Here is a 144,179-nt window from a genome sequence, read left to right on the forward strand (position 1 = left end):
CGCAGGCCCGAGGAGAGTCAGCCCACATTCTGGAGAGAGAGATTCTCTCACTCCTAGAAAAGAGGGCTATATCTATTGTACCCGCCGAGCAGAGTCAGGGCGGCTTCTATAAGTACTTCCTCGTTCCCAAACGGGGAGGGAACGGAATTCGGCCAATACTTGATTTGAGGGCTCTGAACAAATATCTAAAAAGATATAAGTTCAGAATGCTCACTCACACAAAACGACTGGTTAACATCAGTCGACCTGAAAGATGCGTATTTTCTAGGGGTTAACGCGTTAACGCAAACAAATAAATAACGCCGCTAATTATTTTAACGCGATTAACGCATGTGTATTTTTTTTCCGCGGCCGCCCCGTAGTTTCAGAGCGCATTGAGTTTAAAATACCATCTACAAGCTGATGCTGACAGCCCCGCTGATGCTGACAGCCCCGCTCCTGCCACCCGCTTGTGGCAGACCACACTTCCACGCTCACCGGCAGGCACCGACTGGCTATTGGGAGGACCGGGAGGTTGTGTGTATGTGTGGCCCGAGCGAGCGAGAGAGAGACCTTACGTGCATTGTTGTTTATAGCATCTGGTGCTAGCTAGCTGCGCTAACGGATATAAGGAGCTGTTTAAATGAAAACAGAGGAGCGACATTTCGCCACAACTGTGCCGAGCACTTGACTTGATGCAGGAAGCCAGACAGTGGGACATTGTACGAAAAGTCAGCACACTCAGCACGGATAGTGCGCAACATGATTGCAGCGTCCAGGCAGCTCCCGTTCGAGCATATGCTTTGAGTTGCACATAGCTCCAACGATCCATCACACACACACACACACACACACACACACACACACACACACACACACACACACACACACACACACACACACACACACACACACACACACACACACACACACACTTTGTATTGTATGAGAGAGGTTCCAGGTTGAATTGAGACGAATATTTGTAATGTTCAGAGGTTGTTGTGTTTAATATTCATGAGAATATTTGTCACTGTTCAAATGATAATAAAAATTAGCATAAAGCATATTTGTCCACTCATATGTTGATAAGAGTATTACAAACTTGAAAAATATTCCTCTAAGGTACATTTAGAACAGATAAAAAATGTGCGATTAATTTGCGATTAATCGCGATTAAATCTTTTAATCGACTGACAGCCCTAGTATTTCCACATCCCAGTATATTACCCACACAGGAAATATCTGAGATTCGCATTTCAGGGGATCTGTTACGAATACAGAGTACTTCCCTTCGGTCTGTCTCTCAGTCCAAGGGTGTTTGTACGATGTACGGAAGCCGCGATAGCCCCGTTAAGACAACAGGGTACTCACCTGGCGACCTACCTGGACGACTGGCTGCTCCTCGCACAGTCGGAGCAGGAGGCTGTTACGCAGACAAATGTCCTCGTAAAGCACCTGCTCAACCTGGGTTTCATAATAAACACAGAGAAGAGCATGTTGTGCCCAGCACAGACTGTACTCTTCCTGGGTTTACACCTGAACTCGGTGCCCTTTACAGCCCGCCTGTCAGCGGAAAGAGTGAAAGCTTTCAGAGCTTGTCTCGCTCTTTTACAGCTGCGCAAACATGTTCTTTTCAGATCATGCCTGCGATTGCTGGGGTTCATGGCGTCAGCCATCCTGGTCGTACGACTGGGACGCTTACACATGAGGGAGTTTCAGCGCTGGGTGGCCGCCCTAAAACTAAAGAGAGTGATGGTTACTGTGAAATGCGTAATGGCACTGCGCCACTGGCTGCACCCGACTTTTCTAGTACGAGTTGTGCCTATGGGTGCTGTCCTTTCACGGAAAGTGGTCACCACGACGCATGTCTGACAGGTTGGGGAGGTATTTATGAAGGTCGCCCGGTGAGGGGTCTCTGGAGAAGAGACCTCCAGCGGGCGCACATAAATTACCTGCAGCTTTTAGCTGTGTTTCTAATTCTCACCCTAAAACGCTTTCTGCCTTTCCTCAGGACATCACGTCCTCGTGAGGACAGACAATACGACCACAATATCGTATATTAACCGCCAAGGGGGTTTGCGTTCTCTCCAGTTACACACACTGGCGCGCAAACTTATCCTATGGAGCGGTAGACATCTCCTCTCCCTGAGAGCGACGCACGTACCGGGGGAGTGATGAACCTCGGGGCAGATCTACTGTCCAGAGGTGCACCACTTTATGCAGATTGGACTCTACATCCAAGGATTGTGAGCCAGCTGTGGGTGCGTTACAGCAGAGCCGCGGTGGATCTGTTCGCATCGAAAGACAACGCTCAGTGTCAGCTGTTCTTTTCGATGCGCATCTAAATGCACCGTTAGGCGTGGATACACTCGCGCACGATTGGCCCCCGGGCCTTCTGTACGCGTTCCCACCCCTGGCTCTGATACCCCCAACTCTGGCCAGAGTGAGAGAGCAACGCCACACACTTATTCTGATAGCTCCGCACTGGCCTATGTACTGGCTAGCGGAGATATATCAGCTGCTGTGCGGGCAGCCATGGCAGCTCCCACTACGCAGGGACATACTGTCCCAAGCGGGGGGGGGGGGCGATCTTTGGCTCTATGGGCCTGGCCCGTGAGTGGTACAATCTGAATACAGTGTAACATGAAGCTGACCCTGGCAGCTGCCAAGCGAGCCAGTGGCACTCATGCGCTATCTGTACAGTCTTCATGCACTCAGTTCGCCCCAGGGCAAACAGAGTGTGGTTGAAGCCCAACCCTGCCCTTATCTTAAGGCGGTTGGTTCAGGTACCACATTTGACATTGAGGCATCCTCCCCGCCACTGTATTCCTCCGGGGAACAGCGGCCGGATTTGCCGTGTCCAGCCCGTTCGTCATAATGACCAAACCCCTTGTGTCCTGGGCTAACCCTTATAAGGGCAAGCCTGTTACTAAGCAACGGCTCTCCCACTGGTTTGTGGAAGCAATTGCTGTGGGGCCTGTACGAGTCAGAGTTTGCAGGCACCCTCGGGTCCGCGAGCTCTTTCGACTCAGGGTCTGGCTACATCCTGGGCTCTGTCCAGGATGTCTCCCATCCTAGACATTGGTGCAAGCGGCGAGCTTGTCCTCGCCGCTCACTTTTGTCCGCCGCTTAACAGTCTGGACGTTCTACTCCCAGTGTGACTCAAGCAGTGCTGGGCACCTGGTTGAGTCAGAGCTCTACCTGTTAAAGTTCTGGTTGGTTTGGTGATTTTCGAGATAAGCTCGTCTGGCAATACGGGAGCTACAATTTCCCATAGTGAGACATCGAACGGAGTGTTATGAATGAGAACTATATGTTAAACCCCAGTTCTCAGAGTAACATGAAGTGAGATGTCTCACCAGACGGCCCTCCTTGCTATGGTGAAGCGAGAAGAGGTGCTTATTTTGAATGACGCATGCGTCGTGGCGCAAGCTACTTATAGGGGGTGAATTCCCTGACGCTGACGTCAAGATCACCAGCCAATCAGGATTGGCGTAATGAGATTGATGCTTCTGTTTGCTCCGCGATGAGGCGCATCCCATAGTGAGACATCTCACTTCATGGGGTTACGTAAGTAACCTATAGTTTCTCCAACTTGATTTCACTCTTGAACTCTAAAACAATCTTTGGCAAGGGAATCAATTATTAACTGGCAATTGTAGAAATTGTTGTAAATTCATTTTCTGCCAACTGATTAATTCAGTTTTATATATTATGGACCAGTATTTCCATTTGAGGCATTTCCTATGATTGTCATTCACTTCCTCATTACAAGAATGCAATAACCCAATTAATTAATTTCACCAACAAATGTTTAAACATGAAATTGCAAGTGCAATTATTTTTTCTTAATTTTAGATTATAAAATGTCATCCCATTTTAGCCTGCAAGGTGTTGATATTCTATTTTTTTTATTACCAACAACTCTTTCTATGTAGTTGCTATTCATAAAATAGGGCTACTTCTCAAATTGGTCAAATTGAGTTAAAACTGGATTATTCAATACGTGTGTGTGCGCGCGCGTGCGCGTGCGTGCGAGAGAGAGAGAGAGAGAGAGAGAGAGAGAGAGAGAGAGAGAGAGAGAGAGAGAGAGAGAGAGAGAGAGAGAGAGAGAGAGAGAGAGAGAGAGAGAGAGAGAGAGAGAGTGTGTCCCTGAGAGGCGAGCGAGCAGACCAACCAGCCGCAGAGGGCGGGCCAGCCTCAGCTGTGTGTCCGGTATAAATACACTTTGTCCCGGCTTCAGTGTGTCTCCGCACCCGCAGCAGCTCCGTCTGGAAGGTCAAACACATCATGGCAGCACCGAAGAAAATCTGTGTGATCGGCTCTGGTAACTGGTGAGTAAAATCACTACTTGTATTAACTTTGAGTAGTTTGAAGCTGAAATAGAGAAGTGTGTCTTCTGTATTGAAATGAAATATTGGAGGAACATAGCCTATGCAACTTCATCCTTTGTAAAGCAGAAACATAATTAATATAGAGTTAAGAACTGCAACATTTATGTTGCTTTCAATAGGGTTTTAAACTTGAACTCCTAAAATATTTATTTAGAAGGCATTTCCCCCTTTTTATAACTACAATGTTTGTGTTGAGTCAGCCTTCAGGTGGTGTTGATATCCCTCAGCCTGCATGACAGAGCAGTCTGTAGAATTAAGATACTAAAGATACTTAACATAAAAGTAAAGTGGTAATAATGGACCTGCATTCAAACCTGTGCATACAAAAAAGTAGGATTGTAGTATTATAAGCAACTTGTAACAGACATATTATGTACTCATGATGTAGTGGTGTGACTCTTGTCAGTTAATATTACATCGTATTTAATTGTCATTATTATAAATGCACTAAAATGTATGCAAAATTATAATTCTGTTGCTGGTCTAGAGAGATTTTGGATACTTTTGGTACTTCATTCATCATGTATGCAAAAACTCAATCTGCAAAGTAAAAACAGTGGATTTAAAGAATAAAGAAGGATCAAATGGAAAATACTTAACTAATTTCTTGAATAAGGACAGTTATGACAGGAAAAAAGTCAAAATGATATTGGAGAAATAATCAGGTGGTGGACCGTTTGCCAGTGTAGTCTATCCTATTCTCTATTTGATATAAATAAAGTTTAAGTGGCTGCTCTTAGCTTAAAATACATCTCCTCTCTTGCCAGATAATTGTCCCACGGTTTTCTTTTTCTCACCTGTAGTATTATTCTTGTCCGGGAAAACAGCTGAAGAACTATTCCAGTTATGTGACACTGAATGTGTTCACTACAAATGTCAAGGGTTACGGGTCATTTAACAACTGTTTACTGTTGGAAGTAGATACACTACTGCCTATCAATCACCAACTATGAGAAACAAGCACAAATAATCTAAAACCAACTTTTATTATTTAAAAGCAAATCACTTTTTTTGGTAAAAATACATGAATTAAAAAAAGTCAGTCATTTCAGAAAACAATTGTCATAGCAGCTTTAAAATCAGCTGTGGTCTTCTAGAGAGAATAATCAGTTAGGTAACAAACGTACAGCAACACAATATTCGTATTAAAAGCAATAAGGACCTTTGTATTTGCAAGTATGACAGGCTCTCTTTATAAGAGAACATCAAAGCAGATTTACATTACAACATCATTCTGGGAGGCCAGCTGATACCAGGGGGCAAAACCATCACACCATACAAGACAAATGGGATATACAGATACCCCTCAGACACAGTATGCAAAAACCTCACCCCCTAAACACGTCTGTTGATCACACATAGATTTAAGGTTCACTCCCAAAGAGATGACCTAATCAGAGAAACTAAGGTTAGCAATGTTAACACATTTGATCGCACAATTCCCTTAACACAATATAAACTGTCAAACCTATGAATGGATTTCAGACAACTTTTTCATATATTTGTCTCTAGTATCACTTCAGGACCATTAATTTAAACCAATGTATAATTTCAATGTAACAGAAAACATCAGGACATTTAATCTTTTTTGGGAAACTTGAAGTACAACAAGCCGCTGTCTCTCACTGTGTACCTCCATGTCCACAGGGGCTCTGCCATTGCCAAGATTGTGGGTGCCAACGCAGCCAAGTATGACAGGTTCGACACCACAGTGAACATGTGGGTGTTCGAGGAGACGGTGAACGGACGTAAACTCACAGAAATCATCAACAACGACCACGAGAATGTGAAATATCTGCCCGGCCACAAGCTGCCCCCCAATGTGGTAAACAAGCACTCTTGGATTACATTTATGACTTTCTGGTGTTGTGATATAAAGTAAAGTTTCACCATCTTTCCTCTCTCTCCTTCAGTTGGCTGTTCCAGACTTAGCTGAGTCTGTGACAGGAGCCGACATCCTCATCTTCGTGATCCCTCACCAGTTCATCGTGAGAGTGTGTGACACCATCAAAGACCACATCAAGAAGGATGCTGTAGGCATGTCTCTCATCAAGGTAACGTCTTTCTTACGTTTTATATGGAAACATATGGTACTATAACATAATATTTGCAACATGTCTTGACATTTCTACTCCAACTTGAACTATTTTGGATATAAACATTGCTGAGTAATTAAGGGGAAACTTTCTTTTTTTTTGGTCAATATGTTTTTACTTAAAGGTCACCTATTATGCAAAATCCACTTCTTCATGTATTTTATACATCAACATGTGTCCCCTCTGTGTAAAGAGATTCTGAAAGTTTCAGGAGAAAAGATTCTCTCACTTTGTGTCCATTTATATAGAAACCTGTCTGAAAATGAGCTGATCAGATTTTGGCCACTGATGATGTCATACATTTTTGTTGGCTTGTGTAACCATTCGCCAATAACCAACCAAGGTAACCCCCCCATTTTCACTTTTTATTAGTTATTTGCCAGGCTGTACAATCATAATGTCTGTGATGTTAGAATCTAAAAGAAGATCCACACAGAGCACTTATACATTTATAATATATCACATTTCAAATTCAAAGAAGCTTAAATGGAAAGAACATAACTATTTTTAATAGGGTTTTTAATACTTTAATTGCATTTTTCCGGTATTTTCTATTCATGTATTTCTTTTTGCTATGCACCAATACATCAAAGCAAGTATTTGTGGGTGGAACCAATTGGTAAATATACCAGATTTGTATCATTCTGGAGCAGGAATTTCACTATGCACAAAACAAAGGGAAAGTATTTCTGCATACTAATTTTTAAACTTGCTGCTCCAGGGGGTGGATGCGGGTCCAGAGGGGCTGAAGCTGATCTCAGAGGTCATCAGAGGGAAGCTGGACATCACAACGATGGTCCTCATGGGAGCAAACATCGCCAACGAGGTCGCTGACGAGAAGTTCTGTGAAACAACCATTGGTACGGAGGATAATTAAGGGAATCTAATTGAATTTGTCCTTTGGATAGGACTTTACTATGAAAGTAGAGCACAGTATTGCTTTGAGTCTGGATGCATGCTTACAATATACAACTCTCTGTTGACATGTTTTTAGCTGTAAACATCAACTTTGAGAAAGAATCGCATTGAGCAACATGACAGATTCATATTACATAATACAGCAATTAACATACATGATATTGTTCAAAACTATCATCAAATAGGTGTAATGTCATGCCTCAGATTTGGTTTTCCTATGTTATGTAGACCACATGGTAATCTTCATGGTAACACTTTGGGCTACGCTGTGTAAAATATGTTTTGAAATGAAGTTAAAAAAACACACTTTTACACATCACCATTTTGGTGTGTCTGAAAAAATAAATCCTTACTATTTAATATATAACTTTTAGACATTTATTTTGAACGGTTTTGATGGAACAAAACGGTGTTATTCCTTCTGTCTAGTCTTACCAATGCATGTTTATTGTTTTATACAGTATACATTTCTTAAGTGCTGCATTATGGGAAATGGTGTTGATTTATTTGTAACTTTTGGACACAGGTTGCAAAGACAAAGCCCACTGGCCCATGCTGAAGGAGCTGATGCAGACCACCAATTTCCGTGTGACGGTGGTGGAGGAGGCTGATGTTGTTGAGATCTGCGGGGCGCTCAAGGTGAGCTCTCCTCCTTCGAAACACATTTACTTATTTCTATTGTCACCAGCATCTGAGTGCCTTAGAAATGTCAATGCCATTCAATGTCTGTGCGCTGTAAAAAGTACATATCATCTTGAAGGTGCAGAATGGATAAAAAAAAACTCTTATCACTTATAATCTCACTGTGTTTTATTTAGAATTTGTTCAATATGTAAACAGTATTCAACAGGGTGTGTGTAAGCATCAAAGGCATTAAAGAGGCAAACCGTGATCTATTTGGAGGCATTTCTTTCTCATCCAAACAGTTAGATTCCTCCTGTGCATTAGTACTAACCCCAACCTGTAAAAAGTGCAACCCAATGACAGCAGCGTGTGCTCTTGTGTCTGCAGAACATTGTGGCAGTGGGAGCAGGATTCTGTGATGGCCTGGGCTTCGGCGACAACACCAAGGCAGCGGTGATCCGTCTCGGCCTGATGGAGATGATCGCCTTCGCCAAGATCTTCTGCACAAACTGCCCCGTCTCCCCCGCCACCTTCCTGGAGAGCTGCGGCATCGCTGACCTCATCACGACCTGCTACGGTGGACGCAACCGCAAGATCGGAGAGGCTTTCGCCAAAACAGGAAAAGTACGAGTGAACAGATTTCCTCTTCCTCTGTGTTTGTCTGTATCACTCCCTTCTCGTGAAAAGGATTATCAGACACTTAAACAAAGACAACAATCTTTTGTTTCAGAGCATCGAGCAGCTAGAGAACGAGCTGCTGAACGGTCAGAAGCTTCAGGGTCCAGCCACCGCATCAGAGGTCCACGTTATCTTGGAACAGAAACAACTGGTGGAGAAGTAAGATTGTCTTATTTTGTCCAACACACGCATACACCCATGGTAACATTCAGAAGGTATACAACCTAAACTATGCTAAGAAAATAAGTGAGTGAACATATTTATGGAGAGGTTATTAAGAAAAGCACAGCTAAAGTAAGTAAGACATAATAAATTGTTTTTGAAAAGGTAGCAGACCAATGAAGGGAAGCAGTCAAATGTGAACCTGGAGACAAATCAGGGATTATCCAAAAGATGGCTTGTTGGGACATTATCATTGCTACAATTACTGATACGTGTCAGTATAACTGGGTCCATTTGAATATGCTATCTCAACCTAATGTGTGATTGTGTTCACATCATGTTATGCAACAATGTTGAGGAATAGTGGGACATTTCAATCATACCCTTTCTTGCTGTGAGTTAGCTGAGAACATTGGTACCACCCTCATGTTATTAGAGTACATATGAAGCTAAAGTTGTCAGCTAAGACTGAAAACAGGAGAAAACAGCTTGCTTTGTCATATTTTGCTTCTTTAATCTATACAAAAGCGACGAGTGGTTACATGAGTTTGTAAGTGTGGTACCAATCTTCTAATATAGGTAACCAATAGGACAATTTCCCAAAATGTTCAACCTTTTCTTTGGTAATATCCATTGTTCTTAAATTATTTATTTTACCTCGCCAGGTTTCCTCTCTTCACTGCTGTTCACAATGTCTGCTTCAACGGCCATCCAGTGACAGAGTTCATCAAATGTTTGCAGGACCACCCAGAGCACATGTGATGGATGACAGCAGCCTGATGAACAGGTGAAAGCTGAGAAAGGATTTACACTAGAACTACTGTCTAACCCAGGGCATTTCAGGGGGGATGTTAGGTGAAGACTGTGCCTAAACCTGACTACCTTCATGTTTAAATCTCAAACAGAAAATACCTGCGCTGCTTTGTTGACCCGCTTCTGTCGTATTATGGACAGAAAACCCTTACTTCTGTTTTTACTGATTCGAAACAAGTTGTTGTTTTAAATCTACCCAGTCTTAAAAGTTTAAGGGATTTTAATCACTTTGCCTTACACGATATTCAAACCCTGACCTTAATCTTACTAAATGTGACGTCATTTATCAAATTAAAGTGCCTTACCCTGCCTTAACACTCACATGTGTTGTTTTTCTTCTGAACTTCTTATAATGATTTATTTTGGAATAAATTATTGAACTTGATGCCTGTGTTCGTGTGTAATGTTTTCGTTTGCACTTGCTGGTGTGTGCCTGCAGGACACACTCTGCAGCAGACTCCCTGTAATCTGACCTGAGCTCAGTCAGGCTGCCACTCTAAACTCTTCACCTTTACCATTTTCTAGCCATGTCTACTTTAACCTTTCTTATAGTCCTGCCTGAGGCCTCACCCATGTGTGATCATTAACGGCCATCTGTCCTACACCATATGCCAGTGTATTCCATCAGTGCTCTGTTGATAAGAGATTCAGCTCAAGGGAGCGTGAAAGTCAGTGGGAAGCCTATTTCCTCTGGCCTTGAAGTGGTAATATACATTCCCTGCCTGCCAGTTTCATAATTGTTGAAACACTTTATAAAAATTCCTCCATTATTGTTTCTGCTTGATCCTACTATCGTGTTACTTTTTCTTATTTTTGTTGTAGACCGTGGAGCCACATCATTTACCACTTGTTTAAATCAGGATCCCTGGCTGAAACCCCTTGCATAGTTATTGAGTCAACTGGCCTGTGAGATTTCTAATAATACCGCGCTCTAAAGGGGCAAATGGTCATCTATAATTAGACAGCAGACAGATCTGCAGCTGCCCCATCCCTCCTTAACAACACGGATGGAGCGATGCTCCATTTTCGTAACACTACACCATTGTGGTGTTGTGAAAAAACAATAATATGTCTGTCCTTTATAAGAAACTTTGAGCAAATTTGAAATGCACAAAATATAAAGGTCAAGATGTCACATAATATTCCTTAACAATTTGTAGTTGCAATGTTTATTTTGTCCACTAGTGTGCGCCATCACATCGATCACAAGTCGTCAATTGTATCTCGGCACCTTTAAAGATACCTTTTAAAGATACCCTATCAATCGGATTACTGAATGGAGGCAGTACAATCTCCCAGTGTATAGGTTATACAACACCACCATACCATAGTTAAATATGAACGTTTCTGACAACAGTGTGGCTCCACCAGGGAAACAGCAGGGATGGATCCCATACATGCATGGCACCCATCCCCTCGGTGAGGGAGGACCCGCGTTCACTTCCTCAATTCCAGCCCTCATCTCAGGAGGGCAGCCAAGGTCTGTCAAGCTTGTTGACAACAGCCAATAAATACCGGAAGCTGACCAGATTGACCTACACAAGATGACGAAATGTGGACAATTCGTTACTTTATTTGCGCTTTTTGGCAAGTGTCAGGGGTCTTATCATTTACAAGTCAAAACTGGCAAATTATAATAATTTCACAACAGCCAACACTACAACTTAATAGAGCATCCCATCAGCCCTTGATAGGCTGGCTCGCTGATTATTTCTAGGGTGACTGATTTATGGATCATCAATGTATTTTTGTTTGTTTCTAAATAAACGTGATGTTTATTTAAAACCTAATCTATGACTTGACTCAAGGTTACAATAAATTAACGAATTGGGTAGTTAAATTGGTCTTATGTAGAACACTTTTTGATTATGTTTGTAGCCTAATTTGCCATTCACATTTATATTAGAAAACAATGATTCCAATTTAACGTGATTGGACCCATACAGTCTATGGACTGGACACACATTACACTCTTTTCACCTATTCACCCCTAAAAAAAGGGTGATGGTTATGTTTTCTCTGAGACCAATTGAATTATCTTCTTCATTATTTTCAATAATATGAGGCAGCATAGTTTTTATACTGTATTTTGATGATTACTATCAGCCCCAACTCAAGAAACAAAATGCAATATTATAAAGATAACTCAACAAAAAGTAAATATCTATTAAACCTTAATATGGAAATAATAATACTTCGAGATATTGCCACTCAAACTAAATCTAACGGTCACCGTTTGGAGTCTTATTTTGAAAATGTCCACCGGAAGTCTCTTGTTTCCTCTTCAATTCAACGGTAAAGTTGAGGGAGGCAATTAATCGCACAAGTAACCCAGGGGAAGGAGGCTTCATCAAGTTTCTTTTGGATAATAACTTATTTTCATCCAACCGTCCGGGGCCCGGGACACAGAAACATGGCTGCTCTTTCAGCCTGGTTCTGGAACGAGCGGTTCTGGCTCCCACACAACGTCACCTGGGCGGACCTGGCGGACCCGGCTCCCGGGGTGGAGTACCCCAAAGCGGGGCACTTGTTTTCTGCCTTGCCGCTGGCTTTGGGGATTTTCGCCTTGAGGATTCTCTTCGAAAGGTGTGTCCACGTCGCTCATGCCGCTGTTTCCTGAAGGGTGGGGGTGAAAATACTTTTAACAGAGGTCTACTCACAACAATGGAGTGATGGCTTTGCTGGCAGTGGTTGGACCAAAGTATTCACATTTGTGTTAACTCGGGAAATTCTTTGGTCAAACACCATTTCCTCGTGACCAGTAGTTCTTCCGTCCAACAAAACACTACCATCTATTTTTTTGTTATTCTCTTTCTCTTCTACTTTTTAAGAACCATGTGTGATCATTATTGTACCTTCAAGGTGCCTGCAACACCGCCCACCACCTCTCTTCTCTAAACTCTAGACTAGTTTGGTAATTGACTGTTAACCAATCTGCTTATGTGTCTTTAGCTGCCATTAACTGGTGCATGCGTGCTAGGGACTGCTGCCATCTAGCCTGCTGCTTCTCTGAAACGGCTTCATCTTCTTTTCACTTATAAGATCAAGGTGTCCATCATGTCTCAGGTCCTGTGTAAAGGTGAAGCTAAGTTCAACAGTGGAGCAGGAAACCGTGTCATGTATGGCAGTCAACAATAGGCTGTCAAACCCACACATAAACAAACGCACACTCCGGGTTGGTACCAGGGTTCGAGTTATAAACTGAGCTCTATGGGGGTCTTTCCAACTAACACGCGTGCGCATGCACGCATGCACGCGCGCACACATACACACACACACACACACACCAATAATAAACATATGGACAGGGGTTACTATTTAAAAAAAATGTGCAAATGTATTTGGGAACCTATTCATGTGAACATATTTTGGGGGGGCTCAAATCCTCTAGGGGGTCCGGGGGCATGCCGGCATTTATTTTTATTTTTTATTTTGGAGTTAAATGCATCAATCTGATGCATTTTGAGGGGGAAATAAAGAGACTAGATCTATGGAAACACCCATATGAAACAGATGACACAGCATCTAGACAGACAGTCACCCTGTGAGGCAAACCCACATTTGTGCAGCGTTGCGTTCACAATATATAAACAAACAATCGCCAGGCCAGCAGGCCTATGATTTCACTGCGTCCGTGGGAGCTCAGACCCCTCCCACATAACTCGAACCCTGGTTGGTACACACTTGGACCATCCAAGTGTGTACCAACCAGGGTTACGGGATGTAAGCCACCTGCATGTCTTGCTACACAAACAAGTGAAGAACTTCTACAGGAATTTTGCTTTGGCAAACCAGAGCAAATGTTGTGTGCAACTAATATTTCTATTGTTTCATACTTGACCTGTCATACTTGAACTTCCTTGAGTTATCTTATCTTATCATCACAGGCCTTACCATCTTCCTCACACTCAAAGAATGCTACTTTCCACCAAGTTTCATGACAATTCTGCAAGTAGTTATTCCAAACTAAACCAAAAGCATAACCTCGTTTTTCAGGTAACAACTCCAAGCTTACTTCTCAAATATTGATATGAAAGTTTGTTTAGTTTGTGTTGTGTTATTGGTCCCTTAAAACGGTGTATTTACACAGGCGGTGACCATGGACCTTATACAGTATTTTAAGAAAAAGTTTTCACAATTATGTTGTTAGTTGTTAAAGGTTTTGCCTGTTTCCTTTAAATTCAAGATACAAGAATAAGAGGAGCGTTGCATTGGACCAAGCAAAATGAACATCATAGCAGACTATACACGTTATTACTCACATTTCAGATAGGCCCCTTTAGAGTATTTGTTTTGGCTAAAATGCGCCCTTTTATTTGACTTATTGCTTAATGGTTTCCATCTTTTGATTGCTTAACTAAACAATTGCTCTGTTATTTGTTTGCATAGTGTTGAAGCCAGGTTGATAGATATGTTGGATTTCTCAGTTCAGAATGGCGAAAAAAGATGAAACAAAGAAATATAAACAATGGTTTTCGGGATGGCAGTTTATACAGTGAAAGAAAGATGAAGATTGTATCATAAGCTTTTATTCTTCTATGCAATGATTAGTTGACTAATCAATTGGCCGATAGTCAGAACAAATCATCTCCAATTATTTAAATCGATTTATTGATAAACTAGATTCCAAATGCAAAAATTGCAGAGAATTGTTTTCAACCTCTCAAATATTGAGATGTTTGTCCTATTACATTACATTTATTTTATCTAACGGCAAAAGACTTTCTCATCTTGTTACTTTACCTGTAAAGGGATTCTTCATTGACTCTACAAAAAATTGCATTATATTAGATACTCAATGCAGAAAAGTATTTTATACATATTGCCCTCATGTCAAAAAAGTAATAGACAGTGCTAGGTGTATAATGTAACACACTTAATCTGGTGTCTATTAATCTGGGCTCTGCTCTCACAGCCGCTCATTCCAGATGTTTCATTTTAACATCCAACAGTACAGGCATTGTCATTGGCGTGCCTTTTAATGTTTTAACTGTATGGCTATAAACAGTTATGTGATCAAAGCTTACATAACGTGTAAGAGCTCCACAGTCAGGATTAGTATTGTGTGACCTTTAATGAAAAAATGGCTTTCTATGTTTGTCTGACAACAAAGAGAAAAGAGGTTGACTAAGCATTGCAAGTAGGAGACAATTACCTGAGTATAATTAAATACTCCTGTCAATTCAAAATGGGTAGGGCCTATTGTCATTCGGGCATGGTTTCTAGACTTGACACTTACAGCTCCAAACTCAGCGTCAGACTTTGTTTCATTTAGACATGGTCAAGTGGTTGTAAATAAGAAGCAATCAGATATTGGAGGTGTGTGAGGAGAGCTGCTGAGGTGTTCAGTGAGATGCACACACACTGAGCCAGCTGTCTCATGTGTCAGAGCTGGACCGGCTGTCCCTCTCCGGGCTGTCCTGATCAGAGAATGATCCGGAGCGATGTTATCAGAGAGCGTAAACTCTGCCGCTGTCTGACACCGGCTGCCTCATTCATTTATTCATCAGATAAAGACATCACACCACAGCTCCAGCTCCTCCTCTCCGCACAACCTGGACCCGGGCAGAGCTGTTTGTTTGCGCACACTGCACTAAATATAGCACAGAGGTCAGGCATTCACACACGGATGAGATTGGGTTCAGAAGGGGGTGTTCTCACAGACTTCCTGCCACAGACCCTTGTTTGACTCATGGCTTATAGCTCTACTTATGCTCTATCTCTAAATACAAATACAACCACTTCCATCTCTCGCTTTGACTTTGTCCTTGCAATGCTTGCTCTTTGATACTTCCAACTTAAATGATTAGTCCATTAACAACAAATACAACTATTTTGAAATTGTAATTTATATTTATTTGTATTTTTCTACAAGCAAAAACCAAGTCCCTGGTTGAAGATTCTCAAATGTACGCTGCTCTTTGTCATTTCTCACAACAAACTAAATATCTTTGTGTTTCGGGCATTTGGTCAAATCAAACAAGCTATAACATTATTGCAATATCAACATTAGGATGAATTGATAAAGAAAATGATCTTTATTTACGGCGTCACTTCCAGCTCTATCAGGCCTCTGGATTTTCCATGTTGCCAACACAAATGAAATTCTTCCGTTCCCCAAACCAAAAGCCGTCCTTGTTCATTCATACACATTTTACTTTCCTTTATTCTAACCTGAACTTTAGCTGAAACTTTAGTGAAACTTCTTCCCTCACTTCCTGTTAAACTGCTTTTCTTCTCCCTTCAGTAATTGTATTTTGACTTTATTATATTTCAGTATTGCAAAACACATGTGCATTTTCTTCAGAAAGCCATCTCTAGTTCTAGTAATGCTGACTTTGAAGCCACAGAACCTGCTTCATTTTAGCCTTACAATGTTTTCTCAGACAATTTAACAGTATGTGATAAGTTGTCCTCATAATTAGATAATTCCGTTCTGTCAATCAGAAGCCTTGAGATCACATACTGTATGTTCTTTGTTCTCTTTGCAGCGTATCAAAGGTCGACATTATTCTAACTTGTCTGTCGCACACATATTCTCCTTGATAGGCTGTCTTCTCACACACATTCATCAAAGGATATTCAATCTACAGGATTCGTCTTCTCCATGCAGGCAGCTCCCCTCTCTAACATAACAGCTGTCGTCAACAGCCTCACCAAACTGCCTCTTCGAGACCAGTTTCTTCTTGTTTGATCATAATCATGCTTTTGCTGTTGGCAGTGATGTTGTGCGCAAGCCTCGGCCCTACTAGGCCGAGTCATGGGTTGAACAGGTTTAAGATGTGTTTGAGATTATGAGGATTATCATGTAATCTGTTGTGGCACATTTTGACTGTTTCCCCCTTGATAGAATAACAACCAGGTATTCTCTCTGCCAAAAGGAAGTGAGGGTACATTAAACCAAAATGTTGAATGCATTACACATCCTCCTCGTTCAGTGTTTTGTTTATCACCAACATAATGGGACATTGTCTCCGAGGGCAGCACAACATATCCTTTCAGCAAGGCAAATGAAGTCAAACAAGTCATGCTACGTTAACTTTTCATTTACTCTGGTTTAAGGGTTCTCGGATAGTTTGTTGTTAGCGAGTGACATTCAGTCTCTGCATGCACACCACACCCCCATTCTTTATTTTTTTAAAGAGTATTTGGATTTCTTTCAGCATGTAATGCTAGTACAACTGAATATCTGAATAGGGGAAGAGAGGGAGGATGACATGCATGGATCCCACGCTCTACCAGGACACCCCAATTGCAATTATTGTAAATGAATATATTATTTATTTGTAACCCAACAGATGTTTGCCACTTTGCCACTCCTGGAGTCCCTGATGTGAAAGAGCCTAATCACTTTGGAGGGAATGAAACTCATTAGCTCTGCAGCTGTTTAGCATGTAAGCGCAATACAAGGATCTTTGCATGTTGACTGCTCATTGACATTGTTTTAAACTGTGACATTTGGATCTCCCTGAGTAATATTTAACAACATAAGGCCACATGAAAGTGGCCTATCCAGTCCAACTTCCGTGCGCAAGACAGTCAGCAACAGAGTCATTATTAAACTGGTTTGCTTTCAATCTGTCATGAAGTGCATTTAATATGTGAAGGGAAACTGCTCTTTAAAAGGTCGCTTAAAGAACCATGTACAAAAACACCTTGAATTACTTTTTGTACTCTTTAACGTATAGAGATGGTTTGGATGGTATGAAAATGATATAACTCAGCCACTTTGATCTACATACTTGTCATTATTCACAATTAAAGGTCATTTTAGGACAAGTACAACGTGCTTAGAGGTCAAGCTGCTTATTGCAGTGAGACGATAGTCAAACCGGGAGGACTAAAGAGTGTCTTTCTGTGACCTTCTCATCACTCAGATTCCCTTCACCAGGAACTAGCACATTGCACATCGCTCAGACAATAGCGGTTTCATCATAGGGGAATTCCTCTACGGTTTAACACTTTGCAGGAAATGGATTATAGCCTCATGACAGGATGATGGATCGACTGATCAGAAAGTAGATCAAAATGTCTAAATGAAAATGGTTTCTCAAATGTTTATAGAAATGTAATAAACTTTATAATAAGGGTAAACAATTATATAACCCTGTTCACAACACACAATATTTCCCAGAAAACAAGTCTTGTGATGAATGTTGAACTTTGATGTCAAAACCAAACTGACATTTGCATGTATAAAATAATAGTAGCGTGTAGGTTTCTAAACATGTGTTCAGTTGATTTATATTCTGAGAGCTGAATGAGACAATAGTACAGTGACATTTCATGTTGTTGTAGGGGGGGGGTGACTCACTGTCACCATGTGTTTTCACTTTTCTCTGAGGCATTAACATAGCTAACATTTCTCATTACCACAAACTCTGAATGCAGTCTCGTTGAGTTGTGTTATTCTGTGTCTGCAGGGCGCAGATTTCCATCAGTTCTTTAAGGTGATTGTGGAAATGTACAGTATACGACTAAAATGCACCTTACAGCTTATTAACAAATGGTTGTATTGCATAAGACTGTTGTGTTTGTACAATCCTCTGCAAATAGTCCGAAATGTTTGGAAAAGTGCATTATTGTATGCGTCTAATCTAATATAAACAGAGATTCACAACATTTTACAAAAATAAAATGTAAAAGTCTGTTTTATTTTTGTTTGCACATTTATATATATTTGTATTTACATATATCTGGCTCTAAATCAACAACAAACGACCCCTTTAGCACCCTTGCATGAATTGACCTCGTAGACCGAGGGCTAGTTTTGTCCAAATAGCTTTATTCTATTTGAACTTCCCAAGGCTCAAACCTTAGGAATCTGTTACAAATACAGTGTTGATAAAGTTAGCTACAGCGTGCTGTTAGGTCAGTGTGAGTAGAGCAGCTCTGACAAAAGACTCTTTTCTTCATGAGAGAGACACGGACCTACATTTCCCAGCTGGAGACACAGGAATGTTTTCTGCAACAGTTTCTCAGTCTAGTTTTGCATCAGCCACACTGTAACCTTGTGAATATTGATTGAGCCTCTTTTAATAAAACTGTATTCAAAGTCATTTTGATGACATAAAATGGTATGAGTTCCTTACGTATAGTTATATTAATACCTACTCTTGAGGCATGTTGTGTGACACCAATAAATATTGTCCTTGTTTATTAATTATCCTGTCATCCTGCTTTTTGATGATGTCTTTGAAGGTCAGTGTGTAACTGCGCACAGAGAGCCATTGTCGCAGCCCAGCGGTCTGTATCAAAACGGACCCATAAAACGGAACCTGACTCACAGCTGGCTGCTTTATTTTAGCCTGTATTCTATCTGTGTTATATTTGAGCTATGCCTTCCACAAAAATAAAGATGTATGGCCTCTATGGAGATGCAAAAAATCGTTTACAAATAAATATTTATGAATGAACATCAGTGTTATCGATTAGCACAAGCACAATTCGACTACGACAGCTCGTTTTGCACATTATGTGGCATCTGTTTGTCCCAGAACGTTCCTGATTTTGTTCATATAAGCATTAATACTTAGCTTTCTTTCCCAGCGAAAAGGGACTGTGCAGTCATAATGCAGAACAGAAGTACAGGCAGGGGTCGAACAAGGTCGTCATTTTGCTATGCCGAAGGAGACATCCCAGAATCAGTGGGGATTTAAAAAAGCTCCCCTTCAGCTAGTTTGAACTGTTTTTCATTATTTATCTGATGTAAGGCTTATGCAATAATGGCAATATTTTCTTGAAACTTTATGCCGGTGAATTTCCTTTGAAAGGAATCGATAAAAAAACACGCTCTGTGTATTTTCTCTGAAATAACAGGAAAGGTTTTGCACACTGGGCCTGAGCTGGAAGCAAGCTGACGCAACAGTGGGAGTAGCACTTCAGTGGTTGCTGTTTTGCATCTTAAGGGGGCTCTTTTGAATATTTGAGTGAACAAACAAAAGTTATTTTTACATTCAGCATTTGCTCTCTTATTTGCAAAGCCTATTTTATTAAAAGTTTGAAACCTACATTGTTTCCAAACATGTTTATCTGGAAACAATTATAATATTTTCCTGCCTTTACTGGCACGTGTCTGCATATTTTGGCAGGAGCTAATATGCATGCACAGATTTAATATTACTACTGGTGAACATGTCATACCACCAAATGTAAAAAAAAAGAGCTATCGTTTTCAAATATGTTCGCATAACACAACATCTGGGAACTTGAACTGAAAAAACCGAATGTGCAGTCACCAAGGCAAGGCAAGGCAAGTTTATTTATATAGCACTTTTCAACACAAGGCAATTCAAAGTGCTTTACAAAAAATGAAAGACATTAAGAAAATGGCATTTAAAATCAGTCATTACAAAGAAAAGCTAGTAAAATAAACATTAAAAGAAAAAATACATGGATAAAAGTTACAGTGCATTCTAAGATATGAATAGTTCTACGCAACATTGCAAAAATCAGGCATATCTTGCCTCAAAACGATGCAGAGAAACTAGTCCATGCATTTGTTACTTCTAGGCTGGATTATTGTAACTCTTTATTATCAGGGAGTACTAAGAAGTCAGTCAAGTCGCTTCAGCTGATTCAAAATGCTGCGGCTCGTGTACTAACCAGAGTTAGGAAAAGGGACCACATTACTCCTGTTCTGGCTGCCTTACACTGGCTCCCTATAGAACACAGGATAGAATTTAAAATTCTTCTTCTCACCTACAAAGCCCTTAAAGGGCAGGCGCCATCTTACCTTAAAGAACTCATTATACCCTACTGTCCTACTAGGGCATTGCGTTCCAAGAATGCAGGGTTGTTGGTTGTTCCTAGAATCTTTAAAAGTACAATGGGAGCCAGAGCCTTTTCTTATCAAGCTCCACATTTGTGGAATCAGCTTCCAGTTTGTGTTCGGGCGGCAGACACCCTATCCGTTTTTAAGAGTGCGCTTAAGACCTTCCTTTTTGATAAAGCTTATAGTTAGGGCTGATTAGATTCAGCCCCTAGTTTTGCTGATATAGGCTTAGTTTGTCGGGGGACATCTTACCTCTTCCTTCTCTCTGTCTATACCTGTGTACTCTCACGTTACGATGAACACAGCTTCCCCAAATCTCTTTCTCTTTGGTGTCTATATACGCCGGGATCCGGAGTCATGGATGATCCTGCGGTCCTGTGTCCTGGATCGCGAGCCCTGGATCTTGAGTCGTGACTGTGGTCCTGGATCATAAGTCCTGGATGGATATCCTCGTGGATTTATCTTCCTATCATACACACATGCATTTCCAAACATCTGGACTACCTATGTTGCAAATGTATTATCTTTTCAATTTACACACGGCATCTATTGCACGTCTGTCCGTCCTGGGAGAGGGATCCCTCCTCTGTTGCTCTCCCTGAGGTTTCTCCCATTTTCCCCTTTAAACTGTGGGTTTTCTCCGGAAGTTTTTCCTTGTACGACGTGAGGGTCTAAGGACAGAGGGTGTCGTATTGTCATACTGATATTCTGTACACACTGTGAAGACCACTGAGACAAATGTAACATTTGTGATATTGGGCTATATAAATAAACATTGATTGATTGATTGAATAGTTCAATTAAAAGCAGCGACAAAAATATAATTCATTTTGTTGTGTATATTATTTTGTACTAGGTGTATACAGTAAGCTGATTCCTTATGTGGCTGTTTGTATTCCAGCTATTCTCTCTAAAATAATAAACACGCATGTACAAATAAAAACATGTTCACATTTCGTTGAACACATTTCCTCGGTTCCCTGGTTATTCATCTCAGCACCCGTCAATGTTTAAAATGTGAGCGAAGCACTTCCTGTAAGCCTCCAGTTAGATGTTTTAACGTCCCCCCTTCTCTCCTCTGCCTCAGGTGTGTTGCCAGCCCCTGTGCCCGGAGCCTCCTCATCCACCCTGGTGTTGGACGAAGAGCTCATTCTAATGCGGTGCTGGAGAAAGTGTTTACATCCATCACAAAGGTCTGCTTCTTTCTTTACATCATATTAGAGTTAATGTTCTGGAGCATCAGCTATGGTTGATAGCATCTGTGAAGCTGCGTTCACATTATAACAATGTCTAATTTACATGTTGTGTATAATTGCATTGAACAATAGATGTTAAGGCTGAGGAATCTTGTATTGAACAGCAAGTCAGACCTCTCCGAATAAATCCATATTAAAATGCAGCCTGTGTAAAGCTCTTTGCATTTTGAAAAGTTCTCTTTAAAATAAGATTAATGTGATGCATTTTGTTTACAATCCACTGGGGAACTGCACCCTGGGCACCGATAGCGTGATTCATATTTTATGATATTATGCACATTTCTGTCCCGATTGTAATAGTTTTGATTAAATGTCTCCCTTTCTTTGTTGCAGTTTTCACAGGATTTCTTTATTCTCTGACTTCTATACTCCCACTGAGTGTTATCTTCAGAGCCTCTGATATAAAAAGAAACTGCAATATGCTTGGACTGGGAACTGTTTCTTCTGTTCAAGCTGTCTTCTCATCCCTGTTTTCTCTCGGCACAGTCTCCAGACTCTCGGCATCTGGACGGCTTGTCGAAGCAGCTGGACTGGGAGGTGCGAAAGGTCCAGCGCTGGTTTAGAAACCGCAGGAACCAAGACAAACCCAGCACTCACACTAAGTTCTGTGAGAGCATGTAGGTTAATCCCTGTTGTGTTCACCTTTAACCTCTCTGCATGCATGAGCACACACTACTTGTGTGTTCTGGTGCTGTGTGTCTATGTATTCTGTGTATGAGCCCATATCACTACTTCAGTTTTAGCCCATGAGAGTGAGAGCATTTTGAGTGGTTCTAGTTTCTTCAAGACTTGTTTATTGTAAGGATTAAGATTTGAAATAAGAATCAGATTATGTTATGATGGAGAGAGACCCAGGTAAGTGGTATGTGAATGCTTACTATATTTTATTATTTTTAATGTGCTGTTTCTCCTTAACCAGCCCCATAATTCCCCATAATTCCTTCTTGTTCACTCGTAGGTGGAGGTTTACATTTTATTTGTGCATATTTACCTATGGGTTCCGGTTTCTGTGGCAGGTGAGCACACAATCAGATCAAGCTTGGAAGCACTTATAAACACGGAGGAGAAATGAGATGTGATTGTTTGTTTTTGATTGATAATGTTTGATTGGATGGGAATATTCCCAAAGATATCAGTCGGTTGGATTGTTTTCTGAACTAATCCATGTTTGTTTGTAGACTCCTTGGATGTGGGATACTCGGCATTGCTGGCACGGTTATCCCTATCAGGTATGATGCACTTCCAGTCTTTGTTTATCTAATCAGCTTACCATTGAACAAAGTAAACAACTGAACTGTTTGGATTGTATAGAATCACTTGTTTCACGCCAAGTACTTTGCTGTACATAGTGCCGGTACTTAGTGCCCCCATGGCACTAAGTACAGATCGCGTTCACACCGGAATAAGTTCCCTGAGGGAAGATTACGCAAATGAAGCCGCTGACATCACTTAGCTAATGCTAATAATGATAATGCCAGCAAAAACAATGGCGGCTTCACAAAACTTTTCAGAGTTTTACGGGGCGTGGTTTGCAATTCGCCCAGCCAATAGAAATTGGTACTTTTTTCTCCCCAGGATAGTACCACCTCTCTAGCAGGCACTTAAAATGGGGGTAACATTTCCCGGCACTAAGTACTCTTTTTGGTGTCAATGCAAAATAAGAGGTACTAACGGAACTAAACGGGAAAAGTACTCCGGTGTGAACGCGCCTAATGGTATTTCGGGTGCTCAGTTGACCAAGAAAAGCCAGAAAATGAATTGTGTTTTTTCAAGGAAAGACCATGATTTAAAAAGAACATCCTGTAAGTCATTACAACACGTGTAATATCTCAATATAATGACATAGTGTTTCGAAATAATAAAATGTTTTCTCAATATTTTGAGTATTCTTCTGAAATACAAAACAATAATTAAAAAAAAGTTTTTATACAGACTTAAAGATTAAAAACAGATCTTAGGTTTCATCTTCATTTTTCTTTTAATGGCGTAAATAGACTTCCATAATTATTACTTCTGTCACTTAACAGTTGAGTAAATGGCAGAGAATCTGACTTTAGAAACTTTTCAGTATCTGCTTTACCTTCACAGTCTTTCTCCTATTCCCTGTATAAATTATAATATGTTATAAAAAGCAGTTAATATATGTACTATCTGTGTTCTTTCTTATGCTGTTGCTGCTGTGACACCTGCATTTCCCTACAGGGATCAATAAAGAACCATCTTATCTCATCTAATTTTATCCTGTCTTAATATCATGCCGTTTCTTTGTTGGGTTTATAATGTCGGCTAACTTTCTTTTGCAGATCTCATTCACAGACCACTGGTAACATTTCAATCATATAAAAACTCACGCTGCAGATTCATATTCAGATTTTCCATATCAAAGCTATCAATTCAAATGTAGTTCATCAATTATGAACTATGGCAGATCTGCCTTTTGTTATGAGATGAACCAGATTAAGACACATACATAACACATTTCACTGGACGGCACATCTTCTCATGCTTTATGATATATTAACTTCATGGTGACTCACCGGGACAGGATGTGTTGCACAGTGGTGGCCATACATCATTCTTTCCCTTTTGAACACTGTGTAAAATAAATACTTTCAAATAATAAAACTCTAATTTGAACTTGTCTCACCTTTCTTCCTCTTCAGGTCATGACTCCGGGTCTTTACTACTACTATGTAACAGAACTGGCTTTCTACTGGTCCCTAATGTTCTCCCAGTTCACTGACATTAAAAGAAAGGTGAGTGAAACCACACTGGATCCACAGAGTTGCTGCTCAATGTGAAACTTTCATTAATACCTTTATTGTTCCGTGACAGAAATATATTTGTGAGTGTTTATGTTTATGTGTGTTGAAAAGTCTTTCAATTGTATGCACATAAGTGACAGTGCATCAATATCAAAAGTGATTCTAAATTTGCTTGGTTTCAAGATCGTACATTTGGGTTAATTTTTGAAGGTCACATGTTTTAGTTTTGTGAGAGGGGAGGCGTGGTGGAGCTGGTACTGCTCCGTCTGTGAATGCTTTGTATTTTCAGCACGAGGGCACTCACAGTCATGTGATTTCAGAATGGAGCAGGCCTAACTCTGTTGGAATTACATAAATTCCAGCATCTGAGAGGTGGAGCTAGTAGCTGCAGACATTTGCTGTTGAATGTTTTAGACATATCAGATGGCAACTATCAGGAATGTGAAGCTGGAAAACTAGGCTAAAGTAGAGTTGTGTTTATGAAGCGAAATGGAAATCCCCCCCAGGCGATTCTCACTGCTCTTCCTCAGCTCAGTTGTATTGTAATTACTTTACAGTTTGCCCCAAACCACAAAGGTAGTGAATACATATGCCCAAGAAAAGCAAAAGAGCAGGTATTCATGCAAACAGTGAGGACTTCAATAAACTTCAATACACTTTTCAGGTTCTAATACAAAAAATGTCACTGTGTTTGCAAACTCTCAAATTATTTCTCGCTTAAACTTCAGTATTTAAAATCCTACAAGATTAGTCTGTCGATCTTGTGCAGAAATGTACACATGTGGTCATGTTTCCTTCAGAAGTGCTGTTGTGGAGACTAACATTAAAACTGATGGATGTAGGTTGAATTAAGAGATACAATCAGATAAGCTTTTATTGATATCCGAAGGGATGTTAAAGGATTAACACAATGGCGAAGATAAGAAAAAGAATATATAAATATGTTTATAAAACTAAAATAGTAATAAAGGTTCAAATACAAATGGTAATGTGAAACAACAAAAAAGTGAAAGATACAGTATAGAAAGGTAAAATAAGAAATTCAGAACAGGCATACCGAAAACCAGTCAGTATCTGGTGTGAGGGGTAGGATTAGGGGTAGGGGTAGGGTTAGGGTTAGGGCTCCAAGACTTAACTGGTTCTTATCTGGTCTTCTCTGGTCTTATCTGGTCCGCCCAATGCTGCTCTTCTGAGAGCAACCGCTCTGACAGCTCTCTCTAGTCTCTACTGGGAAACAGCTAAAAGTGTGAATTGAGTGGCCCATGGTGGTGGTGGGGTTATGGTATGGGCAGGCGTATGTTATGGACGACGAACACACGCCACTCGATTCACAATATTACCCTACCCCTAACCCTAATCCTACCCCTCACACCAGATACTGACTGGTTTTCGGACCCCCCCAGACCCCCACCAATAAAGCAAAAATGCACGTTTCAGAGTGGCCTTTTATTGTGGCCAGCCTAAGGCACACCTGTGCAATAATCATGCTGTCTAATCAGCATCTTGATATGCCACACCTGTGAGGTGGGATGGATTATCTCGGCAAAGGAGAAGTGCTCACTATCACAGATTTTTTCAGATTTGTGAACAATATTTGAGAGAAATGGTTATTTTGTGTATATAGAAAATGTTTTAGATCTTTTCATTTCATTTCAAACCTTTATTTAACCAGATTGGTCCCATTGAGATCATAGATCTCTTTTTCAAGGGAGACCTGCAGCATATAGGTTCCACATGAAACATAAAACAACTTTGAGTTCATCTCATGAAAAATGGGAGCAAAAACAAAAGTGTTGCGTTTATATTTTTGTTCAGTGTATTATACGATGACTTTATGGCAAACAATGATTCAAATTAAACAAAAAAGTGGTAATTGTGTTAAAAAAGACACTTAAAACAAGTTAACATGTTTACAGGTAAACATTTGGTGTACACATATGTAACCATCCCTCTCTCCCTTTGACTTCAGGACTTCATGATAATGTTCATCCATCACCTGGCGACGATTGGTCTGATCAGCTTTTCTTACGTCAACAACATGACGCGAGTAGGGAGTCTCGTGATGTGCGTACACGACGCCTCCGACTTCCTGCTAGAGGTCAGTCAGACACGGTGGTGATCACAGACTTATATTCAAGTTAAACACCAATTCTTTTTTTTTCAACTAACCTGAATAATCCTCTCCTCTCATACCTTATACTTACTTTTTATTTGGATCTTTTTTGACTGAGAATATAATGTGATTTAAAAAGGGTGTTTTGCCATCTGTTTACAGTACATATCTGATATTGAAGAGAAGTTATTGCCAACATGCTGATACACCAACACTAAACATATAAAGGAAAGATGAGGAAGATATAGAAACACGTTACTGCTTTTTACACACGGCATCTATTGCACGTCTGTCCGTCCTGTCCGTCCTGTCCGTCCTGTCCCTCCTCTGTTGCTCTCCCTGAGGTTTCTCCCATGTTTCCCTTTAAACTGTGGGTTTTCTCCGGAAGTTTTTCCTTGTACGATGTGAGGGTCTAAGGACAGAGGGTGTCGTATTGTCATACTGATATTCTGTACACACTGTGAAGTCCACTGAGACAAATGTAACATTTGTGATATTGGACTATATAAATAAACATTGATTGATTGATTGATTGATTGATTGATTGATTGATTGATTGATTGATTGATTGATTGATACAGGTATTGTGAAGCCTACACTTCTACATGTACAACAGTCATTTCTTATTAGTATATTGTCCAGTAGCATTTTGGTTTCAAGTCAGTTTTCTTTTAAACGATGGAGATGAATAGTTATTGTTAGTTCACTTCCTCTTGGCTGCAAACCAAACAGACTAGTTGTATGAACCCAGGAATCAAACAGTGTTGATATGTGGTAATGAAACAAAACAACGCTCTTCATTAAACATATCATTAACTGTTGCTTCTGTCATTTGTTTTTCTACAGCTAGCCAAGCTGGCCAACTATGCCAAGTACCAGCGCCTGTGTGACTTCCTGTTCATTGTGTTCAGTGTGGCATTCTTCATCACACGACTAGTTATTTATCCAATATGGTGAGTTTCAATAACACCTTCAACCTCACAGTAAATAATACTACTTCTACCATAAAATTGAGTTTGATTAATGCATAATATCTTATTTTAGCAAGAAATTATTATAAAGCTATAGCTTTAAAGGTGGCTTACATTAATTTGGTAATTGTGTGCATAACACTGTCGTTTAGCTTTATTATTGTTAGCAAAGGCTTGAAGAGAAAACAATGTAATCCAGTGCTTGGATTTTTAAATTACGAACATTTCAATACAAACAGTATCTTGTATTCAGTAACAGTGGTAAGCAGTAGCACACGGCCTGTACTCTGAAAACAAGGTGAAGACTGCCATGCTATGAATAAGTTATACAACTACCACCTTCATATGAGGTCATTTCCAGGACGATTAACAGTTTCATCATTATTTTACTAATTGCTCAAAGCACCGCAGAGATGTCTCCTAATTGTTGGTCTTAAAATAATTAAAAGATCATTTGAACTGCGGTTGTATGAGGTACACTTTCTTAGTCACAGTAGATGGCGGTCGGCACACACCCAGTTTGAAGAAATAAACGGCAAGCAAGTAAATCAAAAAAGTGCTGTACACAGCAAAACCTATTTTAGCCATTCAAAGTGCTTTACCTTGCCATCAGGCAGACTTTTGTGGAACCATTAGCTATGCTCTCTTCAAAACCACCATACTGCTTTGACAAGAGCAGTCATTTACCTCGAGGCAGCAGTAGAGCACCAACCCCGAGGTAAAATTACTGCTTTTGTTAGCAGAGTCTGATGGCAAGATAAAGCAGAGAGAATATTTTCAATTTGATAAACACTTTATTTTAGATGTGGCTTATTTTAGTTGGCTAACATAAGTATGCCCCATCCACAGCAATGTACTGCTTTGCTCCTGTGCTGGTACTCCTGTCCCGTCTCTGAGTTTATATTAGGGCGTGCTGACCACCATCTACTGGCCATACATTAGAACCTAAAACGACCCCACTTCAAAGTAGTATCCCTTTAAATGGAGGTGGTTAGACGGAGGCCTGGATGTTGAAGCTAGGCGTCCAGAGAGAGAGAAAGAGAGAGAGAGGGAGAGAGACAATAGGGAACCTATCATTGACGGCAGTAACCTGAGCAGCTATATTCAGTGTCTTGGTGTGATGAGTGTCGAGCTGCAGCGACCTGCACTGAAATCCGAACCTCTGCTGGGGGATGTGGGTCTGTTGACAACCTCCTGTCACTCACACAGATTTAAAGGAAGACGTGACCTCACCATCCAATCACCTAACACTACACTCGAGATATGTTACTCGCCTGCTTGGTCGCCATGGCATCCAAATGGGAGTTACATTGTGTGCTGTTATAAAGGGCCTCATTAGGGGAGTGCTGGTTAATAATATGGTTAGCGTGCAGCTTGATCACGCATCTGTTTGTCTCACTGTTGCCCCAGGGTCCTGAACTCCACTATGTTTGAGAGCTGGGCCATAGTGGGGCCGTACCCCTCCTGGTGGCTCTTCAACTTCTTACTGCTCGTCCTCCAAGTGCTGCACATCATCTGGTCCTACCTCATAGCCCGTATAGCGGTCAAAGCCGTGCTGAGGGGCAAGGTGAGTCACATCACACACATTACTGAGAGTTCATGTAATATGATGTCAAATTAAAACAATTAAACCATTCGTTGATCTGATAGAAAAATATTCAATGCCCAACTATTTTGACACTCAATACTTCCAGCCTATCAATTTGAAGATTTGCTTATTTGTTTGCCTAATGTTATATAGTTGCATAACAATACATTACAAGATATCCCCTTGTCTCTCCGAAACGTAAACAATATTTCTTTACATTTTGTTGACTAAATCCTTATTCTCTAGATTATTTGAGGGAATATGTTGCAGTATGGACCTGCTGAAGGATACAAATCAATACCCTTCCTGCAGCTACTAAAACCTGCAAATAAACAAATGTCTTCTTACTTGTCTGTTACCTTTTTAGTTTCTATAATTTCATTAGGTTTTGAGCAGCTCAAACTTTGTTCTAAGTGGCCTAAATGAATGGCTATAAATGAATGTCAGGATTCAAAATAATATGTTCTTTTAAGCAAAGATGAACACAAATGTCCCAACCCTGTGGAAAATAAAACATTGATTTTGAGGGGCAAAAAGAACACAAAATCAATCAATGTCCTGAGCCCATTAGGCTTTTTGGTGATGAATTTGCTGCGTCTGCACTTCTCTCTGAGCTGTGCCTGACTCTGTCGTTCTCTCTGCAGACGCTGTTTGTTTCCTCTCCCTCTGGGTAGAGAGAGGGATATCCTGTCTTTCTTTGTCCAATGAGCCCTTCTCCACTCCTCTCGCTTCTTCTTCGTTTGCTTTCTCCGCTTGAGACCTTTTACCGTCTCTTTTTCTCGCTGTAAGTTTCTGTTGACTCCCTCTGCTGTAATACCTTTCACACAGCTTGATTTCATCTTTCCTGTTAATTTTTGTTAAGCGATTCAGTGTAGTTTAAGTGGGACAGCTGTGTTAGAGCTCATTTGATTAACATCTGTAGTTTGAGCTTATTTCTCTCAAAACAATAATATCCTGTTTCCTGCTCCATCTGCTTCCTAGGTGTGCAACGATGTCCGCAGTGACATTGAGAGCAGCTCAGAGAACGAGCCTGACACGCCCACAGAGGGTCCGAAGGCTTACTCTCATTCTCCCAAGGGAGAAAATGGCACTAACGGCCACTGTGCTGCTGCCAAAGCTCGAGTGCAGAACCACAGCAGCTGGTGACACGAGGCTGGGAGCCCCCTGCAGTTCATCCCATAATATGTCTCTCAGTGCTTTGTGTGTCTTTGACGTTCAAAGCTTACACACACACACTGAGGATGGATACACTGATATCTGCTAAGAGCCTCGTAATGAAACGTTATGGAGATCTGTTGAAGCAAGTGTTTTGTATAGCCTTATTTTTCAAACGATGGGATTGGTTTTGTGCCGAGTTTGGCTGCAGATGTTGATTGGTTTTAATGTTCTCTCCCAGTTTTATTGGTCAGATGAACTTCATTATTTTTCAGTTAAGGGTTAAATCACACTGGATCACAAAGGGCAGAAAACACTAATTGTGTTGTATTTTCAATCTGTGATGTAACAGCAGGTATTTTATGTATAATTAACTGTAATACGGTATAAGTAACTTATTATAGCCGTGGTTTTATCAGCTTTTAAAATATGCACCTGCTGTTTGTATGAACAGAAGTAAACACTTGAGGCGTTTGCGAGAGAAGAGTTTGCCTACTGCGATGTATTGTGGATTTTTCCTTTAACAATGTTGTTAAGCTACTTTGTTACTTGTTTATTTCCAGTTTTTTTGTACTACTTCTTCTCAGACCAAATGTGTATGAAATTGTTTGCCGCTGCCTTTATAGGAATCCAGGTATGAGGACTTGACTAAATGTCTCGTATCACATTCTCAATTGAGTGCCTTGTAAAAATATTTCCAAATAAGATTAAGATTAAGATGAACTTTTATTAATCCCTCATGGGGAAATTATTTCTCTGCATTTGACCCATCCTAGTGTTAGGAGCAGTGTGCTGCCATTTTGAACGGCGCCCGGGGAGCAATGTGGGGAACGGTGCCTTGCTCAGGGACACCTCGGTAGCACTTGGTCTTTCGGGGACTTGAACTGGTGACCTTCCAGTTCCCAAGCCAAGTCCCTATCGACTTCGCCACCACCGCCCATATAAATATATTCTGTTGTTGAAAGATGTCTTTCATGATGGTGTCATGTTTATGAATACAACATTGCTTTGTGTGGTTAAAGCATTTAATATATTACAATACAAACAATTGTAACCATCCTCTTTTCTGATACACTCACAACATGGATTTTACAGAAGCCTTTGAAGCAATATATTCTTGTTTGATTTTGCTTGATGACATTTTTATAAACAACATCTTGCTTGAGAGGGCACAATACCCACACAAAGAAATCACTTTAATGTCCTGAGAAGAATTAATCTTCATGATTTAGCGACGGACCAAAAGAAAAAGGGAGGAATTGGAAATGTCCACATGTGCAAAAACAAGAATCATGTCACTCATTGAGGAGTTCCTCCTGGTTTTCTGCCGCCAGTTTCAGCTCCTTTTGCTTCTGCACAAAGCGGTACCCTCGCATCACACACATGTAGCCTCCATACACCGACAGCAGCATCATCGAGGCAGTAAACGTCCTGTAGCCGAAGTCGGCGATGCGCTTCCCAGACACCATGTTGAGGATCCTGAAGGACACAAAGTCAGAGCAAGTTCAGCATCAAAATACTGTACAAAAAGTAGAGATAGAAAATGACTTTACTCAGGTAGTACAGGGGTGGGCATTAGGGCTGTCATGGTATTTATTGTTTATACAGGATTGTTATAGACAAAATATGCCGACGAATATGATATAATGGCGATATCCAGACCTGATTTTGTGACATACTATGACCGTTTTAGGTCCTTTTTTTAAGTTGACTTTTCTTTGGGCACAATACACCGCCTTTTTATAGATAATGTTCAAACGATACTTTTACTACACCCCAAGCATATCAGAGGGGAATTCTCCTCTTACTACATGTATGACAGTTGTAGGTACTGATTGATAGATGCATATCAGTATATAGATACAACTAACAAAAGCTTGTATCATTGTATTGTTAACTAATTTTCATTTGAGAAAAAAACAGCCATGTTTGAGCTGCTCAGATTTGCAGGTAATTTTGAGTTTGTTCTTATAACCTTAAATAAAACTCACTGCTGATTATTTAGGCTGATATCATTGAGACTGCTCGCTCACACCAAGCTATCTGTAACAGTTGTTGATAATGTTTTTTTTAACAGTCCATTATGTTAAATATGCTTAGTTTAAACCATATACCACTGTTGCTTTTGCTAGAATCATACATTTCCCTTTGATTGCTACAGGCTAGCGAGCGGTCGTTTAGCTGTGTTGCTACTATACAAGTTACCTTACTATTTGATCATCTTAAAAACACGTAGAACTAAGAGCAAGAACTTAATGAAATGTTATTTTACCTTTTTATATTAAAAGCGATAAAAATCGCAGGTAGTGAATCGCAGTTGTCCTTAATGTCAGCACACAGACATGTGAAGTTAGCACCCAAGCTAACTAACCTTCGCTTTCGTAAGATACGGAAAGACTGAGGGGACTTTTCTCTTCTTCAGGCAAGTCTGTGAGCAAAGCTACAGAGCGCCCCCTGCTGACCTGGAGCAGACACAATGTTATCAAATACATTGGAAATATATAATGAAAATGCGTTTACAATGCTTTATACAACATAATTATATATTATGTATAACGACATTTAAAAACAATAACACTTTTTTTGTGTTTTTGCCATTTGAAGAAGTTTCCTTATGGAAAAGTCTCATTTAATGTCAATATCTTTCAATAGCTTCCATATCATGTATGTAATATAATGTAGCATTGTTTTTACTACACTGGACCATGGATAAGAACACTGGACAAGTACTACACAGATTTTAGTTTTAGTTTTTAATTATATACAGTGTTGAGAAAAGGCAGGAGTTGTTATCTTTATTAAGTCTCACATATTTGCAATGGTCCCATGTGACTTCAAATCAATGAAGCTTTGTATTACTACTCTTTAAAACACCTCTTTTCATTGGTCATCACTTTACGATGCAGTAATACACATTATACAATAAGTATAATCTGTAATACAAAATCATTAAACGTATTAAAGACTGTCAAATATCTGACACAGCTCTCTCTTTTTATTAACATGTATCTACACCATAGAAATTGAAATGTCTCCATGAGGTATTATATTGGTGTTTTGGTGTTTTCACAGTCTATGGTTTTCACAAACTAAGCAGGAACGTTTTTATATGACTGCAGCCTCATGTTTTCTACCCGGACGTATTTTGAAGGCGCACTCTTTACGATGGCAACATGCTCGGTAGATATAGCTGAAGTTGAAGAAATGAATGACCCAGGAGCCGCTCCTTATGGCAACTTTATCAACTATTACACATTCAATCCTCCGGAGAACCGCCTGAGCCTGATTCCCGCCACTTTACTGCAGGATTTAGGCCTCAAAGACGGCCCTCAGAACACACTGATACTGGACGTGGGCTGTAACTCTGGGGTATGAGACTCTTCACATCTGTGTTTAACCCATACCGTTTGGTCTGGAATATTCCTTATATAATGTAATTGTTCAAGTAGATTGGGATTCATCACATGTTGAGACAACATTACACAACATGTTCAACCCCTAATCTGTTTACAATTCATACATTTATGCCATTACAATAATTCACAGTATAACAAACTATGTGAAACATATTAAAAGTCAAAGTACAGCATTCATTACGTTTCCATAAAAACAATGATGGTATAGTATGTCCTTAAAAATGTCTCTGTCATAGTCTTTGTCTCTCTAAAAAAAGTCATAGTATAATAGGCATTTAAGAAATAATAAAATAAATCATAATATAGTATTCAATCAAAGTGTTGAGGTACTTACTTGTAATTGTACCAATTTATGCTATTTATACTTATATTCTTCTACATCTCACATGAAAAGATTCTACTTTTTACTTCACAATTTTTTTGGCAACATTAATTAAATTTACAGATTCAGATGTTTTAATTCAAAATAGAATATGATAAGTTATATTGTATTTTTATGGATGAATCTCCCAACATTGTATACAGATATTGATATAAACCCCACATATATCAGCTTTATTATTTTTAAATCAGCCATTCCTTATAATGTAATTTATGGTACTTTAGTTGTATTTCTACGCTAATACTCATTCTTTTTTGGACAGTAAGATAAGATTTGAAATGCACGACAGTGTATTTTTACATTGTATTGTTGCTTCTGTTACTTGAGTAAAAGTTCAAAGTAATGTTATGTTTTTGTACCAAGTGCCTCTGATGTATATGGTAATCCAGAACAGCATTTTTGGGAATTATGTTGCTACTCTGAATCATGCCCGGCACCGTGGGAGGGCCAGGCCCTCCCATTTGACATTCCTGCCCTCCCCCAATAAACACGATTTGTATTATTTATAAAAATAAAAATATTTCTTTTTTAATTATAAATAAACTGTGAACTGTTATGCTACGATGTATGTGATGTCAGATAGTAACTAAACAAAAAATCCAGGCAACGTCAAATAAATTCATGTGTGATTTGTGATTCGTCCACATTTAGACCAATCACAGTGTCACACTCTGCCTATTCTGGATTTGTTTATTGTGCATTCTGTGGACTCCCATTTCTGTTAGAATTACAAAATGGACATCAGAAATTGGCTTAAAAGGTCTAAGGATTTATTAAAACGAAATAGCGATAAAAGAACTGCAGCCGATGGTGCTGCTGGCGACCCTGCACCTGCCGTTGCAGCAGCACGCCTTAATGTCACAAGCTGGACCTCGGCAAACCCCGGGGCTGAGTTAGCGAGCCCAATCCTTGACTCATCAACACCAACCTCCGAGGCACAGCTCCTTGTGCCCCTACCATCACCACCTGCGTTGCCACACCTCCGTGCCGGAGCCTCCACTACAGACGCTACCTTGCTGCACATCAACAGTAGTACTATTGGGCCAGCAACCGAAACAGCCCCAGATGATCTTGGGGTTAATAAACCCAACCAGGTGAAACTGGATCGTTATCCAGGGAGATTGTTTTCAGGAAAGAAGCGCACTTTTGCCGCTGCTTGGTACACAACAGACCATGGCTTGAAGATTTGTTAAAAGCAGACTTAGCCTTTTGTTTCCCCTGTAGACAGTTTAAAGTAAATACATCTTCATCTGATGTGGCTTTTACTGTCAAAGGTTTTTGCGACTGGAAACACGCATTACAGACTGATAAAGGACTGCTAAGGCATGCCGCATCAAAAGAACACATGTCATGTGAGAGTTTGTGGAGAGAGAGAGAGAGAGACAGATACGCTAGGAAACAAATAAGGAAATGAGTACTTTGGTGCAGATCAGCTGGCACGGAGACGTTATTACGTGTCAGCTGTCGTTGATATTATAGCTTTTTTAGCTGTCAACCAACTCCCTCTCAGAGGTGACCACGATTCACTCCGCAGCATGTCCGAGTCAGGCAGTGGGCTCTTCCTATCGCTGTTTGAGTATACGCTGCACAAAGATGCAAAGTTGGCCAAAATAATGGAAAGCATTCCCCACACAGCAACGTACACCTCTCACGACATGCACAATGCCATAATAGAACTAAGAGCAGTTCATCGTCTCCGTCTCTACTATTTCTCTCCGAGTGCAACGATGAGGAAGCTGCTATCCTTAACTAGTGTGCCTTGCTCGTGATTTACCAGTGTTTGTGCCGCCACGCACACAATGTTTCAGAAGTGGTTTCTATGTTGCCCTTTATTTGTGTATGTATTTGCGATAGTGTGCGTCTTTACGCAATGCCGTTGGCCTTGCTGTTTGATATTGTGCCGCAGGCCCGCAGCACATGACGTTTTTGTGTGCCCTCCCATGAAAATCATATGCCCTCCCTTTAGATTTGTTCTGGCGCCGGGTCTGCTCTGAATATAATTTGAAAATAAGTTGAATCCACATTTTACATTATTTGTTTCTCCTTTTTCTTCCCCTGTGAATGACAGGATCTGAGTGTGGCCTTCTACAAACATCTGGTGCCTGTGTCTGAAGAAGAGTCAGACAGGAGGAAAGTTAATCTCCTGGGCTTCGACTTGGATGAGACTCTCATCCAGCGGGCTCAGCAGAGCAACCCTCTGCCCAGCAGCATCTCCTTCATCTCTCTGGACATCACCAAAGACGCTGACCAGCTGCAGGATTACCTCAACCAGCACGGCGGCTCCCACTTCCACCTGTGTCTGTGCCTGGCCGTCACCATGTGGGTGCACCTGAACCACGGAGACGCCGGCCTGCTGCAGCTGCTCTCCCACCTGGCCTCCATCAGCCAGCACCTCCTGCTGGAGGCTCAGCCCTGGAAGTGCTACCGATCTGCAGCCCGGAGGCTGAGGAAGCTGGGCCGCTCAGACTTTGACCACTTCAAGAGCCTGAAGATCCGCGGGGACGTAGCAGAACAGGCCAGGGAGCATCTGGAGAGACACTGTGGCATGGAGCTCATCCAGAGCTTCGGCAGCACCACCTGGGACAGAAAGCTGCTGCTCTTCAAAAGGAAATGAGACTTGTTTTCTCTGCTGCACAAGGGCCGCAGGTATATGATCAGGAAGAACAAACATTTCATGGAATGGGAAGGATTAAAGTTCAATTGTTAATCTGCAATGATCATAAAGGTTTATTGTTTGAATCACTTTAAGAAATGCCTAACAATTTCTGGACGATTTGACGTTTGTCGTCAATGACAGTAAACTGAGTATTTTTGTTTTCTTGGTTGGGATAAACAAGCTAATTGAAAATGCAACTCTGCTCTGGCAACTGCTGAGTGCCTTTCTTCATATATTTGTCTACTGAACTATTGAAAAAATGAGGGCTGCATCTATTTACATTTTTGGTTTATCTTCAGATGACTTTCTCTTTTCATATTTGGTCGATAGAAACATCAGAAAACTGTAAACGATGTCTTAACATTTTTAAATACTTTGTTTGATCCGGCTGAATCCTTAAGATATTCAGTTTACAGATATATAGCAACAAATCCTCAAACTGAATAAGCTGGGATAAGAGAATACATAGAATGTATGGGTAAAAATCATCGACTGTATATATGGTAAAAATACATTTAATCTTAAACATTTACATTTTTGTATTATTCCAACTATTATTTCATCTAGAGATAAAGAAATCTGGGATATTTGTGGTTAAAACCTCAAAATACATAGATGTTTTGTGATTAAGTTTTTATTTCATCTGCCTCAATGTTGATATAGGAATTCATTTAACTGAAATATGTCCCGGATCAACTTGTTGTACAACCGTCTACTTGTGGAGGTAATATGCAAATAACTACACATTAAATAAAAAGCAGCTACATATTTCTGGATCATCTGACCGAACAGGGTGGTGCACTCGGAGCACGGATCGCCCTGCAATGTTAGAGAGAAATAGTTAGTGTATCCACCACGTGCTCTGGATCCGCTCCAAAGCTAAATGAGGTGTTCCTTTCAGAGTCTCATGAAAATCAGGCCAGTAGGTTTTCTGTAAAGCTGCTGAAACACAAACCAACTCCAGACATGAAACTGTGGCACAAGTAATAAAGCAGGAACTACAAAACATAAATCACAGACATTCATTTTCATCATTTTAATTACAGAATACTAAAAATAACATTACATAAAATGTCTTTTTAAAAGAAACCATTGAATATTACAAAGGTTGTAAATTTTGTAAAGTTAGGATATAAAATCTTTGAACAGTGGTGCATAATTGAAAAGAAAAATAATTTTCATAAAATGTATATATTAACTGTTCTACTACATAAAAAATGAGATGGACACAAATCGCAGACAGACGAGATGAGTAGACACCGCCATTACCGCGGTGAGCTCTCCTTTCCAAGGAAGAAAGACTTGAGATGCACAGCACACACCACAATCAGCTTTAAGTTCTCAAGTTGTGTCTATGTTCAAAAAAAACAAAACAAGGGTTACCATTTACAACAGAGGAGAACAAACGAGCTCGAGAGACTACAAAAAGTGACTTGGTGACTGCTCCCAATATTCACACACATCTCGACTAAACTGGCCTTGGTTCCATACACGCAAACCGTTTTCTCCACAGGTTTAAGCTGTACAAAAGAGTTGCAAAATGTCGAGAGACCATGTACTTAAAATCATTTCACCAAGAAAAACGGGGAAAAGATGATGAGTCAGTCTCGTCACACAGCCATTCCTATATCCTACTGTACAACTGGTCAGTCAGATCCACTGAAAGCTACCATGGTCACAAAATTCAACATCAGGAGGTCAACCTTAAGGAATTGGAAGAGACTATACACAAGAGGAAGGTGGAGAGGAGGGGGAAACATGCATAATCCAACAGTGTGCTTGCTTTCTTCCTCTTCTTTCTGAGATTTGAGTCACTCCGCCATGAGCCCTTGGTAAGATGTTTCAGACGAGGACATTCAGAGCCTGTGTGATGTCCCTCTACATGTACGCCACACTGGCCAGCCGTGTCCACACAGAGGTATTTCTATTGGTCCCCTGCCGTCTGGGAGACGCGTTGTGTCACATTTTTGGTAAACAGACACGAGGAGGGGGGAAGAGCCATCAACAGTTTGTTAACTTTCAAAAAACTTCATGATATGGTTTTAATGGAGAGATACGCTGAGTGACAGAATCCCCGCTCCTTCTGTGCAGTAGTGGTTCAGTGGCCCCTGAAGACCAGAGGGTAGAGAAATGCAGGTGAAGAGGAGACAGTAGGAGGGGAACAGACGATAACCCAGAGGACATCTCAGGAGACGAGGGACGCCTGAGAGAGGAGATCTTTAAGAGGAAATGAGGCGCGAGACACCAGCAGAGCTACTTGGTTCGGCTGGTCTGTTGCTCAGGGAGCTGGAGCCGTCTTGTTTTTCACCAGGGATCCTGCTGCTTATCACGTAGCTAATAATGCTGTTTAGGTTCAGATGAGTCCCCCTGAGTTAGTGCACACGTCAGAGTCAGGCAGGCCTCGCCCGCTTGTTCGTTAAGAAATCCACAAAATGAAGCATTAATAAAAAAAAAAATCAATTCAGCAATTTTATATCAAGCTTACAATTAGCTTTGGAGAGAAAGAGCCCGTCGTAGTTTTACAAGTCTGTGATTGGGGGAAGGATTGAGTTGCTGTTAGTGTGGAAGAGGGTGGGGGTAAAGTTCATGTGTGAATACGGCGGCTCGCACGAAGGGAGCTAACCTCTGAGTCCTGCTCATTTTCTGAAAACTCTGAGAAGTATGCATTTGTGTTGTGAATGCAATGTGCGCTATGTAGTGCCCAACCAGGGCCTGGGTTGTGTTACTCTGTTCTCTGATCCTCTGACATGACTCCCAGCTGGTGTTGGTGCAGGTCTACCCAGCAGGCGAGAGGTTGGGGATCTGGTCAGGTGCTGGTGTTGCAGGTTTTATGCCGACTGTGCATCAGTCAGACAGACAGGTAGGTAGACAGGCAGGTGGGCTGCGATGGGACTCGGAGGCTGAGGCTAAATCAGGGGAGCCGTCTCCATCAGGCCTTTGTTTGGGTCCAGGCTGGCGAAGAAGCGCACGTCCCGGTCCTTGTCCGACTGCAGAGCCATCACCGTCTCCTCCAGCTCGTCAGAGAAGGCACAGCCCGGCTCCTTGAAGTAAGCTGCACACAAAACACAAGACTCAGTTAGCTTAAAAAGGTAAATCCACTTGTTCATGTCTTTTATACATCAACATGTGTCCCCTCTGTGTAAAGACATTCTGAAAGTTTCAGGAAGAAAGATTCTCTCTTTTTGTCCTGATCCATTTATATAAAAACTGTCTGAAAATGAGCTGATCAGATTTTGGCCACTTTATGATGTCATGATGTTTTGGCTTGTGTAACCATCAGCCAATCACCAACCAAGGTTGATGGGAAGATGGAAAAATATTGAAACACAGTAACATATTGTCCCTTTTGGTCTGAACTGAATTGTTGACTCCTTATCCTGAAAAGATGAATTATTCTGTTTATTTGCACTTGACCTTTCTCCATGACGCTCTGTCGTAGAGCCTTGGCTACCAGGACGCGGACATTAGCCACCGGGTCAGAGGAGAGGCTGAGCAGACTGGGCAGCAGGTGCTGGCCAAACTGCTCCATGGGCATGCAGTCCTCCTCCACTATGGCCTGCAGAACAAGGAGGTCACATTAAAAACCAGTCACACAGACAGGCTGCAGTTAAAGGAGGCGAGCGAAACACAGGAAGGGAGTGGGGAGGCGTTTGGTGAAAACCCTTTTGATCAGTCTGCTCCTGTGACAAAGACACGCTGAGAAACAGCTTCATGAACTACACGTTTCCCACTATGTCATGACTGTAATACATCGCTAGAGTTCTCATCTTTCATTAGCTTTTCTAACGTAAACAATACATTCAAATAAAACAGCCGGTGTCGTGTTTTGATACATTTAATTTACTTATGACATTTCTATACGCATAACGCATGCCTTTTAAAGTACGTTTTTAGTGAAGAAAATTATGATTAGAATGTTCGAGACAATAAACGGGGTGAACATTTGTTTCCCATTTCATTCTGTAGCTCGGATGACCATCAGATGAGCAGTCTGACCCAGACAGCTATTTATGGAGTTGAAAAACAGGTAATGACACTATGAAGAAGATGCCACCATTTGTAGCTGCGTAATGTCATGCGAGATAAGAGCTTCATACCTGGCAGATGAAGGCAAAGGCTTGCCGCCCGACCCACTTGGGACAGTGGCAGAACCTGACTGTGAGTTCGTTGATGAAGTTCAGGCCCAGATCATCGGCCCCACATGCATACAGCTTCTGGAGGATCTCTACCACCTGAGAACACAAGAGGTGACGAAACACATCAAGACAGGGTATACAAAAGCAGTTCATTGGGCAAAGAAAGGCTCATCTGTGAATACTACATTTTAATATCGATCGATAATTGGACCAATAGCAGAACAGCAGAGCAACAAAACATGAGATTGAGAGTTGAGAAACTGTCTGCATACGAGTTAATGCTTGCTGCAAAGCATGAACATCTCAGACTGCCAGACAACATTTAAAAATAATGTCTTGTCGTCTTTTTTAAACGAGTAGGCTTAAATATAATATGAAGCTTTATCAAATAAGACCATAGCAGGTGTCGCATCTTCAGTGTCATCGCAACAAACTTAAGATGATCAAGCATCTATCAGCGCATTACATTATCACATCATGTCCTCAACACCATCCATCATTGAGACTCATTTCCTGTCTTCTGACCTAACCATCCGTCACACCGGCAAAATAGACCCTAATTCAATATTGCACACTTACCAGTTTGTATGAGATCCACCTGACCTCTGAGACTTTGTCGGAGCAGAGTGTGAGCGCTATCTGTCTGAGGTAGTCATACACGTCGTAGTGGCTGTACAACTCGATGACCAAGATCAACTGCCTGGAGAGGGACAACAGGAGAGAGAGAGAGAGAGAGAGAGAGAGAGAGAGCACTTCAGTCATGAACTGCAATTTGAATATTATATTACAAAATCAAATAAGGTAGTCATATTGACAGAGAATTATCTGGAGCATTAAATCTAACACATAATTAGTGTTATGTTAGTCAAATGTAGCGTTGTCATAGGGTACATGATCAAGGCACAGACAGGAAGGAGGTTTGTTAAAATATACATGTCATTATTCCCGACGGGAAGAGAAAGAGGGGACGCACTCTGCCAGCTCGTATCTGAATCTCCAGTTGCGACTGTTGTCCGTCACCATGAACTCCTGCAGCTGGTACAGGTATTCTCTCCTCTTGTCCGCGTGCAGCAGCTGCAACAACAACATTATCAAGCTTAGAAGTCTGGTAGTACTACCTGTAAAGCACTTTGAACAAGTGCACTCAAATCTTAACAGTTCTTTGAATTTCACATTTAAAGTGTATGTCCTAATTCAGTTGAGTTATTAGAGGGGACAGAGAGCAGTGGGACATGCACAAAAGCTCACGAGGCCAGAATTGAGCCCAGAACGGATGTTGCAGTTACATTTTATGTGCTGTAAACATTTGGCTAATAATGTGCTCCGTAATTTAACTTTCACATTGTTGAAATGTAATTTCCTTAACGGACACTTACGAGCCTATTGCCCGGTTATGACTAAACAGTAACCAAGACCAAACCAACTCATCCTTCTGGCAAATAGTGTCCTCACACTTGAATCAGTGTGTAATCTCACCTTGAGGAAGTCGTAGAGGTGTTTGAGCACGCCAATGCGGACCTCGTCCAGGTCTTTGAGGAACCCGTTGAAGATGGGCACCAGATCGGCGGCTGTTAGCTGGTCTCCCAGGATCACTGCCAGCTCGTGGATGGAGAACGCCAGAGTACGCCGCACCTTCCACTGAGGGTGGGGGGGGGAGGAGGGGAAAGAAACAAAGATTAAAACACTAGCCCTGAAAAAGCATGTTTTTATTTTTAAAGGTTGCTTTTGGGAGGAATTGAAAAATAACTGCATATTGGTTTATATTTACTAATGTTGCAAGATGATTCTAAGATAAAAATGCCACTCGAGTGACAGCAATGAATAGACGATTGTTCGGGGCAACGTTGTCATGCCAACAGTCACATTTAGCACTGAGATTAGGTAATGAGTGACGCAGTGCTGTCACACTGTCTGTACTGCTGCCGCCTCGAAGTGAGGCAACGCTTGCCCTCGCACAGTTCCCTTTCTTGCTCACGTTGTCAAGCGATGCATTTGTGGAACAAGTGCAATGTTTCTCAAATCAAATAACAAATGACAAAATCATGCACATTGTTGGTTGTTGGGATTCCTACCAACACGATTCAGAGAAATTCGGTTAGAACCTTAAAAAAAGGGTCCTTCCCTCACGGCACTACTTTAGAAAAGCCGCTCCACAGTATAGTGTACAGTGTTTCCTACAGATCTGAAGGGGGGGGGGTGAACTGTTCTGACCCTCGCAGCGGAGATACTGCGGAGCGCATAAAGCAGACCCTACACGCGATAGCAGAGCGAACAGGTACAGCTAGTTAATCGATCGCAGATGGCGTCGTGCTCGCGGACGGATAACAAAAGATTAAACCTCAATGGGTCGCGCTATATACCTGGGCGGCCCGCCCAAGTAAAGTCTACGTGTGGGGAACCCTGCTGTATGTCAGCGCTATATCCGATATAATGAAGCTGAAGAAACATTGAGTCAGGACTTCAGCAGAGCCATCCAAAGAGTCCGACGCAAAATAACCAGACAGAGCTTCAGTTTGCTTTTGAATGAACCCGGTTACTATAAGAGATTCATTGCCTCACAAGGCAAGCATCGTATGTCCAGAAACGCTCCTCCACACGAATCAAGGTAGACAAATGGCAAGCAAATAGATGTATATGCTTGCCTGATTCAATTGACCTTATCCAATCATTAGTGTCAATTTAAAAGTTCAATGAAAAGAGTATTTATTATCTTAAGTTTTTTCATTTTGACAGTTGTGCAAATAAGTTATTCAATTAAGCAATCACAAAGAACAACTTTGTGACAAAATGTATTTTACTGAAAACTAAAACAATGAAATCCAAGAAGATGGAATGTCTTTAAGCCCCAACATCTAGACAAGTTGAATATGTTTTCATAGTGTTAATCATGAACACAAATCTACCCTCAGAATCCCCCTTTCTCTGCCTACCTGCACATCAGTAGCGAGGGTTTCGTACGTGTCCTTGAGGCAGTGCCAGTTCTGTCGCCCTAAAGTGAGCGCCACCCCCGGCAGGCTGAAGGCACAGTGTTTAGCGATCTCCGTATCCACCGTCTGGGCCCGGGCCGGGTCCGTCATGGAGAGGTACTGGTCCAACAGCTGCTGGGGGATCACATTCTGGAGATGGGGAATACATAAAGAGTGTGATGATAAAACAGGAATTGAGAAGGCATTAAATAATCCATGTCTGTGCAAGTTATCTGTTGTGAAAGAAGTGCTGACTGACCTGGATCTTGGGCTTCTCTTCATACAATGGGCTGTGAGCAGAGTCGTCCTTTCCCTCCTCCTCTACACTCTCAATTAGTTCAGACTCCTGAGGAAAATGTAAACAAAAACACACGTTAGGAACAGCAAGAGCACTACACATTCAGGCGGAGAAGACGCAATGCATTATTGTTGCTGGACTGAAATGATAAACCCGTGCTTCAATTATGATTCCATCAACAGTCCACTATATGTTGCTACACAGCTGACTTAAACTGTAAAGATGGGATAGCCTCGTACTAGAATAGGGGAGTCACGAAGAGACTCTTCCTGGTCCTCCAGGGGCTCCGTCTGCGTCTCTTCGTCCCCTTGCTCCTGGACAGGGCTCGACTCGGCTGCAGGAGCTTCCGTCATTGGCTCCTCTTCTGTGGGACACTCTTCACTCTCAGACTGGACCTCCACACATTTGGTCTCCACTGACTCTGTGTTTTCCTCGGGCTGCTCTTCCTGCTCGGGTTCAGTGAGGTCTTCGTCTTTGGGGTCGTCGAGCTGGGCGGCCTTCAGAGCTGCTGACAGAACCTGGACTTGGGCTGGAGGTAAATTCACATTAACAAGTCAATCTACACACCAAGACAAGTCTTACTACACAGGTCATTAAATTCATTCTGCCTCCGTTCACCCACCTTGTACATCGGGGTCATCAATGTGCGGTTGCAAACAATCCAAGACCTTCTGGATCTGGTCGCTGGTAGTTTTGCCAGGACTCGACTTGGAATCAGAACAATCCGGTTCCTCTACCTCCTCGTCCTTCTCTTTTACTACGTCTGATTTTGGACTTTTTAGCATCTCCAGCTCCCCGCTGATGTCTGGTAAAGGAGATCTCCAATAGTTGAAAGAATTAAAGTTCTCGTCTGTCTGCTCCATGTCTTTTGTGTTTTTAGCGTTGTTTGTGGTCGTGGGGCTGGCGTTGCTGTTCGCGAATGTGCGAGTGAAGCCACTGCGCATCCCTCCGGGAACAGAATGGTTGTCATGGTAGTTGTGCATTTCATCGCCATCGGCTGTCGACACGTGCTCTGGGGACGGTGTGGCCCGGCCGTCCTGGTTGGGAGGCGTGTGAGCGATGGTTCTTCCCGTGTGGCAGCCGCTGATGTCGGAGCAGTTCAGAGAGTTTAGGGAGCAGTCACTGAAATGAGAGTTACAAAATGTTTAGGGATACTCTAAATCCTTATATTAAATATAGAAGTAAAGAACAGAGCTTATACTTGTCATTAAAGCCTTTGCCAATGTTAAGCCCTCACATTATTACTTAAGCCAAATCAAATGATTAAGTACCACTATGAAGATAGATAAGGTTCTAGGTCAAATGTATTCAGAATAATCTGTGAATAATCTGTTAACTAGCATTTAACTGGTGTTAGAAAAAAATATATCATATTTTATAAATGTTTTGTCAAGTTTTAGTTAAAAGTATCAAAGTCTAATCATTTGAGTCTCATCTTTATGAAAGATGCCAAAACTATTGATGTTTGTATTTTTAGTAATCAGGGCATATTGACAAAGAACATTGTGTTCCCCAGCACTGCTGACTGTGCTCATTCTGAGCTGCTCGCAGAATCAGTGTTTACTCGTCACCTTCTTAACTTAAGTTTGGAAACAGGGTTTATTGATGACGTATTAAGCGTTATAAAAATGTATACTGGTGTCAACCTCAATTGTTTTCATTTCCATGCTTAGGGAAATAAACCTTTAAACGTAAAAAAAAAAAAAAACTGGTCTGACCTAATCAAATCCAGTCATTGAAGAAAATGACTCGTCGGATGGATGGTGCAACGTTTTAAACTGTGTCAGAGCACAACACAAACGTGTGCAGTGCCTTAGCATATAAAATGTATTCATGGAATGACAATAACATTTCTGACAGAGTTTGAGCTGCTTATGTCCACCATTCACTGTAGCAAACCCACAGTGTTGGTTGTTGCAGTGGTGATGAAGGGGAGGGGTTTTACCTGTCTAATGTACACCTGGGGAGCTCTAGCAGGGCGCCGTCCTCTCTGAAGTGAAAGCCTGTGCTGGAGGGATTGGCAAAGGTGGAGATAAAACGTCCCAGAGACTGAAAGGCAGCCTGTCGCACCTAAAAGTGAAGCCGAGGGGAATCAGTCAGTTTCATCAACACTTAGATTAAACATTTTTAAATGAATAAAGTTTCCGTATTGAGCGTCACTCTGCGACCCAGTTGCATAACCATGGGAATAAATGTTTGGTGTGCCCCTAGCCAACTTGGTTTGGTGGTCAGTCTATTTGTCTTTCTTTATATTGTATATATAAAATAGCAATATATCAATCTGTTGTTCTAAACATAAATACACAAATGTCCCAAGAAAACATCTGAACAAGTGTCATTATCTTGTGTGTTCTCCGTGACGCAGAGGTATTCATAGACATAATGAATGGAGAATTAAATGGATTCCAGCCAAACCCGGCTCTCTTCGGTAAAAAAAGAAAAAGTAATCTCTGCAAGAACTGACAGTGACAGGCATCGACAGGCTTCTGGCACAGCGGACTCCCACCCCTCAGTCGACACATTGGCCTCAAGCACACAGACAAGACCACACATGTTTATCTCTGCAAACTCTCCATCATAAATGTATGGGTAAATGCTAGTATTTGAATCGTTGAGAATCATTTTTCCAGAACATTTTAAAATACACTAAAATCGCTGTGACTTTTAAAACGATGTTCCATTTCCTATCAATTGCTTAACACTTGTTTTCAACAATCAACCATTTTTTTCTTCTCTGTATGACTTTTAAGAATGTTCTACATTATACTGAACATTACGAAAAAGAAAACGAAGAAATGTATTCTAAATGAGATAAAGGACATAGCTCAAAATCAGGAACAAGAGGATTCATAAAGTGATGAGGAAAACTGCTCCATTTTCATCATCAGACAGAGGAAGTTACACAAAAATGCACTGGTGCTTTATGCAACAGAATTGAACATGTGAGTGTGTGAGTGTCTTACCCAGCGAGACTGGTCACTGATGAGGCTAATGAACAGGGGGGACAACTTTGCACGTCGCACCTCTGGAGAGGTAGAATTGGAGACCATCATGAAGCACTCTGCACAGGCTTTCCTAATGCCCCACAGACTGTCCGAGCACAGATCAAAGAACTTGGGCATCTAACAGAATTGAACAAAATGTCAGTTTCCCCTGAAAATCTTAAATAGCAGCAATTTGAATCTGTAATGTTATATAATGAAGATGTTAATATGGGGTTGTGGAGCTTCTCACCAGTAGTTTTTCTGTGGCCTCCTGACCAACAATAGAACAAAATTCTCCAAAATTGGCAGCACAGACCTGTAACACACAATTCAAACATTACAATGATAAAAAAGACAAATGTTAAACCATGAACAACAAACCAGCTCAACGAGAGGTTACACACTTTCATGGTGTCTCATAATAAGAGCACAATTACTAATTGTAATAAATGATCATAACATAAACTGGTCACTTTACTAAATCTTATCTAGCTTGATCACTCAGTATTTCTTAAAATATGTTTTGCTATTATCCACACTGCCTAACGCTATGGTCCCAAAGCCACACGATTCATTGTTTTTCTTTTGACTCCACTTCGAGCGATAGAACTATTAACAAAGCACTTATATACTAACAAAGGACTGGCTTATCTAAAGCCAGTTGAGTAGCACTTGAAATGTTTTTGCTCTATGAAGCCTGATGTACTTATATGATTCTGTTTTCTTCAAGTTTGTATCTTGAATGCACTTATTGTAAGTCGCTTTGGATAAAAGCGTCAGCTAAATGCAATGTAATGTTTTTTTGGTTAGATGTTTGATGGTGTGTTTTTTTCTCTCCATACAAAACAGTAAAACATAAAACAATAAACTCAGCATTATTTCAACTTTTTCTCAAGGTTAACATAAAGTGTACTTTAATCTTAATCATCCATTTAACTTGTGTTCCAACATATCAATACCTGTATAACATGGTTACAAGTTAAAGTGTCTCTATTTATTAAAGCAATTTCAGACAAACTGTATTTCTGCATTGTATGCAGGATTTGTAGTTTTTTTTGTAAAAATGTACGACCGACCATCAAAGTTAAGTGTCAAAGAAAAGGAGGATTTCTAACTGTACTATAGAAAAATACTAAAAATGTGTAAAAAAATATATAAAAAGTGATTCACAATGTTTACCTGCCTTTGCTGTTTCTAGATACACTTTCCCAACTGGCACCAGTTACACCAGAGAATTAACATTCCTCACAAAAAACAAAAGCGCAGTGTGGGCTAAAACAGAATTAGGGCTCCCTCACATTGTTTCTGAATGTATTCTGACACAATTCAGCTCTCTGTAGAAAAAATGTTGTTCATCTGTGACTTATCAAAGTCAGAGGTCATTTAAAAGTTCTCCAAGGTATCTTGACTTTTTTTACCTTGCGGACTTGAAAGAGTCTGGCGTCACTGCACAGGTCACAGAAGCGGGGCAGCAGTAGGTGCTCCACTGTGTCTTTGCTCAGCATGGTGACAACTTTACACATGATCTGAAAGGAGATGTATGGAGAGCAGTTAGTGCCAACTAAACTCAGATCGGGCTTCAATAAAGCAAACATCTTTGCTGCAAGGAACAATGACTGAAAGATGAACAGAAATCTAAAAACTATTGCACTAGGGAAATAATAGAGGTATAATGAGGGGTGGGTGTGGGTGACCGAAAGAACGAGATCGCGGATACAAGCGGCCGAGATGGGTTTCCTCCGCCGGGTGGCTGGTGTCTCCCTTAGAGATAAGGTGAGAAGTTCGGTCATCAGGGAGGGACTCGGAGTTGAGCCGCTCCTCCTTCGCGTCGAAAGAAGCCAGTTGAGGTGGTTCGGGCACCTAGTTAGGATGCCACCTGGGCGCCTCCCTAGGGAGGTGTTCCAGGCACGTCCAGCTGGGAAGAGACCAAGGGGTAGACCTAGGACCAGGTGGAGGGATTATATCTCTTCGCTGGCCTGGGAGCGCCTTGGGATCCCCCAGTCAGAGCTGGTTGATGTCGCCAGGGAAAAGAAAGTTTGGGGCTCTCTGCTGGAACTGCTACCCCCGCGACCCGACCACGGATAAGCGGGAGAAGATGGATGGATGGATGGATGGGTGTGGGTGTGTGTGTGTGTGTGTGTGTGTGTGTGTGTGTGTGTGTGTGTGTCAGGAGCCTGAACTTGATTGAGAAAACAGTTTTAAGTGGTTAAAATTAATAATTGAGTAGATATAAATACAATAGATCTTAATTGATAATCAGAATCAACGTTGTGCCTTGCAATCAATTTATAATTAGGCCTCACATTTTTTATTTTATTAATTCAACAAATTGCCTTTTGTTCCAACTGACAAATCACAGTTTATATAATCAGTTTATATATCTAACTTCGCTGCTTGTATCCAACCATACAAAAAAAAAGGCTAATTTATGTTATGGGGACTGGTTAAGATAATCCCAATGATTGATTACAGAAAAGCAATAAAATGTGGGGTTAGCTCAATTTAATTCAGGTCCATTTCCCCAATAATAAATTACAAACTACATTACAACTTTTGCATAAATACAACAGGGGTTTCTTACTGCGACTGCCTCGATTTTGTAGTCATCGTCACAGTTGGGTTCTGTGAGGTCGAGCAGGACTGGACAAACTTTGGTCTCCATATCAGCTTTAGAGATGAGGCCCTGCTCCAAAAGAACAAGCAGCGCCGCCTGGCTCGTCTTCCGCACCTAGAGATAGAGGGGGAATGTTCAAAAATGTTTTTTACAGGTGATGGGTTTAAAAATAAATAATTCTTTTAGTAAAGCTGTGAAAAACAGCATACAGAAAATGACAAGCAGTGATTGTTTCCATGGTAAAAAATGAAGTAGAGAAGCGGAACACTTGAAACCTACCTGGTTATTTGGATCCGTGAGGTATCGGTGTACAATGGGCACCAAGTATCTTGAGAACGCTGCTGGGAAGTTGGGTCGACTCTCGTGTAAGAACATGGCGATGTTGGGAACCTGCTCCATTAGTTCAGCTCGCACTGTGGGCTCTGAGTACACACAAAACAAGTATAAGCATAATGTGCAATAGGTAGCAATTATTTTCTGGATATTTAAACAACAAAAAAAGAAGTAGATTCCATCATCTTTAGGCTCAAGGTAATGTCTTTAAACGTGTTGTTTTGTCAATCAAAAATATAACCAGTTTAATACAGTATAAAACAGAAAGGGAACAGGACATTGTCTGTCATTATTGACTCAACAATTACTTTTAATAAATGTACTTACAATTATCAAAATAGTTTTGCGTTTGTCAATATGCTAATCCGTTTCAACTAATCCTAGCTGTTTTATGTACAAATATGAAATGTGAGCATTGCACGCCAACAAGCGTTATGTGCTTGAAACCATGTGACAATTAAACCCTGGTAGAGTTTAATTAAATTTAAAAAAGAAAAATTCAAAAAAGAGAAACTAGTCAAGTATAGATTTATCCGAGTTACAACTACTAAATGATGCAAAGAAAAATTCATCTACCTCCATCTTCTGACATTCTGGCAACTGTCTCCATGACACTGATAAAATCATTTTCATTGTCACTGAACTCTCGAAGCACATCAAGCAGGCCGCGAGCCACGATCTGCCTAGAGAGCAACGGGAGCATCAAGTTAGTAGACGGCCAAGTGCTGAATGCACAGTGCATGGCACACTGCACCGACAGAGCTGTCAAGTGCATTACACGGACACACACAAACACACAGACACACATACTGGTAAATGACAGCAGGGCTTGAACCCTGCAAAGCCATGCATGAAAAGCATGAAGACAGGAACTAAACACATTTGTGAGGGCACCACAGGGCAGCATTAAATGCTTGCAGAGGACTTTAAATACACAGAGTACATCTAGAAGGTTTTTAAATCGCTACATATACAGATAGTATCACATCAAAAATATATACATAAATCACAATGTGTCATCATTCATGACTTTAAACCTACAATAAGCTAGGGCTACTATTGTCAATCTATTGTCATATTCAGACAGAAACCATCCACCCATAGCTCAACATTAAGTCTTTGAAGTCTTTTGAATTCCTTGCCTATTGAGTGAAGGCAGATATGTGATAAGTAAATACACAGGCATGCAGGCAGTAGTTCAGGTGACTATTAAAACACACACCTGGGGATGACTTGAGATCAGACTTGTTTTGTTGCTGATACAATATAGCCACTATTCAATACATTTCATACAATGAATAAGATTAAAATAACATTTAATAATGAGATACGTTTGTGCAACCTAAGATAACATTTAATAAAGCCATAAAACACTTAAATGATTTCCTTACTTCAGTGAATAATTTAACACAGTCAATCAAACCTTCTTTTAAATCCAAATGTGACAATCTCTTCTTTACACAGTATAGAATACCACCCAAAGAAATCCCCATAACGTCACGTTTCTTCAGTTTCCTGATAGTTTATGAAATTACATGAAAAGCTTTGTTGGATATCTGGCATGTTTTCGTCACTTTTTTGACAAGAAGTGACGTTAGCCAGATGTTTCCTAGATACTAAGTCCGACAAGGTCGCAGATGTTTCCTTGTTGCTAATAACCCACTAATACTCAACATTAGAAGGACATGTCGACACAACTGTAGATATCATTGAAAATTCCTTTTTGATTTCTGGAGCTTAACTTCCACACCAAAACAAATGATGTGCATTCAGGTAGAAAACATGTTTTTTAATTTATATTTACCAATACTGAATAATGCCTAGCAAGTGGGCTTGGGTTAGAGTTAGACTGTAGAATAAATGACTGAATTGGTATTAGTGTGGACATGGTAAAGGTCAGTAAGGATGCAGTGGCTGGATTGAAGCATGATACTGTTATGCGCAACTATACATTAGATCAGGGGTGGGGAACCTTTTTCCTCTCACGGGCCATTTCAATTTTTTCAACATCCTCCGAGGGCCGTACAAATGATTGACCTCTGCTTAAAAATACTAAAATCACAGCCCATTCATTTGGCCTTTCTTTCATTCTGTGCAAAGAAAAAGCAACCTCTTAATCCAGATATCTTACCATGACTCGCGTATGCATGCATGTGCACGGTTGTGGCATGACCACCAGAACAGAAAGATATGGACACAAGATGTGTGCAATTTAGTTTCCTATCCATGTGAATATGATTTAAGTGTGTGGGGGACCTATCCTCCTCTAGGGGGGTCCGGGGGGCAATGCTCCCCCGGGAAGATTTTTGTTTTAAATGTTGAAGTTAAAAGCATCAATCTGGTGCACTTTAAGAGTTAAGAGATCTATGGATACATCTCTCAACACCCATATGAAACAGAACAGTAAGCAGATTTTCTTTATGGATATTTTACAAATCACTCTCCTTTCAAACTGTATTGTTGTTTATTAATAACAACTTTTTTTTACTGTCATATAGTATTTTATACCTGTTTACTTTATTCTCTTGTTTTTCTATGACTATAATGATCATATAAAGATGTGCCTTTACCTCACTGGTTGGAGAAAAAGCTTCTTATATTCGTTAGCATAGCTAGCTAACCAGATGCTAATAACAACAACGTTATTGACTGTATGATCAGTATGACAGATGAACAGATCACCACTGGGCCTTCAACTAAAGACACAGCCACGCAAAAAAACTGCGGCATGTGTACGGCTCCTTATGGGTACTGACCATAGTAGGCCTACTGACATTTGTGAAGTCCCGGCCCGGAGCGACGTCCTGGTGCTCTCAGTCAGCTCTAAACCCCCGTCGGACGAGACATATACCACGTGATGACACGTGAGGCTCGTGTTGTGTTCAAGGACCCTGACCTTGGCCAGGAAAAACAGGCACTCGCTTGTTTAATTCTTTTGCGGTCTAGATTTCTAAAAAAAAAATCTTTTTTGCGTGAGTTACCTCGAGGGCCGTATCAAATTGTCTTGCGGGCCCGGGGGCCGGAGGTTCCCCACCCCTGCATTAGATTCTAGTGAGTTCCTCAAAACCCTGATTTTAATCCCATCTGATATTAAGCATTTTGTTTGTTTGAGTGTTACGAGGTGATTTACACAAACTGAAAAGTGCAACAACAAAAAAAGCTAAATGAGATCTATAAAAGGCTTGAGTGCAAAGATGGGTTTGAAGTAATAACATGACCACAGGACTCCACTTACCTGTTAAAGACATTCTCGCTGAAGGCATACTTCTCTAGCCTCCCGAGAGGAGTCAGGTTATCTTGTCCCGCATCGAGGAAGGCTGTGATGCGGATGCCGTCACATTCTGAACCATAGTCATCAAATCCAACTGCGGGATGGAAAGAAAGACCATTTTTATTGTCAAAAACCCTCATCTCTCGAACACAGCTTATGCCTAGAAAATAAATCATTTAAATGAGGGCTAACTGATGCACCACAGTCATCGCAGCGCCACGTTGAAGCAACTGAGTCAGGCTAAATGTCAGAAATTAGGAAACTACAATGGGTAGCAGAAGGCCTCGGGTCTAACTAATGACTCAATGTAATGTTTCAACCTGAGGGTTTCCTTTAACTGGTTATAACTAGGAAGAATCTGTTGAAGTCGAACACATTTAAACTTCTCTGGTCATAATGTCAGCTTCAGCTAAATTAATGCACAAATGTATCTTTTTACTGGCAGCACCTGCAGCCCATGTACAATGTAAGACTGTATGCTTTCATTTTGTGATAATTCAAGTTGTGCTGTGAAAGTTCTTTGCTATATAAGGGATAAGTTACAAAGCAACATACAGATGGTACATTTAAATAAAGTGCAAAAATGCTCATTGGCAGTCATTTCCTGTATTAGTTAGATTTTAAAAATGTTTAATTAAAGAGGTAATCACCTACTTCTGTGTGAAAGGCTAGGTAATACATAGAAAATAGAAGACTGGCCAATTGTACAGTTTTCAAAGTGGGACCATGGCGTGTACAAATCACTTAAAGGAATGGTATGCTCATGACACTCATTTAAAAAAAATTATCATCCGATAAAACAGACCAGTCTCTGCCAGTCTCTCTCTCTCTTTTTTTTTTTTAATCCGATGACATTATCAGTGATTTTAAACTGATTATATACCGAAATAACATCAACACTGTGGGCGCCGCCATTTCCCGGACGTGACGTAATCCATGCGTTTGGTTTTCGAAGACACGTTGATCTCCATGTTATTTACTGTAGTTTCTCTCTTCAAATATGCCTCACTGTATCGCGAAATATTGCCATAATTCGGATAGGAACAATCCACGGAATGCTCGGTTCCATCTGTTGCCAAAAGGTAAGCATAAGAAGTACATTCGGAGGCAGTGGCTAGCGAAATGTGGCCGGCCCGAACCGAGAGATTTACAGGCTCATGTATGCAGCGAACATTTCACATTTCCGGACGACTACTCTGAGAGTATGATCAAACATAACATGGGATTTAAAGAACAACCATTACTCAATGGAGATGCAGTACCATCGGTCTTTCTGGTGTCATCACCGACCAGGACACCAGTTCGGCCAGTAGAGAAATCGCCCTCTGCAAGTGTGAAGCGACGGAGGAGCAGAAGTAGTGCTCGGAGTAAGAATAAGGTATGTTATAGCGCATTTCCATTGCAGCGGCTAGCCCCGTTTTAACGTCCAGGCCAGGACAGTTTTTGGTGGCCTTTCCATATAGCGTAGTACCGGCTAGTGTGTATTTTCCCCCAGTTTTTCCGGCCCCATAAAATCGTGATTCTATGGCCAGGGACAACGAAGCTGAGTATGCTAAACTAGAGAGGGAATCGCTAGCAAGGGTGGTACTACATGCATACATATAGTATCTTATATCATTTTCCCATTATACACACATGCATTTCCAAACATTTGGACTACCTATGTTGCAAATGTATTATCTTTTCAATTTACACACGGCATCTATTGCACGTCTGTCCGTCCTGGGAGAGGGATCCCTCCTCTGTTGCTCTCCCTGAGGTTTCTCCCATGTTCCCTTTAAACTGTGGGTTTTCTTCGGAAGTTTTTCCTTGTACGATGTGAGGGTCTTAGGACAGAGGGTGTCGTATTGTCATACTGATATGTATGGCTGAATTCCCCCATCCATTCTCTTCACATTGGTCAAAACTTGTTCCTCTGCTGACGAGTCAGAACTGAAATACTCCACCATGTTTCCGTGTGTTGACAAAGTGAACGCATGGATGACGTCACGACCATCACGTGACTACTGAAAATGGCAAACATGGCGGCGGCCAGACGGAATATACAGGTCTTGATAAAAAAGAGCTATAAAATCATTATTTACCGGGGAATATCGCTGATTTCTTCAGGGTATGGTTTAAACATAACGTTTCACTAAATACTGAAGTTTTGATTAATTATCTAATGAGTGGACCATTCCTTTAATACTAATCTCGTTCCTTATATAGCCAAAAAAAGGGCCTCATTTTTCAATGAAATATATTCATATGCCACAATACCGAAAAGCCTTGATGATATCATTCCTTATATAGCCTGCCTATCTATTGTTTTAAGTGAAATAAACCCAAATTGTTCAGAATTTCTTCCATTTGAATGTGACAAATCTTCTTCACTTTGACAGGAAACAATTTTTTTCTAACAAGAACCATGGTTCCAAACATAAATACACACAGGCTTTGCAGTTGGATCCAAACAGTTTCATCGCCCACGCTAATGCAGACAACAGGGACTGTCGGGCCTGTATGACGGCTAATAATAGCCAGGCGTAAAAGCCTGAAATACTGTTGACAGCTTTATATTTCGCATGGGTGAATGGGGTTGCCCGGAAAGATGAAACTTCAATACCTCCTTGCTAAAGAGAGGGAGAACAAAGTTCAACATATGCAAGAAATGTTTTATATTAAAATAAGAAAAGTACTCACAGTCATCCAGATCATCGTGGCCATCTTCAAAGTATAAAGATAGACCTGAAAGGATAAGGCAATTAGAGGGGGAAACCATTGGTGGCAAACGTGTCATCAACATACCATCACGACATACACCACCCCCCCTACAAAATGAAAGGAGCTCTGTGTCGTCAGGTTTACAGGCTGACAATTACCAAGAAAGGACAAAGTCTTCTTCAGTAAGATTGACAATAGATCACTCTGCAAAACTGAAACTATGACGTAGTTGGGTTAGTCATGAGTATGTGGAAGACGTCAAAACAAGCCGCCAAATATAAACCTAATGTTCTTTTAGATCCTAAAAAAACAACTGCAGATCCCCTGGTCAATTAGTGAGAAATTATTAAAAAAGAAATGTGTACAGAATGAATGAAATTAGGTTATTGTGTTGTCACTGGTCATTTTGGTGATGTATTGTGGGCTACTATCAATCTTGAAGTTTTAGGATCATCTTATGTCATTTTGGTGATGTATTGTGGGCTACTATCAATCTTGAAGTTTTAGGATCATCTTATGTCGGTGTGAGGGTACTTTCTGATTGACTATCATCCACAGCAGTGATGCTCAATATAAGGCCAGCAAAGATTGGGTGCTGGTTGGCCTGTCAAAAGTGTTCTAATTCACACTGGGGAATACATTGATTCACTATGGGAACTTGTTGGTACTTTTAATGTTTAATGTAAGGTGACAGATTGCATAAAAGTATTGTACCAAGTTCAAATCAAATCTTATTTATATAGCACATTTATAAACGATTTTTGGTCGAGCCAAAGTGCTGTACATATAATAAAAATAGCCTACAGTAGAGACACTTTACAGCAAATACAACAGCACAGATTGTTCAGAATATCAGTATCCATGATATCCATGTTTTTTCCTGTTAAATGACATGCCAAACTTTAAACTGAACCCCAAACATTACAGAATACTAATCACAATAACATATTTTGCCAAGAAATGTATACTTTTACTCTGGAAGAATGAACGTCCTCCAACATTTAAACTTTTCATTGATCAGATTAGGGCTGTGCAATTAATCGTATTTTAATCGCGATTACGATTATGGTTTGCGACGATTATGAAAACAGCATAATTGACAAAATACGATTATTTTGCTGGGTGCGCTTTCGCCCCTCCCTAAAAGCCCACTCGGCCACGTGGGAGTGACATGTGTTGTGAATGTTCAGTGCGAGCGAAGATGTCAGAACAAGAGCAGCAACTCGTTAAAAAGAAGGGTAAAACTATTTCCACTAAGTACTTTGTCATTACATTTCACATCGCTAAAGATATGTGCCCAGTTAGCACTGTTAGCAACCTGGGCTTTAAGCAACTTGTCAACACGTTGGACAAGCGTTACGCGATGCCGTCTCGGTATTATTTCAGCAGGTCTGCGCTGCCTGCACTATATGACAAATGCCGTGGGGAAGTTGAGAGAGATGTGGCTTCAGCTGACTACTTTGCGACCACAACGGACCTATGGTCTAGCCCTGGGGTGCCCAACCAGTCGATCGCGAGATGTGTCTAAAAATAGAACAACAATATTCTGTTTTATCGTTAATGTCCTATAACATAATCTTCCTGTGCCAGAATAATGCACTTGAACGCATCAAAGCTTTGTGATTGGCCGGCGTCACCCCATGTGTCGGGGCGTGGCTGAGGGTCTTCAGTACAGGTGGCAATATTGTCACCTGCCTGCGCTCATCTCTGAAACCAGACCATGTAAACAGGCTGGTGTTTCTTGCAAAACATCTTTAAGAGATGACATGAGCAGCCCTACCAGCATGTGCCATGGTGGCCTAAACATTTTTATTTGGTCTTAAATTGTAGTTCAACATTTATTTCCTGTTACTTCTGGACCATGACGGTTGGCCAGCCTTCAACGTTTAACTGAGTGGAATATGTTGAATATGTTATACCAAAATGTTGGCTATATGTTAAGGAGTTTTCAGTAGGTTGTGACAGTGCACTGCATCATATTTGATTTAATTTATTTTGGTCTAATTTATTTTTATTTATCATATTAATAATATATGTTTAGTAAGGTTTTGGAAGTGCGCTCCAACATATTTGTTGATCTTGTTTATTGGTAAAATATTATTTGTTTTAAAGTTCAATAAATGGTCAATGAATAATCGTCAAAATAATCGTGATATCAATTATTGACCCAAATAATCGTGATTATGATTTTTGCCATTATCGCACAGCCCTAGATCAGATAACACATTTTTTACCTCTGGAGAAAATGACATTGGAAAAATATAATCGTGGACATATCTTTCAAGCTCTGGGGTTGCCATTGTTTTCTTATTTGGAAAATATATCTGAGATATGACCAGTGATGGAATGGTGCACTCTGTGGCTATTTTTCCTGACGGCCGGAAATACTAGTTGTGTTGTCATAGTCTATTTTGTCGCTGTATTGTATAATTAATTGTATAATTATTTGTTTGTTTTACTTTGATGTGGGTTTATTTATTTATTTTTTCGTTTTATGTTTATTTTCATGGCTCTGTTGTTTAAGTTATATTGATAAGCATTTTTTGCGGGTGGAGGGAGGGAGGGGGGAGTGTAGTGAGTGTACTGTGGTACTGTGATATTACAATATAAATGAAATGGCATCGACTACTGTACACTATAATGAAATAAAAAGACTTGTAAAAAAATTAAAAAGAATATCAGTATGAGAAAAACGACACCCTCTGTGCTTAGACCCTCACATCGTACAAGGAAAAACTTCCGGAGAAAACCCACAGTTTAAGACGAAACATGGGAGAAACCTCAGGGAGAGCAACAGAGGAGGGATCCCTCTCCCAGGACGGACAGACGTGCAATAGATGCCGTGTGTAAGCGAAGAGATAATACATTTAGTTAATTTAGTCAAATTAAGAATTTGAAAGAAAGACAAGTTATTTAAACTTTTGTATTGAATTATTATACCAATTGTCTCAATCCCCTTTATAGTTCCCATAACTATTTGGTGAATACAGCAGTTAGTACCTCAATTGTTGGTTTTAAAGCAGACTTGAATTGAACAGAAGCCCATAAAACTTGCTATTTTCTTGCTTGTAGAAATCTTTACTATGCATCTAACCTTCAATTGTTGCTGCTGTGACACTTTTGATCAACTAGTTTGGTTTCGATCTTTAAATGAATTCGCTAACATCTTTTGGATCATTAACACAATGGTGTGGCCCAAATAAAAACTATAAATTAGGTAAAATGTATACAGAATAAGAGTATGTGGCTGAAAATGACATATCAAGTGTTATTCCATAGTCATTAAGTCCAATGTCATGTTTCTCCTGATACTACTATTCATGCCTCATGTCTCAATTAAACAACCATTGTTTAGTCTGCAACATTTCACAGAGCCAAACATGACGTCTTCATATGTCTTGTTTTGTCAGACGAAAAGTCTTAATTTCCAAAAATGGTGTATTTTACAATATGACAAAAAACAAACAGGACATCATCTCTTTAGAAAGGCTGATATCATGGCTTTACTGCTTGAAAAATGACTGAAAAAGATTAATTGATTATCAAAATACTTATTTATTGACTAATTGTTTCAACTCTAGTCAAATAACCAACTATGTAGCCTTAATGGTATACATATTATGTTGCCTAAAATAGAAAGCAGATTCTCAAAATTCACCCAGAATCCTTTCTAATCTAGTTTCCGTCCCAGTATCAGCCAGTCCAAAGTGTTAAACACAAACTGGACATGTTAGAGGATAGCTTCAATGTGTTAACAGATGTGTTAGTGTGATAATGTTACAGGCCAACATTTCTAGCAGGCTTTCCATCCTGGTTGAATTTAACACAACACAGTTTATAGGACAATAAGTCCGAGTAGTGTATTCAAAAGAGGAGCCCAGAAAGAAGTCCCAGAATGAGACGCATGTGCTGGGACAGCTAATGCCAGTGTTTACAGCTGGGCATGCAGGGGAATGTGCTCCAAATATAAAAACAACAACTATCTCGAAAATACATATCAAACGTGTTTTTAGGAGTAAATAGCGCTACGTGTGCATTAACAACACCCCCAAAACATGTTGGCAAACAACAACATCTCCCCTTTGTTATGCTATAAAATGAGGATTTGGTCAGCTTATGGCTGAAAATGACTTTAGCAACCCGGCTAGCGGTGGCTAGGTCAACTCGTTAGCCTTTGCTATGACAACAGTTCGATAATAAATACGGCTGAAAGCATGCGGTACTGTTTAATTACAAAAGAGAGTGGTAGTTAGTGAAATAATAAACATATACGGAGTAGTTGAATGGTTAAATGTAGCCTTATAGTCTCACATTTCGATACCCATGAGTAGCTTTCGTTAGCTAGCTGGCTAGCAGTGCTAAGTTTGCTAACAAGGCTTGTCCAGCGCTTTCGCTTGACTTGACTCGCCTTTACTAACACTGTGCCTGTGAAAACCACACATGCAGTAATGCGGGAGAGGCTATTTAAAAAAATGTATAATCCAAAGACCACAATGCAGCTGTGTAATTTCCAGCACAGTGTGAAATTATTATAGAAAACACTGTTTGAAAAGTGCCATCATTACCTGCCATCTTGAGTCTCGGCTCGGCTATGCGGCTGCCGTCCCGTGTGGGCTGTCACCGCCGCACAGCTGTCACTCAAACACGAGAACAAACTACTTCCTGAAGGACGCTACTTCCTGATGCTCGCTGGGATTGACCCGTAGATTATCTTGTCAATAAACAACCCAAAACGATAACCTTTCCTTAACTCGGGCAAAAACTCGCCATAACTAATAATCCGCCTGTGCGCTTTGTGTGTTTTTCTCCAAACAAAAAAGAGCCGGAACAGTCACGTGACCGCCCTACGTAGTTCAAGATGGAGACTGAGCTTCAGTTAGCTAGTTTACTATAATCATCACAACATGGCAAAAACGACGGATTAATGAACGTTTCAACGCTAACAGCAAGAGTTTTAATTTAACATGAGATGCGCATTTGGCAGCTTTCTACCACGACGAAGTGAAATTATTTGTAAACACACAACACGTGAAGATTTTTCTAAATAAAGAAAAATAAAGCAGAGGGGGAAACTGCCAATGGTCGTCGTTAGAACCACATTTTGAGGTAGAGGAGATCGATATGGCGCTGAGAGAGTTAAAAGTCTGTCTTCTGGGGGTAAGTCAGCATCGATGTTGATGTAAACACGTTATGTATGTTATTCCTGACTGTACATCTCAGTGTACCTGTGTCATCAAATGATCCATACTGCTCCTCATCATTTTACCATACAGTCACTTTACCTGTAAAGTCTATAGACTACTATTTTTTAACTTAAAACTGTTAACAGCTTTAAGTATTTTTGTAGTATTGATTATTCATATAATCACTTTACATTCCTGTGTACATCTGTGTTGCCTTGCATTGGTTAATAATGTTTCTTCTTCTTCTTCTTCTTCTTCTTCTTCTTCTTCTTCTTCTTCTTCTTCTTCTTCTTCTTCTTCTTCTTCTTCTTCTTCTTATTATTATTAACTGCATTCCTGTTTACATCTCTATTGCTTTAATTAATTATCATCATACAGAAATATTTACTACATCCTTGTTTACATTTATTTTATTTGCAATACTGTCTACCACTCATTTGTTTACTTCATATTATATTTTAGCTCTTTGTTATATTCTTACTTTGCTTTAGGATTTTATGACCTTTAAAAAAAAAAACATATATCTATTCAAAATTGTTTAGCTTCTCTAATATATGTGTGCTTATAATAACACACAATCTGCAATCTTGGCTGTAATTATGTAAGGTAGACAGATGAGCAGACGGGACTCACTGTCAAATAATGGTACTGTCTTTTCCTGGACTTTAATTTCAAATCAGCAAAAGGTACAATGTTAATTCATGTCTAAACTGAATATGACATCAGCATAAACTTATATTTTTTCTAATAGAATCCCATTAATACATCAATCTGAAAGAAACATCACATCTCCTTTTAGCTATCACCTACTAATTTGAAATAATAATTTACTGGATTATTAGAAAATAGTCAGACACAAAATTGACTAAACGTTTTTGGTTTCATTTTTTGGATATGAGATTTTTATAACTGCACATTTATTGTCTTTAGGTTTTAGACTGCTTGTCAGAAAAAAAGTTCTACTTGTATGCAGGGAAAGTTGTGATTTGAATGTTGACATTTTATAGATAAAGGGATTAATTGATTATTCAAACAAAATGAAACATAGATTAATACATGAAAATAAGCATTAGTTGCAGCCCAAATCCTTAACATTCATCCCTATATTGCATACAACAGAAGCATAATTATCATAAGAGCCTCCAAATAATAGACTCCTGAAGTAACATCCTCACACAGTAACAGGCCTCTAGTGGTAACAGGAAGAATGAAGATGCCATGCAAAAGCAATAATGTCTGGGCGTATTGCCCGAGAATATGTTTTTACACTTATGATTAAACTTCTAGTTATTGTTTCCGACTGTGTTTAGTAAACATTGTCTTATTTTGTCTCTGCAGGACACCGGCGTTGGGAAGTCGAGTATTGTTTGGAGATTTGTGGAAGACAGCTTTGACCCAAACATCAACCCAACAATTGGGTAAGTTCCAGCTGTCTCCCATTGCTAGACGTTTATAATGTTTATAGTGTTTCATCGGTTTCATGATTTGTGTGTAGAGACGCACAGAACATTATCAAGAATTCAGTTATTATCTCTCTATATATAGATTATTTAAATCCAATTTGAACTAGAAAGATCAGAAAATGTATCAGATTGAAATCTCTTTTCCGGAAAAATATGTTCACATGTTGGGAGTTTTGGGTTTTAGGCAGTTAGTCCAAAAAAGAAGCAGGTGAATACATCATGTAAGGCTTTAGGAAATTGTTATGGCTATTCATTTAATTTTTCTTTATTCATTTCTATAGTCTTTTCTGAAATTAGACCAAAGAAAATGTATGAATTAAGAAAAATAATTGTCAGATTATAAACAATGAATACAAATGCCAGAACTCCGATAATCCCTAATTTTATTGATTAAAACAAGTGTATGTTTATTATTGTTACTTTTTATTTGTTCGAATAAGTGTCGATAATAATAAGACCTTTATACACAGTCAAAATAAAAACAACACAAATCAAAAAAGGCATCTTTCAAAAGTAATTCAGAAATAATATTTGTAAACAGCTAAATCATATGAATGTTTTTTTTGTTAAATGACATAGCACATCAATAATGAAGCCCCTTTCTTTTCACCAGGGCATCCTTCATGACCAAGACAGTGCAATACCAAAACGAGCTGCACAAGTTCCTGATCTGGGACACGGCAGGACAGGAGCGGGTCAGTAATGTTCACTGAGGTTTTGTCTTCAGCAGTATTTGTTTTAATAGACTGGTGGATAGCCCACGATTCAAATGTTGTGGTTCGGCAGCCAAATCACAGCAGCTCACAGTTATGATAATGTACAGTTAGCATATTTAAAAATCCACCCATTACTCTTATGTGTCTTTTAGGAACGGAGAAAGCTATCTACACGAGTGCATGCAGCACTTCCTAAGAATAGTGAAAAGTGCAGTTATTCATTATATCTGATAGGGGGCAACATTTACCTTTCTAAATGTAGAGGTCTTCTTTCTTACTTGTAGTGCTCTTGGTTTAGGAGCCCCCCTTTTGTGTAACTATTGTGGAGTAATGAATTCAATTCTTTTTAGATCACTGATTGGCGTCTGTTCGGTTAATTAAAAATGTTAGTATTGATTTGTCCCTTCTGTCACCTTTAACCTACAAGATAATATGCATCTCACTCCTTCTTCCTCATTGCAGTCATACATTTAGAGACACAAATCAACGAGTTCCCCGTTGCTTTATGTGCTTTTTATGTTACTCTATTTTGCTTGCACGTCTAAAACTGGTCGTTGTCAGTAACCAACATGTAATCTACACTCCTGTGTCTCTACAGCAGCAATATTTGAGATGCCTCATCGCCCATACACAGTTTAAGATTGAACCACTGGCATATGACATGTGATATATAGGGAGAGGATACATCTTGGTGTCTTAGTACAGCTTTAGCATTTAAGCATGCCCTGACACCAAGCCTCAGACGGTTATAGTGTAAGGAAATACTTTCTCTTTTGACTCACACCCTGCATCCTACATTTCTCTGCCTTAACTCTGCACATGGCTTCCCCTTTTATTCTGTGGATGCCCTTCTCTTTTTCTCATGCATTTTCATTCCCTGCTGCTGTCATTTCTTATCCCTGCTTCTGTCCTCTCCAGAGAGGTGAGATAAGATGCTGTTTGTCTTTTATCCTGCTTTTTCCCCCGGGGACCTCGGCTTCTTCACGGCCTTGAGGGGACTTCAATGCAGCCTCGTTTGAGATAAGATGAGAGGTTGAAACCCAAGTTGTCTCAGCCCACTGGCGGCTGCTGCCACTGTGTCTTATCTTATCTGCAACCCCTTTTTTCCCCTTTATGTTTTCTCATGTCTTTTCATTTACTTTCCTGGTAACAATCAATTTGTCAGTGATTTCTTTTTAGCTCTTTCCATTTTCTCCACTTATTTAATTCCACAAATTCCCTTTTTTTCACTACTATGTGGCAACTCAGATTCCCAAGGGGCTCACATCCGTGTGTGAAAAAGAAGCAACATTCCTCCAGTAGGTTTTTTTGCATGTGTGTCTGTTTCCCATACAAAGCTTCTGTGGAATTTGTAAGCCTTATGTGGCTTGTTTTCTAACTCCTGTGGAGCTTTGGCCTATCTAAGTGTGTTGAGTTGAGAAAAGGGAACACAAAGCCAGCCAATGCACATGGAATGAGAGAACAGAGCGAAAAGGAAGGCTCTGTGATTTCTACAATTCATATCTCGACACCAGATGAGGCCTCACGAGTACATCTGAGCCCAGCTGTCAACAGCTCGTCGAGTCCTCCCCCTCTGACTGCTCCTTCGCACAGAAAACAAGCAAAGGAGGCTTTAAATCCTACTGGTATAGCAGGCTTTCTTTCATTAAGCACCCAGTTAGTGATTTCGGCAATTAATCTGCTCCGCCAGGCATCACTGAGGTCGTTCTCTGGGTCGCTGTGTGGCCAAACGTCTGGCCTCGCTGTGATTGCTCTTTGGGTTAAGGCAGAGAGAGACCACACAGGACTGGTGGTGGGACAGCCCAACACTAGCCAATAAACAGACAGCACTCTCCCCAGTGTCTCTGCCAAATATCTCAAGTTGGATTCCCGTTGGTGGACTTGGGTCCAGCAGCAACAACTATAATTATGTGGAATGTGTGCTTTCCTGAGGTAACACTCCAAGATAGATAGTTTATTCCATCGTATTGCAAAAGGAAAATGAAATTGGTGGGAAGGCAGGGTTCATTCCAAATGAAGGTCTTTTTCAGAATATAAATATCATGATACATGGGTTTATTAGTTAGAGGAGAGGGAAATAATACTATATCTTGAAATATATGGTAAATTAAGCAAATACATATTTTGAAACATCTACTACTTCAAAAACCTGTAGAGGCCATTGCTAGCATTTTAAGCTAAATGTCCATATTTGTGACAGTGGATCCTAGTCCACTTTTTTTCAAGGTGACTTCAGTTAGGAGAAACTACAGGTCACAACGCAACTGCTGTTTTCTCGCATCTATGCTCTCTATTCATTGGATGGTCTGATAATATCCGTTTGTCTTGGAAATGGCGGGAAAAGTGATTGGATTTGAGTTGCACTGACATTTGCAGGCTCATCAAATCGCTGTTGACCACATCTTAAACTGAAAGATGAATGAAATAGCAGACAAGATATATGTCCATGCCAGTGTAGCCTGGTGTAAGCATGCTAATATGTACTATTAGCACCAAAAAGTACAGCTGAGGCTAATGGGAAGGCTTCGCAGGGAATAACTAACGTTGTTATATTTTCATCCTGAAGGGGATATGACTGTCTGAGCTATTATATAACAACATATGACAATATATCTAATAGTTGCTGAACAAAAATGTGAACCTGGTGTTGGGGTTAGAGGAACAAAAGTTGGGATCAAATCTGATCCAGTCAGTAAGTGTCATCCTCAAACCAATATACTGTATCATATTTCTTGGCTTTTGAATAGTTGTTGAGCGATTTCAGTCAGCTCATTGTTAATTCCAGGTTTCAATGATCATTGAAAAGTGTTTTACCAGGAAAATAACAAAACCTGGCAAGAAGAAAAACAAAAAAAACTATTGGCAGCTATGAATTTATAAAATGCACATGTTGTTTGGATTATGTGGGTCTTTTGATGTAGATCAAACATAAAGGCCTCCATAAATATCAAAATGCTAAAAGTTTATTTTTGACACATTCTGCTCATCTTTTACTTGATGGCTTCCACATGTGTGAGGTCTTAGTGGAAAGACTTGCCCTACTTCCATTTTATATAAAGCTTCTTGGCTAATAGGCACTTGGCCTCTGATATAGAAAATGGTTCTGTGTCTTTTTTTCTCATTTGTATACCAATATAATTGAGTCAAATAAAACTCCCGTACCTATGTGACAGATTAGCCACAGTCTATGAAAAGCCAAGACACAGTTTATTGATATACAGGATGTGAAACTATATAACTGTACAATTAAACGGCAATTATATTTGTAGTGCCCTATGCATATACAAATATGAGAAATCGGAGGAAAATCTGTTAAACCTCAGACTTTAAAGATAAGTCTACTTTATGAATGTTGTTGCATAAGGTAATTTGATCATCATTTTGATATAGTTTTAAATCAATATGCAGATATGAACCTCCTCCCTGCTCATCATTACTCATTGCTTTTGTTTCTCTGTCTACTTACAGTTTCGTGCCCTGGCACCAATGTACTACAGAGGGTCTGCGGCAGCCATCATTGTTTATGACATCACAAAAGAGGTATTATTTTTGTTTTTTAAAAACTCAACAGCAATGTCTGGTTGTCGACAATGAACTGGTTACGATTATCCAGAGACCTTGGTATGAGAGGTTTCATGAAGGAACTATTTTCTTTATATCGTTTCACCGCCTATAAGTAAGCATGCATTTACTCCTGGACGAGACGCTCAGGCTCTTAACAGCGCAGGATGTAAACAATAATGGATCTTCCTCGGCTAAGCTTTAACGTAAGCTAGCTTCAGTTTAGATCAGTAGAGCTTCTCTTTATTTAGTAGATGCATGTTATTCGATTAGATTCAAGAGGAGTCTCTACGACTGAAAACACTTGAAAACTCACACCAAAACAATTGTGATTGATAAATAGCAAGAGGAATAAGATGAGATAAGATAAACTGGCCCCTGTGGGGAAATTCAGAAGACTTTTTTGATATCGACTTCGGTTCGTTTTCGTCTCCGTGTGGACGGGGCCTAAGTATATTTTGATACTAATACTTTTCTTGTGTTACTTTCTTGAGTAACATTTTGAATGCAGGACTTTTACTTTTAACAGAGTATTCTACTCTGGTAGTTCTGGGCCTACTCGAGGTAACTGTGTTGTTATGTATGGTGTAAATGTGTAGGTTACCTTAAATGTACTACCTGATTAAAAACAGTTAAAGCAATGATTACATAAAAAGTGTGGTCTGTGAGCTTTTTAACAGCAAACGTAAGTCCTTCTCTCAGGCCCCGTCCACACGGAGACGAAAACGAACCGAAGTCGATATCAAAAAAGTCTTCCGTCCTAAGCAGCAACAGAGTGAGAGTGAAAATCAGGACAGTACAGATTCACACAAGAATAATAAGATTAAAGATACAATAACATGATATACAGGTATTAACTGTTAAAACAAGAAATTAATTAAATGAACATATATACATATTTGAGTCTGGATTGTTAAATATATAATATATTGTTTATCAACAGGAATCTTTCACAACACTAAAGAACTGGGTGAAGGAGCTGCGCCAGCATGGACCTCCCAATATAGTGGTCGCCATTGCTGGCAACAAATGTGACCTGTCAGACGCCAGGTGAGCCGGAGTTAGAGAAAATACTACATGTTTTATCAAGAATGTGAAGTATGATGAGACCTTCTCATATACAGCGAGAGTGACAATGGGACTTTAGATGTCTTGCTACGATAAGAAGAATTATTCGAAGGATATTTTAGGAACTTTAGGAATATCTAATGCCTAATATCTAATGTTTAGCTTAATAATGTTATTGAAATTCAGTGTGTGGAGCTACAGCAAATTAGTCTCTGACAAAGCGCTTGCCATAGACAGTTTAGAAAAAACAAAAACTGACTGAATACACTCTCAGCTCTATTGTTTTTTTTGTTGTTCACCACCTTCATACATAATATTTCAAGATTTTATTGTTGTTATTCTGTATCTACCACAACATGGAAAACTGGCACTGCTTTTGGGAATATCTTCCATGAAATTGGGAAATCTTTCACATGATAAGCTGTGAAAGTACATTTTGAAGGTTATCTGGAAATGCATGAAAATTGATTATCTGTTCGCATGTTGCAACAAAATGATTTTCAAATACCTCTTTTATTTACAGGGAAGTGCTAGAGAAGGATGCCAAGGACTACGCTGACTCTATCCATGCCATCTTTGTAGAAACCAGTGCCAAGAATGCCATTAACATCAACGAGGTGTTTATAGAGATAAGTGAGTGTGTTTCTTCTTGTACAACCCCGGGTTCAAATTGAGCCGTGACAAATTAAGCTTTGTCACATTAAGATAATTATCTTGTCTCTCTTTGTGTTTTAAAACAGGTAGTTTTGCAGTCTTTTTTGAACAATATTGCTAAGGAATGGTTTATAAATATTTCAAGGGAGTCATCATTCTTTTCTGTGTTTGCATCAGACTTCAGCGATGGGCTGGATAGTAAAAAGCAGCAGATAATGCCAAAGCACAATCCACTTAATCATGGCATCCTGACATTTTTGTTTTAAAACACACATTTGCAGAGATGGGAGCAGTCGATTCGACAACTGATAAGCATTAAAGAAATACACAAGCTGTGCCCTAATTCCATACTACATAATACATCTAAGCAGTTTTTGCATATGCAGTGTGTTCATATGGGAAACATAGACAAATGCATCATACTGAAGTGTTTCTGCGTACTAAAAACTTGATCGACATAAACATGTGTTGTATGATATATTCAGGATTATTACGTCATTGGGAAACAGTTTGTCCTATATTATAGTTTTCCTAGTGGACTCGTTTGGCTCTTATGTATTCAAGAAGTTAACGTAAAAAAACCGCGACTTTGAAATATAATAGGAATTAAAGCTCACAAAGTTAAAGTTAAATTATTTTCTAAATATTCATGACTTATATTTTCAGTGAATAGTCCTTCTTTTTATTTATGTATCATCAACCCAATCAAGAAAGGGTTTGTATTATGCATACTGCTGGCCAATGTTTCAGTGTTAAAACATTCAAAAATGGCTTAGAATTAGTGAGCTGTAGCTGAATGGGTCACAGTATGAGCTACTGCACTATGAAGAATGGTGTACATTATTTTATATTATATTTTTATTGGGGGTTTTTAACATCGAAAAAACATAGTCACACATACATTAACACATTAACAGAAACATTTTGTACATTTAAAATAGATGTGAAAAATTGAAGTTTCACAACTAAGAAAGTTTGTTTTGTTTTCTCAAAGGTAAGCGCATCCCCCTGGCTGAATCAGCAGGAGGAACTTCAGGAAAAGCTTTCAAACTGGGACGTCAGGCCTCAGAGTCTCGCAGGACGTGTTGCTGATGATGCCGGTGACTGTCCCTACATGACCTTTGACCTGACCTTTGCTCTCTCTGTTTCCCTAGCGTGCTTCAGCGTACAGCCACCACACACTCAAACACCCCTCATGCCTGATATGGGCCTATAGCAGTACCACTCTAATGACAAAAGCAAATGCATCTTTGCACCAGTAAACAACAAAAAACTACAACATATATACCGCTAAAGATTGCTGGCAGGAGAAATATTTCAAGTTTGCATTGATACATTGATATGCAAATGAAAGACCAACATACACAAGACTTCTAAAATGGATATCAACCTCGGTTTGGTGTATTATAGCCCCGGGTTGATTACAGGATGTAAACATCTACAGATTCATGAATTCAGAGATCATTTGCACATCTTGTACATTTGTCAAAAACCTTTTATCTTTCAACCAAAACATAGACTCACAACTTTACATTTCACCAAATTATTTTAATATCACTGAAGTTATTGCCTTTTTTTTTGAGATGTCTCTCCCAAAACATTGTTAACTTTGTGAAGGATCCATCTTTGTAGTTAACATGTGTTATCAATAATTTATCAAAACAGTTTGGAGAAAAAGTTATGCTAGTCATACGTTTTTATACTTGCCTTTAATCATAGGTTTTTCAAAAGATATTTAGATGGATCTTGGTGATTTAAGTAGGACAGCTTTTGCACGCTAAATATCGATTTTATTGTGTGAGTGCTGTTTTAATCAAGATGTCTTTCAAGGCCAAATACCTAATGGGTGCTCTGATGTAAAATGTAGAAATAAAAGGATTGTGGGAGCCTAATGTCTTTATATAGAAGGAATAGTTTGCCATTTTGGGAAATGTGTTTTTCGTCCTTGCCTTCGGTGAGATGAGAATTTCAATTCATTCTCATTTAAGTACTAAATAGCAGCCGGTTAGCGTGGCTTGGCATAAAGACAGGGAGGAAACGGCTAGCCTGGCTCCGTCCAAAGGCAGCGAAATCTATTGTATCTGTCAGAGCCAGGTGTTTACCCTCCTGCTTTGTATTGTTCTGCTTGTTTAACACTCAGACAGAAAGGGAAAAAGCGTATCCCCCAAAACCAACTATTTCGAATTTAATTGTGGACTTTGTTGTTCTAGCTGACTCTGTCTCAGTCTTCAAGAGTTCCAGCTGCTCACTTGTTCCCCACATATCAACTTGTAATTACTTAAAAGGTAATAACTGAATCCTGTATATGCAGTTCCCTGTCGTGCACACAGTGTAGTTGTTTCACAATATCACTTTAGCTTTGTTTAAACAGGCGAGCATGCTTGTCCTCAATCCTTTGCTGCTACTTCTCAACAGTTTTCCAGATTTCTGTGAGGTCTTGCCAAATTCTGTAATTGACCCATAAACATTTTTTATCTTTCTTTTTTTGTGTGCACGTAATCAGCAGAGGCTCGTGCATGCAGTATTGTTTTACTACCTGGCCTGCGATGAAAACATTGAGGTTGGAAACTCCGATTTCTGAGCTTAAATCTCCCCTCAGTGAGGGAGGTGCAGAATCAGACGTGGCACTGTGTCAACATGCTGACCCCTTACTGAACCTCTTTCTCCATGCTGCTCTGAATTACTGTATGCGCTTTGTTCCAAGGTCTTTCTTCTGATTTACATTTCTCCCATCATCTTTTACTTTCTTCCTCTAAACTCCAGGCACTTATTGTAGGTCCAGCTTTAGTTTTGTTTCAAACAGATGTGGTACACTATAGCTTTCACAGAGCTCTATTATCCCAATACTCTATGATCCTTAATGCTATGTTACAGAAGTTGAACTCCTATTTTGGCCTAATTGAACTTCAGTTAAATCATGAGCCCCCACAGACTTATTCATTCTGTGTAATTTCATGCTTGTCTGTATCTCTTGAACCTCTTTAACCCCAAAACCTCTTTCTAAAGTTGCCAACAAAAAACAGATGTGGGCTTAATTAGCCTTCCCACATTTATACATTTGGATTCTGTTCTCTTCTGTCAGCGCAATCCTTCTTTTTTGTTGCCTTTACGCATGTTAAATGTAGTTGTTATTGATGAGTTGTGCGCTAAGCAGTACTGCCTATTTTCTTAAGGATTTTTCCATGGAGTGCAATAGTTGTTATGATGACAAGGTAACATGTGATCTAATCCAAGAAAATAAAACATTAACAGAGAGATGATGTTCATATCGCAGAGCAGAAAATGTGATCTCATTCCAGCAGTGTAGAACAGATGATAATGACAGGTTTATATTGACCTCTTTGAAATGAGCAGTGTGATGTTTTAAAACCAGAGTGGCATTCTAGGTCAAAACTTACATTTAAAGGGAATGACTCTGGTGCTTTGAAAGCTGCACTTTGACTGACTTATTCATTTGCCCGTGTTACTTACTATCAATCAGTCTTCTGTTTTTTATTTGTGTGAAAACTCTTGAAGAAACGTTTTTTAACAATGTCCGACTTCTTAATGATCTCAATGTTATTTTAGGTTTTGACTGTTTGCACAGTTCTTATTTCTAACAAGAACACAGTGCCAAATATTTTCTGCATAATTATGCCTACTTATCCTTTTTTTCAACTGTCAATGTAATATAATGATTTAAAGTGCTTATAACATACATGCTTAAAATATTTGAAGTTTCATAATGACATATGTTTCTCCATGTAAACAGGAGGCATGGATATGAAATGTGTGCTAGTTTTGCATTGAAAAATACCAATTGTCTTGGGCTGGCCCTGGGAATGTCATTATTCTGTATTATGTATATTTTTCAGTGTAGAAATATTCCATCTCATTGCACATAAATCAACGTCTTTATTCTAAGCCACTTGTGTGACCACAATATACTTTGTTTCTAGTAATTCTATCAGCATTGTAGTTACCATATTTAGCGTTTGACTATGTGTCATATTGATTGTAACAAAATGCCTGAAAACACTTGTTTGCAGTGTATTTCCAAATCTGTAAAAAGGGAATTGTCAATTTGTTTACTAATAAAAGATTGACAAATATGTCTTGTGTGAATTTCCTACACGTTTCTCACTCCCTGGTGTTGGGCCCAATAGAGATGTCTGCATTAAGTTGTTCCTCTGGGATACAGTGACAATTTTGTTAGTGATTGATAGTGTTGTTCAGTCGGCAGACAGACGCCTGGCTATAAATATAAATATGACACTTGAGATGCGTGTTTGACTGGCAGAGGGCTTTTCACTGCACTTTGAATAGTGCTGACTGGGCAGAACACAACCTCCCATTCCCCCACGTAACCCCACTTTCTTTATAAAGCATGTTAGAAAATTATGAAAAGTATGGCTATAAACTACAACTGTCACAATTAAGGGCTCACCAGGTATCACTACTATAATCAACCATTACATGGCAGATTGGAAATAACATTGGAGCTTGACAGGTGACAAATACATTGGTTAATTAAATTAATAAAAATTAAACTGACTCTCTGGCGTACAGCTGAGCTGCTATCCAGGACAACATGAGTGTTTCACAATGTCAGATTTTAACTGTCAACAGTTTTAACCTCTCAGGTCTAAATAATAACATGTGCCCTTACAAGCTGGTTCATTGATCCACTTAATTTGACTCATAACTACTAACCCTGTTTTTGTTCTGCAATAAAAATACAGAAAATGTAATTGATAAAACAATTAATTATGCACTTTTATAGCCCATTGCAACGTAATCAAGTTGTTTTTTTTCTTTTGTTGAGACAAATACAAAATTGTCGTACCATCAAATAATTATTAATACCGTAAATATAGTGTGGTGGTCTTTATCTTATATGAAAAAAAAACTAAGTCAAGGATATTTTTTATTTTAAGAAAACCAAGATGCTAGGAATTTATTAATGTGAAATATTATAGAAAATTGCACTAAAAGATTTTAAATATGTTTAAAAAGTCATATTTATCTTAGAGGCTGCCAAAAAATGATCTATTGAAAATGAAAACAAAATGTTTTTTCAAATGCAATGTACTTTATAAAAAGTAGGAATACATTTGAAAGAAACCTTATTTTATTATTAGTTCAGAGCCAAGTCTTTTTCCATGCCAAGTTATCTACAAAATGTTTTCATTATGAGATTACATGCAGTATTGTCATAACATTTGGAAGAAAAATGTCTTGTGAATATATTGTTACCATGGGGATATGAAGAAAAACAAAAGTGTGCATTGGAGGAAGAGATGGTAACTGATGATCTGGTGGTAACATGTTTTACATGATGCGACACAATGATATGAAATTACTTTATTGTCAGATTAAGTCTGCCATTTTTCCTACATCACAGCAGCTCCATTTGCAACATCAACAAGGACAAATACTGACACAAGGAAACAGACATTAAAGTCACTGAAGACAACGTGAAGGCTCAAGACGTACATTTGACCTGGAATTTAACTGCTTAACTGACATTTTAGGATTAACAGGTGCACAAAAGAGTGCTTGTGGAACCATGTATCTCCGATTTGATGGTTAAAATTCATATTCACTGTTCAAAGACGGTTGGGACCAGTATGCAATAGATTAAGAGACCCAGTAATATATAAAGTTGCTGAAAGTAAGCCAGCCATTCCACTTGCAACATTAAAGTGCGACACAGGATTGCATCAATCATAATTTAGGATTATTGATTCGGAAATGGTACATTCTGCATAAGGATTTTACTTATTATATATTAAGATAACACTTTATTAATTCATTTTAGAATCTGGCAATAAAAAAATTCTCCTTTATTATCTGTACCTTAAAGTAATGAACATTAGTGGAGCATTCGTTATTCAGTTATATAACATTAATATTATTATTATTATTATTATGAAGAAATTGGCCATTGTACAGAATGAGTATACTTTTTGTTTTGTAAGTACATTGTGATGCTAATATACAAGTACAATTTTAAATGAAGGAATGTCTGTGTTTGTATTTCTACATTGTGCAATTATTTGTCAATTATCTGAGTACTGCAATATTTGAATACATCTACCTCTGCTAAGTAAAAGTAGCATGACAATTAAATACTGAAGAAAAATTCAAGTTTACAAGCGAGCCATCCAGTGTTGAGTACAATTAGTTACAATCCATCACTGCTTCATACTAAACTTAGAAGCTGTGGGCTGAAATAAAAACCTACATATTTTAACCTTATCCCTTCACATCGGTTGAGGGGGAGCACCAGCACCCTGGTCTCACCCATCATCACCTATCATCACCCTGCTGTCACCCTCCCCGCTGTGTGGCTATGCAGAGGCAGTGACGTCACCGGGCTGTCTCGCGCTCCCTTCCTGCTGCATCACAACAGCCGTTAGTAGCTCGAGTAGTGACCGGGGGGGACAGGATATCCACAGACAATTCATTTATAAAACAACTCTTATTGACGCTGCAACAACATCCTAACACGGGGGTAACAGACAGGACCTGGTTGCAGTGAGATAACCCCGCTCCTCCAGCTGTTGGGAGATGGCCAGGCCGGAACAGGTTCTGCTCTTGGAGCCTCAGCACGAACTGAAATTCAGAGGTAAGAGAGGGGAGGGCCCGGCGGCTTGGACGGGAGGGGGGAGCTGCCCCTGACAGCGGGGCTAGAAAGAGGGGGGCAGGCCAGCACGGTAACCAAGCCGGGGGGAAGCTGGACCTCACATTTTGACAATATTTGCCTTCGTATGAAAAGAAAGATAATGAAAGGACGGCAGGTCAACTGACAGCTAGCTAGCTGGTTAGCTAGCTGGATTAGCTTCTGTCGGCTAATCAGCCTAGCCAGGCCTTGTTGCTCATTTCCGCTGCAGCAACTGTTTTAAAGCTGTTTACACGTGCAGCACACGAAACAGATGTCCATGGAAATAGGGACCATGATATGTATGTGACAACCTATTTTCTGTATAACCTTTTGTTGCACAGAAGCTACAACATCCTTAGCATCTACAGCTAGCTAACATTAGCACGCTCTCTGATTGGCTGTCACGCTCTGTTGGACAGCCAGCTGTCATTTAATAACTTGACAGCTCTCAGGACGAAATAACTGCATAACCTGAGCTACTTAATATGTGTAAGCTACGGATCATCAACATGCCAAGCCTCCTTATCGTTAGGGCTTTACATACGCTATTAGACATTTGATTTAAGCTCGACATTTGGCCAAAATGTGTTGCTTAAGGCCTAAATACTCTTACAAAAACAAATATGATACTAATTGATTTGTTTTGCAACAGATTACAGAGATCATGTCATCATTTTAAATATTGCATTGTACTATTGAGTATTTAAGCTAGATATTTGTATACGTCTATGAATGGTTCAAATGACAGTTAGCCTCTAATACATGGCCAAACTTGTACTCATTAGTCTTGCTTTAAATCAAAAACTTTGACAAGTACATTGTGTACTTCTTCCCTGTGCTTGGCTGTCTCAGTCAGTGTCTTCCTTTTAGTCTCATCTAAAAATCTATTGTTTTTTAAAGCATATCCTGATATTGCTTTTTGTGTATTTTATTATTCATTTTAAATTGTATTTTTCTCTCTGTGAACCACTTTGTATTTTGCAACTTCTTTGCTAAATGCAATTTGGCCATTGGTGTTTGACTTAAGCACACCAACATTACACTTAAAAGACCCAGCAGAACCAACGTGTAACTCACACCTCTGTTTTTATGTGAACTGCCCATTTAAAGTAGCATAATGCTTATGTCTAAATGTGCAGATGGTGTTACCTTACTCATTTATTTTCTATGACTACAGTGTAATGGCTAATTATAAAGGTATTTAACTCTTTATAGCAGTAATGAAGTGTCAGAGTTGTATTAAGCTCTCTATACTGAGCCTGTATATTGCATTAGTAAAAATATACAACGAGGTGCCTGATTTATGAACATTTTGTACAAAGCGGAGGCAAATAATGCCTCAGTAATATATCTTTTTTTTAATCAATACTTGTTATATTGTTAAAAGCAAGTTCTACATTAGAAATAGGTAGGGATCAGGTTAAATGACATATCATGTTTCTACTGTTGCCTTGTGCAACTGACTCATTGTTAGATTGAGAAGGAAGGGACAGACAAAACTATTGAATGGCCTATGGATAAAAATGCCATTACGGCAGGTGAGGAAAAAACGTAAGTTTTGGACTGAAACAACAGGCAAAAATTGTTATACATTGTATTTGTAGTCAGTCACTTAAACCTGTGGGTAGTTTTGATTCACCATTGAGTGTAAACATGTTTTATTGTAAAAAAAAGTTGTCTACAATCCAATAAATGGACCTCAATACAAATAGCACACTTTGGTCCGTCAATAACTTTTCATTTTCCCTGCCCTGTCTGCCAATCTTTGCCTAAAGCTAATTATTTCTCACAGATAATGTAAACCTCTAAAAGAGTACACAAGTATTGAGCATTTTAATCCACAGGTTAATACACGTGTGCTTGTGAGTAATTGCAACATCAGGACAATGCAGGATTGACCCAACATAAACTAAGTTCATTGTTATAAAGGAACATGCCCTGCAGCCGAAGGCTAATGTATTTAACATATGTTTTGGGGGATTAAGCTATATCAGACTACAAAGACCACACGTTATAGTTAATAGGATCAAATTGTTGTTGGTTTAAGTCTTTTAATGGGATTTGTTAAAGATAAGATAAATGAGAATATCACCAGCTTGGCACCAAGCAGAGGCACTGTTTCTATGGTTACCTGTAGTTTAATATACCTTGCACCACATCATATTGAGAAAGGAGCAACAAACTCATACGTTCTGTGCCTTCTTAGAATACTACACAATACAACAATTCACATGGCAATACTCAGACCCCAAGTTATATGTAGGCATGGGTTTGTGAAACAGGAAATAGAGGGGAGGTATGTTAGCAGCAGCTTGTTAGGCATCAGACCATCTGTGTTAAGGACTGGACTTTCTCGTTTTGTGTTAATCTTCATCTTAATCAGGAGTATTAATTTAAAAATCGAACTCCCTGCTCTTCCCTTTTATATGTGCTGTTTATAAAATGTATCCTTGAAAGATGACAGATTCAAACATTAGCTCTTAATATACTTTTTGAACTGCGGCTTGTGGTTTTTGTGAGTTGGATGGTATCCCCAGACACTTTCAGGAAGTAGTATATCAGGTGTACAGTAGTCGGTGGCGTGAGTCCCTTTCATTACAATTCTTCTGAAGTAACGCCAAGCTTGTGAGGGTCTGAGTTTCCTCTCTGTCTTTGCTCAAAGGGGAAGGGAAGTGTCAGTTGCTCTGGATGTTTGCTGAGCTGAAACTTTAGCTTGAATTTGGTGTATGTGCTAATTCTGAAATAGCTCCATGTTTTCATTCACAGAGAGTGGGCCTCTGTCAAGCACTAAAGGTTTTTCTCACAATAATAGCTACTGTAGCGGCCTCATTTGTTATTTTGAGAGAAAACTTTACCTGATTGAAAAACCTGGCTTGCTGAATTTTGGCTTTTGTAATTGCAGCATGTCACAAGTTAAAATATTACTTAGATAACTGTAAGTTGGTAAACAAATTGATTAATTGTCAGCACTTTTAGGTAGTTGTTGGGGAATGAATTGCTTAGGTATTCAACCTTTGACACAGTTCATAATTTTCTCCTTTCACGTTCTCTTCTCCCATGGCATAGGTCTTCGGCCTTGGGTATTGCTGCTATCTCTCTTAAGGAGAGGCAGCTTGGCGCACATTATTTTCTATGGGCGACAGCTCTAGTTAGATTCAGGGTCCATATTTGTTTAGTCTCGCTGATAAAGAATGTTGATTATTACACTCCGAACTAGTTAAAACCTGGAACTACAGAAGAGTTATTCAGAATTGGTTTGGCATCTCTACCGTGTGGTCAACTCATGGCCCGTGATATGTCTTGTGAATTCTCCAGCCGAAGCTCCAAATAAACCGTCAGCGTTTGCCATCAAAGTTCCAGCTCTCCTCGTGTCTCTTGCCCCTTTCACTCCAAGGCTTTTCCCGTTCTAGTTCCGTGCTAGAGCTTTTCTGGTTCTGAACCGGTTCTTCGGGTTCAGCTCCCGCTCTGTTCACACCGCTCAGAGCCCGACTGATGCTGCGTCATCGTTTGCGTCATGATGTAACCGTTTGCGTGCCTGCTTCATAAAGCCAAACCGCACAGAACCCCCTTACATCGACAACAACAACAATGACCGATTATATTGAAGCGCTACACGTTTTGGTTTTGCTCTGTCGAAACTAATTGGAAGAAGTGGGACGACTTTACTACCAACTTTACAGTCATTAGATGCTACATTCAAAAGTTCTTTGGACCGCCTGCTCCCCTCCAGCTTCCTCTGTACCTCTTCGGAAGACCAGATTCCCAGTAGGTAGCTGGTCTCTTCAGTGGACCAATGCTGCTTGTTAAGTTTTAGGTTTTCCATCGTTGTGTACAAACTGGATAAAACGCTGGGCTTTTGGTTGTTGTTCGAGGTTGATCCCGCCCCTGTTCCCGCCTCCAACGTAAGCGTGACAATGCGGTGCTTGCTTTCTAGACCGACAACTTTTTGGTGCTTGAAACGAAGCGGATTCCGGAGCTTAGACGTGTGAACAGGATAAAACTGTGCTTTTCAAGCTCCGAACCGGCCCTGGAACCACGTTGGTGTGAAAGGGGCATCTGAGTCCTGTTTCCAATTGCTACAGAAGTTTCCCCCTCAGTAGTCATGAGTTGGGCTTTTCTTAGAATATTGTCACAAACATAAACACCAGAAGACCATAAAGTCTCTTAAGCTCAGAACCTATAGTTGTCTACTGATATACCGGAGGGTCACTATCATGTGTACGATATTATAAGATCTCGATATCCACCATATCAAAAGTCACAGAAAACATAGCCGCAAATAAATCTATTCCTCTTTCATAGAGAAACTTTTATATGCTTTTTTAACAATACAGTAAAGTTCCAATATGACTACTTAGTCACTATGACTCCGTAAGTCTGTCTGTTGTAAAGTTTGTGGTATTGGCACTGTATTCGTTAAGACTTACTCACTTGACCATGAATTAGCTTTGCTCTCTCTAGAGGTAGCTTTCCTGGAAAAACACAGTGACTAACGGCTGCCAGCTATCTAAATACATTTTTATATGCAGTTTTATGCAATAAAAAGATAACTTTTGCCAAAATAGAATATACTAAGGACTAGTGATGCTGCATATAATGAGGTTTGTTGGAATTTGCACCCCTTCCAGTAATGTGTAATGTCCTGATAATATCAAAGAAGACTCATTACACTCTTGGCTTTTTCCAAGGTCAATGCATTGCCCATATTAGGTTTTGCTCCTTTTTATTTTTGTACAGTGGTACATGCAAAAGTGCTCATATCCAACAGTTTTGACATATCTGTTAATGTCATTACCACTAAAGTGAAAAGCAAACATTACACCAAAGTGGAGATTGCTTGCTTTTGTGGTGGGTTTTAATGTGCGTGCAATAACTTTACTTCTGAATTTATCTGGTGCCTATAAACCTCTGAATCGCAGCTCACGTCTTGTTTTTTTCAGCTGATCAAAAATGTCTGGTGTTGTGCGCATTGATGGCTATTTAATTAAGCAAGACAATTTCTGCTTGAAAGTGGTACACCATCTTTTTTGCCAGGAAAGCAGCTAAAGAGAAATAGAAAAAATGACCCAAAACTGAGACTCACTTTCTGCTGAATATTCAATGCAAAATGACATTTCCTCCCAAACAGTAAGACTCAGTGATGGGGTAAAAAATAAATGCATTTCAGTTCCATCTAATTATATCCTGCATGTAATATGGTGTCATATTGATCACAGGCCGCTGAATTGAATCAAATTTGATTTCGTACCTTGGCAGACTTTTGGATATCAGCAGCAAATATTGTATCTTTGTAAGTGTTACTCCACATAATACGTTTTTCTTACCTGTATAAAGACACAATGATCATTGTAAGATTGTGGACACAGAGAAGGCTGTAATTTTATTAAAACAAATTTAAAAAAAGATTAACGTATATGATGATTGAGCTTGTATATTATCCATTGAGCAGATTGTGGTTAGGGTCCAAAGACAATGTTTTTATTTAGCCAACTCACTTATTGGCTGCAATCACTCATACTCTCACACTTTGTCTCTTTATTTTGTCTTTATTGTAGAAGCCCCAGACAGTACGTTACAAAGATGTGTTTCCCAATTGTCTCACAGTTTCTTAGGCCCCATTTACACGGGAACGCAAACTAAACAAACAAACCAAATTCGATATCAAAAAAGTCTTCCGTTCACACGGATACGGCTCAATAAACGTGTCCCTTCACACGAGACCGCTCGACCCGCTGGAGACGCTGTAATACATATGCCGGGCCTGTAAGTTGTGCTGTACTTCCGCCACAAAATACACCAAAAGCAGCGAAGAAGACCCCCGAAAATGGTTGCCATGGTTGCCTGGTTGCCCTTCTGTTTATTCTCCGCGTGGATTTAGCAACATGTAGTTCATGTAGTTCTCCATGTCCACTTGTTGCTGATGGTTGTGGTAGAGGAGCTGTAGATGTTGCACTAACATCTGTAGCATGGTCAGTAGCAGTAGCAGTAGGGTGCTGGAAGCTGGGGGGCCATTGTCCCCCCCCCACTTTACAGCCCTGCCCCCTATTTTCGCAGCAGCGGATGCCGCGGAACACTGTACACATCCCGTTTCAATAATTCCCCTCTACTCTAAAGTCGCATCTAAAAAGAACGCGATCTGATCTAGCTGTGTATATTTTGTTATTTTCGATTGTTATATTCAATCTCATTAGCTACAGGCATTTAAAGGGAAGATGACAGCTCTCACTCGCCACTCTGCTGTTCCACAGCGCCGCTTCCCCTCCCTCCGCTGAAATTATGAATGTAAGCCGTATAGTAATAACACGGCAGGGTCCGTTACAGTTGGTTTTCATCTAATTTCAAATTAACAAAGTTTTGGCTTTCAGAATATTAAACTTGTTTCGGCAAATTCAGATGATAAATACAACTTTGAAGCTTAACGTCATAATTACAAGCGGAGAACTTTACGTCACAGCAGGCATAACAACAGCCGGTGTTTCTCGTGAGTTTTTACCCCGGGAAACAAACACAATACACACAAATGCAAAAATACACAAACACACACACGTATACACACACACACACTCGCGAGCTCTCCCCAGACCAGCGATCCAAACGAAAATATTTTCCCTCCGTTACTACTTTGATAATTTGCTCCGCTAATAATCAATCAGATCGATGGATTCCAGAGAAGAGGAAACTTTAAAGGCCTTTTTCTCAAAATGATGACTCGGTGACAGTCATTATATAATGACATATTTTGCTTAATATTTGGAGTACAAAAACAATCCTGATATCGTTAGAAAGCTAGGAATATCCTCTTTCCAGCAGTGTATACAACTCAAAATGTGTCTTCGGGTCAATGCGACTGATTTCGATGGAGCAGGTCACTTTAAATTAGGTAAAATAAAGCAGGCAGACATAACAGGAAGAAAATGTACATTTTAATCCAATCAAATAGGACATTGTCACACCATTCAAATGTATCCATGTACATTACAACCAATAAAAACGCTTAGATTTGTTTATTTGTTACGTTGTTTACGTTATTTGTTATGTTATTTGTTACGTTGTTCTGTGTGTGTCAGCCGTTAACCTAGATAGATAAACTTGCAAACATGTCAGAAGAACCGGCGCCTAAGAAAACAAAATGCAGTCAAACTAAACTGAAATTCAACAACTTGAATGTCACATCCCTGACATCCACAACTCCGGAGCCTGGCCCTTCAACCATAGGACCAGCGCAGCCAGATGAACCCCAAAGCAGCAGCTCTGCGGCCGCAGAGACTGTCAAAACCGCCGGCATCGTTGAACCGAAACAGGCTGGTTCCGACTGCATGGAGGTTTGTTGTCGGGACATTGAGACGGGCAAATAAAAGCTTATTTGGGCAAAGAGAAAGGTACTTCAATGCAGAATGGTACAAAACGAATGGTACAAAACCACTAAACGAGCCTTCTGTGAAATATGCAGATTTGCTACTGTCAAACGGCTTGTAACTTTCTCCAAATGTGCAGATGACAGCTTTGTAAATACCGGAGTTAATAACTGGAACTTTTCACAGAGAGTGTGTTAAAAAAAAGCGCGCTTACTTCAGTCAACATTCAGCTTGTCAAACAAGAGCGTATTGAGTAGGAAAAAAGAAGAGACGGAATGATGGAGCAACTGCGCTGTCATGTGTGTGGGCTGGACCTGTATAGTTTAATTTAGAGGAAAGGAGTGAGCAGAGGGTCGAGTTGTCCATTCTTGTTCTGTTTTCTGTGACTATCTTCCTCCCCATGCTGAACACCCTCTCTTGCGTGCGCTACTAAAGAGACGTGTTACCATGGAAACCAAACAATGGTGTCGCTGTATTGAAGTCCGAGTGGAAACAGTGACATTTGGAGCTTTATTTTAGAATGAAACAGGTCGTGACTCACAAATCATATTTAGTCAGAAATCGGGAGAAATGTGGGAGAAATATAACCCCGGGAGGAAAACGGGAGTCTCCCGTGAAAATCGGGAGGGTTGGCAAGTATGTCACATACACACGCACTTTTTGGCCCCCCCCCCACTTCTGAAATAAATCCGGTGCCGTTGAGTAGCAGTAGCTACTGACCATGCTACAGCAGTGAGCAGCAGAGGTGGGGAGAGGTGGGGAGAGGTGGGGCTATGGCTTCATCGTTATCAGGAAATTATCGTATAGTACCTCATTCACACCAACGGTGTTTCAGGGCCGGTTCGGAGCTGGAGCTTGAAAAGCACCGGGTTTTCCTGTTCACACCGCAGCGGAGCAGCCTCTTAGCTCCGGAATCCAGTTCGTTTCAAGCACCAACAAATTGTCCGGCTAGAGCAAAAGCACCGCATACGTCACGCTTACGTTGTGGCGGGGGCAGGGGCGGGATCAACTCCTGAACAACAACAAAAAGCCCGCGTTTTATCCAGTTTGTACACAACGATGGAGAAACTTAACAAGCAGCAGTGGTCCACTGAAGAGACCAGCTACCTACTGGGAATCTGGGCTTCCGAAGAGGTACAGAGGACTGGAGCACAATCAGCCATTGTTGTTGTTGTTGTCGGTGTGAGCTGTGAGGGGTTTCCGCGCGGTTTGGCTTTATGAAGCAGGCACGCAAACGGTTACATCATGACGCAAACGATGACGCAATGACGCAGCACCAGTCGGACTCTGGGCGGTGTGAAAAGAGCCGGAGCTAAACCGAAGAACCGGTTCTGAACCTGAAAAGCTCTAGCACGGAGCTTGAACCGGAGTTGCGTTGGTGTGAATGAGGTATAGGACGCACACACGGAGCCGTTTGGCTCCCCAGAGCGTTCCGTCCGCAGATCTACCCACCTTGGGACCCGTTATCGTTTCAGGGGTCCGTTTCCGCGGTTCCGTTGCGGCCTCGTGTGAACGACCGGGCTATACGAAAGAGAAAAGTAGCGGATACGACCCGTTTCGTTCCTGTGTAAACAGCACCTGAATTTCAAGAATTCCTGTCCTGTATTTGACTGAATAGCAGGGCTAAACTCGGTGATTTCACACAGCCGTGTGAACCTGCTGTTTTTCCCTTTCACCTTTCCCCTCCTTCATGTCCTCATTCCTCTCTACCCCTTCAACCTTAGACATGACTCAAGGTTGAACAAAACCTTGAGTCACTGTTACCAATGTATTATGTTATAAAAATATAGATGATCAAACACTAACAGAATTAAGCTGTTAAAGAAAGAATGAAAAAAAAATGTAATCGGCCAATTGAATAGACAGTTCTAACACAGCACAAGTAGTTGATACAGTGATGTATAGTGACAACCTTAATAAAAGAAGTGCTGCAGTCTGGATAAAAACTCACACAACCTCAGCTCACCTCATAGATTTAGCAGTGTCATTTTGCGGTAGCTTTTGTTGTAAGGGCTTTCTGCGTTATTGACATTCTGTTCAGCTTAATGCATTCAGTCTTCCGAAGGCTTTAGAGATATGCAACCTGCATCAACAAAGATAGCTTTAATTACATGTATTTTATGCCAAACTGCATCAGCTATTCTGGTTATGTTGCTGCAGTAGCAGAGATCTTTGATCTTTAGATTTGTAAACACCTTTTACTCTTACGGTTTTGGTAAATTAAAACTGGAATTGTTTTTGTTAATCAAGTAGCTTAAATCAATCCAGAGAGAAATGTGAAAAGAAAAAGCAGATGGCTCAGTTTACATTTGTGATTTATTAACAATAATCCAGTTGTCATCAGTGTGTGTTACTGAGACGCTGTATTTTGGGTTTTCATTTGAGAATTTGACTGACTTTATTTGTATTGAGGACAACTTCCAGTCAAACTTATTAGAAAGCTGCATTAGTTGAATTGGCGGGGAAACCCTGTTTATCTAAAATGTCAGGTTACATAAAGGCGATTTGTAGCAGAAGGTCCATATTCTGCGCAATAGATTAATTTTTCTATAATTGAAGTCACATCTTGTTAGGCTTTGTCACATATTTTCAATATGCTTTATCTAATGGTATTTCAGTGATCTAATTTAAAAGCTTAGAGAAGCTTGTTTTCTGTTGTGTTAAATCTGTGTTACATTTTTGGCAAACTTTTCTAATATATTCTGTTGTGGCAAAGATCTTTTATATTTATATCAATATTTATATGTATATAAAGAGGTTCCCCAGCTTGCTTGTTTTATTTCCTCATTTATTTATTTGATATGCTTTTTTTGCAGCAGTGGATGATTAATTAGCCTTTTGATGACTAAGGGACACTCATTTGCTTTGGATGTTTCCGACTGCACAGCTCACACTCACACATATTACGAGCTTGTTTGATTTTGTATGTCGGTGAAAGATTTATTCTGTGCATGTGTTATTTTCAACAATTTGGCATTCACGCAATTCAAGTGACAAATAGTATTTTGAGATTTATGTGTGTGGTGTGTGGTGTGTTGGATCATAACTCTTTATAATGTGTTGCCATTTATTGTGACTTGTGTAGTTGTACGTTTTGGCTTCAGCGGTCTTTTCTGATCCATTTTGTCTCTGGAGGACATTCAATAATCTTCTTAAAGAAAACATCACAACAGAGTTTTTTGACATATCCACCTTATCTTATTCACAGGTCCATTCTCAGACGTGGTCACCACAAATCTCAAGCTCTCCAACCCTACAGACAGGAATGTGTGTTTCAAGGTGAAGACGACAGCGCCGCGCCGTTACTGCGTGCGGCCGAACAGCGGAATCCTCGATGCAGGCACATCAATCAACGTCTCAGGTAATGATTGATGAAGTAGGATTGAGAATTCTGATTATCAACAAGCATGTAGCTGCTACTGTAGCGTAAATGTAAAGTGTATCTCAAGACAAATTACTTGACTGTTTTAAAAGGGTGTTTTTTAAGTGTTATGACAAGTTTAATACACAATTTGTGGCTACAGCTCCGCTAACATGAGGATTGTGCAGTCTTTTTCTGGATGCCTCTTTTTCTTGATATGTAAATTATATTTTTCGTAGCTCTAGTTGCTACAGACTTCAAGCCATCTAAATGTCAACAACTCTGTAAAAAACTGTTTTTATTTATATCTTGATTTTAAAAACAAAGCTTCTGTGAAAAGGAATGCAAACTATTTGATCTCTAGTATCCTGAATGCGCTTGCATGTTTTTTCTAAACACACTGGTCCTCTCCAGTTACCCAGTACACCCCCACCCCCCGCCTGGCAGGCCTCATTCCCAGCCGTGCTCTCTGAGGGAGACAGGTACAGTCTAGTGTTTCCACACTGTGCCACCTCTGCCATTTACAGCCACAGACTCATTTTACAACCTCTCCTATCTGGTGTCAACAACTGCGAACCGAGACACCAGGGCCTCCAGTCAGCAGTGGGCGACAAATCAGCCCAGTCCTCTCCGTCGGATACCTTCATTTTTCACTCTTATTAGGGTTGAGAAAGGTCACAGGTTTGAGTCCCAAAAGGAGATTACATTTCTAAGTATTGCGTCTCTATTAGGCAAACATTAAGGCTACGGTCTGCAACCTCTTTATGTCCAGTCTGTCTTCAGGGAGAAATCAGTAAGCTGTGTGCTTAACAGGATAACAAGCCGCTGTGGGTTCGTATCTTGCAGGCATTGTTTGCTTTGAAATTGAACTAACATTAAGTTACTTTGATGGAAAGCCCAGGTGTATAATCCCCCTGATAATAACACCCCTGATTCTGATGTCAGCTCCAAACCAAGTTAAGAGTGGTTTCCAGTTTCCATTATAATTGACTTAGATATCCAAAGCAGCACATGTCGGGCCATGCCACCTAGAGTCAAGAGGTCTGTGCACCAACACGTTCGTAAATTAATAAACATGTATTTCAATTTGTAATACTCTGTCTGATGCCAAATGGCTAAGCTATTGTGCTATTACTTTAAGGGCAACTCATTACTTAAGGGCATCTTGTGTAAATTGGTCCAATTTTGAGCTTAGACCGCTGCAATTTAATCACATTGTGCCAATTGGCATTGTTTGTTTGACTGCTATGATTAAATTGCATTGAAGCATCACTTGCATCTTAAAACGTGACTATCTGCAAGAGCAAATCATCCAAATGAGTACCTTGAAATTAGGAAATAGGACAGAATTTGCTCTTTTAAAAAATGTCAATGCTGTCATAAGACAGCTAAAAGAGATTCAATGTCTTACCTGCTGACACCTGACAGTGACAACTCTTTTTAACTGGACTATATTCAACTCATTTGTTAGACTTCAAGGACACATACAATGTATACAAACATAACTTGCTTTGTTTACAAAGAAGCTCCACCGGGCAACTTATTTAAGTGCTCTTTCTTCTTTTGCTCGTAAAATGAATTGATAAACATCAACGAACACCAGACTGTTATAACTGAGTGACACAAACACTGCTGGTTATCATTCCAACATAAGATATAAAACATGTTTTTTTGTAAGGACATGCTGAAAATAGTTGTCAAATAGTAATTCCCAAAATAACATTACACTATCATTATTGAGGTATTCAGGCAAATGTATATCCGTTTTTGTTGTCCATTTAAGAGGATTGCATATGATCTGTGACTTGTTTATGTCCAGTTTGTCTCGTATATCTGGCCAGTCACTTTTAGCAAATGCTACACAGACAGCCACTTGCACTGGAAAGAAAAGATGGTCTCCTACATGTTACCTTCAGACCCAAGATGTTTCATTTGCTGGCTCAGCTGAGGATCCACACGGTGCGTTTGAAGCTCAACCCAGCTGTAACTGTATATGTTCAACGTAGCCATGACCACAGGAATGTTTCTGAGGCTGATTGGTGTTTTGTAGCAGCATCCAGTGGAAAAAAAAGTGGCGTGAATGTTTCAATAAGTCATGACCGCACACATATCAAGCTTTTTCTTGGAATCTGTCAGTAGTTGAGTTTGTCTGACATGCTACAGTATGGACTTGTTATCATTTCAAGGAAGGCAGAAAGAAAAATAACATACTTTAATAAAAGAATAACAATTATTTTGTTGCCTTTTTAACTGAATCAATTTCATTAGCTTGCCATGACACTCATTTTCAGTGTGGCTTTTGTCATGAAGGGGCAAGAAATGGATTCTCCTGTCATAATTTATGTCCAAATTAATAAAAAATGTATTAAAATATGTTAAACACAAGGTCTAATATTTAAATCCTTGTACACTTTTTGTTGCCCACCAGCTACATTCCTATAACTTGACCTCTAAGTGGTGATTCCCGCAAAAGTGTGGTGGATTGATGTGGTCAACTCCTGGGCTATTCCCATAGACTGTATTCTGCACCCCAAAATAGGTATGCTGCTACAGTATATACGGTAGGTTGTATTATTTCCCCTTTTGAATTAAATTTAATTAGATGGACCCAGGAGAGCCAAACCAGAAGTGTGAGATCCTGCTACCCTGAGAAGCCTGAATGTGAGTTAGCTCTTACATCCTGGTGAGTTTTCCCTCAACGCCTGTACCCCAACAACAGTGGTCGACTTCACTCTCTTCCTCATTCCCACGCCGTACTGTCTCCGTAGGCCTGCTGATCTTTGACCAGGTTTTTGTGTTGAGTCATATTGAACAAAGTAGACTGGGAGTTCTCTTTTTACGATTAAGGCTTCTCTGAATTGGTGTGAAAAGGTTACTATTGTTATAGCTCAGGGTGTAACCCCTATAGACTGTAAGTAACAATGAGCCGTATGGTATCATGATGTAACGTAACCTCACATCTAGTTTTTCAGTTGTTGATGAGTTCCATGTTTTGGTTTTCAAACAGATTCGCTCATCTTTTGTTTTTGGCAAGTTTCTTTATTTTTGTTCAAATGTCAAACACAGTTTAGGTTTTCTTATGATGCTGAGAATTCACCTTAAATAGGTCATGGAAATGAAATGAGGTCTCATGTTGTATGCTTTTATTGAAACTGAGTGACATAATGCTTGGAAATGGAAATGTACGGAACATTCTCCTGTCAAGTTTCTTGTGTTGAGGAAAAATCGTGTCACAAATTCATGGTTTTGTATGGGTTGTAGCCATGCATTTTGTCACTGACAAAGCTATAGAGTAGAACTGAAACACTTTGTTTATCAATCAATTAATCAGTTAGTTAAATGTCATTAAAACATTGAAATACTTCTAGCTTCTTAAAGGAATACTTTACCTCAAAGAGAAAATGTGTGTATCATTTACTCAACCTGTTTATTATACTACATTTTTGTATTCCCTTTAAAATATTTGTTGCTTTTTCTAATTTTTCATTTTATTATAAATGTAATATATTTAGGTGTTCACTGTTTGATGGTTAAAACAAAACATTGAAAGATACATTTCAAATATTTTCTGAAATGCATTGATAATGAAAAAAGACAATTTGTTTGTGCAGACCCTATACTCATTATGTTCCATGGGTGGACCTCTGTAATCACTTCAAGGTATATGTTTAGTGCTTTTCCGTTTGAGCATCAAGTCTCAAGGGACACAATATAATTAGTGACAGAAAAGAAAAGTTGTTTTGCCCCCCTCCCTCACCCCTCTAATGGTTCCATTTATCATCAACAAGCAGGCAGGCGATTGCCATCCTGCTTGACCGTGTTAAACACAATTAGCCTCTGTGAGTTTTATAAATGATTGCCCAGTGTGAAAGAATGCTAAATCATGTCATTAGCAGAAGTAGCTTTTTATTAAAGATGTGTTCAAAGGCTGCTTATTAAAGATGATTTAATTGTTTTCTTTCCTCCCCTGTGGCAGGGCTCTTTCCATCTCAGGCTTTGGCTCTGGGGGAACTTACATTTAAACGTTATCCACTGTTGCTCAAAGAACTTACATGCCTTCCTGCCTCCATTCTCTCGTGGCGTCCCCTTGGACCTGAGGTAGATGGCCGTGCAAATTGGGTCTGACTGAAACAGGACGTTCTCAATCTGTTCATGCCGTCTGTTTCTGGTTTGCGATATTGAACTGCTCTGATTGCTGTAATGGTGCACTACATCTCTGAGGTTTCCACTCTAGGGATCATTGGCATGTGCCATATTTGAAAACCATCCTGATGGCTACGCCGGCCATGAAATTAGGAGGTCATTTGTTTCTTATGGAAGCCAACGAATCACGCAGACGTTGTAGATATAGTTGGTACTGATGTCAACATATGCCTTTCAATTACACCCTCGTTTAAAAAGTCAAAGGAGAGAAAGATCATCCATCAATAGCTATTTTCATGCCCCTCTGCACTTCCAACCTTTACTTGAATACTGACATAAGAAAGTGATCATTGTAAATCAACGTTGCAGCTTTGAAATACCTTCTTGGTCATTGGAAGGACATCAAATAACACACCACTCACTGGGAGGACTAATGTGGTGATGGGCTGAAGTCCTATTCCAACCCCACACCTGCTTTTTGTTAGAGCGATATGTAATGTTGAGAAAGAAACAGGCAGGGTTGGAAGCTGTTGGAAAGATTACCCCCCAGGGTATTCACAGTTTCGTCAGTGTTTCGCCATCATGGTAACACAAACTTAGAAATAAATCATCTCCACCGCTTTTTCCGAGCAAGCCCAGAGCCTTGAAGACGTGGAGGACCTAGTTTCTTTTTGACAAACACATGGGTATTTGATACTCACTAATTCCTATTTAATCCAAGGAGTGGACGCAGAGTTGAGAAATGGAAAGTTGCTGACAAAGAACAGTATCTGCTTATACGCTGTAGTTCGTTTTGTATTTGGGGCGGCAGATTTTAACTCACAACTTGAATTGTATTCCTGCTTGTCTTCCCCAGTTGAAGTGATACTAACAAGACACATTCTCCTCAGTTTACTGAGAATGGTAGGTCAGAATGAGATTGACAAAAAGGGAAACAACTGAGGGATTCATAACAACAATGAAATGACTGAAAAAAGGATGTGGGCACTTGCTGTTCATTCTTTGGGGCGCAACTTATGTCAATAAGGAAATACGTCATCTTAACATGTTGTCATATAAAATAAGGGGCTTTATAATAGGATCATAAGTGACCTTGACTATCCTTTTGTAATTTCAGTTATGCTGCAGCCTTTTGACTATGATCCCAATGAGAAGAGCAAACACAAGTTCATGGTGCAGTCCGTGCTAGCACCTCCTGACATGACCGACATGGAGGGAGTGGTGAGTGCATCTTCTTCCTACAATCACGTTTCACCATCATTTTCCTTTTACTAACTTCAGTGTTTGCAAAAGCTTCAAATGTATATTGCAAAAAACAGACACTGGATCAATCAATGAAATACATGAATTGAACTTAACGAAAGAAAAAGGCATGTTGGTTATTAAACATTCGATGCCATATTGTATATAATAGAGCCATACAGTGCAGATACCCTATTTGTAAGTTCAAAATCAAGGCATTGTGAAAGAATGTTTAATATGTCAACATCGCCAAAAACTATGAGGGTTGTTATCTAAGTTTTTGTCCTGCTGCAAAGAGCCATTATCAGCAGTCTGTTACAAATGGTCCCTTTGGTCTTGATCACATATAAATGATTAATTGGTTGACTTTTTCTTTATCTTTGGCCCTCTCTCTCCTCAGTGGAAGGAGGCTAAGCCAGATGAGCTGATGGACTCCAAGCTGAGATGTGTTTTTGACATGCCAGTGGAGAATGAAAAAACAGTAAGTACATGGCGTGACACCACTCCTCTCCTCGCCTCACCACGTCAGCTCTGGTTGTCACTGCAGATCACAGATCAGAGACACTACAGGGAGTGATGCGTCACATTAGTACCACAAGTAGTGAGAATGTACAGCAAGTTAATATTGTCTAGGAGGAGTTTATTTTTGACTAGCTCCTTGTATATTACCCAACCTATTACACAGCTGCTAACTAAATAAATCCTACAACATTGGACACAACATTTTTTTTTTATGAGAAAAAAATATTGATTAAAATATATTAAAATATGTTATTCAATTTCTATCAAGCTGCTGGTGTTCAGCAAACCTAACACATTGTTGCATCTTTACTGCTTCTTTCTGTAGAGTGCATTTCTATGCTTGTTCCTAATCCTCTGATGTTTATTGTTGTTTTCCTGCTCCCCACCTATTTACTGCTTTTTCTTTCTTTATCCTGTCCCATCTCCGCCTTCACCTCTCCTCTTCTTTGAAAACTCTAAGACTGACCGACTGTCTTCTTCTATATTTTTTGTTATTTTCTCAACTTTGTTTATGTTTCAGCATTAATCTTCACTTTGTTCATTCTCACATGTAGTTTATTATTGTTGTGATTCAATCGGACCCCACACAGCTGTAGATACATTACCTCTTCACGATATGAGCTGAGTCCATGGTGGTTGTTTTCAATTCATTTTGAGCTGTGCGATACATACACATTGCTCCCAGTCAGCACCACAGAGTCCCTCAGACGGAGATATTGCTGATAGAAAACAGCTTGATCCACTTATGAAAGGCACCCCTGGGTGAACTCTCCCACAAACATGGTGCTAGGCAGCTAGAAACGAGGCTCTGTGTCCCTGTATAAAAGTCTGCAAGTCTCCAAATAAAAATATAACGTTTCACCCGAGTGCCAGCCAAGTCAATGGTCAGAATTGCCATGGAAACATTGTATCAGCAAATGGAGAACTTATTGCGTTATATGTTGTCGCCCTGTTAACTCACTTACAGCATGACATGGAGTCCAACAAGATGATGTCGTCCAGCTTGCTGAAGTCGGACTCCTCCACGCTGCCCCCAAAATCAATGAGCTCCACCTTCGATGACGGGGAGGTAAAGAAGATCATGGAGGAGTGCAAGAGGCTGCAGATGGAGGCTCAGAGGCTACGGGAAGAAAACAAACAGATCAGGGTGAGTGAGATGACTCCGAAGGCCTGTACTACGAAGCCGGATTTTCTCTTGGGGAGCTAACTTCAGGGAAAACTCTGGGTTTCCGCTCCTGCGACGCTGGTTCAATTCTTAGCGGGCTAGATCTCCATGGTAACTTATGCTGAGCGGCTAACCTGCTCCGGAGCAGGTTAGGTTCCAGGCTAAGAGCTCAACTCAGTGAAAGAACCACCTGCTGACCAATCAGAGCTCAGTGTGCGGAGTTTAAAGCGATCAAGTCATATTACAGGATAAAGGAAATATATAAAAACTGTCGTTGCAGGAAAGACGGTCGGCAAAAATCAACTGACTGTGTGAACGTGAAAATGAATAGAATATCACCTCCATCTTCAGAGCAATCTGACTATGATAACATTAGCGTTAAGAAAGCTTACTTAAATATCTGCCACAACATAAGTAACCGGATCAAAGTAACATTACGTACAGTCCGCGGCACTGTGAGTGCAGACGTCGATGTGTCCCATTATCATTCATATCACATCACATCACATCATCATGTATCATATATCTCCTTATCTGAGTCAGCTTCTTCAGCCGTATCTGGCCGTGCAACACTCACAGTGTCACATACTGTATAGAAGTATTATTTTAAGCAACACATTAAGTTGACGAAACACTCGAGACAAATGTAATTAGAGTCAGATCCACTCGTGTCTTAGACGGGGCAGTGATATCATAAACCTGTTAATGTACGCATTCAAACACTTTCTTTTTCCAGCTGTATTCACCTTGCAGGTGCAGCTATGTGGCTTTTATCCTGGATAAAGTGTTTAAGTCATGGATGTTTAAAGTTTAACTTCTTCATATTTGTCTAATATTTGTTTACTTTTCATTCAGGAAGTATGACGCTGCACTGTCAGTACGCTTCTCCATGTTTGTGATTAGTCAAATGTTGCTAACCCCGCCCCTTTCATGTGAACGCGCACTCAGCCGGGGAGAGAAACCCTGGCTTGAGTTACCGAGTTGATAACCAGCGTCGTAGGACCGCTTGGCGAGAGCGCGTTTGTTTTGGATTAGGTAAGCCGGGTAACTCAATCATATCCAGGGTATGTGGAACTGACTTCGTAGTACAGGCCTCTGGACAACAGTCATTCAGCATTTTAGTTTTTTTCACAACAGTAAAGACAAAGGCATCGCTGCAGCCTCAGTCTCAAAGATGCTTCCTTTTTGTTAAGGGCATTAGCTGAGGTGGTAAACTATTAATGACACAATCCATCCAATCAATACAAACTTTATACTAACTTCTGATTAAAGTAGACTGTCAGGTAATACCTGCCCTGGTGAACTGGTGATTACATTTTCTTCAAACCGAAGTTGCAACCTTATTGAAATAATTACAGAAGCTGACCTATGATGTTGTCGATCATTTAGTCATCTGCTCCAGTGTTTAAATCACACGCTTAATATTTCATAAGGTTTAGCAGAGATTCTACTTATTTTAAACACTTGATGCGCATTCAGATACATTTACAGATTTATTTTTAAGTTAGTACATTTAACCAAAAAAGAAAACAAGCATGGAATATATTAACTGGGCATATTTGGATACTGTAGAGGTTAATAGATATTAGTTACTGTATTAATCAACACATCAAATGTTCATCAGATGTTATAATATATAAAGTCTGCTCATTATGTTCATGATTAATCAAGTAATTTTGGTCTAATAATGGAAGAAAAGGGAAAATTGCTTATTGTAAAGTCCCATAGAAATTGCCATGTTTAAATGTTTCTGTTTGACCAACAGTCCAAAACTCAAAGATATCTAGTGTCATATCATAAAAGTCCAAGAAAAACAATAAATATTCACACTTAAGATGCTATAACTGAAAATAATAGGACTTGATATAAAAAGTATAATCAGCCATTTGTTTCACCTTGAATATGTTGTACGATGCAGGTATAGTTCAAACCAAGTTGCCAATTATTTTTCAGTCTTAATTCAAATACAGAGAGAAAGTGATAATTCACTAAATGAGCAAAACAATCAAATCTCTTTCATCTCAATCTCCAGAATTAGCAGATGACTTGGGTTGCGGTTGGATAATCAAAAAATCAGCTCCTAAATTCTAACCCTATCTCCTATTCCTTGACCTCTGAGTGAAACGTCACGGGGTTAAGGGATAGTGGATAGGAGAATTCAAAAGGACTTAGGAGAAGAGACTGCGGTACTTTAGAGAATCCGACTGCACTTTCACTATCCGACGTGTTTATGATGCGCCAGCGGACGTCATGAATGTGCGTCTGCTGCTGTGGGGAAACTATGGAAACTACAGTTTTCTATAGCGGACTACAACATGGATGTTTAATAAGAACGAGGGACTGCTGTGAACTCATCTAGAGACTCTGCACCGTGCTCTGATGCTGCTGCTTTGCTTTATGAACGTGGACAACAGAGAAACATATTCTTCATGACCAAAGTTGGAATTGAAATAAAAAAGGAAAGTGAAACTTATGTTCGTCGCCACCCTCTCCCTCCGGTCCACATTAATACAAATGATCCCAATACGTATGAACTATGAAAAGATCTTAAAATAAATACAAATGTATTTATTATAAACGTTAGTCCTTAACATCTATCACTGTGTATATCACCATTCAAACATCTTTTAAAAGTTGAACAAACTCCACACAGCTCAGTAAAGACTGAGATGTTGACTTTATTTGATCATTTCAGTAAAAACTAACGTTCATATTTCTCTTTTTGATTATAATACTGATGAACGTTCAAAACAAAACACTTTGGCAAGTTGCCACATACGTTTTAAAAAGCTTAATAAGCACCGTAACTTTCATGATATCATTTCTCGTTCATAATCGGTTGTTTCCGTGAACGGCCGACTGTTGTGACGGCAAATGCTGCGGCTGCAATGCATTGTGGGGCAGCATTTTCTCATCTCCTTTCGGTGAGGGAGGTCCAGTGGTTCCTAAGCTAAAGGAGGTTATAAAAGAAGTTTGAAACCTCCTTTCCTAGCATCTAGAGAATTCGAACGGCACTTATCATGGCTGCCACTGAAGGACTTCCGGGTCATTTCACTCGGTTAGGAAGGTTCCTAAGCTAAATGGACTATTCCACTTCAGCCCTGATTGAACATCCAGACTCACATTTGGTTATTTCTTTTTTTATACTGATTGATGTTCCCATTCAAGATAAGCAAATTAAGTGGAAACTTGATTCACACAGAGTGGTGGTTCCAAAATGAGGTCGGGGTGTCCCTCCACCCTTTGCTGCGTTTCTTTGAATCGAGACAGTAACTCCAGATTGAGGTTAGAGTGAAGCGTAACTGCTCAGATCCATAATCAGTGGCAGACCTCCGGTGCTAAAGCTCCACAAAGGCAATTTTGCAAATCAATGAGTCAATCACAACGTGAAACAAATCAGTGAAGTATGGGTTTAAAATTGAGATTTGTTAAGGTTTAGTTCAACATAAGTCATACACACACACACACACACACACACACACACACTCACACACACACACTCCGCCACCTCCTTCCCTTTAGGTTCTTGCCAGAGGCAGAACGACTGTTGGCTGCTCCTGTGGCTGAGATTATACTAACAGAGAGCCCCCCCCCACCCGCTGCAGGGAAATGAAGTGTGTTAAAGCCTGGCGCCTTCTGCAGACCTCTGGGGATTGTGTCAGATGAAGATTTAAGCAGACCCTATTTCTTTGAGCTTGTAAATAAATACTTTTTTTAATCTAATTGAGTGATTGAGAAGATGGCCATCCCTCTTAAACATGTCATATTTTCTCTTCTTCACCTCGTCATTCCTACCACGCTTCTCCCTCTTCTTTTATTCTATACATTTTTCAGGTTATATAGTTATTATTAATCAAATGTTTAATCACTATTTATTTTCAGATTGTTTTGATCGTTTTAGTTTAGTTTCATTTTAAGTTTTCATCTATTTTGTTTTAATTTTAGACCAGTTTAGTGTTTTTATGAGAGTCATATATAAATCCTGAACATTGAAAAATAAATTTTTGGAGAACTGTTTACTTTTAATGGCCATAATGCTAAAATCTTAGATTTAGCAATCAACTTGTATACTCTTTACTACGACACTAGGAAGAAAATGTTTCCAGACCGTTAGTAAACTACAAGACAAGACAACAGAATAAAAACTATTGTGGTTATTGTGAAGCCATTGCTATTAGGTTGATGGAAATTCATGCCATCTCCTTTTTAGTGATAGGGAAGTTTTTTAGCTACAAACATTGGAATGGCCAGGCAATATCGTTATTAATACTGAAAGGATATTCTTTTTATTTACCGTACTTTTCGGACTATAAGCCGCGACTTTTTTCCCCATTTTTTTTGTACAGCTAACGGCCACTAGGGAACCTCCTAAATCTATGGATTTTACAGGTAAAATTAACCACCTTTAACGCTATGGGCTCTATGACCGGTCCGCGCCCGCCACCTTTAAGCGGCGGGCTCCAGCAGGTAAAGCTGGAGGCCGGAAAAGAGTGAGACAGGTAGCGCGCCAAAGTAAAAGTGGAACCGAGAGACAGAACGAGAGCAAGACAGACGGACAATTTAGTTGCTGCGGCTTATATGCAGGTGCGCTTTATAGTCCGAAAAGTACGGTAGTTTCATATCATGACAATATTTTTCACTTCTTATTGTGGCTTTAGTTTCCAATCCCGCTTACTACGTTTGCTTTTTTTCTTCCTGTTTCAGGAGGACGATGGTCTGCGGATGAGGAAGAGTAACGTGATGTCTTCTCAGCACACCTCAATTGGCATGAAGAAAGACGAGGGGTTGAGCGCCCGCACAATGGCCCTCATCGTGCTCTTCTTTGTGGTGGGCGTCATCGTGGGCAACTTGGTCTTGTAGATGGCAGCAGTTCGGTCGGGCCGCAGCATGCTTTCAGGGGGAAGAAATCAAACACGGGATCTGGGATTTTGGATCAGAAATGCCAGATCCACTGGGTGGGGGGTGGTACTAGTTTTGATTCAGTCTCATTTATGTAACATTTTAAAAGCTAATGTATGAGAAAATAAAGAAGAAAAAAACCATTCATCATCTAAAGAACAAACCAACTGTTACAGGTCTTGCCTCTACGTAAACATCACATAGTCATTCTGGCCCTCTTTCCCAAAGTTTCATGTATACAGATGACTGTGGGGGGGGGTAATGGAAACATGATTTAATGCAAGTGATCAAGACCAGTTTTCTAACACCGGCGAGGTAGTGTTGCTGTGACTGAGTCAGTTTGAAAGTGTGTGAATGTCATTTTAGTGTATTGTTGTTTCTTTTTCTAAATGATGGAGGCCAGAGCCCATGTGTATGTATACGTAACCGCCACCACACACACACACACACACACACACACACACACACACACACACACACACACACACACACACACACACACACACACACACACACACACACACACACACACACACACACACACACACACACACACACACACACACACACACACACACACACAGGTATCCCTTCCAGCTAAAAGTCCTTTAAGGAAGGGAATGATCCACACACAGGGCTGTCAAACTGACTCCTGCAGTCACAGGCTTTGTCAAATCGGCTCGTCTTTGATTGTCAAACAACTTTGATCAGTGAACACTATTCGTATTTTCTTTCCTCGTGTTGTTTATTATTTTCACTCTACCTTTATTCCCGTTGACTGTCACTCACTGCTCACCGCACCCCCGGTTGTCAGAAGGGGGGATGTTTGATTGCATGCGTTCACACACAGAGTTTGAATCTAATTGAATTGCTTTTATAATGGTGATTATAATATGTCATTTGGCTGTAGGTTTGCACAACTTCATTTTCAGAGTTTCTTTCTGTCTTTGTTGGATTTTTATGATTTTAAGTAATTCTTTTGTTGTTAGGGTGAAAGCTTTTAAGGATATTGCAGCTACAAAGATGAACTCCAGATTTGTAGGACGATTTCTGTACATGTTAAACAGATAAACGGCTTGCCTTGAGACCTATTTGGGCAAGTTATTCTCAGGCCAAGACAAAGGTATATACAGTACATAAATAAATAAATATATATATATAGAAATACACACACAGAGAAAGCATGCATACATATAATAAGAGTGGACAGGAGGTGCATGTGACTGTTATGTGTTTCCCTTACAGCATCAACAACACCAAGGTCCTGTTTCAGTGTCCTCTCAAAGAGACCTTGGTCTTTTCCAGCTCTTTTTTGTTTTCTCACATTTTCCTACTGAGCCATACATTTGTTGACGTTTTGTTTGGGGCAAATGTATGTCAGAGATCAACTGAGTGTTTCCAGTTTCTTTGCTGCTGGTGATTTTTGTGTGATTTTCTTTCCACTCCACTGCAGGCCTGTGTTTAGTTTGTTGGTGTTTGTTCAGCATTGATCCGTTGCTTATTAATGTTATACCCTCACTGCATTTGAAGTCATATTCATGTTTAATGCACTAAGATCAAGAGTGTCCCTCCTTTGATCTTCCTGCAGCATAACATTTGATTTTCTTCTCAAGGAAGGGGGGGGGGGGGGGGGCATACATCCTAGCTTATATCCTTGAGGGGACCACATGATGACATTGTACTGTTCTAGAGCCGATGGTTATGTCTTGGTCAAAAATAAACCGAAACATACACTCAATTAGTTTAATCTCCAAATTTGCATGAGGGGGGAAAAGACAATGGAGAGTAAGTGTAGAAGAAATAAAGAGCCGTTGTTCATATTGTTTTCCTTCTGTATCCACATGAGATTCAGAATGCGTTACCCTTTCTTTAAGTGAAAGAAAAATACATAACACCACCATATTTTCATTTTAGGTGGAGGGGGATATGATGGATATGATGGTGAAGTAAAAGGTTAAGATATACATGAGCTTGTGTTTCTACTGTATCTCTGTATAGTTGTTGGGTTGAGGATTACTTGCTGCTTAGAGGGAGGGCAGGCAGGCAGACCTGATCTACAGTCCCATCTGGGGTTATCAGACCTGGGTCATATAGTACTGACAGATCATTCTTCTTGTTCATTGAATCCTGGTTGGAGTTTCAGAACATTTTACAGTACCATAATATACTGTCATTTGAATTATATTATTAAGCACCATCCTGCTTTGACGCAGTAACCCCTGGTACTCCAGTTAGGATCAAACAAACAATAACAATTACGTGTCAATACTAATTGATCCAGGCCCGGTTGTAAAACACACTACACTGACCTGGAGTCTCTGACCATCACCTTGATCAATGTAAGCAGTCGGCAAACTGTTTTGTATGTATATAAATAAATAAATAAGTCTATCTGAGAAGAAGATTAATATTACTAGTTCAAGTAGTCTCTGGTGTATAAAAAAGACCCAACCTGGTTGGACTATGTAGCATCTTAATAAATTAAATGAATAAATCCCCTACCTCACCGTGTGAAGTCATTTCCTGTTATGCACATGTTAAGGTGCACATTTTGCAGAACATACAATCCGAACCATCCATTTAAGGTCCATCTTGATGAAATGTCACAAATATTGTGAGTCACTTAACACAACATGATTTTCTAAGAGTATGCCACTGATTCATCATTGCACTCCTGTAACATCAGACTCCTGATGGACAGTTAGGAAAAAAAGGTTTAAAACTAAAGTATGCAGCACATTCACAGATTGTTCTTATTTGACATTACATGGCGTCTACTGTACCTAAAATGAAAATCAACAAGGTGTTTAGGACAGAGAGTGAATATACAGAGATGCTGTATGAGAAAACCAGTGTGATTTTGGAACATTGAACAATGTAAATCTATTCTAGTAGACCTCAACAATGGAATTATGATTAGTAGAATGACATGGGACCTTTAAAAAATATGTATTGAGTGCATGGAAATTAAGGCTGGATCGCAGTTTGCGTGTCTTAGGTCTTCTGAGCCAACCAATCAAACCAAAGCCTGCTAACCAACCTGTTAAAGCTCTATCCAGCAGAGCAGTTTGAGCCTCTCATGTATTGGCATTTAAGTCACAGCGGTAAACATCAATTTCTCGAAAAATATATATAGTGAGGTCTGAAAATCCAATAAGGCTGTTCTGAAGTTATTTACAGGTTCATTAAAGAATCCAAACATCTGGCATGTTGTTTCCACTTTGTTGGATTTGGCAATACCACAATTTGTAGTGGGATATGAGTGTTAAAATATTAAGCTGCAAGGAAATGAATTACCCCTTGCAATGTCAAAATGCTGACTAAAATAAAAACCTGGTGATTGATTAGGTGTTATTGTATCAGAAACAACCAGACAGTGTTTCTGTCTGCACCTCGAGGCTGGGGACAGCAGAGCCAGGCTTGAGTCAGGAAACCCCCCAGCATGCACCTGGCCCCGGTAGCTGCTCAGCTGTTTGGCTTGGCCACAGCAAAACACAGCTGCAAACTCAATGGTGGAAACTAACCAATATTAATTTACTTTTCTACATTCTGTTGGGAAATAATCAATTGCCAAGGTCAATCACAGAGGAATGTTTAAAACAAAACTGGAAAGATGAAAATTACGAGAAGTCCTGAGGTTTGCTGTTCACCTGAAGGAGAGGTCATGGGGCAGCGGCTGAGGTTTTTGTGTTGACCATAACTCAACCAGCAGGAAGTCACTGCTGCTTACCAAAAAAATGTCCTGCACAAATCTACCCCGAAAACCACATCGTGTTGTTTTAAAATGTCATGTTTTTTTTTTTACTCAAGATCAAATGTGGCATGAGTGACTTCGTTTTAATATCCATACTACACTACTTTTAAGTTTGGCAGAACAAGTTAACACAGAGTTGGCTTTACTTAATATACCAGAATCCTCTGTGCAGCGGAAGGTGTCAGGTGATAACAGTTTAGTGAAATGCCATGCTTCAGACTGCAATGCATATATGAGCAAAGTTCAAAGTGACCTGTTATAAAGAAATAGGTTTGAATTGTGTGCTTATGTAACCCCGGTGTAATGTCCCCTCAGCAACAGACCACTCAGAGCTGGTGTTAGAAATTAAAATCAATGTTTTATGGCATAATGTACCTTAAACATACCGTCGGTTTAAATGCTATTTTATTCTGGAAAACACCGGAAGTTCTCAATACCAAGCTTTTATTCTGAAAATCCTTCATGACGACTTCCGGGAGTACCGTCCATTAGTATCATTGAAGTGGCTATTGACGCCGTTAACATGTATTACATATAAAGTTATGAAAGAGATAAGGAGGAGAAAAGGCATGTGGAAGTAAGCAATGAATGTAAAATGTCGAAATCCTCTGTTTAACGCGATATCGGACACAGGAGAACGAGGGGGGAAGTCCCCTACGTCACTACAGCTCCCAGAGAGGAGGAGGGAACAGCCAGCAAGCGGGAAGGACGAATGTTTGTGAGCTCTCTTCTGCAGGCCAGCACCTGGGAGAGGAAGCTGCAGCATTTCTCTCCTGACTGGACAATATCCTGTTTGTAACATTACCGCGCTTTTTATTAATTAAAGTACCAATTTTCAACCTTCTCAGAGACTCCATTTAGTGTCCTTTTTAAGCTTCTCTCCTGGACGAGAAAAAAACGATCACGGTTTACAATCTGGCGACCCGCTGACGTGAGGGAGAGACTAAGAACCAGCTGTTTGACGGGGACACACCGTGTTTGACACACAACGAGCTCGAAAGACTTGGTAAGAGGAAACCTGTTATGTCGAATTCCTCATAGTTTATGTAGGACAATGTTACATTTGTGTGTCTGACGGAGGCCAGCGGATCCTGAAAATAGCTGTGCATTTAATGTTAAAACAACCAAATTTATAACAATAAGAATTATATACCTTGGGGCGTTGCTTTGTCACAAGCAGGGTGAGTTCAAATTTCTTCTTTTTCTTACATTTAACCCTGCATGCTATTAATTTGTGTGTGTTGTATTTTAAAATATAAATGTGTGTGGCCATTGTACTTCGGGTAGGTGTCTTGTTGTGTTTTCATGTAGGTGTCTCTTGTTACGTTAGTAGTTGGTTAGCCTATGACGTAAGGATATATAAGTCCATTTAACGATTATTGTTAAGATCTATGGGACATAGCGAATTGGTTAAGGACCAAGTAATTGAAAACCAACAAGGCATAGCGAATCAACTTAGGGTTGAGTAACTGAAGACAGTGCTAGTCGAAAACAGTTGAGAACTGTTTTAAAAAAGTCCTTTTTGAGGAAAGGCTCGATTAAGGTGTAAGAATTGGTCATAACTGTTCTATTTTCAACCAAGATATTGCGGGTGGAATACGGTATTTGGGGTTTCAGCAGCATTACGTTAAATTGACGACGGTCATTTAATAGTCGCTGATAGGTTTCCATATTACTCCCACCTAACGTGTCTAAATGGCAGCAGTTGACCAATAGTGAACTATAAAGTCAAATATTACGCAGATAGGTGTATAGCTTATGCGTAAGGGTTCCTAACTTTAAGTGATGATATCAATAAGATAAAGCCCATGTTTTCATAGTAAACTAGATAGAAATGTTATTTTAAACTGCAGTGTTGTTTTGTGTTGAATTTTCTTGACAAGATTGTACCCCGCCATTATTTAAACTCCCCTGTGAGAGACACAAGGTGTGTTTTCAAATCCCTTTGTTCTTCAGGTTAAAGGTTGGAAAATCAGTTGCCATCTTGTCTTGCGCTCATGCTGAAAATAAGCCACACGGCAGTCGCCATTTCGTGAAATGCTAATTGAAAGTACTTGTTTTTACACACTCAGTCGCACTCATATGAGGCTAGGCACTCCATATTGAGAAGGACAAATCATATCTCTTGGCAGAGTTGGAACTATAAAATAGACAGGTTATCTTACCGTGGGAAGTTTGGTATTTGTAGGAGTCTGGTTTTGGAAGTATTTCTGCTTGCAAGTGTGTATTGGGTTTCTTTTGAGATATTCTTGTTTGCAATAGTGTTAATTTCGTCAGCTATTTTTTTATTTAGTTTTAGTCTTAGTCCTGTGTTAAATTTCCTTTTTAGTTTTAGTCATATTTAGTCACCTTCATCCTGTTTTTATTTAGTCAAGTTTTAGTCGACTAAAAGTCTGAGCATTTTAGTCTTATTTTAGTCAAAGAAAACAAATTATTTTAGTCTACTTTTTGTTAACGAAAACTGTTGAGTCTTTTTTAGTCATCAGATTATATAGAACATTTCAGTCAAACTAGTCTAGCCAAAACCAATAATTTGTCATTTTAGTATATAAATAAATAAGATTATCTTGTCCTTATTTGATGAAAAACACAGGTTGAATGATTTAAGAATGCAGCTGCTTTGCAGAGAGTATCTGGTCAGGTTTGTGGTGGTTTTACCAGCTGTGTTATGGCCACATTGCTTCCCTTCTGATGAAACAATGCATTCGCTTTTTTTCTCCGCCTCATTGTAGTAAAAATGGGCCCAAATATCACATCGTTTCTTTCTCCCAAGCAGTGGTGGTTTTAGACTTTTTCGTTGTCAGTCATTTTGACAGACAGGATTGTAACATTTCCGTCATAATCCATTATTATCCCTCGAGTGCACAATGTATCACTCACTCGCGCTGACGGGGGGGTATTCGGTTAACGCGACCACTGCTCCTAAACCCTGTTGTTGCCATTTTATTTTCTGTTAAATAAGGTTAGTTAGACCACCCGAGTCTTCCTGACAGTTCATATTGTGCCGCTGCCCGGTGTAATTCAAATGTACCGTCGCGCGCAGCACAGAAACAGCTGCTGCTCTGCCGCAGCACCGGAAGTGGAACTGCTGGGAGAAAAACTGACTATCAGAGATTTAACGTTATCTTTGATAATATTTCGTCTCCTCATTTTTCGTCAACGAAAGTAAAGAGAGATTTTGTCATAGTTTTTATTTAGTAAACTACATTTTCGTCTCGTCACTTTTCGTCAACGATATTGCATGATGATTTCGTTACAGTTATTGTTTACTGCCGTCGGTGCCGTCTCGTCATCGTCTCGTTTTCGTCATGGAAAAAAAGGTCGTTGACGAACATATTTCGTCATAGTTTTAGTCAACGAAATTAACACTGGTTTGCAAGTGCGTATTGGCGGTTTATTTGAAATATTCTTGTTTGCAAATGTGTTTTGGCGGTTATGGGCTGTGTTGTTTAACCATATTCGAATTTTCTTCCCATTTTTAAGGAAATAAGCTTCTTCTTCTTAGAAAGAGGTCAATTTTGCAACAGCTATCCCTAGTGGATTGAGCTGGAAATTACAACAGCGCACTCTGCTGGTAATACAGAATTATTACAAAGATACTATAACATGTTGAAGCTTGATTTTAAGTGTTATGAATGAACACATGCGCCAATCGCCAGGATAGAATTGCAAAGTGGTTTCTAATTAAAAGATGAGAAACTTTACATAATAGACTTTCAAACTACACTGTAGAATATTCAAACACCAATGTATTGAAGCTAACACAAGTTATGACATTTACATAATTCCAAACACTTCGGAAAGTGGAACACAGTAGATTTTCACCAGATTTCTAATTTTCATATTTCAAAGTCAAAACTATACACTGTACAATTTTTATTTTTTAACATTTCTGATTTTAAAAGTTGCATAATTTTTATCTTTTTTAACTTAATTTATAAAAAAAAAAAAAAAAATCCTAATTAGAAAATATTAAACTTTAAAAAAAAAAAGAATTAATAAAAGAAATTAAACTTTAAAAAAAAAAAATGTAACAACTAAAAAAGCCCCCAGATTTAAAGTTAAGTTCGGATGACATAGGATATTATTTATCAGGAACGAAGGTGCTAGTCGGAGGATTAGTGTTTCAATCTTTGATAACTTAATAATATTCATTCGAATAGGAAGAGAGCATGTCACCGAAAGAAACTAAGTTGAGACCAGAAGCAGAGTCAGGCTCAACTGCAGATATCAAGGAAAGGGTACAAATCAGATCAGATGCTTTAACCTTTCCAATTAAAAGACAGAAGACATGGAATCAAATAGAGAAACTGTTGGAACAGTGGCAAACAAGAGGACTGATTCCAGCAGATGATCAACCTGGACCAACAAAAGTCCATACTCCAGTACTCGACTATGAGCACGAACAATGCCTACAACAGCTAACTATATGGAGGGAAGCTGAAGAAAGATTTATAAGAGCTACAAGTCTGATACTCCATCTGGAATATGCCAGCCTATTGGCACACAGCATAAATGTGGTCCGAGTAGCAGACCTGCCAGTGAGAGAAGGCATAGCAGAAAAAGAAAAAAAAAGACACCGTAGCTTGTAGGAACAAGACAAGGAGAAGGGAGGGGAAACTTCCAGAGAAGGCAGGGCAGACACCTCCAACAATTCAAGCTCAGGAAGAACCAGAGAATGCAGGGCAGACACCTCAAACAGTTAAATCTCAGATAGTGCCAGAGAATCAGAAGCAGAGCCAACAACCAGGAGGTTTCCAAGGAGGCACAGGCAGAAGATGTTTACGGTTTGAGGGATGTTACCATTGCAGCCAAATGGGCCATTGGGCTAGAGATTGTCCACAACAACAAATGAAACACCCACCACATGCACCAAACAACGGCCCTCCATGCAGATACCCCGGGGGAGGTTTCCATGATTACGACAGAGGCAGGGGGTCCCAGGGATGTCAAAGACGAACAGGGGTGCCAAACATGACCCAAATGCCACTGACACCCTGGTATCAACCACAACAATGAGGAAGCTCAGAGGGCCAGACCACCAGGGGGGTATACTGCGAAGCAGGATTTTCGCTTAGCCGGCTAAATTCAGGGAAAACTCCGGCTTTCCGGTCATCCGAAGCTGGTTCTCTTTTTAGCAGGCTAGATCTCCATGGTAATATATGCTAAGCAGCTAACCTGGTCGGGACCAGGTTAGGTTGCAGGCTAAGAGCTCAACTCAGTGAAAGCACCGCCTGCTGACCAATCAGAGCTCAGTGTGCGGAGTTTAAAGTGATCAAGTCATATCACAGGAGAAAGGAAATACAGAAAAGCTGCCGTTGCAGGAAAGACGGCCGGCAAAAATCACCGACTGTGTGAACGTGAACATGAATAGAATATCACCTCCATCTTCAGAGCAATCTGACTATTATAACATTAGCGTTAAGAAAGCTTACTTAAATATCGGCCACAACATAAGTAACCGGATCAGAGTACATTAAGTACAGTCCGCGGCATATCACTTCATAATGTATCATATATATCCTTATCTGAGTCAGCTTAGCCGTATCTGGCCGTGCAACACTCACAGTGTCACATACTGTATGCAGAAGTATTATTTTAAGCAACACATAAGTTGACGAAACACTCGAGACAAATGTAATTGAAGTCAGATGGTGTTTTAGACGGGGCAGTGATATCATAAACCTGTTAATGTACGCATTCAAACACTTTTTCTTTTTCCAGCTGTATTCACCTTGCAGGTGCAGCTATGTGGCTTTTATCCTGGATAAAGTGTTTAAGTCATGGATGTTTAAAGTTTAACTTCTTCATTTTTGACTAGTATTAAAGTTCACTGTTCATTCAGGAAGTATGACGCTGCGCTGTCAGTGCGCTTGTCTGTGATTGGTCGAATGCTCCAAATACCACCCCTTTCATGTGAACGTGCACCTAACTAGATAGGACACGGCTGGCTTGAGCGATCCACTTGATAACCAGCGTCGTAGTACAGTTTAGCGAGAGCGCGTATGTTTTGGATTAGGCCAACCGGCTAACTCAAACATATCCAGGTTGGGTTGAACCAGCTTCGTAGTATAGGCCCCAGGTGATGCATCTTCAGCACAAGGGTATTTTGAAATCCAGCTACATTGAGCCATATCTGTCACCACAGGAGGGAGAGGTTTAATGTTTAATGTAAAACAAAATCGAGAGTAGCATTTGCATTTACACATAAAGCATCCACAGAATAGAACATTTAGCAGACTATTTTTGTAACTATGAGAAGGAAAGAGATTACGAGTGATGCTGTTCCCCCACACAGAAAACTATTGTGTCCACACAGCTAGTGAGGTCAAGACAACGGGTTTCCACCCAAAAATATGAAGACGGAAACCTAGTACTCGCCCAAGACGGAGGATCCTTACCAAGTCCTCCTGTTTACACCGACTGCAGTTCAAGGGGCGGCGATACACCTGACGTGGAGCTGTTGAGACCAAAAAACAGAAACTCGATTCTGCTGTGGTGAAGTCTGGCTACAAAGGGAGGTGTCCGATAGGGTCGCTTGTCTCAAACCAGTGAAGAAGTCAACAAGAACCCAGCAGAACTAGAGAGTGACTGTTAGCGGGAGAACAGTGACGGAGCAACAGAGACTGGCCCAACATTTTCCAGCCTGTACATAGATAGACCCCGTCAGAAGACCGGGGCTGTGTTTAAAGGGGAACTTCATTTATTGTTATTGGAAGTGTAGTTTTTTAGTCAAACAATTATGTGATTTATGGAGTCAGATTACATTTTTCTCATAAACACAATTTTATAATCAGTCTGAAGTATCTGTTTTAAGACAATGAGCTGCAGATTAAATATATAACACTGATTGAGAGCTTAGATGAAGAAGTTGTAGGGTTTTTACAACAGTTTCAAGAATCAGTTTTTATTTATTTATTCTTGAGTAACTTTACTGATTTATAATGTAGTGCGTAAGGCAATATCTCATTTTGAGTGAGGGGCACCAGCCCTTCATGCATGTCACCCTCGGTGAGAATAGTTCGTATTTTCCCTCTACTTTGGAGAAATATTATTTTATCATATCTTTGTTCAGCAGTATCAACCAATCCTCTAATCCTAGAATTATTGAGATGCATTAGCGACACCAGGGGTATTGTTTTTCGCATCAACAATGATGCATAATACCAGGACAAAAGCCATTCCTGAAACAAGTAAACAATTTGTTGTGCTAATGGCAGATTTTAGTGAATGTTTTTATACCATCAGAAAACCATACATCATACGATATTTTTTGTACGCCTTATGGCTACACGGAGAAGTTATATTTATTTAATGCAACGTTATGGGTTTTACATGTCCTGTTCAGAATAGGGTAATCATTGCAATATTAATTGAGCATGTTATGCTCAAAGGAGGGAGTGTCATGATTATACAGATATATTGATTTCAGTGACGTTGTAGTTAATAAATAATAACATGTAGTTAATAATAGGTCTCATAACGACAAAAGGTATGCCGAAGCTTGGGCCTCCTCCAAGGAGGGAGTGGTCCAGTTTTAGATATTAGACGAATAGAAGTAATGAATATGTCAGAACTCTGAGTAATATTATCAAAGTTTTGTCTACACGGGCTAGGAAAGCTACAGAGATACCAGACGAGACACCAGAAGAGACTCCTGTTCGGCAAGGTGAATGGGTGAGGGTGAAAGTTCACAAAAGACAGTGAGCTGATCCCAGTGGACGGAACAGTGAGAAGTTGTAATGAACTTCACACGAGCTCCGGTTTAAAGGTAAAGAAAAAGGAGCAAATTGACACCACCTCACACATTGTCACCCTTCACCGGCAACTTCCAGAACATTATTGGGAGTTAGGACTGATTTGGCAGAGCTGGAACAAAACAATAAATAGAAATAAGATAAAGATAGAAACAGCTCAAAAGACAAATTGTCTATAGATTTTTATAGATTGTATACTAAAGTGAAAACCTATTTTTTGTTTTACATCTGAAAAAGAGTCCAATTTTCATATACGTTATTATAGTACTCATTATTTAAATTCTGTAACTGACACAACCATGGATAAAATAGAGATGATGTCAAGAACAAAGCCAAACCAATTGTGGGGTCCCCTAGGGATAAGAGTCAGAATTACAATCAAGATGATTCACCCCCCATATATGCAGTTCTTGTATCAAATGATGAGATGGGTTTAAGTGATTGGGATATGTAAGTGATGGGGATTTACAGATTAGGGGAATCTCCAAATACACTGAATCCATGTTTTAGTCTGTACCAGAAACACCCCGTTAAGTTTATGGACAACCGACCGGTGACCTGAGCACAATTATTGAAAATGATTACAGTAGAAACAGGCTACTAACCCACAAGTACAGCTTTGTACGTACAAACTCTATGAACAAAATTCCCAAGCAGATTATGGCGACATTGCAGATATGTCCAGTCACAGAAGTTACTTATGTTCTAAATAACAGTGAGATTTAAAATAATGGAGAAAATATGGGGACGTTCTTTTATAGTGTGAAATATTGGGTGCTTGAAACATCTAGGTATTTCAGTTCATGGAAGAAGATGGTTTCCTGAAAGAGTTATTTGGAGTAAACATGTTACAGTGGGTGAAAACAATGTTTAGGGATATGGCACAACCATTAGTAGACATTAATTGGGTTTAGATGGCATTTAACATATAAGACAGATAGTAAGATTAGGAAAATGGAGTGGAAAGGATTGGATTTATTTTACCTCAGTGTGTTAGAATTAACTATAGGTAATGCGGCCCGAGATCTCTCTCTCTCTCTCTGCCTGTCAGAAAACACTACGACCCCATCTTCAGACAAATGACCTCACCACAGGAGTCTCCTCCTCCTCCTCCTCCTCCTCCTCCTCCTCCTCCTCCTCCTCCTCCTCCTCCTCCTCCATCGAACAGACAGAGAACCCGAGCTGAACTAACAACGACCTGAGGCATCCAGAACCATCTCCAACTGAGGCATCCAGAACCAAACCAGTATGCTGACAAAGAGGCAAACTCTCATCGGTCCCTCAGACAGGACACGAAGTTCCAAACTGAGCCACGAGATTTGGCATAAGAGCAGAGTGTGGGACATGAGAGCGGAATACGCCCTCCATGAAACAGCGAAGAGACTGTAAAGGAGGAGATGAAATGCAAAGCAGTTGGGCCACTGAAAAGAGTTACAGCGGGAGGATCCAAGAGCAGATGGACTGAGGAGAAGGTGGACGGAGGAGTTGGCATGGGCCAGCAGAACGTGAGGGGGTCGTGGCTTGACAACCAGAGGGGGAGAGAAGGAACACGGGAGTGAGTGAGTTTACACATAAACACACTTATTAGAAAATAATCCTAAAAACACACTGAGGGTAGAAACATATTATTCAATCTTTTCATCATATAAACAAATTATTCTTTTAGAGATTCTTATTCATGTGAGAATTTGGGGAAGATTTAATTTGTTACAATATAGAAAGCAGACAAATCTTGATTTGAATGGAAAATGTTAAAGGTAGAGCTAGAACCAAGCCAAAGAAAGTATTCCAATCTAGAGTATTGATTTCACCATTGTAGCATGGATATTACCGGTGGAAACGACATTCGTTTGTCGTCCAAGATGTAGAGTTTTAAAAAGACACTGGGCAAAGAGCGATTGCAAATTTTAATTCTGAAAAACTAGTATAATTGGGAGTAATACATGCGGGGCCTTGGATCACTCATTTTAATGGTGCATATTTTTTACAACAAATATCGTTCAGGGAGAAGGGGTCGCTCAACCCACCCTGCAGATGTTTTAAATCTTACTTGCAGCTTCAGAGGGAGCGCACGGCACCAGAGTATGAGTTTTAAAAGACAAGTGCCATCACCTCCTAATGCTCATCCATTTAATCAGTGATGACCTGACATTTAGAGACGTTATTTTAAGGAGAAACATATCTGCCTTAGGTGAACATTCCTGAATTGAAAGTCCTTGTTAAAGGAGGGAGTAATTATCACATGCTCGGGCACCCAAGTTTCCACACACTGTAAAAGGAGTTAGCATGGTTCTTCAAGGAGACCAGAATTGAAGATAAATGAGTATAATGAGTGATTGATATTCCACTGGTTTTCACACCATTTTAGGGACTTTATCACATCATTAGAACAGACCACCCAAAGCTACTGAAGTAGGAACTTTCAAGTGATGAAACTCTACAACTGTTGTTACTGACCAAAATCTTCTCCCAGAAATGACTGTCTAGAATGCCGTACCCCAGAGTAGATGTTTGGTGGTATCATGGAACTAAAACCTTGTACTCAGTCTTGCCACAGGATTGGACTGGGACCTGTGCACTAGCCAGTGTGCGAAAAAGTACACGTCCCACCGTCCGGGACGTGTTATTTACAATATCGGACAAGTAGATCTTTCAATTGACTTGTCCGCCGGACAAGTGACGTTTTTCGCCCTGATTTATTGACAAATTATTGATAAATTCAGTTTACAAAAGGCAGAACTCATTCGCAAATTATACGTGTCCACCATTGTTCGTTTAGAAATGTAGTTTCGGTTCTGCTTGTCGATTCCTAAGGAAATGCATCTCGCCGCTTTCTGTACAGTTAACGGGGCGGGCGGAGCCGGAAGTGTAGCACAGTGGCCGGGTTGGGAAGCAAAACTCGGTTCCGAGTAAGAACAAATAACAATTGTCCAGTACCGGGATTAATAAGAGTTGTGAGGACAGGAAGCGAGGACGAGCCCCGCGGACTGCAGCTCTCTCATATGCTCCGTATCAGCTGATCGCTGCACGGTGCAGCTCAGCGTCTCTCTCTCTCTCTTTCTACACACAGCGGATCCGCTGCCCGTTTAACAGCCGCATCTTTGTCAAACTTTCTTATGTTCTTTCTCTAACACGTAATGAAGGTTATTAAGCGTTTTAGCTCATGTGTTTGTAAAAGTAAATAAATGCGTGCAAGCGTCTTTGATTTGTAGAAAAGCGCTATAAATATAATGTATTATTAATATTATTAGGTTATGTATGTCCTATGTGTTGGACATGTGTGGTTGGACTCTGTCTCACAGGAAGGTTGCAGTGTAACATCAGAGGACACTGGGCCAATTGTACATTCTCAAACTGCACCACTTAGAACTAACTAAACAATGCAGAGATTATTTTTATATAATTGTATTCAATAACCGTAAGAAATTCAACAGTATGAAGTGATTTGTAAATAGGAATACAGATTTCACTTAATGTTTTCATAAATATATTTTTCTCCCAGTTTGTCATGGGACTTATTTTGACCCTCTCAAAGAACTGGAACTGAGAACCGAAAATAACCGGAATCGAAAAGCAGAACCGGAATCGTTAAAATCCAAACGATACCCAACCCTTTGTGTGATGCAGTAAAATCTTACCGCTCACTTACGTTAGCGGTATCATAAAAACCGTGGGAAAATGTAAAATACGATGACGAAGAAGAAGATTCCAGTGGCCCCAATTTTTGACCATTCTGGACAAGTGAAAAATGTATTCAGACAAGTAAATTGCCAAACTCACTTGTCCATGGACAAGTACTCTCTAAAAACTTTTTCTTACACTGCTAGCACAGCCAGTGATGTTTTTTATGTAGTTAATCAACATGGTGAAACCCCCCAAAGCCAGTAGGGCTAAGAGACCAGTCCCAGGGGGAGTTTAGGCTCCACAGTGTACAAGGATAACATAGGGGGCCCAGGAGAGGCCTAGATGTTGCATTTCCATGTCCTAACGTACCGATTGATCACGACGGCCTCTTCTAGAGAACATATTACTGTCATACCTTAAATGGTATGAAAGGAGGGAGGGTACATTTCTCATGAGGAGACAGTTTAGCAGAACAAGACGACCTACCCCCATATACAGATATTGATGAAAATGATGAGATTGTTCAATGAATGTCCAGCTGATGTGATACTTTAAATTATGAAATCATGTGAAGAAGTGAGCAAACTAAAATGCTAAAATGGAGTGAATCCATTTAAATTTACACTATTCCTATTATATAGTTTATTTTATTATTTATTATTTTACACTATTCTAATATGGTAGATCTCATGTTTTATAAATAATTGCTATTTTAAAATGGTTTGTTTCTTTTCACTTTGTAAAAACAAGTGCCTTAACACTGAGCGTGGTGTGGGAAAGGTTTCTGTGAAAGGAGGGAGGAAGAACTGTTCTAATACCAAGCCAATGCTGCTATTTTGAAGAATGATATTGAATGTTAACACTAGAAGTTATGCACAAGGGAACACTTTTATGTTTAAGCACAGTCAAAGTTTTTTTTGTATTTTTGAAAAGTTGAGGCTATTGAACTATTCCATTTTGATTGTATGTTTTTGATATGAGTTATGTACTATGCAAAGTTCAGATGAAGAACTCATTGATTTCAGTATTATACACACCTTTTAGGTGTGTAAGGAGGGACTGTTAGAAATTAAAATCAATGTTTTATGGCATAATGTACCTTAAACATACCGTCAGTTTAAATGCTATTTTATTCTGGAGAAAACCGGAAGTTCTCAATACCAATCTTTTATTCTGAAAATCCTTCATGACGACATCCGGGACTACCGTCCATTGTATGGCGCTTGTACTGTCAGATTTGCATACACATGATTTGATTGGCTGATGCCAAGCATCGAGCCTCAAAAGTTGAACATTGCTCAACTTTTGATGCTCGCGATGCTTGCAAAGCCACACTCCGCTCCCCACAATGCAGTTCGGCGAAGATTCAAAATCAACTACGTCACCCCATTCAAGTGAATGGGCGAAGCGTTGAAAGCATTTTTCGATGCCTGTAGTGTAGACGGGCCGTTACTCTCAACAGATCCTCACGCGGTATGAGAACCTCCCACAATCCATTGCGGTAACAAAGCTACAGCAATGCAGGCACACGTTTGTAACACCAGATGGCGTAATTCTCCAATTTAACCCGGATTTTACACCAACCTTTATAACTCTGTTACATACACCCCCCTAAAATTCTGCTAAATTGGGCAAAACACAGAACACTAGGGTTACGTATTGTAACCCAGCTTCTAAGAGTATAGGCGCAGCCCTCTAAGGCTATCGCTATTGGGTAAACCCCACTGCACGTGTGCAGCACTGACAGACTTATTCCACGCCCACCTACGACGTGGGCCCCACCTCCGGGCTCTCTTCCGTATAAATAGGAAGTAGGCCCTACAATCCGCTCCCACAGCTTTTCTTCAGCTATTCGCGGCACCAGTGGGGCCCGAACCTTAGAGGGCTGCGCCTATACTCATAGAAGCTGGGTTACAATACGTAACCCTAGAACTATTTCGTATAAGGCTTCGCCCTCTAAGGCTATCGCTATTGGGTTAAGGGCGAAGCAGGATGTAGTCCACGCCCCACTGGTTCCGTCCGTTACCAGAAGCACAAAACACACCTACTCAGTTAATAACCCATGTCCATTTCGCCGTGCGTAAATGGAGCATCACGTTCCCAGGGAATATAGCATTTCCAAAATGAATATTTCCCCATCAAGGAACGAAAGGCAGGCTTACTCGGGCTACCTGTCGTTTAAAAAGTAGAGTTTTTTTAAGTCTTGTTAAAAACGATCAAGAGAGGGGAGCAACGGCCGCTTTCTACATGCCGACAGGCAGGAGAGAGGCCTGCAATTTGAAAAATCCCCGATATTCCTCAATCTGGCAGACTATTCAGTACTGAATGTGTCAGAGAGGAATGGGAGACACCCCTCAAATAAAAACGAATAAACGAACAGGGTGAAGACCAAGATACAGCAGTGCAAATGTCTTCCACTGTCATTCCTCCGAACAATGCCGTAGAAGTTGATATTCTCCTGGTGCTGTGCGCTTTAATGTTTTCCGGTGGATCCAACCCAGAGGAAACATACGCCTGTGACACCGCCTCACCCAGCCAGTGTGACAGGCGCTGTGTAGATAGAGGCTGCCCTACTGAGCGCTCTCTGAAATGCACAAACAGACGCTGGGATTTGCGTAACGCAGCCGTGCGTGTAACATAGCATGCCAGCACGCGCACGGGACAGAGGAGATGAGATGTGGCTTCTTCCTCTGATGTGTGAGGCGGAGGAAAGAAGCCCTCCAAAGTTATCACTCTCGATCTGAACGAGCTTGTGATCACCTTCGGCATAAACGCCGGGTTCGGGCATAACACAGCTGAGCTGCCATCTCCTTGGATCTGGAGACATGATGGAGCCACAGAGAGAGCAGACAAATCACTCACCCTTTTAGCTGATGTCAGGGCCAGGAGCAGAGCTACTTTGGCTGACAGAAACTTCAGGGGAACTTGATCCAGCGGTTCAAAAGGGGCTTTACCTAGTGCACACAGCACTACAGCCAAATCCCATTGAGGCGCTAAAGCGCGTGGTACCGGTCTGAGTCTCTGTACTCCTCGTAGGAAACGTTTTGTCAGCGGGTGACTAAATACCGTGCTGACCCCAAACCCTACATGGCATGACGAGATGGCAGCCGCATACGTTTTTATCGTGCTATGGGCCAATTTCCTGTCCAGCAACAGCTGGAGGAATGACAGCACGAGAGGCAGGGGACACGCCACGGGGTCCACGCTTTTTCCTACACACCATCGTTGGAACGCCGTCCATTTGGTTGTGTACACCGCCCTGGTGGACGCGGCTCTGGATCCCTGAATAGTCCTCACAACATCTTGAGAGAGGCCGAGCCCCTCCAAGTGTTCCCGTTCAGGGGCCATGCCCACAAACGTTGGCCTAACACTGGGTGACCGCTGATTGCTCCCTCCACCTGGGAGAGAGCATCCCTCCGCCACGGAATTTCCCACGGACTCCCTGACAGCATCCGCTGCATGCAGGGAAACCAGGACGCTCCGTGCGCTCCGGGGCTATTAAGACCGCTACCAGTCGCTCCTCCTGCACTCGGTCCTCTCTTAGGAACCGAGGGATCAGAGGGATTGGTGGGAAAACGTACAGTAACACCCTGGGCCAAGGTCTGTGTGTGAACGCGTCCACCCCCAGAGGGGGCTGATCCTGCCTTCTCAGGGAGAACCAGAGAGCACACTGCGCGTTCCCGCGAGCAGCGAACAGATCCACCTCTGCTGTCCCGAACCGGCTCCATACTTGGGAGACCAGCTCGGGGTGGAGGCTCCAGTCCCCTTGTCGAGGACCTCCTCTGGACATGAGATCTGCCCCTCTGTTCAGCTCGCCGGGAATATACACTGCTCTGATCGAGAGCATGTGTGTGCGCGCCCAGCACAACAGCCGCCTGGCTGTGTCCAGCAGCTGCGCTGATCGTACACCTCCCTGACGATTTATGTAGGCTGCCGCCGTTTTGTTGTCTGTCCGAATCATCACATGATGATTCCACAGCAACGGGGCAAAGTGCTGAATTACTCTCCATACGGCGAGTAATTCCAGTGCGTTTATGTGAAGGGACATGTGCGGCGGCCACTGTCCCCCAACTGCCTGCGACATGCATGTTCCTCCCCACCCTGAGAGCGATGCGTCTGTAAACACCGAGGTGTGTGACGTCACTCTGCCGAGGGGAACCCCCACCGACAGGATGTGGGGATTTTTCCAGTAGGTCAGATCTAAACCTACGGATGGAGGAACGCACACCCTGCGTCTCCTCTGACGCACGGGGTCGATGCGCAGGCGAATGAACCACCTCTGAAGTCTCCTCATGTAAAGGAGACCCAGGGGGATCACCACGTGACCAGCTGACATCATGCCCAACAGCTGCATCACGGAAAGGGCTGTCACCACCCTGCCGGGTGTGACGCGCCTGAGGAGAGCTGTCAGATTCTCCACTCTCCGCTGTGAGAGTCGTGGTCTCATGCGGGCTGAGTTGAATTCCATTCCCAGATACATGATGATCTGGGATGGAAGAGGACAGCTCTTCTCCCAATTGATTATGAAACCCAGGCTTGACAGGTGAGATACGAGTTGTACCGTCTGTAAAGCAGCTTCCTCTCTGGAGCGAGCCAGCAACAGCAGGTCGTCCAGATAAAATAACACTCATCCTTCCTCTGCGTAGCGGCTCCAGCGCCGTCTCCACACACACTTTGAAAAAGTGCGTGGAGCCAGGGAATATCCTAACGGCAGTCGATTGAACTGGTACGATATTCCCTGGAATGAAAAACGCAGGAATTTCCTGTGTTTTTCCTGATGGTTATATGGAAGTAAGCATTCTTCAGGTCTGTGGAGGTGCACCAATCTCCCTGGTGAACACACTCCATTACCTGTTTGTCAGCATGTGAAACGGTCTTTTCCGTATCACTCTGTTGAATGCTGACAGATCTAGGATGGGTCTCATCCCCCCGGCCTTTTTCGGGATAAGAAAAATAACGGGAGTAAAACCCCCGATTTTCTTCCCCCTGAGGAACCCTGGAAATCGCACTTTTTACCAGGAGTTCCTGCATCTCCGTCTGGAGCGCCAGGCACTGTTCTTGGGATGACAGAAGTGTTTCCTGAATCCCATTGAACTGCGGGGGGGGGGCCGAGGATGGGTCTCATTCCCCCCGTCCCGTCTCCTTCGGACCCAGAAAATAGCGGGAGTAAACACCCCTGATTTTCTTCCATTTGAGGAACCCCGGGAAAAGGCTTTCTTTAACCAGAGTTCCTGCCGCTCTGCACGGAGCGCGAGACACTGTTCTTGGGATGACAGGACTTCCTGTATCCCGTAGAACTGCGGGGGGGAGAGGCAAATTGTAGAGACTACCCTCTGCCCATCCGCCTCTCATCCATCTGTCCATCAGACATACTCGCCGCCACCCTGAGTACCATACAGTACTCTGATAGTGCCGGGTGTACATTCTCTGGATGTGCTGTGGTTGGTAACAAACCATGCCAGAGCCCTCCACATGCTGCATTCCACACCGGCTCTCAATATGTCGTCGTTTAGGAGAATACTCGTAAACTGCGCGTTCACACTCAACCCCACTAAGGGATGAGCTGAGGTGTGTGCAGTGCTGTCCACACGAGGCGTAATAATGGCCCTCCGTGGGCTTATTACGACCGTGGGTAGGAGGTGTCTGAGACAGAGGAAAGATACATGCTGCCTAAACCCAAAAAGTTTACGGTAGACGGACTTGAATAGCAAGCCCAGCTGTTTTATTAACCGATAAGTTAAAAAACCCAGCCAGCTTAGGCAGCGAGCCATGCTGCCAAGTAATCAATAGGCTATTGGCAGCTGGCTTAAACCGGGGAGCCTTGCTGCATATTAACTTCCCTCTGTCCATCTAACCCACGCGCCGTCCTCAAGGCGCGAACCTGCTCTGGATGTGCTGTGGTTGTCATGGTGACGATCCACGCCAGAGCCCTCCAGACGTTGCATTTCACACAGGCTCTCCTTATGTCGCGTTTAGGAGAAGGCTCGTAAACCGGACATTTAAGGTGCGTTCACGCTCAACACCCCTAAGGGATGAGCGGAGGTGTGTGCAGTGCTGTCCACACTGTAATAATGGCACTCGTGGCTCATTACGACCGTGTGTAGGAGGTAGGTTTGGGACAGAGGAAAAAAATCCGAGCTGTCTAAAACCCAACAGGTTTTAAAGACAGCCGGTTATGCAGCGAGCCATGCTGCCTATAACCGACAGGTTAGGGGCAGCCGGCTTACCCGGTGGGCCTTGCTGCTTATTATTATCAATCTGTCCATCGAACACACGTGTCGCCACTCTGAGTAATACTCTGAGAGCGCACACCTGGTTTGGATGTGCTGTGGTTATCATGGTGACGAGCCACGTCAGAGCCCTCGCCGCCGTTGCCCGTGAAGCACCCCAAGAGGGGCCGGACCGAAAAAGGCTGCGAGGGGCCCTCCACACGCTGCATCTCACACCGGCTCTCATCCTGTCTCTGTTTCGGAGAAGGCTCGTAAACTGGACATTGAGGCGCGTTCACGCTCAAACCCGCTGAGGGAATGAGCGGAGGTGTGTGCAGTGCTATTCACACAGTGCGTAATAACAGCCCTAGGCTCATTATGACCGTGTGTAGTATAGGCACATCTGGGACAGAGGAAAAACCATGCTGCCTATAACCGACAGGTTTAGGAGCATCAGGTTTAACCGTCAAGCCCTGCTGTTAAGTAACAGGTTACAGCCGGCTCAAACGGCGAGCCCCGCTGTCTGTTTAACCTTACAGGTAACAACAGCTGGCTTATGCACCTCCCCACGCTGTATTACACAGCGGCTCTCCTCATGTCGCCATTTAGGAGCTTTTAAAACTCGTAAAACGGACATTGAGGTTCACGCTCAAACCTGCTTGAGGAATGAGCGGCGGTGTGTATAGGAGGCACATCTGTGACATAGGAAACAAACCCGGGCTGTCTAATTAACCGACAGGTTTTAAAGACAGCTGGTTTGAGCCGTAAGCCTTGCTGCCTAACAACCGACAGGCTGTGAGGCAGCCGCTTATGCAGCTTTATGTCATCCGGAGGAGAGCTCTCCTGAACCGGGAGATCTCATTAGGCGGCTGCCTTTCCGATGATCTCCGGGAGTTCCTGAAGAATACCGCTCATCGACGGCAGAGACGTGACGGCGGATAAAGGGACCCGTTGACCCGTCGTCAGCCCGGCAGCCGAACCTAGGCTCGGCTACCGGGCTGACTCCGGGCCCCCGCCCCGTCTCCCCCGCCGGAGGAGAGGGAGACAGGGCGGGGGAACCACATGGTGATCCGTGAATGGAGGGGAAGGAGTCGCCTGACTGCTGCCCGCCACTCGGATCCAATAAATAAAGGGCTTGGTCCACAGAGTAAAAACTCCTGGACCAGCCAATCATCCTCGGCCGCAGCAACGAGAGCGTCCGCTCTCCACTGCCTGTGGGCCCGAGGGAGATGGACACAATGAGTGCACGACACCTAGGGAGTGAGAGCCGCGTTTGCGTGCTCTAATCCCCGGCAAAACTCACACCGTGAGCTCCGGTCGTAACTCATGTCGGGTTGACACTGGGCCCCCACCCCGTTTCCCCCGTCCGGAGGAAAGGGAGGATGGGCCCAGGGGAACCAGGAATGTTTGCTCTTTTAGCTCTTAAAATAACTTGTTTTGCCTGTCAATGCTTCTGCAACGGAGTGCTGAAGAAAAGTAGGAGCGGATTGTAGGGCCTACTTCCTATTTATACGGAAGTGAGCCCGGAGGTGGGGCCCACGTCGTAGGTGGGCGTGGAATAAGTCTGTCAGTGCTGCACACGTGCAGTGGGGTTTACCCAATAGCGATAGCCTTAGAGGGCGAAGCCTTATACGAAATAGAACAACAAAACACACAGGAGATACAAAATACAAGCTGTGTAGAAATTTGAGCATAACCTCGTTGAAGTCCGTTTGAAACTGTCCACTTGGAACAAGTCAGCAAGAGATTGACCAAACCCCTTAATAACATAGACACAAAAGATGCTGTGTACACCGCTTATAAAATAAACATTACTCTTCTACATCTTGAAATTACTGAGGGACACTGTAAGACAGTGTAAATACTGGTTGAGAAAAATAAAATATATATATATCTATAATCACTATCAGGAGTCTAACCAACGAATATGTCTCTCATAATAGAAAACACAGAACCACTTGTTGACACCGAGTCATCAACAATCTGCTTGTTCATTTCACAAATGAGTCTAGCTGGAAGCTTTATAGGTCTACCTGCCCTAGTGCAAAGTGGAAGAGGCTGTTCACTAACTACATGGCCATGTGTGAGTGCACCTAGTTGTGTATATGTTGCCATGTCAGGGGAGGGCACACAATGAGCTCTTTCTGCTGATGGCTGTAAAGATGCATCTTGGGACACCTCACATTCAACAGTGGAGGGCAACTGTGCAACACGTACGGAAGAGTCTGAGGGATTCAAAACCTCACACACAACATGTGAGATCAAAGACTCTTCTGCTTCTGAAGGTGCTGTGCTCACAGCCATAACTGAAGAACAATCAGGCTGGCTGGCTATCTCATCCCCACCATTTGCATAATCCATCTGCAGGAGCCAGTTAACTGTCTTCGTCTCACTGTCCTGTACAGCAAGAGAAACCACTGGGTCACTTTGTCCACTTCCAACGACAGAAGAGCAGCTTGACTCAAGATCTTCATCGCCTCCCACGGGAGAAAACTCACAGGAAGCAGGAGATTCCTGTGAACAACTTTCTCCTTTGACGTCACAGGGTCTCTAATGCAGTACACATTGATTCCTGGCTTCACAGATATCACTTCATAAACTGTGGAAACCCATCTGTCTGCAATCTTTATTTTCCCTCTCTCACCACGATTTGCAAGCAAGACTCTGTCACCAATAGTGAGAAGTGACCCTTTTGCTTTGCGGTTGTAGTTCTTTGCCTGACGCGCCTGTTCAGTCCGACTGTTCTGCCGGGCAATGTGAGCAGCTTCAGCCAGGTCACGTTTCAAGCGGGAAACAAACTCACAATTGTGAAGGAAATATTTTAATGTGATCTGTGCATGAGAGACTTTTAGTGTTTTCCCTATGTGTCCTGTTTGTAATTTAAACAGGGCAAAGGTCAAGAGGCCCTGCCTTCCTGTGGGGGAAGTGTGGACCATGCGCAGATGGCTTTAACAGACCGGTTCTTTGTCTTCAACATGTCTGGTATCGATTAGGATGGAACGTTCGCGAATATAGGCCACTCCTTTATTTCATGTGTAGATCTGCGCTGTGCTTCTGTGTACTCCTCAGTGTTGGCTCGGTCTTCTCATGATGAAAGTTGTGTGAAATATCTTGTGAACGCTCCGGCCGTGTGACTCAATAAACTTCAGTGGATGATTAAGCAGATTTCAGTTTTCCATTCTTTCATCACATTGCTGAACAGAAGTTTTCTTCACACATTGGCGTCACGACAGGATACCAAAAGATCTTCAGAGGCTGGTAAGTAAATTTCTATTTTGAGATTGGCTTGCCAGTTTCTGTGGTTGACGGTATTATAAATTACCTGAAAGAACTGAGCTGCTGCAATTTTTTTTTGGTTTCTCTACTCGTTTACATTCGGTGGATTAATAATAACCTTGGGAATTGGTGACAAAAGGGGACGTTGTCCTGGCCGATTTTCCCCGTGGTTGTTGCTGGGGCATGTGCTTACAGAACAAACACGGCTCATGTAGAAACAATGAGAATATTTGGGCCTAATAAATAACCTCGGAATATTGACTTTCATCGATTTCCTCTGTGTGATTCTCGGAATTAAATTACCGGACAATTACACACAGCAAATATTCGGAGAGACCTTGAAAGAGAGCATCAGTAAAGTGGAGCTTCTGCATTAGAAGCAATGTGATAGATTTGTATTGAAACAAATCGCCGAATTCAGGAGATTTCAGAGGATAAATTGCCTAAATCAACAGCATTTCTGCTGAGTTGCCGACTCTCCCCCCCCTGTGGAGAGCCGCATGCAGACAAAGAGAGAGGAATAGTAAATAGTCATTATTTCCGCGATTATTGCCATTTTTGAACTAAAGAAAGTGGTTAAACGTGGTGTGAGAATGTCATATATGAATTGCTGAATTTAGCTGTTTTTTGGAAAGAAAGGGTGAGAAAAAATTAAAGTCTATGCTTTTGGACGAAAAAAGCAAAGCACCACTAAAATAAGCATAGTGGTTGTTGATTTGAGAATAAATTAGTTATTGCTCTTCAACAGATTGGAACAGTACATAGTCATTGTTTCCGCGATATTGCCATTTTTGAACTAAAGAAAGTGGTTAAAGGTGGTGTGAGAATGTCATATATGGATTGCTGAATACAAGATTATGAGTAAGAAGGCACTCATAATTAAACAGATATTTCTCTACCCCCTCTGAAAGTCTCCCTAATTCGGATTAAAACTAAACTGGAAGAGTTTTTTTGTCACGCTGATGGTTGTTAAGAGTTTATGTTTGTTTGTCTAATTGCAGTGTTTGTTGTATTGTACTAACCGTTAAACATGGGTAATACTGTCTCCACAAACGATTCGGTTAGTAAGAGGACAAATAATTTACGCACCAAGACACTTCCAAAAAATCCTATTACAGACAACCATTACACACACATGTTTTCCCCCAATATGCCGTCTGGAATTGTCGGAAGGAGCTTGGATTGGACTAAAGTTATGCCGTTCACCTCGTTACTTTGTGAACACTCACAACAGAATAGTCAGAAAGGAAAGATTCTGTTTGATTGGCCGTTAACGGGTACTTTGTAACGACTGAATGAACACAAGTGGAGGACTCAATAGCACGACTCGGAGACAGAGGATTAGGATGCAAAAAGGTCTTTATATCCAAGGTTCGGTACACGGGAGATCAGTCAATAAGGCTAACAAAACAGACGAGGAGTAGACAGGAACCGGGTCAGGACACGAAGCTGGGTCAGGTACACGTGGAATCAGATACTAGAAAAACACAGCTGGAACGCTAGGAATAACTAAGACGAACTGGCACTGAAGGGACTGTGGATGCAGACTAAATAGACAGAGGGAGAGATGATAATGGGGCACAGGTGAGGCTAATTAGGGAAGGGAAGCAGGTGGAGTTCAATCAAGGGCAGGAAAGCTGAGACTGAAATGAGAGAAACAACAATGAAAACAGGAACAATAACAAAAACATCAGCATGCTGGCTAAACCCTTACATACTTTTGACATGGCCGTGTTGTGGCAGGCATTCAAATTAATTGAACATGAGGCGAATTGCTCCTGGGATGTAACATACATGAAGGAATGTGTTAAAGCTTGGATGACTATTACAGAAAAAATAGGTTATGATGAGCGGAAAAATGAAAAATCAGTTGGCACCGAGCGAGGCTCCATTGAGCTCAAGGCTTTGATTGATCGAGTTTCTAAATGTGCAGCGAATTGTCATTTGCTTAGCCTAGAGGCTGCTTTTGATGTTAAATCAGAGAACATGTCCAGAATTAAGGAAAGACACGGAAAGGACGTTGCAGCCATTGCGAAATCAGTTATGTATGATTGGCTGAAAAGACAAGGGAAATCTCCCAGCACAGCTCAGCTAATTTCCATTTTAACAGACGCTGGGCTGCTGGAGGAAAAGCAGGCTGTAGCTCTCTGCACACAAATAATTCCCGCGATAGGACTCTCAAATTCTGGGGCAAGAAATTCCGAGGATGATCTGTTAATGTCAGCTGCAGCTATCATGAATCAAAATGGGTTGACATATCAGGCAGGACAGTAAAGACAACAAGAAAGTGAGCAGCAGGAACACAGTGCAGTGGACAGTAGAGAGGAAATGCCAGATAGCAGTCCATTACACACCCCGACCTCTTGTTCCGCAACAAAAATGTTACACAAGCCAAACACGCCGTACGGCACCAGTTTTAACAACTATGTCTAGACATAGATAACTAGAATTATCACAAGACTGCAAACATCTCAGGATAATAATTCTGCTGAAGCTGTGACCGCACCGAAAATTCTGATGGGAGATGTTCCAGTTTATAAGCCTTGGACACCCGCTGAGGTCATGGATGTCACTAATCACACTCCAAGTCCCACTAAAAGCCCAGATGAGTATCTGTCGTGGTTGACTAATGTCTGCTCAGTTTATAACTGTTTAGTTCATGATGTTAAACAGCTGATAATCCTAACATACAAGGCAGATTGGCCCACGTGCAGAGACGAATTTAAATTCCCTATCTGTACGCCTGCAGGTGACTGGCCTGCGACACAGACGCGTGATATGTGGATCCAGACCCTAGCTGCTGTGGCGATCAGAGCATGCGCTAAAACTCACACAGATTTTTCGGTAGTGACGGCTTGCGTACAGAACCCAACAGAAACTGTCCCAGAATTTCTCCAGCGTTTCATGACAGTGTGGGATAATGCGGGCATTAAAAGGGAGGGCAATGATTTGTTCGCCATACAGAGTTTGTTACATAATTTAATCCCTGAAACAGCTCAGGCGTATATGATGACAACTCCGGACTGGCAAGTCAAAACCTGGCAAATCACAATAGCCACAATGCGCGCGTTACATAGAAATCAGATATTTCTAACCCCCAGAATTGCCCAGCTGATGCAAAAGTTGCCTCAAGATACACAGGCTTATCAGAGTGCGGATAACTCCCAGCAGTTTCAGGGACAAAACCGCACACAGCAGTATCAAAATCAGGGAAGATCACAGGGTTGTCAAGACAAGGGCAGACAGCAGCAGAACAAAAATTCCAAAAAGTTGATGCCATGCCATGTCTGTGGGGCAACGGATCACTGGGCGGGGCAGTGCGAGCGGCGCTGGCAACCACAGCAGGATACACAACCCTTGCCTGCTCTCCCCCAGCCCCCCCGCCAGCCTGCATTATTGCCTCCCCCTCCCCTTAACAGTCAATACGACAGGCAGGCTCAACAGGGGCAAAACGGTCAGCAAAGTCAATTTAATAGAAGATAGGGGTACCATGAAGAAATAGGGTCAGATTCACAGCATTTCCCCATTCAAGCAGCAACAATTCGCCTTTCCAATAACCCGCGTGAAGATCCGATTATGCCCGTTGATTTCAGTGGTAAGGCTGTAGACATTTTGATTGACAGCGGAGCAACATTATCAGCAGTGCGCATGAAGGAAAAAGTGTGTGAAGCAACCAATAATTTTGTTACAACAATGGGAGTTTCTGGCATTCCTATGTCCGAGCCCATTTCAGAGAAAACTAATATTTCAATCGAAGGATCACATGTCCAACACTCTTTCATTATTTCAGAAGGAAGTCCTATTAATCTAATGGGCAGAGATTTGCTTTGTAAATTACAAGCAACAATACATTGCACTCCAGACGGATTGTTTTTGACTATTCCTGACAGCAAAGTCTATCAAGCTGTCCAATTCATTCAATCATCTCAAGACAACCTTTATTGTTGGTCATTTCCAGATTTAAACATGATTTCTGTTTTCTCAACAACAGGAATTCAGAAAATTGCTAGCATTTCCCCTGTGTGTGCTTCCTTAATGTCCCTTATGCGGCCTGTATTGAATTGTCACTGCACAGCTGCTTTTAACCCATCAGATGACTAAGCACTATCAGTGAGAGGTTTTTGCAACAGCTCAGATCAGTTGGAATGTGAGCAGTTTCTATTTTTAGGACCCCAGGGGTGCGCATTGCCTGTTAGGCTCACACCCTCACAGCAGGCTTTTTATGCTGCAGACACGATCCCTCACCTCACACTAGCGGTCACTTCAGGAAGTGAACCTGAGGAAGTGGGGGCCATGGCAGCCCACTGCCATGCTCTGCTGAAGGCTGCAAAAGCTTCTCTCCCTCACACACACACACATAATCTAATTAACCTCGGAGAAGAGCATTACATGCTGTATCTCTCTGAGCAACTTTCTCTCCCTCAAAGCACATTTCTTCATTTACAGCCACCTGCACTCACACAATATGGACCCCCATCAGATTTTTCTGAGGTTCCGGCCACATTATGGGCTAAACACAAGAATCATGTGGGGTTTGTTTGTTCAGCCCCTCCACACAGAGTCACACTTAAAGCCAATGCCAGATTGCCAGCTATCAGACAGAACAATTTACCCCATAGAGCCATTTTGGGAATTGAAGGAGTCATCCAATCTCTGCTCGACCAAGGCGTATTAATCTACGCGACCAGCCCGTGTAATACTCCGATTCTGCCCATACCTAAACACAATCGCCCTGATGAGTGGCGTTTTGTCCAAGATTTGCAAGCTATTAACGCTATTGTCATTCCGACAGCTCCTATAGTGCCTGACACTAATTCAATTCTTGCATCATTGCCGCCAGATTCAAAATATTACACAGTTATTGATTTGTGTTCAGCATTTTTCTCTGTTCCTCTGCATCCAGACAGCCAGTATCTGTTTGCATTTACTTTTAAAGGTAAACAAATCACATACATGCGCCTCCCACAGGGGTACGTCGAGTCACCTACTGTGTACGCAGCAGCGGTTAAGAGAGATCTGGACACTTTGGTCCTTACAGGAGGTAGTACCTTGCTTCAGTACGCAGATGACCTGTTGTTAGCTTCTCCCAACATGGACGCATGTCGCATCGACTCCATTCTGCTCATGAAAAGACTTTCTGAATGCGGACACAGAGCATCCCTGGCTAAGTTGCAGTACTGCCAGACTGAGGTCACGTATCTGGGTCACATTCTGAGGGATGGACACCGACTCCTCTCGCCAGCAAGGATTTGCCTTTTGAACAAAGTGGCACCACCCCGCACAAAGAAAGACATGCTGTCTTTTTTGGGCATGGCTAACTATTGCAGACACTGGATATACGAGTACGCTGCTATGGACTCTGTCCTGCGTGCTGCCACTCTGCAGGCTGCTCCTAACATTGTTCAATGGTCTGAGGAGATGCACACAGCTTTTCAGGACTTAAAGCGAGCCCTGACATCAGCTCCTGCCCTGGGGCTCCCTGATTACCATCAGCCCTTTCACCTGCACGTCCATGAGAAGGGGGGCTTTGCAACGGGCATCTTGGTACAGAAGCATGGCTCTAATTTCCGGCCTGTTGCATACTACTCATCTCGACTCTCCCCTGTGGTGCTCGGTATGCCTTCTTGCCTGCGGGCAGTGGCCGCAGTTGCAATTGTTATCAAACAAACCTCTCCCATTGTACTGGCCAGTGACTGTGTAGTACATGTCCCACATGCAGTTTTGCATATTCTGAACACCTCTGCTACTCAGCATATGACAGCAGCAAGGCGATCTGGCTATGAAGCAATAATTCTTTCAAGCCCACACATCACACTTAAACGCTCCCCCCCTCTAAACCCAGCTACGCTGGTGCCAATTCCAGATTTTGAAATAACACATGACTGTCACAACGATTGACATGTCTTCTTCCCCCAGAACTGATATGTTGCAAACTCCTATCCCTAATTCAGATATGATTCTATACACAGACGGGTCTGCGAGCAGGCCGTCTGACACAGTACACTTAGCAGGCTATGCTGTTGTGGACGACTGGGAGGTTTTAGAAAGCCGGGCCTTGCCAAATGGCACGTCGGCTCAGGCCGCAGAGTTGTATGCTCTGTTGAGGGCGTGTATTTTGGCTAAAGATAGAGTTGCAACCATTTTCACAGACTCCAGGTATGCATTTGGTGTGTGCCATGATTTTGGTGTCTTGTGGAAAATGCGCGGTTTCTTAACATCGGCCGGTAAGCCTATTCAACATCATGCGTTAGTAGCTCAGCTATTAGACGCTATCATGATCCCCACACAGCTAGCAGTAGTTAAGTGTGCTGCTCACACAAATTCTGATGATCCTATTTCGCGTGGAAATGCGTTAGCCGACACCGCGGCTAAACAAGCAGCAGTTTCCTCCTCTTCTATGGTGCTCCAATGCCCCTTGACACAATCCGCAGAGCCCATTTGTTTGCCTTCCTTTAATGATGTCGCAGACATGCAAGCCCGCGCTGATGTTAGGGAGAAAGATTTATGGCTAAGACGAGGTTGTACACTTGACGCTGAGTCCAGCTTGTGGCTCCACCCAGACGGACGGATGGTCTGTCCACGTTCGTTCCTCCATGTTTTGGCACATGTTGCACATGGCAAATCACATGTAGGAAAAGGAGGGATGAATGGGATTATAAAGTCACAATGGTTTGCTCCAGGCATTACACTAGCTACACAGACCCTTGTAGATAGATGCATGATATGCCAGCAGACAAGACGAAGAAGTGGTCAAATTCAGCATGAACACTTACCGCCCCCCTCGGGGCCCTTTGTAAATATGCAAATTGACTTTTCACATATGCCACAGGGTTTCCGCTAGGATTTTTTCTCGCCGGTCAAATGTCCGGGCAGAATTTATTTTACCGGACAAATGTGAAACTTACCGGTCATGTTTCAATAATAATAATAAGAGTTGTGTAGCAGAGTTTCCGTTAGCAGGTAATTACCGGACTATGAGCAGATATGCTTCAGTTTAAAACTCAGTTCACGGGGCTCATTTTTATATTGCTTCAGTTTATAATCGTAACAGATCGAAAAATTCAGATTCATTTTTCAATAAATGATTCCACAAACAACAAACAACATAATTATTACATTCAAACAAACTACTTGTAGTAGATAACGTACATTATTCAAAAGTTTACATTACATTTGAATAATAACACGGGAGAAACGGATCCTCTCTTTTCCCCTCTCCCTCCCTCTCTCTCCTCACAGCCCGTCAGTTTCTCAAGCAGCTCCTGCAACTCACTAAACAGAGGGCGGGGCTTCAGGTGATTATGCAGAGCTGCGTGTCTCGGTCAGACTCAGCAGCTGATCTGATCTCTCTCTCGCGTCCGGTTACACTTCCCTCGCGTTTATGTCCATATCGATCAGATCCAGCTCTCCTGATCGGCCTTTCTATAGAGCACCGATCAAACTATTAAGAGTGAATATCGGCCGATAATGACCGGCGGCCGATCGATCGGAGCCTCCCTAATTATTACCAGACATTTTGACCGGCAGGTTTTGAATTTACCGGTTTTTAATAAATTTTACCAGCTAAAAACCGGTAATTACCGGCTAACGGAAACCCTGATATGCCACCATGCCAAGGATTCAAATATCTTTTGGTAATAGTGTGCCAGTTCTCCAACTGGGTAGAGGCCTACCCTACCAGAAAAGAAGACGCTAGAACAGTTGTAAAGTGTCTTCTCAAAGATGTTATTCCTAGATTTGGTGTGCCCACAGGAATTAACAGTGACAGAGGTCCAGCATTCATTTATAAGATAACCCAGAGTCTAGCTACAGTGTTAGGGTTCAAATGGCAATTGCATGTTCCCTATCACCCACAGAACTCAGGCCAGGTTGAGAGAATGAACTTGACTATAAAGGAGAAACTCACTAAAACAATGTTGACCACAGGACTAAAATGGGTAGACGCGCTGCCGCTAGTTCTGTGCTCCATCAGAAGTTCACCAAATGCAACGACAGGGCTTAGCCCACACGAAGTATTGATGGGAAGGGTAATGTTCGCAGGATCTAGCCCCCCAGTAACACCCCACAAACTCACTCTTTTGTGGACAGATGATTACATGACTAACTATGTCAAATATCTAACTGACATGTTGAGAAAGTTTCACAGGCAGGTGGCTGACAGGCTCCCCCAGCCGGGAGAGGAGCCCACCCACCCCTTTCAGATTGGTGATAATGTACTAAGTAGGGATCGACCGATATGCCTTTTTCAAGGCCGATACCGATACCGATTATTAGTAATCAAGGAGACCGATAACCGATATTTGGAACCGATATACATTTGCAGTAAAATCAGAAAATATAGTGTCAAAATGTAGAATAACACAAACTCCAACACAACTTCTTTGAAATGCATTTAAGCATATATTATGTTTAATGAACTTTTAAACATCTTACAACTGGTTTCCTCTCTGTGCCCTTTTCTTTAGTGCAGCCATCTGCAATGAGTTAGAGAGAGAGACAAGAAGTGGGGCTGACATGCTTAACTAACAATAATGCTTAATTTATTATATCAAACCAATGCCTGTCTATCTAGCATAAAATCCCAATAAATTGCTAGCAACTGCAAAACACTAGTGCTAGCTAATGTTTTGCAAACTATTAAAAGTGAGGCTATTACAGTAGACCTAACGTTAGTCTAGTAGCCTCACTTCTAATATGTTGCTAAACATTTGCTAAATACATGTTGATTAGCTAATGAGCTTCACAGATCAACCTGAAAAGCTGCGAGGCTCCACTCGCAGCCCCCCCTCCGCACCACAGTTACTCCGCTGCGAGACGCTGCACGCACCCCCAACTCTGACTGACTTCCCGCGTCCCTGTGTAACTGGGAAGCTGATATAATTGGATCAATAGATTGTGCTGTTTTTGCAACTTCAGCATAGGGGATTGGGATGTTTATTGAACTTCGGCTTTCAACTGATTTACCTTCGAAACACATGTATGGCTCTGCCGCTCAGCGCTCCTTGTCCGATAATCGGCCAGGCCGATAATCGGTCGACCCCTAGTACTAATCAAATCTCTTGAAAAAGATGCTCTGTCTCCCAGGTGGAAAGGTCCTTTCCAGGTGTTAATAGTGACCAGAACAGCCCTGAGAGTACAAGGGAGACCGGAGTGGATTCACGCTACAAGATGTCGTCTCTCTCCTCTACCGGATGCTGGCGTGTGAAGGCAGTCATCATCATCGTCATGCTGGGTCTTCTGTACCTGGCCAAGGACGCCCTGCTAGATGGAGCTGTGGAAATCCCAACGACAGGTGGCGAGGGATCTCGCCCGTCTGAGGAAGAAAATAAGGTGCTCTTATCTACGAGCGCAGACGACTTGACCACTCAGGGCCCAGACCCTGAGGGCAAAACGACACCAACAGGCAAATCAGTGCCTAGCGACAAGGACAGGTTGTATCCAATCACCACACAGACATTCAGTATGGTGCAAGAGACACAAAGAGAGAGAAAAGGAGGAAGAATCAGGAGGATTGGCTCCCTCCCTGATCATAAATCAGAGACTGTTTCTTTTAACTGTCCAACTTCAATATGTGATCCAGCTAACTGTATTATTGTATTTCCTGTGTCCTTAGTTTAATCAACGTGGGAGATATATCCAATGGACCAGTACCGTGGGGATGGGGTGGCATCAGAGGGGGTAAGAATAGCACTCAACACCATTGAAGACATGCCCCCAGAACTGTGGTGTAGCACTGTAGAACAGTTTAAGACACTGATAAAGGATAAAGCAACATGTAGAATGAGGAAACCAGATTACCAGGTTCCCAATCCAGGTGCTACTGCATGCAAACTGTCTGGACCAGATAGAAAAACAAATGTTCTATCCACTCCACTTAAACACTCAGGAGGTGATGTAGATTTTTCAAAAAAGGCCTTAATCACTCCTTTTAAACGAACTAAAACTAATTCTGCAGTAAGTTTAATGTTAGACTACGCGCATGAACGCAATATTAGCAACTGTTGGCTGTGCCAAAATATGCCAGAATCTATGCATTCTCCTATGTTTAGCCCAATTCCTTTTACAAAAGCGGACTATAAATTAGTCAGCTGGAATGATATAGATTCCAGAATTAGCGATGAGGCTGAGGACTGCTACACTCCTGCCTATCCAATAGACTCTGATAAACCGTTACAGTATGAGGGTCTAGTCTCTCTCATTGTTGAGACAGTAAATAAAAATTACCTGCCTGACGGTTTCAAACGATTGATGTTTTTAAAACTAATATATGTGAAGAAATACATTAACCTAGCTTTTGAATACAGATTCCAGTTAGCTCTGGTACAAACTAACTGTTAATTCCACAAGTCCAACATGCACAAAACAACCACACATGGCATCTTTATTAGTTGAAGCTTTAGTGACAGTGGTACCCTGGTTTGGCTCCAGAACAGTGGACTCCGTTGAGGTTAAAATACATGACTGTACGCAACCAATCCCCCTAGGCAATCCCCCTACACGTGACTGTTCAGTATATGTTCCCCCAATTGCAGTACATGAATGGAAGAATGTGTCCATCTGTTTCCAGAATGAAGCAGGATCTCACACCTCTCCAGATGTGGGACACAGCGACTGTAATACCATAGTGAGGGTAAAATTAGCCAGAATTCCCCTCCCACAGAGAGTTTACTTAGTTTGTGGGGACCGAGCTTATGGCTGCGTGCCCTTTGACATTTTTTATGGCACCTGCTATCTAGCCTACCTAATTCCTTTAATCCGTAAAGTAGAGGCAAATGACATTGCAGCGATACTTCCCTCTCTACACAGGAACAGCAGGTCCATTACAAAAGGACAACAGATAGCGAGCCTATTTTTGCCTTGGTACGGCATTTATGTTAGTCAGCAGGAAATCTTGGCATTATCCAAAGTAGTGGAAAATCATCTAAATCTATCTAACACAGCAATGTTAGCTGAACACAAAGAATTACAGGAAGTTAGGACAGTAGCACTACAGAATCGCATGGCGCTGGACCTCCTCTTAGCTGCCCAGGGGGGCGCATGTAAAGTGATTGGTGCGGAGTGCTGTTCCTTTGTCTCTGATGCCACACCGGAAGTTATGGATATGATTCATGATACTGCTAACGGGATAAAAGAATTGCATGAAACTCATGGGTTTACATTTGGGGATTTAAGTGGAACCCTTGGATCCTGGGGAGCGGGGTTGGTTACATTTGTTGTTACTGTTGCAGTGTTTATCTTGGTTGTGCTAATCCTAGTGATTTGTTTGATCACTGTAGTTAAATTAGCCATACGCAGGGTTGCCAAGACTGCCCTCCAGGCCCCACAGAGGCTAGTGGGGTATTCAACTGTAGATGACACAATGTTGATGTACGACGCTGACCTTCCAGACCCATGGGTCTCCATCGCAGTTCCTGTACCATAAGTACCTCCTTTCAGCGATTGATAAATTGATTAAAGTTGACACTCAGTATAAAGAATAGATGTTTTGATTTGTCCTTGAATAAAGAACAGATGTTTTTGATTTTTCCTTCCTCAGGTTGTTACAATAAAATGTCAGATTTTTCCTTTTCAGATTTTGAACAAATGTATTTGAATAAAATGTATGTAGTAAAGTGCCTTACTCTTGAATTAAGCGTATTGAAGTAAACGTAAAGTAATGTTAAAGATTGAGGACACTGTAACTTTACAGATTACAGATTGATCGATTCATCACTGTGAATTTATACCTTAACTGGGAATCTTAACTGGATCTCATGATTCTGATTTTATACCTCAATTGGATTTCTTATAATCCTAAATTCTAATTGTGTTTTAATAAGTAATTGCCTTGAAGTAAATCTTTAAAATGTAAGCTGATTTTGAATTTGTGTTTGATGAGTGAGATTAACTGAGTGATAAATGATAAAAGATCTTGTTTTTGAAACATATATATTTTACTATTATATTTTTGTATTGCATGTGTGTTATTATTGTGCTTTTGACAAAAATAAATCGAACACTGAAGAGAGATGATTTTTCTATTGTGGTTGTCTGTATCAACCATTGTGATTGAATGTTTCAATCTTATTCTGCTTTTGATGTAATTAATGTAATGGGAACCCACACAACTCTGAGGACGTTTTATTTGATTTAAGTAGTGACTGAAATATTCTTAGACTAATGTTAATTGGTTATCAATAAATTGATAAAAGGAAGGATCTGTGAAGGAAATATTTTAATGTGATCTGTGCATGAGACTTTTAGTGTTTTCCCTATGTGTCCTGTTTGTAATTTAAACAGGGCAAAGGTCAAGAGGCCCTGCCTTCCTGTGGGGGAAGTGTGGACCATGCGCAGATGGCTTTAACAGACCGGTTCTTTGTCTTCATGTCTGGTATCGATTAGAATGGAAAGCGCGCGAATATAGGCCACTCCTTTATTTCATGTGTAGATCTGCGCTGTGCTTCTGTGTACTCCTCAGTGTTGGCTCGGTCTTCTCATGATGAAAGTTGTGTGAAATATCTTGTGAACGCTCCGGCCGTGTGATTCTCAATAAACTTCAGTGGATGATTAAGCAGATTTCAGTTTTCCATTCTTTCATCACATTGCTGAACAGAAGTTTTCTTCACAACAATGGCCAACAACAGCACTGCTAGAGAGGGCATGCTGGAACACAACATCAACTGGCAGACGTGGGGTCCTCCCAAACATGAGAAAGAAAGGGGCAAAGCCTGTTGTTTCATGCTCAGTGCAATTGTAACAGAATGTCAGCATTTGGAGCATTTGTGGCCACCTGGCCTTGGAATGTGGAGGTAGGGCCCTTATCATGCTCCCAAGTGTTCTGTTGTACCGCTCGACAACTCCATTCCCCATAGGATGGTAAGGGGTGGTGTGTGACTTCTGGATGCCAGCCACCTCCATAAGCTCTTTAATGAGTTGACTCTCAAAAGTGTCTCCTTGAACTGAATGGATGCGTTTGGGGGAACCATATATGCAGAAAAAGTCAATCCAAAGTCGACGAGCGACCTCCTTAGTTGACTGATTTTTACACGGGAATGCATGAGACATTTTAGTAAAATGATCTGTGACTACCAAAACATCCACACACTTTTTGTCAGTCTGTTCAGCAGTCCAGAAATCAATACAGACTAGTTCCATTGGTTCAGAGGTGCAAATGCTTACAAGAGGAGCACGGTCGTTAGGCTCAGGTGTTTTTCCAACCACACATCGGAAGCAATTTCTCACATGATTGATGATGTCACGTTCCATCCCTATCCAAAAGAATCTCTGCCTGGCAAGAGAAAGCATGCGGGCCTGTCCCTGATGACCAGCTGAGTCATGTATGCCATTGAGGACTTGGGCCTTAAGGGAGTCTGGAACCACAATTTGGTGGATTGTCGTGTTCATTTGTCTGTCTTTCTTTACCTTGCACAAAATGCCATCCTTGACGGAGAGTTTGGGCAAGTGTCTTAGCAGTTTTGTCACTCTGCGAGACTCAGCAGCACGCTCACGTCTTGTGGGTCTCCTGTGGCGCTGGATGTAATAGAGAGCCCTGCCTATGACATCATCCTGCTCTTGGAGATTAACAAGTTCACTCTTCGGTAGAGAGGAAGTATGGTCGACATCAGCGACCTGAAAAACAGCTGGTCCTGTTCCTCTCACTTGGCCGACACCTCCAGTGTCGTGTACATCCAACACTGCTGAGACGTCATGTGATGACAGGGACCCCTGAGAAGGAGGCTGGGTGATGACGGCGACTTCCTCGGACTGATCAACAACCACCTGGCAGTTATTAGTACACCTAAATGCATCTTGCACTGTTCTATCCACCATCCCAGACATGTGGTTCAGTAAAAACGCATAAGGTTCAGTCACAAGACGGTGGCTCATGCACGACTGGACAAATGGCTCTCTACTTAATGCATCAGTGACCACATTCTTTGGACCAGGTATATAGTTCAGGTCAAAACTGTATGCTGCGAGCTTTGAAACCCACCTCTGCTCACAAGCATCCAACCTAGGCTTAGTCAAGATGTATGTCAATGGATTATTATCTGTCCAGACTGTAAAGCATCGCCCTTTTAGCCAATGGCTACATTTGTCACAAACTGCCCATTTAAGAGTGAGAAACTCAAGTTGATGTGCTGGATAGTTCAGCTGAGAGTGGGAAAGTGTCTTGCTAGCAAATGCTACAGGTCTGGCCATCTTTCCATCAGGAGGCAACTGTGAAAGGACGGCCCCTATGCCATCAAAGGAGGCATCAACTGCAAGAATGAATGGAGCGCTAAAATCTGGATGTGCTAAAGTGACACTGTGCACCAGCTCATACTTCAATGTTCCAAATGCTTCTTTGCACTCATCATTCCAGTCTGTTGGAGAGAGTCTGACATAGACTTTTTTAAACTTTGGTTTGTGGCCTCTCCCTCTTTTGTGTGGTGTGGCAGGCTCAGCCACAAGGTTGAACAGCGGCTTAGCTTTGGCAGAACATCCCTCAATGAAATGGTGGTAATAGAGAACCATCCCTAAGAAAGACCAGATCTTCTTAGCACACGGTGTTTGCCCATCTTGCTCCATCAAGTCAGCTTCCTGCATATCATTTATAGCCTCCACTTTACTCGGGTCGGTCTTAACACCATCCTCACAAATAATGTGTCCCAGAAACTTGACTGACCTGCGTAGAAAGTAGCACTTCTTAGGGGAGAGCTTTAAGTTGTTGGCTGCAAGACGAGAGAAAACCATCTGTAGACGCTCAAGTGCAACCTGTTCAGATGGAGCATAGACCATGAGATCATCCATGTAGCATAGCAGACATGTGAAGTTCTCATCCCCAAAGATGGACATCATCATTCGCATGAAAGTGGCAGGGCTGTTCGTCAAGCCCTGGGGCATCCTGTTGTATTCATGAAGACCGAATGGGGAGGAGAACGCTGTATATTTTCTGTCATCTTCATGCAGTCCGACATTGTAGAACCCTGACGTGAGGTCCATTGTGGAAAAGAACACATTTCCACCAAGGGCATCTGTCTGATGGGGCAATGGATGTGCATCTTTTACTGTTCTTGCGTTCAACCACCTGAAGTCATTGCGGAGGCGAAGGTCACCATTTAGTTTGACAACGAGGACAAGGGGTGATGAGTATTCACTCTGAGATTTGCGAATGATCCCTAATTCCTCCATGTCATTCAGAGCAGTCCGTAGCTTGTCATAGTGGCATTGCGGAACCCGCCTGTATGGAAGTCTGAAGGGCTTGTCATCAACCAGGTGTATTCTGTGCACAAAATCCACTGCCTCGCCACAGTCCATTTTGTGCTTCGAAAATGTTGATTCATACTGCTCAATGATTTTCATCAGCTTATCTTTCCACTCGAGAGAGACTTCACAAGATGAGAGGTCCAAATCCTGCAAACCCATGTCACTCAACACGCGGGACATCTCCTCCTCTGACCTTGGCTCAGGTGACGGGCTCTGTGTGTACTGTGCACTGGATTGGATGCGAACTGGATCTGGTAAATCCTGCACTGAAAGACAGGGGGACACATCAGCAACCTTTGCATTTTTTTTAAGGGTGAGTGGCTTTTCAGTGGGGTTTACAATTTTGACAGGAACCCAGCCATTTCCCCATAAGGACGTGACAACCCTCCCCACCAGAATGTGTGCAGGTCTGGCTTTTGACTGGGTGGGCTCAATGATGACTGTACTCCCTACTGCAGAGACATCAGACTCAGGTAATTTCAACCACACCAAACTTTCAGACATTGGCTGCAGAGTTACACATCTTTTCAGTTTTGCCGTGCCAATTTTGTTAGTTACTGCTCCACCTTTGCATTCATCTGAGGAGGACAGCAGAGACATCAACTTGGACAAACTATCACTCTGAAAACTTGTCACAGCAGATGTGATATTTTGGCAACTTACAGTTTTTTTCATCTGCAAAATGAGCCACTTGATGGCATTGCTGCCGAGAATCATTTCATCAGTCTGGCCTGGCACAACTAGAACAGGAATTATTACCTTATAGCCATAAACTGATGCAGTAAGATCATACATGGCAGATGGAGTAACGAGATGACCACCGCAACCAACTATGACAAAGTCTTCAGCTGATTTCCTTTCCATGTTAGGGACAGATTGTGAAAGTCTTATGTCAGCTGCCTCACTAATTGTGCATGCAAAATATCCACTGTCCACTAATGCTTTGAGAGCATGTCCAGTATTGGTGGTCACAGCTATGTGGAATAGACTATCAGTCTCTGGCAGTCTTTGCAGCCTTTGTACAATCAGTGTCTTATTTGATGGCACCATGCGCCTGTAGGTATCATACAATGTTTCACAATCATCAATGTCTTTCATATCCAAGGTGGGAGGCTCACCCACATAATCTGCACTATCCTCCCTCTTGCGCAGATCATTCAGTTTCTCTGCTGGTTGTAGTGAGGAGAACGTCTCCCCTCTGGGCACTCACGTCTTGGGTGGCCAGGTAAGTGACACAGGAAGCAAAGTCTGTTCTCTCGACTGTGTATGAAAGCAGAGTGAGAGCTGTCATTACATATAGAACAAGGCATGTCCATAAAGCCCTCAATCTTTGGTGGCTTGTTGCTAGTATGTTGCCTCCTATTAGCTTGAGCATGCCCAGGGGCCTGAAGCAACACCTTCTCCAGCATGCCAATCAACCTCTCGAAAGCGGGGGTGTCCTGGCTCACAGCTTGTGCCTGCTTGGGAATGTCCGACACTAAAGCAGCATTAGTGTTCACCTCAGCTACATTCATGTTTATCCTGCCTCTCTCTGTGGAAGACCTCAGTCCCTTCTCTAAATGGTATTCATCTAACACTTCCTGAACTTCTCGTGCTGACCATTTATCAATTGTCTTGGACCTAAATGTAAGAGCTAAATCTCTACTGGGGCAATGTCTGATGAACATACGTGTGACTTCAATACTGGGATTATCAAACACCTTACCCTGTTCCCTAAGACAACTGTCAGCCACATCGACAGCTCTGTTTAGTCTGAGCCAGTACTCATATGGGTCCTCTTGTTCTTTTGGTAGGGTGGAATAAAAGTCAGCTAGGGGCATAGAAGAGCAATGGCTGGAGCTGAAATGTTTGCGGAGGAGTCCATAGATGGCCTGTGGGTTCTCTTGGACATCAATTCCACTATTTCTTATCCCAAACTTCACAACATCCTTTGCTCTGCCCCTCAGGTGAATCAGAATTTCTTCAGCTTGATGCTCTGGCTGGATACTGCTTTTCCTGATGTAATTTCTCATTAAATCCTCCCATTCATCAACAGGCAGTGTGTCTGAACTCTCTCCTCTGAACACAGATGGGTCTTTAACTCCTCTCTGAGTGACTAGCTGGACTTGGGAGAGATCCAGTGTTTGGCTGGGGAGTGTGTCTTTTTTAATGCATGTTTCTTCATGACTCGTATGTGCAGCAGCTGTAGTGTTAATGCGTGACATAATGCTATCAGCTAGCTGCTGCCCTATCTGCTGCACAATAGTGCTCATTTGGTCAGCTGACTAGCTGTGTGAGACTTCACATCATCAGGAGGGTTGGGGACTGATGAGATAAAGCACTGTGGTGTAGATAACTCTACTGTAGGCTGGATGGAAGGTGTCATCACATCTCCACTTCTGATAGGACTGTGCACTGAATCCCCATCAAAAGTTTTCCTATCCCCCACCTTAAAGTCACCTAGTGAAAATGGAACAGGTGTGCTACATAGCCCTCTACCCCTACCAACATTGAAAGGAGTCATTTCAAAGGTATTAAATCTACTGGAACTCATGTTTTATCTATAGTAAACCAAAATAAAATGACAAGTTCAAAAGAATAAGGCTTATATCAACAAAATAAACCTGAGAGTCCAACACACTGAAGGAATTGAAGCTCCAAAACGTTGCAGCGGAGAGAAGACATCCACCCTGGTCCGGCGTAGTCAAGAACGGGTCACGGCACCAATGTAACCCCGGTGTAATGTCCCCTCAGCAACAGACCACTCAGTGCTGGTGATTACTTCAGTTTATTTCCATACCTGCATTGCAATGGACAACACACAATGGACACGTGAGCTGCGTTTCTCAACAGATCCTCACGCGGTATCTCAATCTCCTCTGAGGGGACATTACACCGGGGTTACATTAAACTAAACAAACACAACAGAACGTTATTGTCCTAATAAAATAATGACATACATTTTGTCCACAGACATAATACAATAGCACCTTACTCTCAACAGATCCTCACGCGGTATGAGAACCTCCCACAATCCATTGGGGTAGCAAAGCTACAGCAATGCAGGCACACGTTTGTAACAAAAGATGGCGTAATTCTCCAATTTAACCCGGATTTTACACCAACCTTTATAACTCTGTTACACTTACTGCAAATGTAGCCTTCGTACTTAAAGGTGGGGTAGGTAAGTTTCAGAAACCGGCTCGAGATACACTTTTTGTTATATTCCATGGAATGCTCTTAACATCCCGATGGCAATGAATATCTTAAGTGCTTTGACAAAAAATCCATTAAAAAATTTCATCTGTGGAAGCCGTAATACTGTAAAAAGTACAACCATGGCCTACCTGCCTGTCAGCCTTCCATCGGGGCACAAACTTATCTCGTGCCCTCATTGGTCATGTGCACGTTCGTGTGTGTTGGAGGAGGGGCTCTATAAGGAAGTGGCAGATTTTCTCCGGTTGTGTATTTTCAAATTCTAGCGATCTCGAGCCGGTTTCTCAAATTTACCTACCCCACCTTTAAGTAATAATTCCCAATAACAAACGGCCATAATATTTTTGCTTGTCTCTAAGCTTTTTAAAGCCTACTTTGTAGAAAAGTAATGAAGCGTTAACCCATGCAATAAAGTTGGATGACTATAAACCATTATTATTACATCAAATCAGGATAGGCTACATTTCATATTTAGTATGCATGGACAAAAACATGTTTGTTTGCCAGAAAGGTCAATGAGACTTTAAAATCGTTGAGCTGTGATTTATAGCTGGGGTCTCCGAGGCCTAAAACTGAAAATGTACGGTAGGGAAACTATAAACAGTTCAAAATTAAGTGTTTGAGTAAATCTCAAACTGCTTAGAATAGACGTTACATGAGTAGATAATCCTGACAATCCAAGGTATTAAATTAACCTCTACTTGACTTCATACTCAACGAGTTGTTCTTTATACTGACCAGAAGGAAAACACATCAGTAATGTATCTCTGACCATTGTACTGGGTATGTTTTTATATTGTTTTTTTACTTTATATCCAGATACTTGTATGGGTCTTGAATCACTGTGCCTCACTCCCGCCCTGTTTGAGTGAACCTGGTCTTCATTGAGGTCTTTACAATGAACATGATGTCTGGCTGCGCTTCAATGTTGGAAAACACACCAAAGATTGAATTAGGCATCAGCGTGACAATATCCTATTATTGTGGAAAATAATTACTTTTGGCCCCGCAATAAGTATTGTTTTTCACAGAGAAAGAATCCACCTCCTGCTTCATCAATAGAATTGACATATTTGGCTAATTTATAGATACCCTTATTTATTTTCCAATTGCAACTAAATACTCTGCACTCTGGTATAGTTATTTGGCACACCAATAAGCCACATTTCATGCAAATGTTCTACTTACAAGAAGTCCTTGTAAGGGTTTTGGGACCATGAATGTTTGAAAAGGTCTTGCAGCTTGCCAGAGAGGTTGGAGGCGGGACAACTGGCAGCCGAGGGGTGCATTCTGGAAGAATCGGCCCTGTGGCAGAGCAAAAACCTTTTCAATAATTTCTGTGATCTTAACCTAAGAGCAGAAACATGACCTGGTTTAACAAGCCACCACATCTGACAGATAGCTCTGAGGGGAATTTTCTGTCAAAATGAGTCCCAAAGGCAACAAATACGTTAACGTGGTTGTCTCATACTGGATGATGGAAGTACTGTTCATCTGTTATGTTTTTATGATTCGCAAAAGGGATTTCTTTCTGGGATCTGTTTTATCCTAATTCCATCTAAGAACATTTACTAAAGTATTATACAAATATTTTACTTGTGTGTTTCCATTTTGTGTGACTTTATACTTCTTCTCCAGGGAAATATAGTATAATTTATACACCACTTTTTGACAGCTATAGTTACGAGTTACCTTTCAGAAAAAAGATGACATAAAATATATATTCACATAAAAGACAAAGTTTAGAAACACATATAAAGAATGTAAAACATTATTATTTATTTTTCTTCTTCTGATGGACCCTTCAGAATAATCTTTAGCAATGACCCGATCCCTCCACTGACCCATTAAACAATGGACTTTCTTGAACTGTAAAAAACCTAAAATGAATTAAACAAATTTAAGGTACATAACTGGAACTTTACCCCATGTTAAACCTCTATATAGGAAATGTAAACAAAATATCAAATCTTTTTTAGGAGAATTTACAAAAAAAACTATATTAAAGTATTATTTTACTCTCACATCTTGCAGAGGAGAAAACGCTTTTTTCAGCTGGGTTAGATAAGGTTAAGACAAAAATAGGGTTTTGAGGGGGACAGCATCAATGATGCCCTTGATTGTAACAATCAAATAATAAAAATAATAAAGATAAATCCAAAAAGTATTCAGTCAGAGGAGAATATTTCTCCAAAACATACTTCTGTACTTGTATTGTTGAAATAATGGCTTTACCAATGTAAATAATGTAAACATGTCTTGCAGTACGTGTGCCCTGATCGATGAGGAGTTCATACTAAGAAAAATAAAATTAGGGGCCTGTAGGCAGGGGGGTTCTGTTCAGTAGCTGGTAAGTATTTGAGCATGAGGTCATGACAGAAAGGAGCCGTTTTTTATTTGGCATGAGATCAAGCAGGAAAGTGCAGTCAAACACAACTTTCTGTACATTTGTCTTAGAGCCAAGAGGACACAGTTTTCAATAGAAACTCATTTGTTTCAACTGAGCTCGCCAACTCAAGTCTGATTTTTATCTTTTATGGGGCAGCTGCAGCTCATATTCTGATATAAATAATGGGATTTTCTTAACCAAGCCTGACATTTGAATGAGTGAGGGAGGTTGGAAGTTATCCGTACAACTAAAATGATGTAATTGTAATGATGTGTGTGTGTGTGTGCGCGTTTGTGTGTGTGTGTTTGTGCATTAACTGTAGAAGATTTTTATAGGAAAGCTGGAGTTGGGACCTTTGCTGTATTTTCTATCCAAAAGCAGCACTGTGTCGTTGTTTTACCAGAACATTTGTCAGACGAAACCACCCAACAGTTTATGGTTTGGAAACTTGGTTTAACTGAAAGGAAACTCCTTAGGGCTTGTTTTGTTTTCCTTTTTTACAGTCTATAGGAACGTTGCATGAAGAGGTTGAGTTTTTTATGATTCTAGTTCAGAGATGGCTACAGAAAGTCCAACAAAAGTTAAAACCAAGAATATGATACAGTGGATCATGTGGACAGCTTCACCATTTTTGATTTCCCTCTTGTACTTGTGGCCCTTAAAGCTTCCTCATTAAATTCCTCTGACATTACTTTGGATGTAGTTTACAATCCTGGATTATTTC

The 144,179-nt window shown here is 41.1% G+C and overlaps 7 protein-coding genes across 9 annotated transcripts; 5 read left to right on the top strand and 2 right to left on the bottom strand.

The window, feature by feature from the left end:
- Nucleotides 1-4,203: 4,203 nt before the first annotated feature.
- Nucleotides 4,204-10,049, top strand: LOC117447364 (glycerol-3-phosphate dehydrogenase [NAD(+)], cytoplasmic-like). Its single transcript, XM_034084074.2, has 8 exons — nucleotides 4,204-4,313; nucleotides 6,021-6,198; nucleotides 6,287-6,427; nucleotides 7,191-7,329; nucleotides 7,914-8,026; nucleotides 8,399-8,635; nucleotides 8,742-8,848; nucleotides 9,517-10,049. The coding sequence occupies exons 1-8, from the start codon at nucleotides 4,270-4,272 to the stop codon at nucleotides 9,611-9,613; spliced, it is 1,056 nt and encodes a 351-aa protein (XP_033939965.1). The 5' UTR covers nucleotides 4,204-4,269; the 3' UTR covers nucleotides 9,614-10,049.
- Nucleotides 10,050-11,960: 1,911 nt separating this feature from the next.
- On the top strand, nucleotides 11,961-30,770 carry cers5 (ceramide synthase 5). 2 transcript variants are annotated; one of them, XR_004552211.2, is made up of 11 exons: nucleotides 11,961-12,250; nucleotides 21,526-21,631; nucleotides 22,181-22,311; nucleotides 22,653-22,710; nucleotides 22,873-22,923; nucleotides 24,358-24,450; nucleotides 26,429-26,557; nucleotides 27,419-27,525; nucleotides 28,954-29,110; nucleotides 29,776-29,915; nucleotides 30,113-30,187. XR_004552211.2 is itself a non-coding variant. In XM_034083932.2 (10 exons), the coding sequence occupies exons 1-10, from the start codon at nucleotides 12,078-12,080 to the stop codon at nucleotides 30,275-30,277; spliced, it is 1,170 nt and encodes a 389-aa protein (XP_033939823.1). In that variant the 5' UTR covers nucleotides 11,961-12,077; the 3' UTR covers nucleotides 30,278-30,770. The 2 variants fall into 2 exon arrangements, 1 of the variants encoding a protein (XP_033939823.1); XM_034083932.2 differs by lacking the exon at nucleotides 29,776-29,915 and having other exon boundaries at nucleotides 30,113-30,770.
- A 664-nt stretch (nucleotides 30,771-31,434) lies between these two features.
- Nucleotides 31,435-32,696, bottom strand: cox14 (cytochrome c oxidase assembly factor COX14). The gene is made up of 2 exons (XM_034083483.2): nucleotides 32,559-32,696; nucleotides 31,435-31,765 (listed from the first exon to the last, which is right to left on the bottom strand). The coding sequence occupies exon 2, from the start codon at nucleotides 31,753-31,755 to the stop codon at nucleotides 31,582-31,584; it is 174 nt and encodes a 57-aa protein (XP_033939374.1). The 5' UTR covers nucleotides 31,756-31,765; nucleotides 32,559-32,696; the 3' UTR covers nucleotides 31,435-31,581.
- Nucleotides 32,697-33,435: 739 nt separating this feature from the next.
- On the top strand, nucleotides 33,436-37,732 carry bcdin3d (BCDIN3 domain containing). Its single transcript, XM_034083582.1, has 2 exons — nucleotides 33,436-33,655; nucleotides 36,153-37,732. The coding sequence occupies exons 1-2, from the start codon at nucleotides 33,452-33,454 to the stop codon at nucleotides 36,696-36,698; spliced, it is 750 nt and encodes a 249-aa protein (XP_033939473.1). The 5' UTR covers nucleotides 33,436-33,451; the 3' UTR covers nucleotides 36,699-37,732.
- A 29-nt stretch (nucleotides 37,733-37,761) lies between these two features.
- ppp4r1l (protein phosphatase 4, regulatory subunit 1-like) lies at nucleotides 37,762-60,694 on the bottom strand. 2 transcript variants are annotated; one of them, XM_034083606.2, is made up of 20 exons: nucleotides 60,611-60,694; nucleotides 56,025-56,069; nucleotides 53,307-53,436; nucleotides 50,648-50,754; nucleotides 50,018-50,160; nucleotides 49,706-49,852; nucleotides 48,543-48,650; nucleotides 47,375-47,440; nucleotides 47,104-47,262; nucleotides 46,086-46,210; nucleotides 44,763-45,262; nucleotides 44,380-44,669; nucleotides 44,102-44,188; nucleotides 43,807-43,992; nucleotides 42,353-42,514; nucleotides 41,850-41,950; nucleotides 41,456-41,576; nucleotides 40,838-40,972; nucleotides 40,155-40,296; nucleotides 37,762-39,792 (listed from the first exon to the last, which is right to left on the bottom strand). In XM_034083606.2, exons 1-20 carry the CDS (start codon nucleotides 60,615-60,617, stop codon nucleotides 39,647-39,649), a joined length of 2,907 nt encoding a protein of 968 aa, XP_033939497.1. In that variant the 5' UTR covers nucleotides 60,618-60,694; the 3' UTR covers nucleotides 37,762-39,646. The 2 variants fall into 2 exon arrangements, with proteins under 2 accessions (XP_033939497.1, XP_033939496.1); XM_034083605.2 differs by lacking the exon at nucleotides 60,611-60,694 and having other exon boundaries at nucleotides 56,025-56,103.
- A 423-nt stretch (nucleotides 60,695-61,117) lies between these two features.
- rab22a (RAB22A, member RAS oncogene family) lies at nucleotides 61,118-72,781 on the top strand. The gene is made up of 7 exons (XM_034083608.2): nucleotides 61,118-61,202; nucleotides 62,567-62,646; nucleotides 63,305-63,386; nucleotides 66,876-66,947; nucleotides 67,912-68,018; nucleotides 68,560-68,669; nucleotides 69,685-72,781. The coding sequence occupies exons 1-7, from the start codon at nucleotides 61,167-61,169 to the stop codon at nucleotides 69,780-69,782; spliced, it is 585 nt and encodes a 194-aa protein (XP_033939499.1). The 5' UTR covers nucleotides 61,118-61,166; the 3' UTR covers nucleotides 69,783-72,781.
- A 2,252-nt stretch (nucleotides 72,782-75,033) lies between these two features.
- Nucleotides 75,034-98,450, top strand: vapb (VAMP (vesicle-associated membrane protein)-associated protein B and C). The gene is made up of 6 exons (XM_034082827.2): nucleotides 75,034-75,300; nucleotides 85,900-86,052; nucleotides 91,313-91,416; nucleotides 91,838-91,918; nucleotides 92,927-93,106; nucleotides 97,829-98,450. The coding sequence occupies exons 1-6, from the start codon at nucleotides 75,243-75,245 to the stop codon at nucleotides 97,982-97,984; spliced, it is 732 nt and encodes a 243-aa protein (XP_033938718.1). The 5' UTR covers nucleotides 75,034-75,242; the 3' UTR covers nucleotides 97,985-98,450.
- The last annotated feature ends 45,729 nt before the right edge of the window (nucleotides 98,451-144,179 follow it).

This window comes from Pseudochaenichthys georgianus, chromosome 5 (assembly GCF_902827115.2).
Source record: "Pseudochaenichthys georgianus chromosome 5, fPseGeo1.2, whole genome shotgun sequence".
Lineage (NCBI taxonomy): Eukaryota > Metazoa > Chordata > Actinopteri > Perciformes > Channichthyidae > Pseudochaenichthys > Pseudochaenichthys georgianus.

Coding starts and splice junctions, on each gene's coding strand:
- cox14 (XM_034083483.2), bottom strand. CDS start 31,755: ATGGTGTCTGGGAAGCGCATCGCCGACTTCGGCTACAGGACGTTTACT.
- LOC117447364 (XM_034084074.2), top strand. CDS start 4,270: ATGGCAGCACCGAAGAAAATCTGTGTGATCGGCTCTGGTAACTG. Junction 6,428..7,190: donor TAGGCATGTCTCTCATCAAG/GTAACGTCTTTC, acceptor TTGCTGCTCCAG/GGGGTGGATGCGGGTCCAGA. Junction 8,636..8,741: donor CTTTCGCCAAAACAGGAAAA/GTACGAGTGAAC, acceptor CTTTTGTTTCAG/AGCATCGAGCAGCTAGAGAA.
- cers5 (XM_034083932.2), top strand. CDS start 12,078: ATGGCTGCTCTTTCAGCCTGGTTCTGGAACGAGCGGTTCTGGCTCCCA. Junction 22,312..22,652: donor ACTAAGTTCTGTGAGAGCAT/GTAGGTTAATCC, acceptor GTTCACTCGTAG/GTGGAGGTTTACATTTTATT. Junction 27,526..28,953: donor CTAGTTATTTATCCAATATG/GTGAGTTTCAAT, acceptor CTGTTGCCCCAG/GGTCCTGAACTCCACTATGT.
- vapb (XM_034082827.2), top strand. CDS start 75,243: ATGGCCAGGCCGGAACAGGTTCTGCTCTTGGAGCCTCAGCACGAACTG. Junction 91,417..91,837: donor TGACCGACATGGAGGGAGTG/GTGAGTGCATCT, acceptor CTCTCTCCTCAG/TGGAAGGAGGCTAAGCCAGA. Junction 91,919..92,926: donor CAGTGGAGAATGAAAAAACA/GTAAGTACATGG, acceptor ACTCACTTACAG/CATGACATGGAGTCCAACAA.
- bcdin3d (XM_034083582.1), top strand. CDS start 33,452: ATGGCAACATGCTCGGTAGATATAGCTGAAGTTGAAGAAATGAATGAC. Junction 33,656..36,152: donor ACGTGGGCTGTAACTCTGGG/GTATGAGACTCT, acceptor TGTGAATGACAG/GATCTGAGTGTGGCCTTCTA.
- rab22a (XM_034083608.2), top strand. CDS start 61,167: ATGGCGCTGAGAGAGTTAAAAGTCTGTCTTCTGGGG. Junction 68,019..68,559: donor TGTGACCTGTCAGACGCCAG/GTGAGCCGGAGT, acceptor TTTTATTTACAG/GGAAGTGCTAGAGAAGGATG. Junction 68,670..69,684: donor CGAGGTGTTTATAGAGATAA/GTGAGTGTGTTT, acceptor GTTTTCTCAAAG/GTAAGCGCATCCCCCTGGCT.
- ppp4r1l (XM_034083605.2), bottom strand. CDS start 56,103: ATGGTTTCCCCCTCTAATTGCCTTATCCTTTCAGGTCTATCTTTATAC. Junction 47,263..47,374: donor AGGCCACAGAAAAACTACTG/GTGAGAAGCTCC, acceptor CAATTCTGTTAG/ATGCCCAAGTTCTTTGATCT. Junction 42,515..43,806: donor CCCTCGCTACTGATGTGCAG/GTAGGCAGAGAA, acceptor CCCCACCCTCAG/TGGAAGGTGCGGCGTACTCT.